The sequence below is a fragment of the Anastrepha ludens genome, chromosome 2 (genome assembly GCF_028408465.1).
Source record: "Anastrepha ludens isolate Willacy chromosome 2, idAnaLude1.1, whole genome shotgun sequence".
NCBI classification, from domain to species: domain Eukaryota; kingdom Metazoa; phylum Arthropoda; class Insecta; order Diptera; family Tephritidae; genus Anastrepha; species Anastrepha ludens.
In genome coordinates, this window is record NC_071498.1 from 132746179 (window position 1) to 132853100 (window position 106922).

Below are 106922 nucleotides of genomic sequence, written 5' to 3' on the forward strand. Positions count from 1 at the left end.
TGAAAAATTATTTCCAGCCTTCGTCAGTGCTGTTCTGCTCACTGAGAAGGACGTCGTTCTTATGGTTACACATATCAAATCGGGGTTGGAATCTTCGTATTTCATGGCACTTTTTGGTTAGCACTCCATGGTTTATGGAAACCTGTCACATTTTGTAGAATGCCTGATGTTGGCGAAATCTCGCTTTTTCAGGAATCTGAAATTATTTTCGACCATTCAGCATTATTAACTTAATTAAGAAAGTCTCACGATCGCCAATTAAATTTCAATGTTTAATTACTAGCATTAACTACTATTTTATTACCAACACTACCAACTCATAAACAATAATCAATCACAATATCTACAAGTCCCTATTGGGTACATCTGCGTCAGTCGTGCAGACCAGCCTTGGCGTACGCATCTGCAATTGTGCGCAAATCTCGCGCCAGCTTTAATTGTAAGCCATGAATTTAAAACAAGCGTCATTAAAATGTAATTAATAGTAGTTAACTCACAACCTTACACGTGCCACACGTCCACCTGCTTCATGCCGTCATTCTGATACGGCTCCACTTCACGCTCGCAGGCTGCACGAAGTCACGGGTGACTGCTGACAAGCCTGCCTTCATTGTTTGTAGTGCCGCAGGGTGGCATTGTCATTGCATAAATTCCTGCCCTTAGTTACTACGTTTGTGGTAGTGTAACTGTAATTGCAATGTTCAACTGTCGCAACAGCACTGCCGCATTTATAGCCAGGTTGGCATTTTCTTTTGCCAATTTATGCAGCTGATATGGCTTTTTTATGGTCAGTCAATATTTGCAAGGCTCAGAATGCTTTATCAAATTATATCTGACTACAAACAGCAAAGCGGTAAGTGGAAATCCTTTTTATTGTAGCTTCTTAAATGAAAAATCTGCGACATGCCAAAGTCTGATGATTCGTTAATTAAATTACTTTGTTGTCATTTATTGTTTTTTATACAAACTTTGTACACACTTCAAAGAGATAAATGAGGAATGCAAATAAGTGTGTGAACACTTTTTAATGTCAACAGACGAAAGGGCTGCTTCTTTAATGTGAGGTGTATTGTGTACGTGCAACGCACGATATGATTTACGTAGGTACCTCTCGATGTCGGCCTTCCCTACGGTGCTCAAAACACAGCAGATCAAATGAGTGCGTTGAGCAGCGCACCCAAAATACTAATAGCATTTACGATGCCAATTGGTAGTGTAGAATAAACACAATGAGGTGAACTATCGACGCCTATCTAAACCTCTGACATACTTTGGGCTCGGCACTCGGTTGCAATGCAACTCAATATCGAGCCAAAAACGGCTCTACCCACAACCACCACGATACTCCCCGAGATGCCGTCCACACGAACAGATCGGAGCGAGTTCCGGGCACTCCTCTTCACCGTGGCACCAGATTTAAGTCTCCCGGCCAGATCTCATAGCCAAGATTACTACCAGTTGAGCTTTCATACAGCTCTGGACTGCTGACTTGGACAAAAACACCTCATAGCCAAGAAAAAAAAAACATACAGCCCTATTAAAAACAACTCCATCCCACAATAATCAGCGAGTTTATCGAAGGAGCTTTGAGATTACTCAGCAATTGAGAAACATACTGCGGTTTAGGGGTAAACCCGAGCAAAACCGAACTGATGCTATTCGCTAAGATACTACATTTCGATCTCCCAATGTTAAACGGAGTTAGTCTAACGCTAACCCAACAAGCAAAATACTTACTATATGTAGGCTCCCGGCCACAGGAATATAGAGGGTAATGAGAAAGCAGACGAGCTAGGAAGAAATGGTTCGACACTAGACATAATAGAGGCGGTTGCAGTCGCCACCCCATTCAATACAATAAAAACATCCATTGCGTCACACTATTATGCTTTAGCCGAAAGATGGTGGAAGTAATTAACTACAGGCACTACATCAAGGAAAACATGGCTGTCGTACAACATTCAGAAGACGAATTACCTGTTAGGTTGCTCTCAATCAAACATCTGACGCATCACTGCAACCCTTAGAGGTCATTGGAAGGTAAGATATCATGCAGCCAGACTCAACCTTCCTTTCAGTCCCATCTGCAGAAGCTGTCAGACGGAGGGGCTGAAAGAAATTCTTTTCCGCTATTTATGTGAATGTCCATTTTTAGCCAGAACAAGACTTCGCTCATTCGGTAAACCTTTCCTACGACTAATTAATGAAATCGCAGGCAACAAAAACAACGACAACATCTAATACAACTACTAACTAATCAACTGGACGCCCAAAATATCTTCGTCGTCTATACACTTCACGCGCATACTGACCCACGATTTCGACATCCCGACGGTTGGTGACATCCCTACACCACTACAAATGTGCTATATTTGGTTTTATGCCCCATCCGAAAGCCAGAGAGTTTTTTAAGAGGAGAAATAGACGCAGTAATAGACACAGAGATTTGTCATTAAAAAAACTTCCTATTGGCCAGCATGTAAAGCTCCTCGTACTCACGTATTTCGGCCTTTCGTTTCTTCATACATCCCTTTACCTTTTTATGCTCCCGGTAGTGTGTGCGTCCCTTCTTAGGGTACGTGCATGTCAGAGATGCGATAAGCGATAAGAGCGTTGATAATAGAAGTGTGCATGACGGAGCAGCGCGCTAACTCACTCTTCGCTCGCTATCATCGATAAGAGCGTAGAAATTGTAGGTTAGTAATTTCTTCGCTATTATCGATGATGGACATAGAAGATTTTATAAGTGTAGTATTTTTAAAACCTGCAATTAGGGATCAAAAAGATCCAATTGTGGCAAGAGATATCCAAACAATTCAATACAACAAGTAAGTGCAATAATATGTTTTCATGTTTTTTATTGTAAAATTGTTGCTCAAATATCAATAATACATAGTAATTAATAATAATTCTCATATATTCGAAAAACTTTTTTGGATCCTGTCTCAGACTATTATAGAGATGGTGAAATTCTCCGAGTTCTAATCTTGCTTGGTTTATAGGATGCGCCGAAAACTGACGTTTTCCCCTTACAGTATTATGTAGATGATAATATGCAGCAGTAGGCGTCAACAACCACATATTTTCTTCCTCTGAATCACTCATTATTATAAATATTATAGCTCTTCACTTTTCAAAACTTAAATTGCAAATGCAACTAACGCTCTTATCGCAGCTCTGTTTTATACACCACACAAAACTAAAGCTCGACGCTATGCTTTTGTCGCTGCTCTTATCGACGCTCTTATCGCTTATCGCATCTCTGACATGCACGCACTCTTAGGGGCACAGCGTGACATTCCTCGTCGTACCAATATTTTTTCGTGCTCACCGAAATCCGATTTCTTTTTCAGTGGCGGTACGCAAAGAATGAAAAATGCTGTTTCACGTCTAGTGAATGTCGGTGTGTTGGACACTACTCTCTGAGAGCAGAAGTGAGAGTGTAGTGGGGAATTTTCGAGGGCGATTGCAGCTCTTCGATGTTGAACATTCTTTCATTAGATGCACATTTTTTACTGCACAGAGACGAGTGTCTTCTAGCTGCAACAATATAATGATCAGTGTCGATGTTGCAAAACTCGGAAAACACGAGAAGCGTCTCTTCCATCTATCTCAACATGATCGATCTGATTTAGCGTTTTTCGATCAGGCGACAGCCGTTTGGTGTATATTTTTATGCTTGAATCTGATGCTGCAAACTACCATGTTTCGGGTCCCGGTGAAGTTGACCAGCCTGAGTCCGTTAACGGAAGTTTCGTTGTGTAGGCTGAATTTCTCGACTGTGAGATCAACAATTTCCTCGTTGCCCACACTGGTATTGAATTCGCCAAGTACGACTTTTTTTATGTCGTGGTGGAGGCAGCGCTTATAGGAACGTTCTAGGCGGTAATAGAAGCAATCTTTTGGACGCATGGACCTGTTCTTCCGTCGCGCGTGGGCGCAAATGTGCGAGATGTTGGAAAATCTCGCTTTGATACGGATTATTGCGAGACGCTCGTCCAGCGGAGTAAACGTAAGTTCTTGGCATCGAAGTCCCTCTCCCACAACAAATCCAACACCGAATTCGCACTCCTTTACATGGCAGCTGTAATAGACGTCGCAAGGCCCTATGTTTTCCTTGCGATGCGCCGCCCATCGTATATCTTGAATGGCAGTGATGTCAGCCTTTACTCTCACGAGGACATCAACCAGCCGGGCAGAGGCACCTTCCCCATTAAGGGACCGGACATTCCAGGTGCATGGTTTAAACTCGTAGTCGTTTGCAGGGGTCGTCATCAGTATAATAAGTTCTCATCCGAGGCCTTGTACATCTTTTCATTGGGGGGGATTTCTAAGTGGCGTTTACCAAGCCCAGCGCACAACCAGATATTAGGGGCTTTTTCGCCTTCTCACATATTCAAAAGTTTCGCAGAGAGTGCTTGGACAAAGCCCGGAAATTGTGAACTGCTTGAACCGTAGGCAATAGAATCGTCCTGGCCACTTCCAAGAGAATAGTGATCAGTGAATGGCGATCCCCACTTGCATGGACTTCTACACATGTAACCTTCAGCCAACATAGTCGAGATCTATGACCACAATTGAATGAACTGCAGAGGTTGCAGCCCCGACTTACCCAGCTATACAGAGATGATATCACTAAAGTCATCATTCAAGTCAACATTCTTTCATTCGGCGAGAAGTTCAGAATTGAACTGGACGATAAGTTAAACTGTAGTAGACCTGCATTTGAAAGGAGACTCCATGAACTTACTCTGTGTGCTGATACACAGATGGCTCGAAGACCCCAGAAGGCATAGGCGCTGGAATATATGGCCCCAGAACCAAGCGTTCTGTGCTTATGGATTGTTTTCCAAGCGTCTTCCAAGCGGAAGTGTATGCCATCTGTCTATGTGTAGATATCAACTTAAACAGAAATTTTCGGAATAAGCGAATTGTCATTCTGAGCAGCAGTCAGGCGGCACTAAAGGCTCTATCATTTTGTGAGGTTTCGTACACGCTGCCTCTTGGGTGTATCCAGAAATTGCGTATCCAGGACACAGGAGTATATCTAGGAATGAAGAAATGAAGGATGCATTAGCGAGAGAGGTTGCGGCCTCGCCATTAATACGACTTCAGCCGTTCTTTGCTATGGGAAAACACACCATCAAGGAGAATGGGCTGTGCCAGATGAAATTTTCATTGGGAGGGTACAACCGAAAGAGGTTTCAAAGGCTCAAGATCCTCCCCAAGGATAAACTGAAAGTGCTCACGGGCATTCTGTCACGTATTCTGGGTAGTCGTCTGCACAGTATCGGGATATGGTTCACTGATTCTTGTCGTTTCTACGACCAATCCCAGGAGACTGCAAAGCACCTTCTCCATGTATGTAGCGCTATAGCGCGGAGAAGTTTGAGACATCTCGGTAAACAACAGCCAGAAGAAAGGCCATAAGCTCAGCCTAACCCAGCTCTATCCTGAGTTTAATATTTTTTATTTATTTTTTTTATTTTATTACTATTGCAATCTAGTTAACAAAACTAATAAGCAATTCATTTGACATATATTTAATTAAGTTAAAACATCTCAAGTAAAGACAAAATTGTATGAAAAGAGATCATGCGGTTTCGTCCTTTTTAATCTTCTCGTGAGGTCATCAGTTACAAGTAGTTTGGCTGCTTCATCATTGATGTGCTGCTGAAGTCTCTCTTTATGTTTATTTGCGATTTTTTTTATGATATGCGTAATGGTGTCTATATTAAGATCCTTATGTAGATTGCAATTACGAATGTACCACGGCACTCTAACGATGTCGCGTAATACTTTATTTTGGAATCGTTGAATGATGCTATTGTTGCTTTCACTGGTGCAGCCCCAGAGCTGTATGCCATATGACCACACTGGCTTCAATATTTGGTTGTATAAAAGTATTTTGTTATAGATAGAGAGTTTAGAATATCGGCCTAACAGCCAATACATTTTTTTGTATTTAAGAATTAACTCCTCGTGTTTTTTCTTGACGTGTGCTTTCCATCTCAGCTTAGCATCTAAGGTCATTCCTAGATATTTTGCCGTATTTGCATGCTGTATTGCCGTATTATTGATAAATATTGGTTTATAATTTATATTTTTATTAGTGAAGTCAACATGCACAGACTTGGTTTCGTTTAACTTGACACGCCATTTTTTGGTCCAATTTTAAATTGCATTTACTGATGCTTGTAACTTCTGAATTGCTTCTAAGTGTTTTTCATCAGTTGCTAATACTGCAGTATCATCGGCAAATGTTGCAGTTGTTGTATTGCTGCATGTGGGTATATCGTTAGTATACAAGAGATACAAAACTGGCCCGAGTACACTGCCTTGCGGGACACCTGCATTAATATCTTTCAGTTCTGAATAGACATCTGCTTGCTTTATTCTAAAGTATCTGCTCGTTAAGTAGGATTTTAAAATGTTTGAGTACTGGATTGGTAGAACTGCTTGAAGTTTATGGATTAGTCCCTCATGCCATACTTTATCAAAAGCTTGCGATACATCCAGGAATACCGCAGAACAGATTTGTTTTTCTTCCAGTGATTTTTCCATTACATGAGTAATGCGGTGCACTTGATCAATCGTTGAGTGCTCATTTCGAAAACCAAATTGATGGTTTGGTACAAGGAATTTTGCATCTAACAATGGTTTTAATCTTTTTAGCAAGATTTTTTCAAAAAGCTTAGATAAAATTGGTAACAACGATATTGGTCGGTATGATGTCACATCGTGTGGTGGCTTTCCTGGTTTTGGAAGCATAATAACTTCCGTTATTTTCCATTGTTGCGGTACATATTCTAAACGAAATGCAGCTTAATCAAATGTGTCAATTTGACAATAGCATTATTGGGCAATTCTTTTAATATTTTCCGTGTTATAAGGTCATAACCGGGTGCTTTTTTGCTATCTATTTTATTTTTAATAGTGTCCTTTACCTCCATAAAGGAAGTCAAGGAGATTTTATCGATTTTTTGTCGAATAGGATGAGGTATATTTTCTAACTCATCTCCTTCATTAGGATGAAAAATGTTTTGAAGATATTCGGCAAATCTCTCAGCTTTTTGTTCGTTAGATTTGGCCCAGCTGCCATCATAATTTTTTATTGGTGGGGAATAGGCCTTTTCAAGGGTTTAGTTGCCTTCCAAAGTGAATAGTCCGTACGTTTATCGCTCATTAAATTTTGTAGAGCATCTCTAATGGAGTCATTTTTAAGTTGTTTCATTTCTTCTTTTAGTTGTGTAGTGAATCTATTGAGTTTGGCTTTGTCTTGTGGTGCTCTGGTTTGTTGCCATTTTCTTCTCAATCTACGTTTATTTTTTATTAGCATTAAAATCTCACTCGGATAACTATTTCCTTTAAGTCTTCTTTTTATTTCCGGTGTGCATTACCAGGCCGCTTGTTGGGTAATTTTGATATATTTTTCGATTTCTTCGTCTAATTTCTTTCTCGATTTTATGGAAGCATTCAGATTTATATTTTCCTTGAGAATTAACTTAAAACTTTGCCAGTCGGTTTTTTGATTCACGAGTGTTGGTTTGTTTATTTTTGATATTAAGTATTCCCTTAAAGTGAATACAATTGGTAATTGATCACAGTTTAAATCAGCGCTTTCTTCTACTTGTAGATAGTTGGAAGTGATATTTTTTACCATGAAAAAGTCTATTAAGTCTGGAACTTTGTTTTGATCTGAGGGCCAGTATGTTGGACTCCCTGATGAAAAAGTTTCGCAATTATACTGGTTTATTGCACATAGTAACTCCTTTCCTTTCGTTGTTGTCAATTTGGATCCCCAATGCGTGTGCTTTGCGTTGAAGTCGCCACCTATAATAAAGCGATCACCAACATGTTTGAAGAATTCAATATAATCTTCTGTTTTAAATGTATACATTTTAATTAGTGTTGCCTGAACTTTTTCCGTTTGATATTTTGGTTCTACACTGTACTTTAACGTTTCGTTGATGATTATGGCACTACTAATATGGGAACTATGTCTGGATGAGCTACTGCGATGAGTGGACGGCAAATGACGTCGAAGTGCAAACCTCGTAGAAAATCTATCTATCTATTTATGACCGCAAATATTGACGTTCCTACTAAATACAAATTACACCTAATGTTTTGCGTCATCTGGTGGTGATATATACATTTATTGTGGGTGTGTAAATATAAATTAGAATTAACCATCACATTTGCATAGAGCCAAGTACAGAACAGTAGGTGCGCAGAAAATTCCCACACTCTTACTGGACCCACTGATATGCGTCAAGTTTGAATTAAAAGTTCTAATCGTTAAAACAACGTTTTTGTTTTTTTTGCTTAGATATAAGGGCAGATGTATGAATTTTGCTGCATAAAAAGTGGCGAAGAAAAATGTCCTGTTTGCATGCAAATTATGTGTCAAAGAAATCAAAGGAGAATGAAGGTAACGGAAACATCAGCGCAGGCGGTGGAAATCAAGACATTTGCTACTTCGTTTTTGTTGGCAACGTTTTCCTTCTTTTGTGGTGGTAAATCAATTGACTTTGGTTGGAGAAGTTTAAAAGCTGAATCATAAGCCAATACTAACTTCGTACTTTGGCCGCCACCCACACTCACACACTTTGTTGCGTTCAGCATTGATGCCAAGGTAAATATTTGCATATTTTAATTATTAACAGAACGCCAAGGAAAAAAGCAAAATATTCCGGACGTAGCTGGCATAGCTGGTGTAGCTGGCACTGCTAAATATGTACATACACACATGCTAATGCAACGCATACCACAATAATTCACACAAACAGTAAACACACACACACACACACACTTCAACTTCTAAGGTAGCTATGCAAAACGAGAGTGCTATGATTTTCAGCTGGAGACGTTACGAGGAAACCAGCGCTGCTGCAAAGTGTGTGCAACTTTCTTAAAGTTTCGGCATCGTCTCATTTCATTTCTATCTATATTACGCACACATACACTCATACACGCCAGCTGACTCTGACTCTGACGCTGACTCTTTTCAATGTCTCAATAGCTGGCACAAGGGGCACATATACCTGTGTATGTATGTGTGAGTATATATGTATGTGTACAGCTAAGGTTGCTGGCATTGATTGCATTTGTGTTCGAGTTGGCTGACTGCTTGCTTGCACATAATCGGGCGATGTCGTGGAGCAATGTCCCTTTGCCTTTCTAAGGACCTTCCATCGCTGACGTTTAACCAATTTCTTCGTAGCATTTGCTCGCACTAGCAGGATAAAGTCTGCTATTCTCCTTGCCAGTTAGTTCAGTTGTGTGTGCTTGTGTTGCTTTTATATTTAATTTTCCATCGTTTGGATATTTTTACTTTATTTATTTGAATTCCTCACATTCATGCGAGTATTAGGTGCATGCCGCATTAGAGCTATCCATTGTATGGCTTATACAACTGTAGCATCAGCTCCTTCGCTAACTTCGCTAATGCCCACGATTGTGGGGTATCTAAGTGTTTCTTTTCTTACATAAGTTTGTATAACTGTACATATGTTGCCGCCATCTGCTGCATGTTGCAGTGGTTGCTTATTATTTTATATCTCTTTAACCCCCTCACTGCCACACCTGATCTGGCGTACGTCCTTCGGATTGTCAGCTGCTAGAATGTTTGCCAAGCCACGCAGTAATACTTACGTATGTATTTATATACATTGGAAGTACTCGCCCACACATTTTCATCCGTATGTTTGCTTCAAGTCTTAAGGTCTCGCCCTTTTCTTGTCTTAAAAGTTTTAAATAAAATATGTCAGTCTAAAAGTGTAAACATAAATGTATAAAATATTAGCTTGTCTAGAAAAGTATGTAGCAAATTGTGGACACACGGCTTGAAATCCGAATAGATAGATAGATTGAGAAAGTAACTAAGTAACTGGCGGTGTCCTACAGGGCTCGGTGCTTGGCCGAACACTTTGGAGTGCTATGTATGACGGTATCCTCAAGCTTGAGCTTCCTGAAGATGCTACCCTCATTGGATACGCAGATGACATTGCGTTGGTGGTAGTGGGAAAGCATCTGGACGTGTTGCAAGCGTTTTGCAACGATGCAATTGTAAAAATTAGAAGATGGCTTAAAAATGTGAAGTTGCAGCTCAAAAAACTGAAATCGTACTACTGACAACACGACGGGTACGTGAAGAGTTAGTGATTACGGTAGCTGACCATGACATAAGGTCGCAGCCATATATCAAATATCTGGGAGTACTCATTGACTCGAAAATTACCTTTAAGCATCATTTAGAGTCAGTCAGTGAAAAGGCCGTAAGAATAAATAACGCGTTGACTAGACTAATGCGTAATATTGGTAGCCCTCGCGTAAGTATACGGAGACTCCTGTTAACAGTCACAAGCTCAGTGATTCTGTACGCAGCGCCAATCTGGGCAAACACAAAGCTATCGTACCTCTAACACATACGAGCCACATACAGACTTGGCGCCCTGCGAGTAGCCAGTGCCTATCGCACTGTCTCAGATGACGCAATCCATGTGATAACGGGAATGGTGCCTATCGACCTTCTCGCGGTTGAGATATACAGGTTACATAATACCATTGGGCAGAAACCGTCGAACGTGGCTGAAAAAGATGAAAGGCTGCGAACAATTGAAGAATGGCAGATACGATGGGAGCAATCCGAGGAAGGTAGGTGGACCTTTAAACCGATTCCAAACATTGCGAGGTGGATTGAGCAAAAACACGGAGAAATTGATTTTTGTATCACACAATTGCTGACTGGACACGGTTGCTTTAAAGCATACCTACACAGGTTCCATGTTGAGAACGACCCGTACTGCCCGCAGTGCCCCGAAGAACAAAAAACGGCGAGGCATATCTTGTTCCATTGACCGCGGTTCATTAATGAGCGAAATATGCTTGAGGGAGCGTTTGGCGAAAACATAAGTGAGACAAATCGTATCCCACATATGTGCGAAAACGAAGAAAACTGGATAATTATATGTGTAGTGGTCGCAAATATCATTAAGAACCTTTAATACGCGGATTGAGCTTTCTGAAGATGCTAGGTCCCTAGAAAGAGCTCCTTAACACAATGTACAGAACAGAATGACAATAACAGACGATTGAGTAATAATATACTCACAACGGCCTCCTGACGTACTACTTAACGGTGAAGTTCCAGAAGGACATACCGTAGGACATGAGGGGGGGTTTAGTTGGGTCAAAGTCCCACACCACGGCTTCGGCCAATGGCTTTTGATGCTTCCCCTCCTCCACAAAAAAAAAAAGATAGATTGAGCCATTCACTTCGACCTCATGGTCTTTTGTGCCCTCTACTCATCGCAGTACCTCAGTACCAAGTCCAGTGTCCATATTAAAGTTAAGATAGAGCTGGATTGGGCTGAGCACAAATGCTCTTCTTCTCGCTGCGATGGACCCGAGATGTCTCAACCTTCTCCGCGTTATACCGCCACATTCAAGGAGAAGGTGTATTGGAGTCTGCGGAGACTAGTCGCAGAAACAACAGAGTCACTGGACCATATCCCTATTCGGCGCAGATGACTGCGCAACCTGGCTATTACAGGGAATGCCCATGAGTATTCTCAGGAGGGAGGTTACGAGTTTCCTAAACCTCTTTTGATTGTACCCAAGAATCCTTATTGGATACAAGAGAGAACATTTTTGAACGCGTCATATGTGATTGCCGGCAGGAGAATTTAGAGAGCCCCAACGAGCTCTCTAGTATGCAGTTTATTTTCTGCCGAGCAAGGTCAACTGTGGATGCTATCCGAACAGTCACAAACATTGCCCGGAAAGCTATCAGCGCGGGAAGCACCTTCATGAAGTATGGCGCAGGCATCACCTAGGATGTAAAAATATGCTTTGAATGCGATAAAATATCCCAACATACCAGGGATCTTGAAACACTTCAAGAAGCCGTGCTATCTTTTGCGCTTCATCAGAAGCAATCGTATTTTACGGTTCGATACCGGGAATGGGCCAATGGAGTAAGATGTAATGGTGGGGTTCCGCAAGCATCGGTTCTGGGGCCAACACTTCAACTTCCAGTTAAGGCAGAGATCGTAGGATATGCTGATGAGATTGTGATGGTAGTTGTAGCCAAATGGCTAGATCATCTGGAGACAAAATGTAACGATGCAGTAGCGATGGCTCTGTAATGGGGGCCTTGAGCTGGTAGCTCTGAAAACGGAGGCGTTGATGGTAAGTGTGTGGAAGCCAAAAAGGTTTCTGAGGATTACGGCTGGTCGGCCCGAAATATTTTCACAGAAAGCGATTAAATATGTCGGAGCATCATCTGGCATCAGTTAATTGCGGCTGTCAATGGCGCACTTGTCAGAGTCCTGCCTAATATAGGTGGTCCACAAGGAGAAAAGAGACGACTCCTACCAATACGCAGCGTCGATATGGGCTCAGGCTAAATATAACGATATGCGTGAGGTGGTCCGTAGCCACGGACGTGCTGCATGTGCTACTAGAATGGTATCAGACGACGAAATATGCGTTGTTGCCAGAAAGATACCAGTTGACATCCACCCGATAGAGCAGACAAAGCTGCAGAAAGAACGCGTTTGATGGTCAATGGCAAAGATGGGATAAGTCAACCAAAGCCCGGTGAACATACAAATGAATACCAATTCGTGAACGGCGGCTGAGTAGGATGCATGGCGATATTGACTACTACCTATCTTTGATACTCACTGGCACGGCTACTTTTTGGAATACCTACATCGTTTCCAGCTGGCTGACAGCCTTTTTGGCCCCAATTGAGAACGCATGATACGTGGCCTTTCACAGCAAACGCTTCAGTGCAGAATGAGCACTGCTGGAGAAGGCATCCGCCGTCTCACACAATACCTCTTGTGGATATGTGCTCGTACATCCCTAAATGGGACGTCGTAAAAACGTTCGGGGATACAGTCGTAGCTAAGGATAACAGGAGTTGCATCTCCAGCAGCAACAACAACGGCAGAAGCAGTAGATTTAATTTAGCTTAGCAATTAAACGGGTGACAAGGCCAATCAGATTAGTTTTATTGAAGTTTTGTAACCACCTTTCCTAGCAGCTCGGCAGGGGAGATGAATTGTTTTAGAAAAACCGACGATAGCCACAAACGAATGAGTCAAATACTCACTACAGTATCAAAGAAAAGTCAAGACAATACTTTGAAAGTATCGGACTAGTGCACATTTTCCGATGTTTCTTTTTCACCACAACCGCTTCTGAACGCAGTGGGAGGAGTGGATACCATCGATGGTGTAAAGCCTACATAAGCCCAAAAAAGAGGAGCCTGGACGCAAGAACCTGTTGTGCCAATAGATATACGCACGGTTCTACCTCGAAGAAATGCTAACGCAGTTCCAGGATGGAAATCAGCCGAGGCCGAGGGATGTTATAATGTTATTGGGAGCAATCCCCACATGTCATTGTGTCGTGGGGCGCTCGATGGATCTTCGACCACTGTTGGTCGTCATACTATAATCCATATCCCCTACTTTCTATTTCCACTTATTTGGTTCTTTTCCTTCTGATTTATTTTTTTTTGTGGGTGAGGAGGGTTCAAAATGCGTTCGCCCATACAGCGACCGTCGTCAACTGCGTCGAATGGTGTAGTCACTAAAACAATGCCTCCTCCTCTTCTGGGGAGAATCCCTGCCGTAAACTACCTTGAATTACTTCGGGAAGGCCCAGAGCGGTGTCCATTAAATGTAGCAACACTATTCACCCATGTCTGGGTCCTCCATATTTGTAGCCCGCTTCATGCTATAGGCTTGTGTTCTAACGTCTCTGTGCCGTCATACCAGTGGTATGTGTGACATTCTCTCAGCTTCCTCTCAAATGGGCGTATGGATGTTATACGCTATCCACGTTTCTTTTGCATCTGCAGCAAAGAAGATATTGCGGTAATATTATATCGTTTTATGCCGTCGTGAGCACATAACTCAACCGTCTGTGATTTGTCGTCAGTTCGTAGACAGTCCACCTCCTATCGAGGGTTGATTTGTTTCACTTTGCGTTTTACGCTGCCGTTGCAGGTGCATAATTATCCTCTTTGCAAAACCGTTAACTGCGTTCCAACAGTCATGTGATGCACACATGTTATTGATTAAGCTGTCTGGGCTCAGCTGTTCACCCAAGACTAACTCAAGCGTTCGCCGTTCTTCGTTGAAACGATTGCAGTAGAAGAACACGTGCTCCGCGCTTTCTATTGCATTGTTGTAGCTTGTACAGAACGAAGTGTCCTCCATGTGAAAACGATGGGGGTACTCCAAGAAACGTCCGTAACCGCTCAATATTTGGGTTAAATAGTGGTCTACGTCTCCGTGCCTTCTGGTCACCCATTGGCTATTTTTGGGGATATATAGGTCCAACGGCCGCTAGTGGACGAGTTCCATCTGCTTTGCGATTTTTCTAACGAATGCAGACGTTCTGCAGCTTTCGCTTCAGTTGCCGGCTTTACTCCTTGTCTGTCATGCCCCATTTCCTGCACAAGTATCATATATCTATTGGGAGCTTTCCAGCGATGACGCAAATCGCGTCGTCTAAAAAGATCCTGTATGCGCACGCGACTCTTAGCACTCGGTGAACTTGATCTACGGGTCTAACATTCGATGGCTTAGCTCCTGCCCATATAGGAGCAGCATATAAAAGGACTGAATCCACCAACCTTGCCAGGAGGTTCCTTCTGCCGCCTTGCGGTCCGCCTATGTGTGGAAGAATTCGTTGACTGCTGCTGCTTTGGAACCCACAGTTGCTAATTGTTGCTTAAAGCAGAGCCGTACATTAATCATTACGCCTAAATACTTTATTGCCTCTTGCGACAGTATTTCCTCGCCATCTATCCGCAATTTCATTATCTCTTTTTTTCTTCACGCAGTTACGAGGACCGCTTCTGTTTTTTGTATGGCCAACTTCAGCCCTGCTGCAGAGAGCCATAGTAGGACTCTCGCTGCTGCATCATTACACTTCTCCTGCAGGTGGTCTAGCTTCTTGCCCGTGACCACGAGAGCGATTTCGTCGGCATAGCCTCCCAGAGTTGCTTTATCCGGCAATTTTAATCTGAGTACTCCGTCGGCCGCCGAATGGGTTGGTGCGTGACTACCATTCGGAATTCACAGAGAGAACGTAGGTTAGAATCTCGGTGAAACACCAAAATGAAAAAAGTTTTTTTTCTGATAGCGGTCGGCCCTCGGCAGGCAATGCCAACCCTCCGAGTGTATTGAAAAAGCTCCTCATAAAAAATATCTGCCGTTCGGAGTCGGCTAAAAACTGTAGGTCCCTCCATTTGTGGAACTACATCAAGACGCTCGCCACAAATAGGAGGTGAAGCTCGGCCAAACACCCAAATATACTCCGTTGTACGACATTCCACAGTGAGGGTCTAAAGACTGATCTCTGAGGGACGTCACCAGTGATTGTATACGTCTTTAAACCGTCATCCGTGTCATACTGCAAGATTGTATGCCTAAAGTAGCTTCGTATTATGCGTATTAGATATTCAGGGACTTGGAGATTTCTTAGAGACAACAAAATGTTTGACCACCTCGCCGAATTGAAGGCATTTTTGACGTCTAGCTGGATTATTGCACATAACTTCATGCGTTGTGTCCGCCGCTAATGGCGTCGCGCGCTATATTTGTCACCGTTCTTTATGCTACCCACCGCTTAAGCTGCAGTTACATAAACAAACCAGCAGTGGAGTGTATAAAGTTCAAAAATAAGGTTTCCATCACTCAAAATCATGGTTTTGCTTTTAGTAAGAAAGTGATTCAAAAACTAAATTGGATGATTAATTTTGTGCCACCTTGCTCTATATATAGGCGCGTACACCCTTTTTGGGTGTTTGGCCGAGCTCCTCCTCCTATTTGTGGTGTGCGTCTTGATGTTGTTCCACAAATGGAGGGACCTACAGTTTCAAGACGACTCCGAGCGGCAAATATTTTTATGAGGAGCTTTTTCATGGCAGAAATACACTTGGAGATTTGCCATTGCCTGCCAAGGGGCGACCGCTATTAGAAAACACTTTTTCATCATTTTGGTGTTTCACCGAGATTCGAACCTTGCTCTATACTACTTCTTAATCCACCCCCGTAGTTCGTTCTCCACTTACCTCATATCACCTGCTGTCCTTTAGAACCAAATATGCAGCACAATTATTTGACACAAATCGTTTGCGTTTTATTTCAATTATCGAAATGTTACAACTTCTTGCAATAAATAAATAAATAAATATTTTTTTTTGTTTTTAATAAATAAATAAATTATGGAATAAATAATCGATTGTTCGACAATAAATAAGTAAATAAATAGTGAGCAAAAAACAAATCTTTGTTCGCCTTTTGTTTTTGTTTTTGTTTTGAGTCCACTTTTAATTTCCCATCGAGTTATTTGTTATAAATATTCAGAAATATGTGGCAACGCTCGTCGCACTTTGTGGTTTCTGAAATACTTAAAGTTACTTGAAGGCGCCAAATTGGCCGTTCCGCAAATTGAATAAATAAATTAGTAGGTAGTTAAAATTATCAAAAACATTAATTTTCAACTAAATACTAAAATAAATAAATAAATTAAGTATTTCGTTGTTAAAACGAATTTTTCAAATGGCATTTGTTCTTGGGCTGATTGACTGATACATATTTGTGGACTTTTGGCACAAGAACGTGGATGGACTTGGCACTTTCTAACTATTGGGTAGCACTAAACTCGTAAGTTTCAAGGCAATTTAACTTGCAGTGGTAACTATACACAGCTGTGGATATAGTAATCCCACTAAGTTGGAAAATAAATTGAAATAATTTATAAAAAATTGTTTCTGCAAGCTCAAAATGTATGCATCTAAGCGCCAGAACTGTAAAAGTCACACAAGTTATTTGACCAAAAGTCCACAGCTATGTTCCTACTAGTCATCTCCTTCCTCGTTTTTGCTACCGAGAGCTTTATTTTGCGTTATTTTGATTCTTTTTTTTTTGATTTTTTTGTATGCAAATAAATAAGTTAATAAATACGTAAATAAATAAATATGCTTAATCGCTAACGAGTGGCATCAAATGGTTCATTGTCTTCGTTTTGTATTTTTTGTTTATCAAAATTTAATAAATAAATAGTTAAATAAATAAATAAATTATTACACTTTTATGACAACTGGTTTGTTCGCTTAAACAATCTACAATAAATAAATAAATAATTATAAAAATATTTACTTAGTTTTGTTTTTTTTTGCTGAAATGGCAAACACATTGCTTCGTTTATAAAAAACGTCATTAAATAAATAAATAAATAAATAAATAAATATTTTCTGCTTTGTCTTTGACATTTACACTTTGCAGTTTCTCTAAAGCTATAATAAATGACCCACACCAAAAACATATCCATTTACAATTCGAATTCCCTAACAGCTAATAAATTATTGTCACATCAACGTGCATATAAATATTTTTATTTTTTATAAATAAATTACCAACTCCTTATTGCTGACAGAAGCTTTGCAGAAAATCGAGATGTTCATCAAAAATTTTTTTTACATTTTAATATTCATAAAATTTGTGTATCAAAAAATTTTCAAGGCAGCATTTCTTTCTTTCTTTTGGGTTTCAATTAACTTTGAAATTGCTATATCTACTATGTTTTCTGTAAAGCGCGCACTGCCTTTTAAAGGATTACATGTAGACCCATATTGAATATTTTTTCTTTACATTTTTCGCCTCAAAACTTAAAACTAAATTCTTTTGTTCATAGAACTTAAACTGATATATCATAGATATATGGCTTTCCAGTGTTACCGCTACACATAAACAGGTGCATACATTTGTAATATGAAACAGGCATGTGTTGGTGTGAGTGCTAACGAGCATATCTTGCAATAAAACTGACTGACATATGAATTGTCATCTAATCAATAGAGCCGATGCAGTTTGGTGATATTTTAGATTACTATTTTTAGCAAATTTTTGCGAGTATTTCGGAGAATTTTATCTATATTTTTATGTACAAGTTATTTCTGATTCTTTGCCAACTTAAAAACCTCCTTAAAGTACTTATATGCACACCTACATATGCACGCATGCATGTAAAAAGGCACTGATGATTAAAATTGCATACTCAAATTCGATTGATGCAGTCATTGGTTGGATTTAGTCTTTGCAAATGTTTCTGTATGTGTTTGATTTTTATATGAATTTATTGTTGTTTCATTCAGTCAGTCGTATATATTTTCTTGTGTTGTAGCAATGCGTTTGTCTCATTATCATATCTTGCTCTGTTACACTTACACTTACTTGATAAACGGTAATTTACATGACAATAAGTACAAAAATAAAAAAACCGTTATTTCGCTTGACTCTCATCGAGCGTTCGAAAAAAGAGTATTTACTCACTGGACATTTCAGAGATTCAAGAATTACAAAAACATTACAACTCAATTGTTAGGCTCCGAGCGCAATGCTGTTGCTACTGTGTAATACAACAACAACCATAATTGATCAAGAATTATACATAGAATACAAGATTGCGCTCATCAAGGAGGCATCATTTTTGTGTGACGTTACACTGGTATAGAAATGTGAAAAAACGAAAACGAATGAGAGAAGCGCACGAAATTACAGAAACAAAAAGAAAAAAAAACAAATCGCTGTGGTGCAATTGTAGAGAATTGGTGGTCTAGCAGTATGAGATGAGCGCAACTTTTGTATTCTATACATTGTGACCATCGATTTGTATTGGCTTATGAAGTATTTGTAGGCACTTTTTTCGTTATCAATAAATAAATAATTTAATTAATAAATAAGTTAATAAATAAATAAATAATTGGGCTCTCAACTTCTGCGCATGCTCGCAATATCTCTTCATAATAAATTTGTATGTATATATATGCATATGCAATAAATAAATAAATAAATAAATAAATAGCAATAAATTATCGATTACTCAATAATGCCATTCCGGTGGCTGTCATTTCGCTCCTTTTTCATCTTTATGTGTTCGCTCTCCAAATCTGCACTTCCATTCTCCATTTCAGCTAAACAGTCATCTCTCTGCTCAACTCACTTCTAATTCACAAATATGTGCTGCGGCTCACTTACAACTGATATGGATGACAGAATTGATAGACCAGACGCTGTGAGCGCTCCGTCTTCTTCATGATACCTTTCTTATAGTATTGTCTTATCGAACGCGACAATTTATCATAATTCATAGCAGGACGATTTTTACGCCCGCCCCATAATTTCGCCACTCGTACGGAATCTTCTATTTTGAATATGCCGCGATTACGATCAATCCAACGTATGGCAGTTCCATGCAGTTGTGGTTCGGCCAAGAGTTCCTTCAGGAATTGCCACAAATGTATGTGTGAGCCACCGCTGCGGCCAGAACGCTTAGTTTCTGTTGTTTTTGCAACAGCTAAGGCGCTCGTAGTGGGCAGCATTTCTTCGTCGTCTGAAAGAGTTTAGATGAAAATTTAGCATAAAAACGAACCAAATTTAACTTTTTACTCTTACCATCGCTGTCCGGTGCATTACTGTTGAAGTGATAGCGCCACACCTCCAGTTGGGCATATAAGTCGGATCCACCCTGCGAGACAAAAACAAAAAAAGTAAAGGGTTATAAATATTTCTTAGTGCACTTTTGTATTTTTTATTTAATTTAAGAAAAGGTGTTTTAATTCCTGTTAGTCAAGCTACATAGACACATACAGCTTTGTTGACAACAACAAATACGGAATAACCTCGCCTAACGGTCATCTCTATTAGCTGGACAACTCTCTTGAGCGGACATTTTGGTCTTTACCAAATCTTGTGTTACTCTCTTTTGAGTGCACACCTCTCTTGGATGGACAAAAGCTGACTGACCAAGAGAGGTTTTACTCTATCTGAATTTTTGTAGGTATTCATACCTCAAGAATCGCAGAAAATTACTTTTGAAATATAGACAACAAAGCGTTTATTAATGATTTGCCACTAAATTTACAATAAATTGAGCAACTACTAATCTCGGGATGCAGAGAGCAGTTCTCGTAGTATTTTTATGTGTAAGTTAAAAATGTGTACAATGCTTCGATTGAAACCTTCATTGCTTATGGGTGATCGCGACGAAAAATCGAGGACTGAAATTTTAGGGTCTGCCATTGTAATGTTCGGAGTTTTAACGGAGAAAGTTCTTCCAAAGAATGGACACGAAAAAACTAGTCGATTGTATTTGCCTGTTTCTTGTGTAAAACTAACTGTAAATAAAAAATGAGCAGAAATCTTCATAGTGTTTATCGTCATTATTAATTGGGCGTATTCTCTTTTTGTAACTTCTACGTATTCCTCAAAATGTATTCGTTTAAGTGTGAGCCTACGGAGAAAATTATGCGCAAAAAGCAAGAAGATGGTAATTTATTGCACACTTCCGTAGCAAAAACTTTAAATAGTCCGAAAAGTACGGCAACGAATGTGCGAAATAAGTTCAATGAAACCTTGTCGGTTGAACAAAGGGCTGAAAGTGGAAGAAAAAAGGATTTGTGTCGCAGTCTCAAGCCAAAGGAGTGGTGTCAGTATTTCGAAAAGATCCTTGCCTTTCACTTCGAGATGCTACAAAACAGATCTACAAGTCGAAATATTCCGTTCAAGAAGTGCGCAAAAGTGTAGGTTAACGATCTATAAGAAGATTTTTGCAGCCAATTGAAATGATAAACCTAATAAGAGGGCGAAAGCACGTGCGTAAAAATAATACAGTCTAGTCATCCATAAATATGGCTGTGTGGTTATAGACAAAGCAAATCTTAAGCAGATTCAGAGCAGTGAGTTTTATGCTGCAACGAAGAGAGCTCGTGTCCCTGGTGTCTTTCAGCTAAGAATGTTGCGTAAGTGCACTAAAAAATATTTGATTTGGCAAGCCATCTGCCAGTATGGTATGAAAAGCAAAACGTTCATTACCACGGTCACTATGAATCAGGAAATTTATAAGAAGGATTGTTTATAAAAACGTTGGCTGTCATTTATAAAGGAATAAATAGCCTCGGTTCTGCTCTGATCCGATCTAGCATCGTACTAATATACGTCTTGCCATGAACTGGCATGAAAATAAAGGGGGGAAATATTGTTCGAAAGAACCACAGTCCACCAAACAGTTGACAATTCAGACCAATTGAAAAATATTTTGCGCAATTGCTAAAAGAAAATTGCTAAAACTGAGAAAAGAGATAAAAAATTAACATCATTTTCAAATGAGTTGGCGGAGAGCGGTAGAGAGCGGCAGATACCGTAACAAAAACGAATGCCCATCGCCTAATGAAAGAAGTCAAATCTAAATTGCGCCATTTCGTTTATAACAAAGAGAATTGAACTAAGTTTTTTGTTTAGGTGTCGGATACCAAGCACAGAAAAAGTGGTCCCTCTAGCTTTTTAAATTTGAACTATCGACCGCTTCTTACTCATTTCAAAAAAAAAAAAAAATGAGACCGATGATAGCGCCAGTGCTCTATGAATGTTGCGCACAGATTTATTTTGGTACAAAGTTGGAAAATAATTGGAACTTTTGAAAATTTTTGAATTTTTACTAAGCAGCCAATAAGGAGATGCGATCCTATTAGACTATTTTCTAGTGGAGTGACAGTCCTTGGCCGGATATAAATCCGGGTCGTTTCGGTAACGTAGAATCGAATGTCGTGGAAGCGCTTGCACCTCTGTCTTCACTGACGGTTCCAAGATGGAATCGGGAGTCGGAGCGTGAGTTTTCTCTAAATCAGCCCATTTGCCTATCTCCTTTAAACTGCCGAATACTGCTAGTGATTTTCAAGCAGAAGTCTTTGCGATCCTGTGTTTAGGGAACGCGGGAGTGAGAGAGATATTAACATTTTCTCCGATAGTCAAGCCGCAATTAAGGCTCTGACGACGCCATGGTGCAGAATGAAACAAGGAAGCTCATGTAAGGAGGAGATCCAATCTTTTGGGTGTACAGGTAACATTTCTCTGATCTTTCTTTCAGAACATAGGAACATAGAGGGAAATGAAATTGCTGATGAGCTTGCCAGGAAGGTGACTGAATTGACCTCAGAGACCTCCTACCCGGTCATCAGCATCGCGCTGACAGTTGTTAAAGGGGAACTGCACAAATTATTTTTGATGAAAGCGCAGAAAAGATCAGGTTTCATTTCTTTATGTGGTATTTCGAAAACTCTTTGGACTCAGAAAATCCTTTGGACTCCACGCCATTTAATTTCCGAACTCGTAACTGTGCTTACCGATCACTGGACGATCGGCAAACATGCGGAAAAGCTAGGGTTACCATTTAACCCCCATTGCAGAAGCTGTGGGGACATTTTAGAGAAGAAGACTGTTGAGCACTTTCTCTGTGAATTTCCGGGTTTGACAGCTAAACGACTAAGGTCACTGGGTGCTCCTTTCTTCGACAGCTTGGGGCAGTGCGCCAACCTAAATCCAATTAATCTCCTCCATTATATCAACACCTCTGACTGGTTGAAGATATCTGCCCGTTGCAGGTCTCACAATGGTATCAAAACGGCGCTTCAGTGCTACTTGAGGAGTGCGAAACTGGGTCGTCAACCATTTTACCAACCTACCTACCTACCATTTGGGGAACAACATAGGAGGAGGAGGACCTCGACCAAAAATCTAGAAGTTTAGGCACCAAATATTTTTTATTTTGTTCTATTTATTTATAAAGTTTGCCCTATCCACGTTTTTGCCACCTATCCAGAATCTTTGAATATTACTGAGTTTGTGCGTCTTTGTTCTTTCTTCTTTATTGATTTTTGCTACAGATCGAATAATTTTTGCTTCTCTTCAAAGTTCTGCACTTTTAAAGGCCTATCTTTTAAATATTTAGGTATTGATTTAACTGCGTAAACTGTATTATTATTAAAAATAAAATATTTTTTGCTTCATAATTTTTTTTAATTACTTTTTTTTAAATCATACTAAGAAATACCTAAGACCAATTAATTTCATTAAACTGTTAAGCTTTTTTACCTAGTCGCTTCGCTATAGCTGCTAAGTCAGTTGCTGGTTTTTGTTTTGTGTCGAAATTCGGCCTTGCCGCGTCGAAAGCCAGCCGCAGCATTCATTTACATAAATTTCATTCGAGACTTAGTCACTCATTATTTATTTGGGGCCATCATTACAGTTTCTGTTTTTGTCTTTGATTTTCTAAAAATTATGTAAGCCCAAAAAAAAAAGTGTTTTAAAAGAAATGGTGTTATTATACAATACGACCACAACTGGATTTTAATTTAAATTTGGAATGCGATTGTCCATATACGAAGATGAAATTGAAAACTAAATAATTTCTGTGGATTTTTGACAAAGCAACATGAATTTAGTTTTATTTTTGATCAATAGGTGAGTATGAAAATCTTCAAAATTGAGCATGGAGAAAAGAGACTTCGATTCGCTAAAGAACATACATATAAATTGGCCTTTGACCAAAAGGCGCAACATTTTATAGTCGGACGAGTCGAAGATCGTCTTGTATGGTGGAAAGGGATCGCGCCAATATGTAAGACGACCACCTAACACCGAATACTAGCCAAAGTATACAACAAAAACAATAAAGCCAAAAGAAGCACCATCTAGAATTATGGCCTGGGCATGCTTCTTTTGGCTAGGCGTGGAACCCATTCATTGGGTTAAGGAAATGATGACTAGCGCTTCATATGTTGATATAGTCAAAAACATCATGCTGCCATATCCCAGAGACGAAATGCCGCTTGTTTGGACGTTCCAGCAAGACAACAACCCCAAACACACGTGCAAAGTTGCTAAAAGATGGTTTGAGGAGAGTTAGATCGACGTAATGGAATGGGCGCCACAGTCACCAGACATAAGTATATACATATGTATGGAAGCTTTTGACTACCTGCTGGAGAGATGTTTCATGCTCGAACTCTGGACCAACTTAATTTCAATTTTCTTTAGAGTATAAAGGCGCGTTGTGATCTGGGCTAAAAGAAGCTGCCGACTAATCGATAAAAAATCTCTCTTGATCCAAATATTTATAATACAGCCTTGCTCGTCCTTGACGTTAATGTCGCAATAAACGATTTCAAAACGAAATTTTGTAGTTATGGCGAGTCTCTTAGGCCAGTTCATAAATTCATATTCGAAAAAATTTTAAATAAAGGCAGATTTAATAAAAGTTGCGTGGTCTTTTAAGTAGCGTCCTTGCATCTTTTTTTTCATTTTGTTTGTTTATATGAAATTTTTCTTAATTTTTTTCCACATCCACATACATTTCTGTTTCGATTTCGTTAACTTTTTTCCTTTTACCCAAATCAAAGTGCGAATTGGAATTAAAAAAAAATAAGTAACGCCATCTCTAATAATAACAACAACAACTACATAACTACAAGAAATGTAACGCAAAACACGACGCCGGCGTAGCCGTTCAGTTGAGCTGCACTGATGGAATATTTTCATTTGCAACTGACACGGTAACCAACAACAGTCTGAAACTGCAACAGCAAATGCAGACACAATAAACAATAACAATAATAACAACAACAAACCAAAAACCCAAACCAAAACCATTAGCATTGTGATATTTATAGACAAGAGTACGTCGGCTGGCCGACCAACTGCGCCGAATTGAGTGAGCGGCGGTGAGTGATGGGCAGGAGAGTAGAGGATGTAAGAGAGGCAATAAATTGGCCCAACAGCATGGATTGGCGCACAAGCAGCTAAACTTCCAAAAGACACGCAATACAATGCAGTACGGGATAGTTAAAGCAAAAACAAAAATCAAAAAACAACAACATAGTATAACTACAACAAACACATCGACAAAATCGGCTCACTTTCACCTTGCAATGTCGTTGCTGGTCGTTGGCTCAGTTACTTTATTTCCACATCGTCATGCGAGATCTTTTGTTGTTGCTGTTGTTGTTGTTACTCTTGTAGATGTTGCTAGTGTCATTCATTGCATTGTTGTTGTTACTGTTGCCATTCGACAACTAGCCATGCAGCCGTTTCTGTTGCTGCATTGAATTATTGTTGTTGATAGCTTCTCGTGTTATGCACATCGCATAAGCTTTGGTAAATTATCACAATTCGGCGCATAATAATTTTCCAGCTGGTTCGTAGCAGCAAAGCAACAAAGTAACAAAGTAACAGCAATGAACGGCCTTTGTGCTGCCAACACTTCTGGCCAAACTACCGTCCCGCGCCATAAAATGATGCCGCCATCCCCAACATTCGGGGCACGGGTAGCAGGGAGGTCCACTATAGCGGCAGCTACAATTTCACTAAACAACCTTCACACTCGCATTCTTTTTCACCTTCGTCCATGACCACGGTTACTGATTTTTTCGTTTCGCTTTTTCATCGATTACATTTCTTCTTGCCGCTCCGTGCGCGCATGCTTTCGTTTGGCTGACTGGCTTTGACGTGATCGCGGTCAATCTGTCGTTGTCTGCGGAGCTACCGTGCGATGTACTCTTCCTCTTTTCCACTGCCAAATCATTATCGTTGGGTTGTTGCTATTGTAGTTGTCGTTCTTGTTACGATTGTTTTGATTGTTGTGAGAGGTGGTTTTGGCATTTTGGTGCCTTTGCCGGTTTTGTCTGTTTGTTTCTGTTTTTGTTGCTTCTCATATTTTGTTAGCATTTTTTGCAGCAAAGTCTTTAGTTTTTTTTTATATTTAACTTTGTTGCGTATGGTTAATGACAGTGTTGCTTTGTTGTATGTAAAAAAGTTTTTAATTTATTTTAAGGCGTAATAAATTTTATTTTGATCAAATTCCAAAATACGTTTTTTTAACGATATTTGCCCAAGGAAGGGTGGGCAAAGCTGATGCCAAGACAAAGTAAGAGAACTACTCATCAGTAAAAAGAAACAAGAGCAGGGTTTTGTGCTTCTTGTAGTGGTATTTTGTTGCCAGCTCTTTAGCTTCCAGCGCCAATGCCTTTAGGCAATGGAAAATAGCGGAGCTGCCTGGTGCGATTGAGGCTCCCTATGCAGCTACCACAGTGTAGTCACACCTTAATTGCATCGTATTTGCTTCAAATAATTAAAGTCTAGAGCTCGGGTAATCCCAAAAGCGTCTCTTATTCAGCTTACTACACCAAACGCTGTTGAGTTGGTAGTACATAAAAGAGAGACTGCCTGAATTCAATAGATAGAAAAGTAAGGCGGCACACAGATTTACAGATTTGCCAAAGAATCTGGAAAATTTTCACACGACTAACTATCTTTATCTCTGTCTCTATTCTTTTCTATCTCTTTCTCTGATACTTTTCTCCTTCCCTCCTTGTCTATCTACCCACTTTCAACAGCAATGGGCTTTTTAGCCTGACCCCCATTTTATGGTCAGTTTAATCGACCCACTGAAGCGGCTAGTCGAGCTATTGTGACTAAATTTAAAACCAAATTTACATTATTGGACATCGAACCACCAACATGCTTACGTAGAGTACGAACTGAAGAAAATATCGCAGCTGCATCGGCCAGTGTTAATGATGACCATCAATTATCGCTTCGTCGCCGTTCGCAGCAATTGGGCCTCTGTTACTCAACAACGTGGAAAAATTTCCGAAAAGATTTAGGTGTGAAGCCTTTCAAAATACAGCTGGTGCAAGAATTGAAGCCGAACGACCTACCGCAACGCTGAATTTTTGGTGAATGGGCTCTTGGAAAGTTGGCCGAAGATCCACTTTTTTATCGAAAAATTGTGTTCAGCGACGAAGCTCATTTTTGGATCAATGGGTAAGTAAATAAGCAGAAATGTCGATTTTGGAGTGAAGATCAGCCGGAAGAATTGCAAGAGCTACCCATGTATCCAGAAAAGGTCACAGTTTGGTGCGGTTTATCGGCTGGAGGTATCATCGGACCGTACTTCTTCAAAGATGCTGCGAATCGTAACGTAACTGTGAATGGTGAACGCTACCGTGAAGTGATATCCAACTTTCTTTTGCCCAAAATGCAAGAGCTTGACTTGCATGACATGTGGTTTCAGCAAGACGGTGCCACATGCCACACAGCACGCGTAACAGTGGACTTGTTGAGCGGCGAGTTCGGTGAACATTTTATTTCACGTTCGGGACCTGTCAATTGGCCACCCAGATTGTGCGATATAACGCCTTTAGTTTATGTTTTGGGGGACTATGTTAAAGCTCATGTCTATTCAGACAAGCCTGCTTCAATTAACGCATTGGAAAATGACATTAAAGCATTTATAAGCGAGATACCGGCCGAAACATTGGAAAGAGTGAGAGTCCAAAACTGGACTAAGCGGATGGACCATTTGAAGCGCAGTCGCGGTCAACATTTACATGAAATAATCTTCAAACATTAAATTATATGGACTGTACTATCGATTAAAATAAAAATTGCATGCATTTTTCTGAATTTTACGTGTGTTTTTTTTGAAAAACTTTCCTAAAGCTCTTAAAAATTCACCCTTTATATAAAAGTAGGTGCACCAATATAATGACCTGAGGCTTCAGTAAAAGCTTAAAAATGTACTTCATTTGCAATCCATAGGCAAATCAATCCAATTTGACGTTAACTTAGCATTAACTTGGATTATTGCCTGAATTTAGACATAGTCCACATACAGAAGAGTAAGAGTCTAGTAATACATAGAAAGTTAGATGTTGAGAGGCTGCAATAGCTCACTGGAAACACGCTGCATCATGCCCTCATAAACAAGCAATGGGATGACATCTACCGCCTCTAGATAAGTTCTAGAATTTCATTGTGTGCGAAAAATTAGTTGGTCAACATAAAATTTCGTGAAAATGAGCTCATTTTCTCTGCGTCACGAGAAGTTCAAACCCAATAAGTCTCACAGGCCTTACCGTAAACTGGAGACAATTTTAAAATATGAAGAGAGAGGCCGAGAGCTCAGGTTGCGCAGACATTAAAGGAAACATCGCCAATAATTAATTTAAAAATGCTTATTTTTCTTAGTTTGTAGTTACCCCCAAAATGATGTTGCTAAATCTCAACAAAGCACCGTCACGATGTTATTTTTTTCTCTGGCTAACTGACGCCACTCACTCAAATCTTTCTCCACTTGCTACTGTTGCACTTATTTGTAAAACAGTCTGCGGTGCTCATTTACTTTCGTTTGCATACTCGTTTATAGAACAAACAAAACAAAAAAAAGCAACATCAACAAAAAATCACAACAAAAATTAAAAAAATGATAGCAGCGAGGAGAAGTAGTCAAATTGTTGCCGCTATTCAAGTACTTCTCCAAAGCTCATTTGACGCTTTTGGCTACTCTCTCTCTCTTTCTCACTCTCTCTCGCACGCTCTTCGTAAATCTCTGCCTAGCTAACTGCTTTGCAGTTAATATATACTTTTTCTTCTAGTTTTCCTTATTTATTTTTGATCTTCCATTTTGCCGTTCCAAAAATAAATTTAACACATATCTGTTATGTACCTCTCCTCTAGCCGGTGTCCAAGCCACTTGTGGTGCGTTAAAAGCTTACTAATGGCTAGTTTGTTGTTGGTAGCGTTTGCAGCACCTTGCCGTTTAACTCTTGCTGTTGTTGTTGTTTGTGTGGTTTAATTATGGCTTTTTGCCGCACGCGCTGCTTCTTCGTTGAGTGCGCGTGTGTGTGTGTGCTTGCGTGTATGCCGCGCGGCTCAGCGTTGTAAATGACGTCAACGGAGTTACGAAACTTGTTTCTTCAATTTTCTCGCCTCCTCTTCGCTTATATGTACATATGTGTGTATGTGCATTTGTTTTTTACCTTCAACAAATTTAGCTATACCTTTTTGTAATTGTACGCTTTTAAACTATCCATTTTTGTGCAAATTTTATTTTCGGTTTTTTGATTTTGTAACTCTTTCGTATTTACATATACGAGCTAATTTATTGGTTATTTTTTATGGTCGATTTAACAAATTTTTTTCGTTTTCTTTTCTTTAACTTTTTTCTACTGCTTAGTGCTCAAATCACTTTCAATGCACATTCATTTGTGGGTCTCTTATTGATAACCGATTTTCGTGTTTTTGTCTGCCGCCACCATTCATTATTTTCCGCTCATTTCTTACCCGCCCCTGACTTTGGTAAGCCGCCAATTAACTGTATTTTTGGGGCAAATGCATCTTAAAGCCTACAAAATTTTGTATAATGGAAAAGCTTGTTTGTATGTTGTATGATTTTAATTTGATCTACTTGGCAAACGGGGTGCTGTTGCATAATATGAATTTACCATGAATTTGTAGGTAATCATTTATAGACCCAGAAATGCTCAAAAATGTGCTTTTAAGCTCTCTTTCACACATTATAATAGGTTTCGTTTTTCTTAACTTACCTCTGGCACTCTTCGCTTGAATTCTTCCTCGCTCAGCAAAATCAGTGCTGCACCATTTTCCGGAAATTTCGTCTCCAAATCCGCGATTTCCGGTAATTTAAACTGCTCCACCGTGAAACGTAGCCAGGCGTGCACTTGAGAAACTGACCAATCGCAGGAATCTAAAAAGGAGGGAACAATTAATTTTTGCGGTTCCAAGTAAAGGATGCTAGAGAGGTTGCCTAGAGGGGTTGTAGAAATTTCAAAAGAACTTTTTCTTTAAAATACGTCGCAATATTCTGAAAATGAAATTGAAGTACTCAAAGCATTAAGGCAGAGGAAATATCATACTTTTATTTTGAATTTTGGTGAGTCTTCTCTTAGTCCGCATCGAACGCTTTGAACACACTTTTCTCGAAAGTACATTTTTTAAGTCTCACCAACTCATAACCCGAATTGTCCGATTAACTTCAAATTTATGTATAATTATATTTTTAACAATTTTCGTGGAATTTTTTTTTTTCAACTTCGAATTTTGGATTAAAATTTGTAAAATGTGAACCACACTTAAACGTCAACGACACCGTTGGACTTCTTTCTTTGGGGTTATTTGAAAGAAAAGTGTACGTCGATAAGCCAGCAACAATTTAAGAGCTAAAGGAAGAGATAATTCGGCACATTAACGGCATATAACCTCAATTATGCCTCAGCGCCATCGAAAATTTGGACCATCGGATGGAAATGTGCCGCCGAGGCCGTAATTGAGTTGTACCAGTATTATCATAATAAAGAAAAATGTCAGTAATTTCCTAAAAAAATTGTATTTTATTTAAAATCAACACCGGCCTTTGACACTTAACCACCCTTTAGTTAAGGAACTATTTTCATTTGGTGGTCTTTGGAGGTGTACGGCCGAGGCCGTGGCGGCTATTTGGCCAATATTTTGTTCTATGCGTAATTGAGCCAAGTCAATATTATCATAATAAAGAAAAATGACAATAATTTCCTAAAAAAAAAATATTTTATTCAAAATACATATCGGCCCTTAACACTTAACCACCGTAACTAAAGGACTAAAATCCTACGTCTTTTTATAGCCATTCCCATTCGTAATCGAAAAAAAAAATGTCATTCACCATTTAATTAAAGCTTGCAGGCGTAGTAGACCGCGGCTATAAAGCAAAGAGGCTTCACCGAGTAAAAACTCCGTTGGTGCCATTTTTTTCATATTAACTTAAAAAATATTAACTTTTTTTATAAATTTTGTGATCTGTGCAATAAGGGACCATATTCAGAATTATGATTTACTTGATTATTTCGCTAAAAAAGATTCTCAGAGTTTGCTAGAGTGGCTTAATTATATTAGATTTATGGGGGGTTGGGCAAGTCCAAAACTCTCTCGCTCTCTCTCCATTGTACTATATTCGGACAGATTACGGTAGATAGAACAAAGAGACAGGGTAGATATTAGATGGATGGTAAGGCCGAACAGTTTTCTTTGAGGTCACTCTTCCGCATAGTTTCTGGATTCATTGATGTACCTTAAGAGCCATATCCATACTCAGTACATCGCAACACAACAGCCTAAGTCTTATTCTAGAAAACGCCGGACAACTACAGAGAAAATGCTCTGCAGTGTCCTTATTTCCAAAACTGGTTAGGCATATTGGGTCGGCAATGATTCCCAAGGTAGTCATATGCTGACCTCAAGCGTTGTGCCCTGTAACTTCATCCACTAGTTCTCTTAGAGCCTACCACTAAGTTTCAGGAGAAAGGTCGCTAATTTCCTATTTGGTTCTTTCCCAAAGCACTTGGCTACTCTGCACGAGTCCAACTCAGATCAACGTCTTCTATGGTTAGACTCGTCAAGAAGTCGTCAATGCATAGTAAAATTGATGCAGAATTGACACTCAGCAAGAGTTCAGGGCCTAGTGGTATGCTTGCATAGCCTTCTATAGTCACTTTGTCAGCCAACTCGTTCCCTAGAATACCAACCCGTACCCTAGCCACCCAAATAAGACAAACTTTGTTGTGGTTTGTAACACTCGTCAGTTTTGCCTTACATTCACCAGCTAATTTCGAAGAGCAGTGGGAATTAGCAATGGCTTTTAGTGCAGCTTGATTGTCGCTACAAATTCCAATACTACTGCTCCGTCACTTTTTCTCAATGTGGGCTAACTACTTAGAATTATCTTCGATGAGAGAAGTTTCGGGTTAAGACGAAATTTGCATACAAAACAAATTTAAACGTATGCATCAGGTTTTGCTACTTCAGATTTTCTATAAAAGGCTAATGGTTAGTTTATAACTTCAAGGCTTTTTAGCTGAGAAGAAATACAAGTAGTAACAGCAGCGCTTTATAAAGGGCCTTTACAGTTAACAGAGTCGCTTCTAGTTGGAGCAGAAAGGCTCATAATCATAATCGATGGGAGTCTTTCCCCTCCAATTAGAAGGGATTTTCTTCGGAATACCTAACTAGACATCTAACGCCATATATAAATATATGTATGCACTCGTACAAAGTGGCGCAAAATTAATCACCCTATCGCAAGACTTGCAATTTTTGCAAATTGCGGCTCACGTCAATCATGTTTGCAGCATACAAACAGACTAGCAATGGAGAGCGAAAAGGTCTAAAAAAATGACTGTCATTCTTTTTGTTTTTTCATTTAGTAAAAAAGTTATTAAATTAGGTTAGGTTAGGTTGGTATGGTTGCCCAAGGAATGGGCACACTTGGACAAAGAAAGATTCGTGCTTTGTGATAAAAAAAAAAATTATTGTAATTAAATTAAAAAATGGATGATTAATTTTGCGCCACCTTTCATGTGCTTATCCTAAAAATGTTCTGCCTAAACTGAAAGCATTTATGGAAAACTGGAAAAGATAGCTCTTTACTGGTCAATCTTAAAGGAGCTAAATGTAATTGCCACAATCCTGGGATGCGAGTCTATGAAAACTTTATGCTCTGTGTGGGACCATAGTCCCCTTAAATGTAAATCCTCGACTTCATATGAGATTTTTACCTCATCTTCATCATTGCTCCCAAAACCAAGGACCTTAATTCCTTACTGGATTTTTATTTGGCCAAGGTCTGCTAGTGTGGCAGTTTTATCCGCGCAATAACGTCAATAAACTAACTCTGGCTAGGGTGGAATGAAATAAATTTGCTTAAAAAAAAAAACAGGTAATATTGTTGTTGATATTTCGAACTTGGTATCAATCGATCAACCCGTTATCCGTTTGCTAATTTATTCAAACTACATCCCTTACAAATGAATACTAATGCAAAGGTCTCCTATCAAAGAATAACTGCCGGTTATCGCCACTAAATAAGTACCGTTTGCTCAGCACAGTACTTACCTTGAGATATTCGCAATTTGGCACAGGTCTCCACTGCCTGACTCTTCGTATCCTCGAGAGCCATTGAGATCACTTGTTCGATATTGCCGCTAACTTCGTCCATGCTACAACCCATTGGAAAACGATTCTCTTCGAAAAACTCCCGAAGCATTTGATGATCTTGACTTTGCTGATTGTGCTTCTGCTGCTGATGTTGTTGGTGTTGCTGCTGCTGCTGTATAGGCATCGTTGTTTGTTGTTTTAACTGACACTCGGTTTTGTCCAGCAACATATTCAAGTCTATTAACGCCTCAACATCAGCATCAATGGGCTCCGACTTGATATCGGGCCACGATGAATGCGGCGATGGCGTTTCGCAATTGGACTCCGGCGGTGAGGGAGGTAGGATGTGCAACTCTTGCTTGATATTGCAGGCATCTAATAAAGGATACGGTGAAGCGGGATGCAGCGATGAACGCGATGAGCTCACTGACTCGTAGCAACTGGCAAATTGTGATAGTGGCAAACCGTATTCCGATTGAGCAGGACTCGACTGAGGTGACGGATAGATGTGCGGATATGGTGGTGGTGGTATCAGCTGATTGGGCGACTTTAGCATCGGTTGCTGTTGCGGCTCCCGCTTGATCTCCTCCGGCAGGGAGATAGAGGAGCCGAACGACCAAGCTTGTTCGATTTTAATTTCAGGTGGCGTTAAAAGTGCGCTAATCGGCACGGGTGTTGTCGGAGTGGCTGCTACGGGCGGCGATGTCGGCGTTGGTATATTGGTCGTATTGCAACCAAACTGATAGACAATGGTGGGTATATTCCCGGTTGTTGTTGGAGCGCAATCTTGAGGTAGTAGTGATAGATCAAAGTTGTTCGCGTAGGCTGCGAAAGGATCGCTGAAGGAAGATGACGTCGAAGCCGAAGACGAAGACGAAGGTGATGGCTCGAGAAATGCGTTTGCGGAAATTGCTTGTTCCACCTTGAGTGAAAGCGATAGCTGGGCAGAGGATTGCATCGGCGTTGCTGTGTTTGTAGCAGACGTCAGATGAGGTAGAGTCAAGCAATTGCTTTGAGATAACTGAAAGGAGAGGGATAGAAAAAAATAGTTGTAAATCGTTTTCAACATTTCAAGTACACATTTCATTAACCATATCTTGATGTATTTTATTTTGCAGTTTGATTTGAGTAACTTATTTCGTCTTCCACACTGCCTAATTGCGTGAGGAATTTGTTGCTTTGGCTTTTAAACTCTATTTCGACAAAGGAACCAAGTATCAACTCACATTTGTTTCACACTATTCAAAGAAAACTTCATTGAAACTTTTAAATTGTTGATATTTTTAACTTCTTTAATTTGCTTTTATCACAATCACAGCCTTGACTTCCGCGTACGTTTCCATCGAAATCAGATCAATCATAAAATCTGATCGCTGGCGGAGCGAATGCCGCTAAACACACCGCCAACAAAGCGCGTCATGCTAAAACTAGTCACTCCAGCTTCCATGACAGTGCTAAATATTTCTGCTGTGCCGCTAAAAAAGTAAAGCGATCGCTGATTTTGCCTCACCCGTTGTCTCTATTCCAATCGCAAAGTTTGCACGCTTGTCTGTATGACGCCAGCAACACAACAGTGACACCAACAGCGTCTACGGTACTTAGGGCGACTAAGAGAAAAATCCCAACTGCAATATTTGCTAAACTGTAAAAGCCCGCATTTGGCCTAGCACAAACACCCCCTTGCCAGCGAGAAAACCCTCGACAATGCACGCAAACACGACAACCCCGCCGTACACGAAGAAGGGTGCACAAAAGGGTGCAGTGTGCGGCGCTGTTGCGGCGGGAAAAGCTCAAACCCCGAGCAACAGAGACCAGCTGCTGCGATACGAGTCATGCTAGCCATTCGATCTTTGTGTCTCAATTATGGGTGTATTTTTAGAATTTCCCCGTAGTAGTGCAGTAGAAAAGTTGCAGGCTAGAAAAATTACATCTCATTTTAGAACTCGTTTTGCCGCTGAGCGCTTTTAAGCTGCCTTTCCCTGTTGGCTGCTAGTTATTCAAAACTACTTTTCGCTTCGTTCTTAAAAGACTTAATGGAAAAGTGCTCAACTTTAGCGCGGCTCAAGCTTAAGTGCAAAGCTGAGCAGAAAGCCAAAATCAAGCTGTTGTTGGTAAAATAATTTATTCTTTCTATTTTGTTTAGAATTTATAAAATAAATTATTTTATTTATATTTTTGTAGCCCATTCGCTAGGACAGAAGCGTGTCGAGCGAGCCGCACAGTGGGCAGTCGTCATATGGGAGTCAATTTTTTTACATACATTTGCATATACAAATTTGAAATTTAATACCATTGACTTTGGACAAAATCATATTACTGCAATACTCAATCAAACAGAACTTAAAATAAAATTAAACTTAAATATTCCATTAAAAACAAAAAAAATCCTCCAATTCCATTCCTCAACCTCAAAAACTTATCCTTTGCATCCTTACTTCCGCACAATAGTCAGCCCATTACTTGCATTGTGGCTGCTGAAACAAGCAAAAAAAAACACACACAATTACACATTACAACAGTGGCGCCAGCAAGAGGGAGTGGGCAGCCGCGATAATAGCGCAGACGCACCACTTTAGCGAAGTCCCCAACCATCTGTGCGATCCTTCTGGTAGAAAAATGTGACACAAAGATGGCGCTCTAAGCAGTATCAAGGCATTGTGCCTAAGCAACGAGAGAAGGTCATTCCCACTACTCAGGACAGGTAGTAGCAGGCTAATCACCTACCCTCTCAGAAATCAAAAACAGATAAACGGAACCAACGCAAGACTGAGTCTTCTCGAGGCCCTATGCTGCCGAGAGGAGTGTACAAGGAAAAAAAATCCTTTTAAAACAGCAAGCAAAACTTTATCATGCTCATTTCGGCCCTCTCTGAAAGGCCTTTGATGGGGCATAGCTATGCACATTTTAAGGACAGGAACTTTAAGACTCGTGAGAGCCACCACTAGCACATTTTTTAGTGCCTTGAATTAAACTTTCTGTTCAAAAAGTATGCGATATTTATCATGAAAGTAAATCTTGATGAAATAATTTCTCTGTTTCTGAGTTGGTTCATCTGGCACTTTGTTTAAATTTGTGTGTGTAAGACATTTTTGAATGTCTCTTCTTTTGATGCATTGTGCGAACTCATTTGTTATGTCATTTCTTGCATACGAGATTTTGGAAAATACCTCGAAATGAGTACCTCAACGATCAGTAACGATCTCCGTCTTACCGCCGTTCGACTACGAATTTGTGGCTTTTGCCTCATTATTATAAAAATCACTCAATAATAGTAGAAACAAGAGTGCGCCCATCAGTGAGAGCGTGACGCCAAATCGGTGTAGTTGCATGAGAGAGACGTGAGAATGGGAACAAGAATGTAGGTAGAAGAATAAATTACATTAACAATACAGAAATAAATTGCAAAAGTGCGACGACTCACACCCACCGATTCTACCAAATTCAATCAGAGCAAAGTAGCGGATCGAGGGGGAAATCTTCACCGAAGCTTGCACCTCTGACTTTACTGACGGTTCAAAGATGGAATCGGGAGTCGGAGAAGAGGTTTTCTCTGAATCAGCCAATTTATCTATGTCCTTTAAACTGTCGAATACTGCTAGTGTTTTCCAAGCAAAAGTCTTTGCGATCCTGCAGGCACGCAAAATGCTTAGGAAACGCGAGAGCGAGAGAGATATTAACATTTTCTCCGATAGTCCAGCCGTGATTAAGTCTCTGACGACGCCATGGTGCAGCACGAAATTAGTAAACTCCTGTGAGGAGGAGATCAAATCTCTCGGGTGTACTGGTAACATTTCTCTGATCTGGGTTCCAGGACATAGGTACATAGAGGGAAATGAAATTGCTGATGAGCTTGCCAGAAGGTAACTGAATTGGCCTCAAAGACCTCCAACCCGGTCATCAGCATGCCTCTGACAGTTGTTAAAGGAGAACTGCACAAATTATTTCTCAGGAAAGCGCACAAGAGATGGAGCTCCATTTCTTCATGTGCTATTTCGAAAACCCTTTGGCCCCAGTCCAATATACGAAGGACTCAGAAAGTTCTTTGGACTCCTCGCCATTTAATTTCCAAACTCGTAGCTGTGTTTACCGATCACTGGACGATCGGCACACATGCTGAAGAGCTAGGGTTGCCATTTAACCCCCATTGCAGAAGCTGTGGGGACGCTTCAGAGAAGGAGGCTGTTGAGCACTTTCTCTTTAAATGTTTAAATGGGTTTGGCAGCTAGACGACTAAGGTCACTAGGCGCTCCTTTCTTCGACAGTCTGGGGCAGTGCGCCAACCTAAATCCAGTCAATCTCCTCCATTATATCAACAATCAACAGCTCCGGCTGGCTATAGATATCTGCCCGTTGGAGGTCTCATAGTGGTATCAATACGACGCTTCAGTGCTACTGGAGGAGTGCCAGACCGGCTCTTCAACCATTTCACCTACCTACCTAAAGTAGCGGTACCACGACCAGTGCCCCCTCATTATTCTCTCCGTGGTGAAAGTTATCAGCTTGACTTATGTACTATATGACTCACTCTGGCTCACTTAACACATTGGTAGAGCTTTGATTCTTGTGGAAACTTGAGTGTTAACCCAGGTTTGTTTCAATTTAGTTTCAGAATCGGAGTTTTGCTTGATAAGACTACATTTCTATATAGAAATTCCTCCTTTGAAATGATCTCCGAATAAAGGCATTATTTTTATATTTTTCTGTAATGTAATGAGGTGTAATTCGATATATTTATAAAAAAGTTTTCTGTGTTTTGCAAGCTTTATTTGTTGATGTTATGTGTTGACCTCGAGAAAATTTTCGTCCAATGACTTATGATTTTGGACGTGGTTTATCGAGACCGGCGTACATTAATCATTTTACTTCGACTTTCGGCGTTTAAGTACCACACTTTGCAACTTCCACGATGTATTTTATGAAGGCTAGCCAAAAACATTTGTTGCGCTAGAAACAATCGATGCAAGTCTAGCAAATGGTCGCCTGTTTTTTTCGAAAAATCTGGTGATGCCGCAACTGTACCATCAGAGAAACTTAAACCAGCCTATTCTAAGTGGAATACAAAGAAGTTTGCTAGAAGTTCTTGGAGAATTAAGGAGAACAACCACCGCAGACCAATCATCCTTAACCAAGGCAATGCAAGTTGTCACTAATCGGCTTCCACCAGACAGTTTTTGAGCACTCAAATGATCGAATCAATGGATCATCCGCTTTATACCATCTAATGATTTCTTTTTGTTTCGGAATATCAGCAATAAAATGCGAGCTCAACATTTTTCAACAGCTGAAAAAGCTATTGAAGCCTTTAAACGGCTCGTTTTGGAGGTATTCACTTCTAAGCTCCACTTCTGAGTACCAAAAGTGCTTTTAAAATCGATACAAGCGAACAGAGAAATTTACCATCTCAAAAGAAAAATATGTTAGCCATTCCATTTTAAATATTGGACGATGGTATATAAAAGACAGGCTAATCACCTACCCTGTCAGAAAGCAAAATAGATTAACGAAACCAACGCAAGACTGAGTCTTGTCGATAAATAGTTCTACGGCAATATGACCCGCTACTGAGTGACAAAAATAATTGTCATTTTGGGTACATCCGCGAAGAGATTTCGGGTTCTATTTACAAGTATTCCACGTATTGCAACTCAACGTTTTAGAGGGCATTCCAAATCTGAGATCTGCTAATGCATTGAAAAATAATCCACTTAATGTGGTAAATCTACGTCTAGAGAGAACTGGACAATGGAGATCATCTCTTCCTTATTCACACAGCTTCTGCAGAAGTCATGTGCTTGAACGCTCACCTTCTGGGCGTGTTTACCTATTAGACAGTGGTTCCATTATAAATGGAATCAGTGTGCTAAGAGATTCTGGGTGATTCGCATTGGAAGTCGGCCACAAGGCAGGTGGTTTCATTACTTTTATCGAAGATGAGGAAGAAGATAAGATATTTGTGCATCGCAAAAACGGAGTGACATTGCGACATAAAATCTTTTAAAAGCGCGTTAGCCGTATTCCAAACAGTAATTGGATGAGTTTTACAATTTTTAAACAATATTCTTCTAGATCCAGCCAAGATAAGGCGTCCCATCGATCTTTAGACTTGCATAGGCGGCTAAAATCCATCTATGAAGTCAGAGCCATTCGGAGCAAAAGGGAAGGCAGTTAATTATGACCTATGCGTATGTCTGCGAGCAGCCATTGTTGGATTTTACCTAACCAACGGGAAGAGGATAAATGCAGCAAATTTCCTCCATAGATGCTTAGTTTCGATGCTTTTGATTGTGAGAAGCTGAGCATTGAAAAATTACATACTCTACATTTTGAGCATATTTTTTCGTTTTGGTCTAGTATAACAAAATCAGCGTGTTGGTAATTTTCTAGGAGAAGCTTCCCATCAATATCAAACTCAGGCTACCGAACCACTGCAGAGTGTTCCACGGGCAGTACGCATATACTCTGACATCTAAGCTTCAATTACAGCCTTGGGATCGATGCTGGTGCATATGAAACTAGTTGAGAAGTACCTGACTTACCTTTCGACCGCATCCAAGTATACGACCATATTTGGCTCATTTGGGTACCTGGAAAATGCTGGAAATTTCTGGGCATTTAAGATATCCAAACAGGGGATGCGTGAGGTGCTTTCACCGAGTAATTTGAGAATTGAGATTCCTTTGGAATTCTGCGATGTTCGCCTGAAAAGGTGAGATTCACGTCCCCTTAGCGTCTTCTGAGCTAACTAGTGTGAAACCTTATGAAATTCTTTTGGCTACAAGTAAATCGGAAGCGCTCAAGGGGAACTTATAAGACTAACAAAGTCGCAGTTATTGAATTTTGTCAATGTCCTTTACGGACATTGGGCGTTAGAGGTATCCATGCGGTGAGACTTGGTATTACTTTAAGTTTTTTCTACTGCGGCTATCAGTTATGCTGTTCTCACAGTGCTGAGATTTAAGCACTTCACTCCAATTTTTTACTAACCGTGCGAATTTTGCTGGTTTGGATATTAGCCACCTTTATGACCTTCATCAGTAGTGTGAAGCTGCTAACACAACCGTAAATAGGCGTTGTTTCGTCTTCTCCAAAACAATCCTAATTTTCCTGTTATTTTCCCTTTTAGCCCTGAAATAGTATCCTAAGGGCAAGTTTTTGATTTCTCGTCCAAGTGGCCCTCTCATGGGCAACCTAACCTAGCAAAACCGCATCACTACGTTGGGATTTACTTTATCCTACCAAGGGGCATAGGCCCTTTAGGTTAGATGAGGTTGTAGCGTTTGCCCACTATAGGGTACACTCGGTGTTATGGCCCCATGAGATGCCATAAATGGGAGCTGCTGCTGATCTCTCCTAAAACCAATGGATTACAAATTCTGGTACATCTCTGATTTGCGCAGTGCTGCGACCCTTCACTCGCTGCTCTTACAATTCCTTCAAAAATACCATAAGTAGCATACAAGTCTGTAAGGGTATGCCTATATCAATGTCTGTGTACGCATTAGTCAACTTGGTGCCGAGTCTCACTAGTTCAATGGCTCTACAGTTACCCTCAATGGCACAATGGCCAGGAATCCATGTGACCTTTAGGTGAAATAGCATAGCGCAGCCATCTCGTTAAGAGATGTGCGGCATTTCATGTCTACCTTCTAGGTTGTCGACTGTTTTGTGAGGGATCGCAGGAGTGAAAATGTAGGTATCATCTCGTACGGGGGTGCCTTTTATATTTCAATCCGTGATCCGTCTTTGGCTATTGGTTTTCCTAATATCTTGGAAGACAACTGGCAAACAAATGGTTGTGTACCACTCAGAATTTACTGATCTGCGTTGCTGTAGTGGTACGGTTGCGACATGTTCAGTTTTTCCGAAAAAACAGGCGACCATTTGCTTGGAAGTGCTTCGTGCGCGAACAACTTTTGTTGAATTTGGCTCATCTTGAAACACCCATACAGTCGACTGCTGTTTACGGTTACGGCTCATACGCGTAAATCCATGATTCATCACCTGTCACGATGTCATAGACGTGTTTCGAAGCCCCACGATCGTATTTTTTGAGCATTTCCTTCGACCAATCGACACGAGCCGATTGACAAATGTTTATTCAATATTGAATGTATGCTGGTCCCACTAATGCCTAAGATTGTCTCAATCTCACGATAGGTCACATGACGATCTTGCAATATCAGTTCGCGCACAGCATCAATGGTTTTCGGAACAACAACTGATTTTGGACGACCTTCACGAAATTCGTCTTGGAGTGAGCTACGACCACGATTGAATTCACCATACCATCGATAAATACTGGTCCTTGATGGAGCTTCATCGCCAAAAAATGAATTAAGTTCATCCATGCAATGTTGCTGAGTTAATCCACGTCTAAAGTTGTAAAAAATAATCGCACGAAAATGTTCACGATTTAATTCCATTTTTGGACCGAGATGAATCTTTTAAGTTACTGTAAACAACACAAATAGCGCTGGTATTTCAAAACGTTCTGAGTACGTAAAAGCCAAAAAATGTCAAATTTTGCGATACAGCTGTCAGTTGCCAGATTGCAACACCAGGGTTGCCAAATCCCGAAATATAAAAGGCACCCCTCGTAGTATCGCACCGTACTGTACCAGTGTTACTGCTTTTATTATGGCCATCAGTTCGAAAGATGTTACCATTTTTTTTAGTTCAATTTCTGCAGCTAAATTTGTCTCATTTCAGTGAAAAGTTTAGTAAAAACATTTCTCTCATTCGATTATCAGTTGCCATATAATTTTGTCACTCATTTATGCAAACTCCACCCACTGTGCGAGTGTTAGTGTAGTTGCTTTTTTTTTGCGTGCATTATTTTGCTGGCTAGCAGTTGCCAGCGGCTGATTTTTAAACTGATTTGGGGCTTTCCAACTCAAAGCCAGTTTTCGCTACTCGGCTGCCGCAGCCAAGCCAAGTCTTGCTGTTGCTGCTAAGTTCTAAGCACACACATATGTATGCATGTATGGGTTCACACATATGCATGCGCATATGTGTGTGTGTGCAATGCTGTTGGCACTGGCAATTTCATTTAAATATTGTTTGGAGCTCATATGCGCGAATTCACTTACAGATTGGATAATATGTGAGCATGTGTGCGCGTGTGTGTGTGTATGTAAATATCTAATAAAATGCAGATATAAATATGTAAATGCTAACTAGTCACGAAGTTATTACATTTTTTATTGCGCCAATAAATAAATACAAAAAACGAAAGAAAAAAAAATAAAGAGCACAAAAACACAAAATCTGGGGAATGTAGAATAACCCAAGCCCAGGGAAACGCTAACGCTGGGGCTTTACAACAACACGTCAACTGCTGGCAGCTGGCAAATGGCAATTGGACCTGGAGTATTGTTTGTTGTGGGCAGATAAGGTATGCCATGAACTGAACTTATAACAATATATTTATTTTTGTAGAAAAAAGGCAGCCAATAAGTTGTTAAACAAATAAATACAACAACAAAGCGTGAAATATAAAATTAAAAACAGAAACAAGTAACAAGAAAAACGAACAAAAGCAAAACAACACAACTATCAGAACTTGTCAATTGTGCAGGCCAATTAATTGATTTAAATTTTCTAAAAATAGCTGGCTGGCTACACGACTGTCCGGCCAAAAGGCGTTTGCATGGCGAGCCCGTCAGCCACTCAGTCCGTCTGTCAGTTGTTGAACACATTTCATACAACCAAATGAATTGTGTTTCTCGCGCGAAAATTCCAATTCGATTTATGACGTTTCCAAGCTGAATTTAAAATTTATTAGCAGCAACATTAGCAGGTGTTAAGAGAAGTAGCGAAGAAGAAGCAGAAGCACAAGTAGAAGCAGAAAGATAGAAAAACCAAAGCAACAATCGCTTTTGTGCTAAAGCTTACAATTGTTTATGCCTTATTTTCTGTGTGCAATTCACTTTTTTCCCAACCATTCGATTTACCAGAGATTTAGAATATTGCTGCGATCGTACGAATGATCAGAAAACGTGAATTGAGTTGGGTTTTCTATTTCGCATTTGCCCATGTGTAAGTGCCTCGAAGTATGTATGTATGTAGGAATAATGTGGCAAAGTAATAACAAATGCGGCATTTGTTCGAAATTGGAATAGATAAACAGGAAGTCTTATGGAATTTCCATCGTGATCTAATTTTATGCGCAAAACAGTACACCAGGACAAGGCCTCACTATCGTGGGAGCAATGCGTACTCACATACATACATACATATGCGCGTATGTGGACGGTATACAGTAGCGCAAAGAAATGTTGTATGCTGAGAAATGCTGAGTATTGCGATGCAGGCGGGTAGGCAAGTAAGAGTGAATGAAGGGTGTCTACTGTGAGAAATTAATGCCTTAAATAAATAAATACATTTTTGTATGCCCATTCCGACGATGCAGGTACCCTATTTTGGAGTTTCTGGGAAAACGGTTTGCAAGTCTTCAATAAAAATTAAAATTCCTAAAATTCAAACTGTAGGAAAAAATACACTGTGACGGCTGCATCTCGACAATTTCATGTACAGGGTTGCCAATATTCAACGGACTCATCTAGCAACTCTGTATCCTTTGACAGAGACGTCAGATCGTTTAATGACATACCGCGTTGCAAGCGTCAGTCTAAGCAGATTTTTACCATGGAAGAGTACGCGCCACGCGTGCGCTCCCAAATTGTTGAAACAACAAAAGAAGTCAATTGTGAAAACTCAACGTGCGTATAAAAAAAAGTCCGCCTTCTAAGAACACCATTAAACGTTTGTACGAAAGGTTTTCGACTGGTGATGATGCTCTTTCTAATCCAAAGAGGCCAAATCGAAACCGACCAAGGTGATCGGATGAGAATATTGCTCTTGTATGGGCCAGTGTTGAGACGTCGCAAAGGACATCCCAAAGTCGTCGTCCTCAGCAGTTAGGCATTGCTCGGAGCACTTTACAACGAATTATCCGCATTGATTTGCGTTTATTCCGGTATAAGGATCAATTGAGGCAAAAATTGTTGCCTGCAGACAATCTTCGTCGATTGGAGTGGGCCCTAAGAGTCTTCGAAATCCGTCGGGTCCGTCGGTAACCCTGTAGTAACAAAGCGCATACCTTTTGCAATTTTTTCTTGCAAAGTGATTTTTTTGTTTGCACAATTTATTGGTGCGTATTGATTGTGTTTGTTTGATTGTGTTTGATTGCATTTGTTTGTGTTTGATTGTGTTTGATTGTATTTGATTGTGTTTGATTGCATTTGTTTGTGCTTGATTGTGTTTGATTGTATTTGATTGGGTTTGATTGTATTTGATTGTGTTTGACTGCATTTGACTTAAATAAGCCTGCGACGCAAACTGTGTCATTGCAGGAAAGCCTTCTTTTGAATCTGCTGGCAGAGGAAATGAGTCGACTATACAGCACACAGGAGACTCGGCCTAGATCGGATCAGAAAGCCTCAGAACGGGCACTGACAATTAGACGATGACAGCAGCTTTGTGAGCTGTCTGAAAAGGTTCGCTGAACATACAAACTTACTTCGTGCAGCGATGAGTGGCTTACAAGAAAACACGGGGGTGCAGACTACCATCTCACCCAATTGCTGAGACACTTGGCATATTTCGTGCAGCGATGAGTGGCTTACAAGAAAATACGAGGACGTAGACTACCATGTTACCCAATTGCTGAGTAGACTTCGTTGTTTCCAAGAATTCCTGCATCCGTTTAAGCTGACATACACGCCTTTCTGTCCTGACTGCCCCAACTCGCTGGACAGTGCGGAATACGTAATTTCATACTATGACCGCGTTGAAGAAGAAAGCATCTGGCACTAGAAAGAGTTTTGGAGCATCCAATAGCCTCAAACATCTTCCCGCGAGGGATATGTGCTCAACCAGCGGAAAGTGGGAGTCAGCACGAGCTGTTGCAACAAAAATCGTAATGCGTTCCCGCCATATCGATAGGGCAGCAATCAAAAGTAGCAGCATCAGGTGCAGCATAACCATTAGCAGCAGTGCAGTGGAGGCTGAGCGAAATTGTTGGCCCAACGACAACCACCGATTTGAGGCATTCACTCGCAATGACGTATTATTTCACGTGAAGGCACAAGAAGACGAGTCTAAAGCAAGAAGCTGGTTACAAATATGGTGGACCCAGACGTGGGTGAATAGAATTTGTTCTATATATAGGTTGTCAAAAAAGCCTTGCGGTATTTCCGCAAGCTTGTCTTTGCAAGCGCGTAGTTCTAGTTGTATTCGTCGCATCGGTTCACGCTAGAGCTTTTTGGAAAGCTCTTTTCACGTGCTAACACGTGTTTGATTAATTGTTGTTTGCTTTTAGTCGTTCGTGACTAGATGGTGACTGGCGATGAAAAGTGGGTCACTTACGACAACGTGAAGCGCAAACGGTCGTGGTCGAAAAGCGGTGAAGCTGCCCAGACGGTGGCCAAGCCTGGATTGATGGCCAGGAAGGTTCTTCTGTGTGTTTGGTGGGATTGGCAGGGAATCATCCACTATGAGCTGCTTGCCTATGGCCAAACGCTCAATTCGGACCTGTACTACCAACAACTGGACCGCTTGAATGCAGCAGTCATGCTGAAGAGGCGATCTTTGATCAACAGAGGCCGAATTGTCTTCCATCAGGACAACGCCAGGCCACACACATCTTTGGTGACGCGCCAGAAGCTCCGGGAGCTCGGATGGGAGGTTCTTTTGCATCCACCGTATAGTCCAGATCTCGCACCAAGTGATTACCACCTATTTCTGTCCATGGCGAACGAGCTTGGTAGTCGGAAGTTGTCCACAAGAGAGTCCTGTGAAAATTGGCTCTCCGAGTTTTTTGACAATAGGGAAGCGAGCTTCTATAAGAGGGGCATTATGAAGTTGGCATCTCGTTGGGAACTCGTCATCGAACAAAACGGTGCATATTTGACTTAAATCGCATTATTATAACCAATTTTATGAACAATTGAAAACTCAATAAAAATACCGCAATACTTTTTTGACAACCTTATATTTGCAGTTCTAGGCCCATTCGAAGTAGTGCAGAAAGTAGTCGCAGGAATGGTTTGTTTTAGTGATCACACCCTTGAATACAGTTTACGACGGTCGCTGTAAGTGCGAAGGCATGAAGGTATTTTGTAGGGTTCATCCACCAAAAAAACAAAAAAAACAATAACATCAGCTTGCGTTAGATCCACCAGAGACTTCATATTACTTAAAAAAATTTTTCATTCAAGCCATTTGTAAACGCCTGAAAGCCTTTGGCCGAGCTGCTCCTCCTATTTGTGGCGTGCATCTTGGTGAAGTTCCACAAATGGAGGGACCTATAGATTCACGCCGACTCCGAACGGCAGATATTTTTTTATGAGTAGCTTTTTCATGGCAGAAATACACTCGAAGGTTTGCCATTGCCTGCCGAGGGGCGAGTGCAACTAGGGAAAAACTTTTTCATAATTTTGTGTTTCACCGAAATTCGAGTTTACGTTCTCTCTGAATTCCAAATGGTAGTCACGCACCAACCCATTCGGCGATGGCGGCCGCCTGAAAGCCTTGGGGTTCATAAAAAAGCAAGGATAAGCAAAGTTTCAGACTTTGTACAAAATTTGTTAGAACTCGGAAAAATTCCATCAAAATTTCCGAAAAAATGTCAAGCACGCAATTAAATTTTTGCGTAGTAAAATTGAAGTTTGATGTAGGTTCAAAATACCACTAATTTTTCAGAGTTTTTTTGGTCGCGATCTTGAGTATTTTTGCCATTTAATGCCCATTCCCATTTTTTTATGAAACAAAAAACACCCAACACCGTCAGCAGGAAAAATTGTCAAAAATCAACGCGACTTAAAACATGCACTTTATGATACCAAAATGCAATGGTCTACAAAATCGCATACCTGAAATTTATCTAAAAATTCTGTGTAAATAATAGGTCTATTTATAAGTTCGTGCGGTTTTACAACAGATGGCGTAACTTGATTATTATTCCATCGATCCACATTTCCAAACATTCATTGGAGAGCTACTGTCGTAAGGCACAAACGTCAGTATAAGTTTTTTATTTGAAGCGTAAACAACAATATTTTTACCACACTTGAAAATGTCGAATTTCGTGCCAAATAATGTGTTTTTGCGGGGAATTCTTCTTCATTATTTTAATATGAAGAAAAAAGCAGCCGAAAGTCATCGTATCTTGGTGGAAGTTTATGGTGAGCATGCTCTATCTGAGCGAACGTTCCAGAAGTGGTTTGCACGCTTTAAAAGTGGTGATTTTGGCTTGGAAGACGAAGAACGCGAGGGTGCGCCGCCAAAGTTCATGGATACCGAATTGGAGGAATTGCTCGATCAAGATCCGGCTCAAACGCAAGAAGAGGTTGCAAAAACTTTGGGAGTTGATCAATCAACCATTTCCAAACGTTTAAAAGCCATGGGAATGATCCGAAAGGTAGGCCATTGGGTGCCGTATGAATTGAAGCCAAGAGACGTTGAACGCCGTTTTATGGCATGCGAACAACTGCTTCAACGGCACAAAAGAAAGGGTTTTTTGCATCGAATTGTGACTGGCGATGAAAAGTGGGTCCATTACGACAATCCAAAACGTCGGGCAACGTATGGATACCCTGGCCATGCTTCAACATCGACGTCGGCGCAGAATATTCATGGCCTGAAGGTTATGCTGTGTATCTGGTGGGACCAGCTGGGTGTTGTGTATTATGAGCTACTGAAACCGAATGAAACGATTACGGGGGATGTCTACCGACGACAATTGATGCGTTTGAGCCGAGCACTGCGAGAAAAACGGCCGCAATACGCCGATAGACACGACAAAGTTATTTTGCAACATGACAATGCTCGGCCACATGTTGCACAAGTGGTCAAAACATACTTAGAAACGCTCAAATGGGATGTCCTACCCCACCCGCTGTATAGTCCAGACCTTGCGCCATCCGATTACTATCTCTTCCGATCGATGCAACATGGCCTGGCTGACCAGCACTTCCGTAATTACGATGAAGTCAAAAAATGGATCGATTCGTGGATTGCGGCAAAACCGACCGAATTTTTCACAAAGGGAATCCGTGAATTGTCAGAAAGATGGGAAAAAGTAGTAGTAAGCGATGGACAATATTTTGAATATTAAATTTGTAACCATTTTACGTCAATAAAGTTTGAAATTTCGAAAAAAAAACGCACGAACTTATTCATAGTCCTATTAGTTTGAAATTTTAAAGAAAATACTCCGAATTTTTACAAATTTTATAGAAAGTTCAAAACTTTGCTTGCACGAAACTACAAAATAAACAAAAGTCCAAAACTCATCAATATGTGGTGTGCACTTTCTTTTGACGCGTACAGCAAATACTTCTGCTTTCAAGCTGATAGCCTTTCTAAGTTGTTCTTACGTTCTAAGTGTATGGGCCATAGGGCGTTGCTTTAGGGGGGGAGCCTGGTTTATGAGGCATAAAAATTGCATCTCTTTGCGATTTTTTTTTTAAAGGAAAAAATTAATTTAGCACTGCGAAGTTTTTTCTATCTTTTCATGAACATTTAAAAAGTATAAAAAATTTTTGTATTGGTTAAAATAAGTTGAAAAAGATGTTTAACATAGAAATTAGTAGAGCGCTGCAGCGCTGGAGTTTCCAACTGGCGTACAAGATACAGCTCGTAATTATTATCTATATCAAACAATTCAAATGGATTTCTAATTATCATGATTTTTTATTCTAGATGAACTAAGAAAACTGAGAGAAATTCCAAAATTTCAACTTTTTGGAGGTTCTTAAAAAAAAAAAAACTGATTTTCTATACAAAAAAATTCACTTCAACTTGGCATAAAAATATTGAAAATGTTTTTTTATCTATTATGTTAGTTCAAATAGAAGATAATTTAATACTGAAGGAAACAAGCTATGATTAATTTCAAAAGGTTCATTAGTTTTTTTTTTCATTCATGTACGCCAATTCAAAGAAATCATAAAAATTAAAAGTCGAGAAAAGAAGATAAAGTTTGTACTATAGCTGTCCGGTCACAGCGTAACTACCTAACGCTCGCCTACCTTTGGCTTTGTATCTACGGAAATATTGAGAATTAGACTCTGTAACTTTGTGTGAATATTCTGAAATATATTAGGAATCGCTTAAAACGAAAAAAAAAATTGATTTTTTTGACATTATAAACCAGGCTCCCCCCTTAACAGCGCTTTGAAGCAGCAATTTTTCTCTGTAAATGTGTAGTTTATCCCCAAAACTTAATTCTGCCACTATTTTGCAACTAAAGCAGAGCCTGTAGCCTAATTACAAAGCTGGGTTGCCAGTTTATCTTCTGAGCGCGTGTCTAAAATCTCTGAAAGAATATGCAAATAAGCTAAACTTTTTTTGTAGTTAACGTTTTGGAAACTATATGAAATTATATTTTCGTTCCGAATAACCTCTTCTTTTTATTTTCTAAATAATTCCTTTGATTCGTTTTTAACGCCTCGTTTTTTACTGCTTTTGTGGTTTTTTTTTAACATATTTTGAAAGCCATTTCAAAGGCTCTACATGACCACGCCCACTTCTTGCAAGCCAATTCAATAAGCGTATAATAGTACGCCTTAAGTATAAGTTTTCAATTCACATAAAAATTCCTTTCACATTCCCCTTCACATGCGGCTCAACTCAGCGCAGCGCTAGCGCCACTATCACCGTCAGGTTCGTATCTTTAGTCTTTCGTTTGGCTCAGATATTCGTTGGATTTCAGATATTCGATTTTAATTTGAATTCCATTAGTTTCAACAGCTTTTAATGGCAATTTGCGGCTGCAGAAGCAGGTCTGACAAATAATATAATAAATGAATAGTAAAAAAAAACAGAAAAAATAAAATAATAGTAATAATAATCAGCACAGCAATGCTGGCTAATATTTGAAAAATACGAAAATGCACATTCTTAAGCGTTGCGTTGTGTTGTGGTGGTAGTAGTATTTTCTTTGTCTATTCTACTATTTTCGTTGAAGGTCTACAGCGAGTGCCGTTGGCCCCTCCACCGCATGAATCATCGTTATGCCTCTGATTGTGACTATTTCAAATGAATTATGCTGAAGGCATTGCTCAACATACGAAACAATCAAATATAACATCTAAAGCAACAACAATAACATAATTGCAATAATATTACAATGCATCGCCCAAAGCCATGACAAAGATTCGAAAAGGGGGGTGAAACGATATACAAGACAACGTAATAAAATAAAGAACAAACAGCTCACAAATGTCCAAGTAATTTATGTGCACGTCACCAGCCGCAGGAAAACACCATTTCATACTCTCCAAAGATATGTGTTGGCATTACTGATACCGCGCTGATATGTTGTAAGGCCACACAAACATACATACATACATACATATTTGCGAAGGAACGTACAGCCCTGCGTACTGAAGGGCTTTGCCTCTCGGGCGTCTATTGGCAACTCAAGCCGTCATGTGCGCTTGCGTGCTGACAGTGCCAGTCGCCATTGCCCAATCGCACGACCACTTGCTGTGCATTCGAATGCGTTCTTCTGTAAGCGAAGTGCAGCGCATTTGTTTGGCTGCACATTTTTTATACGCCTTTGTGCGTACTTCTAATTCTGAAAGCGTGCGTTTCGCTGCATTGTTAAAATATGTGCCGCCCCCTTCTCGCCCGGACGTGCTCTCGCTATCTCTCTGACATCGCGGTTATGTTATTTTTAAAGCGATCATCGAGCGATTTTGTAGTGCATTGCACTTATTTTGTATGCAAAACTTTATGCTCAATCATAAACTGACGCAAGTTAAGTACTCGTATTTAAATATTTGCCCCATCAACGCATAAAATCAGTGCTACCATTAGGAGATGGTAGTGCTGCTGTTTGTTCAAAGGCATATTTTGTGGGCTGTGACCAGTGGTGACAAATGGGAAAACAGAATTTTAGAAATATTTCAGCACTACAAGCCTCGTATAATTTGTCATGCCGCATTTTTAGTTCAATTGACATTATTGGAATTTTCATGTCGCACAGATTAATTCAAAGGATTCAGGTTCAAAGTTTTATTATAAAATACATAAAATAACTAAAGCTTCAGTACGCGTAAAATATTATTATTTGAACTCAGAAGAGTACTCATGAATATGCATTAAAACCATTTCCCTATATTTGAGGCAGCAGCATAAATATTTTTTATCCAAAACTCTATAGTCACAGCCATTAAAGTGTTTATAATGTTAGATGAATCAAACGTCTTTTCACCAAAATGCTCGAAGCGAAAATTTCATAAATATTTTTAGAAATTGTTTCATATTTTCAGGGATACACAAGTTACAAAATATACCGGACTTAAAAAGACTTCTTCTTGCAGAAAAAATTAAGCTAATAGCGAAATGGTAGTGGACTCTGAGGCCAACTTCCTTGGCCCGGAGGCCGTTCTGTCACTCCCACGGTTAGCAAAAGGGTTACTCTCTAACCCACACGCAAGCTTAGCAGGCTCACATAGGCTGCAGATGGACAAAACTGATGTCATGTCCGACCGCCTTTCGCAGATCCTGCTCCCCCTGTCACTAAGCAGAGGCGACTGTAGGCTGCTGGTTGGACTAATGACGGGCCGCTTTCAATGGGGGCGAAGCGCATGGAAAAGGTGGGCATCTCAGACTGTGCATTCTACCCGGCATGTGGAGAGGAGGATGAGACGCCGAACCACTTTCTGAGCGCCTACCCGGCCTTCGCTCGAATCAGGCTTAAGATCTTTGGCACTGATGTGTTAAGAAGCGATTACCATTGGCTCCTTGGCATCACAAGTTTTACTCAGATTTCTTCGGAGGTCGAGTAGTTTTAAAGAAAATTAAAAAGGGAACCCAAATGCGGAACAATGGACTTAGTCTTGATAGTCTGTCCCGACAAAAACAAAAAAAAAAACCAAACAAAAAAGCTAATAGCGTAGGCAGAAAAATCATCACCGAAATATTTAATATCTCTAAGTGCTAAGTTAGCATACAATTTAACTAATTTAATCTAATTTAGTAGCAGAGTACAGAAAAATCGAAAGTTTTTTATTCTTAAGATTACCTAAAATCGAGTTATGAATGCATACAAAGATTTAGAAGTAAAAGCAGTAAGAGGCTAATATTTAACATTCGCCAGATGTCCTTCCACTTTTTTATTCAATGAGCGCTGAGGCGTACAGACTCCTCAGCAGGGATGCGCGGAAGCCTGTGACTTGGTTGAATGAAACACCGCACGACAATAAATTTGTGCTCGGAATTTATGTGAATATTGCAAAAGAAAAGCTCTTTCGATGTGAATCGTATAATTTGGAGTATTTTTTTTCAAGTTCTTTTAAAGAAACGTAGGAGCCATTCAACTGCATCGTCAACACCACAAATTTGCGCTTCATAAAACATGACTGACCTTGACCACGCAACATAAATTTTTAGTTTATTTGAAATGCAGATTCGATGATTATTAATTTGTGTAAGCCCAGTTCCATCAATAGCGGTTTTAGAATCAGTAAACTTCAGATTTAAGTTTATCGTAAGAGAGTGTGTATGAAAGCAGCAGGCTCAGATATTTATATTTGTTAAAAAACTCGATATTCTCGTCGCCAACCTTCCAATTATAAGAGGAAGGAATTCTGTTACACTCTTTAAACTCCATGCATTTCGACTTGGCCAATCGATCATATCCTGCAATTCACTCGGAGGCTCGGCAAAAAGCATTACGTCGTTGGAATATATTAAAAGTTGAACACGAAGATTAGCCACTTTAACTCGCTTAAGTACAGAGAGAAAGAGAGAAGTACAGAGAGAAACAAGTTGGGCTTTGCAGACAACATCACAGCAAGGGGAAGACTTTGCTTTGCGTAAAAAGACGGGGGAAGTTTCGTCATGGAGCCAAATATGATTTGAAGTGCCTTCGTATAATAGTTATAAAATTTCCATCATATGGGTCGAGAGGCCTAGTTGCTAGTTTGCTAATTTGTAAAAAAAGCATATTTCTTGGTATCGTACCAAAGGTACATGAAAAGTTAACAAAGAAGGCAAAAGTTTTATATTTTGATTTGAAATTCAAATGCACAATTTACGACAAGTTAAAAAAGTTATCTACTGCAGCGTATCTCTTGCGAAAATCAGCCCGAAATTCCGTAATGATTTTGTTCAAATCAATCCAAACATCAATGCGTGTGAACAGATGCGCAGTGAAAATTTTATATGGAGCGTCAAGCAGAGAGAGAGAGAGAGAGAGTCATCTACAATTTTCTTTTTAAATAGACAAGCCATCATTGCCTTTCGGAATGAAACCGGAATTTTACGGATATTCAATAAGTGGCCTTATGAAAGCTGAATGAAAAAGGTTTCCATATGTGCTTTGATATAACGCATTCTTCATAGGTACCAAATAAAAACTAATGCTTAGAACTTCATCATCATCATCGTCATCAATTCTTGGAATTCCAATTTGGATCATGGGACTACAACGAATTTCTTCCGTTCTTGTCTGCCTTGCGCTAATACCTTAACTTGATGCCAGCTAAGGCGCATAGCGTAGTTTCCGAGACCAGTCGTCTACAGATGTTTGCTGGTCTTCCTCTCCTGCGATTTCTTTGGGGGTTCCAGTCAATCGCAGCTCTTGTTATGTCGCCTCTTTCGTTCCGCAGTACATGGCCGATCTAGCCCCATTTTCTGTTTTCGACTTCAAGTTGCACTGGCCTCTGCTTTGTTCAGCCTTGGAGATGGTATTTGGCCAGTATATTTTAAGAATTTTTCGTAGGTATTTATTCATGAACACTTAGAGTAAGTCCATTGTCGCGTTCCACGTTTCGCACCTACAGAGTAAAGAATACTTTATATCAGAAATAAATATTCCAAGTCGTGTGATCTACTCCTTTAAGTATTAAGGTTAGGTTAGGCTAGCCATGTTCCTTCTCTAAGACAAGACACTCCGTGGCTCTAAGGCCCATTGTAATAGCTGCATTTGATTTCCATTCCCTAACTACGTTGCTTAAACCCCGTAGATCTTATTAGGAAGGTAGCTAGTCCCTTCCCTAGATATTTGGCATGGCTGTTTTGAAGCGCAGGCGCATTCACAGAGACGGTGTTGCACCGACTCAATTACTTCTTCATCTCCACAACTCCTGCAGAAGTCATTGTGACGTACACCAATTCTATTGGATAGGGTGCCAATAGTGCAGTGATCCGTTATGACAACTGTGAGGACACTTTTAGTTGATCTGTTAATTGTAAGCAGACATTTTGCCCTTTCAAGATTCTGTCTTGGACAGCCCCTGCCGTTAGTAGTCAGACAGTAGCTTCGATTGGTTTTCGCGATTACGCAGTGTATAGTTGGTTTACAGGAATGCTTTTGTCCTCTACCACTTGCTGAAAGTCAAGCTAACAGCCTTTCCTTGCACACTTATCCATTCTTTCATTTCCCTCCACGCCAGATTAGCCAGGACCCAACAAAGTGTTGCGTTGTGTTGTTGGATAAGCGAGAGCGATTTTTTGCATTCTTTAACATTTAAGGAATAACGTTCAATACATTCCGACTGCTCCTTCTATTTTTATTCTTTGTTGATTGGGAGTCAGTGCGCTATGCGTCGGGCAGTTGCCATCACAAAGCACTTTTCGTTAGTCTTGCGATGGATGTACCTAACATTTCAGATCATTTTTTTTAAAATCATTTTCATGACAAAAATGCCACCAAAAGTTCGCCATTCACTGTTTCGTTTTGTCATTTTACGAGCAATGAATCTTCATATCTGCCACAAGCCGCTCAGAAGCCGAGTCAGTTAAGAGTGCCGCCGTTGTTAGAGCACCTGCTTACAGTTATGTAAATAGCTATGAAAATTTCTACAATACAAAGCTACCTTAGTTTATAAAATACAAATACCGAAAATAACAATAAAAATCAAAAATATGCATTACAAATAAACGCGCGAGTAAAATCTCACAAGTTTGTGATTGTATGGAGTGGCGTATGAGACAGCTTGCAAGGGGAAATTTAAAGAAAAAAAGGCCAAAATAATTTCACGCTTTAAACTGAGATAATCTATGTATATTTTGTATAATTTTCATCAAAAGTATGCCGAAGTATAATTTATTTTTAGATTTCGTGTCAACTAAAAATATTGGATTCCCTTCCGCAAAATGAGAAATGCATTTTTTGTGGGAATACCTGCAATATGAGTGCAATTGAGTTTATAAATGATTTACACAACTTATTAAGATTCATCAGTCAGTTAGTCATCAACAATCAAATGCTCATCGGCCAAGAGACAACTGCATATATGTAGCTAACTACAGTGAAACCTCCAACAAGAGCGCAGCTCCCTTAGTATAGAGCGAATGTATGGGATCTCCGTATGGTTTGTAAATGGCGTAGAGACTACGATTACTTGTGCTAACTGGTGGACCAAGGAGTTGGAAGATTGCATCTGGAAATGGATTGCAGGCAGGAGAGCAATGGCTTTGGTTGTGCGCAGGGATGATATTCAAAAATTTGCACTTGAAACAGCAATTGAATTTGATATATCCACAGAAGAATTTAAAGCATCGTCACACTGGTTGGACAACTTCTCTAAACGTTATGAACTGTCTCAGTTGAAAAATTTACAGAAGAATTTAAAGCATCGTCAGAACCGTCTCATGCCATTTAAGGAAGTTCTCCAACCAGTGTGACGATGCTTGAAATTCTTCTGTGGATATATCAAATTCAAGGAGATCAACAGCATTGTTCAAACTGGAAGACAATGTAGTTGTTAAGCGTGCACTTCCGTCTAGGCTTTTTGTTGATGGCATCGATTTTTCGAAGTACCAAGTCTCCAACATGATTGCTATGGATGAGACCGCGGTACTTCTAGGCTGAGGAGCTCAAACGACAGTTCACCACAAGGCTTCTTCATCAATTTGCGTTCCTTCTACCGGTTACGATAGTGCACATGTTAACTGTATGTTGGCGATTCGTTTAGATGGCAAGAAAGTAGAGCCACTTTTAATCTAAACTAAAGATAAAAAATACCAGATTCAACGTGTTTCAGGAATTTATGTCATTGAAAGTGAAAAAGCCTGGTACACCCAAGCAGTTATAAGAAAGTGAGTTGAGGGGTCAGAATAGAGGTTTACTAGTTTGGGATTCAGCCAGTACTCAACGCGCTAAAGACATGGACAGCTTTCTGGCTGAGAGGAAGATTGATCAAATAATGAATCCGGCAGGAACGACTGGTTACTTTCAGATACTTGATAATGCAATAAAATAGCAATTCAAGGATCACTTGCGGATGGAAATCAATGAATATATTGAAAACAGAATGGTGAGAAATCATCGAGGTAATTTTGTAAAACCCGTCATCAAGAAGTTGTGAATTGGGTAAAAAATTCATGCGACAAAATAACTGATAGTGATGCTTCCAATGCACTACGAACAGACTACTTAGACAAGAAGTATTCATTTAACCATAGCTATAACGCAAGACATGAGAGATTCGCACCAATGGAAATGGATTTGGCAGAAAATCAGAATATAATTCAGAATTTTATTTATGACGATGTTCCAGAAGAAGATGGCATGACTGTAGTTGAATAAATTTACATTTCTGTATTCTGTGTAAAATAAATGTTAAATCAAAATATATAAATAAACTTCTACTTTTGCCCTCTCCCGAAAATAAGCTCTAGCGGGTATTTTAGAACAAAAAAGAAAGTAAGGCAGTGTCGTATTTTCGGAAAAAGATAGTTAAAAGAAATCAGTTAAAAATTTTGTACAGGATTTATGGAAATTTGCATCAAAATTTAAAGTTTGTTCGGTTAGGTTAGGTTAGGTTATGGTGGTAATGGGCCTCTACGACCAACTCACATTGAACTTACAGGTCCGTTCTGATACCACTGTTCGATACGGGGACTTCATTTATTTTTGTTCGCCAGACAGTTCGATAAGAGAACTGAAAAAGTGTTTACTTAGAAAACCTGCTCTGATTTTAGCTAAAGCTGGACAATTGCAAACGAAGTGCTTAACTGTTTCTTTCTTTTCCTCACCTCTAAAAATTTTACAATATTCATGGAGGGAAACTCCTAGTCTCAGGACGTCTGCCAAATACACTATAACCGCGACCTGCGAGATATCCTCTCTTGAATGGCTAAGCAGTTCCTTCGTCTTTTTCTTGTTTATTTGCGGCCACAGAAGGTCATTGGACCTTACTTTTTCGAAAAAGAAGCTGGAGCAACAGTTAAGGTGAATGGATTGCGCTATCGAGAGATGATTAACGATTTTTTATGGCCGGATTTGGATGGTATTGATCTGAGCAACGTTTATTCTCAACAAGACGGCGCTACGTGCCACACAAGCAACGAAGACATAGAATGAATATCAAAATTACACCTCTTATGAGAAAACCCTTATAATGAATATTTAAAAAGCAGGAAAATAGTTGAGACTGGCCAAAATATTTATAATTTATATTTTTATAATAAATTGAATATACCAGAAAAAGTAATAAAAAAATATTTTATTAAAGATAAAGTGTATTTATACATTTTTCTATATAGAACTATTAGTCCGGCTATGTGAGGTTTCACTGTACATACATACATGTGCTAGCGCTATAAAAATATTTATTGCAAAAGTAGTAATGATCGAGAGCAATAATTTCCACAATGTATTTGAGAAAAAATTGGGTGCGCTCCGTTACTAATCATTGAAGCGCATTCAATATGTAAATTAGTAGTACTTTTGTAACTCATAGGGGTTTCCGATGCTATAAAACTGGAGTTTTGGAAAATTGAGTGGACTAATTTATTTAAAATTGCTAATTTATCAATAATGAAAAAAAAAATTTAACGAGCAACGTGCAGAAATCTAATGTCATAACTGTGTTTTTCCAAAAGATTTTGAAGTCGTTATCACCGCTGCAGTTGGAAAATATAAAGTGACTCACAAAATTGAACAGGTTATGCTTCGTAATGGCTTATGTTTAGGTATGCCACTCATTTCATGCCGATACATTCTGTGTTCCGTGCACAGATATTAACAAACTTGACTAAATTTTTATGATGGTAAGTGTTTGAGGTAGTGTTACTTTTTTTCGTGTGCTTGACGGAACTCGCAATTGACCAATTTTGTGATTTCCGTGCAAGGAGCGCCTAAGAAAATGTAATGAAACTATCATTTACGGTCAGGTGGCCACGAATGGACTTTGAAATTGCCTACTCATCATGTTACGCCTATTTCTGTGTTTTGAGGAAGCGAAATTATGGTAGGGATGAAGCCAAATATACATAAAGCTATTCGAATATAGGACAAAAAATTAGTAAATAAAAATTAGAATTGGCAGTGGGTCTCTAAACCAACTCGTTTAGATCGTTGTCGATCCTTTGTAATAACTCAATAGTGGTTTACCTTTTACTTCTCGTTAAGGGGTTAGGGGCAACCAGAGGCCCGAAAAAATGATGATTTTCAAAATTTTTTTTTTTTGGCTAGGCCGCTGCTTTATTTTATAAAAATAAAAACATAGCATTAAATCAAAATGTTTGTACTTGACTTAAGCCAAATTTCAAAAAAAAAAAAACAGTAATGATTGTAAAAGTTATCGCTATTTATGTAAAGCCCGTTTCTCCAGAAGTCCCTTGCGGTGATCATCACAAGTCCTTGGTGACTCATCTAAAATCAATCGGACAATCAACCGGAGAAATTAGTTTTATTAATACAGGGTTTGATATTGAAAAGCAATGAGCCTTCCCGCGCGGAGCGTCTGCCAAGCGATCAACCGAATCGGCTGGTGAGGGAAAATGATCGTTGGACCTTCCCCTTCCACTAGAAACTGGTCCCAGTTCGCTGGCAACAGCGGTGCAGTCAACATCGCTCCGCGTGTGAAAGCTGTTTTTAAAGTGTGTTAGGATTTTGCAGTGGCGAAAATGCAGCGATCGTTGGAGCAACGTTACTCGATCAAATTTTGCATAAAGCTAAACAGTTTGTACCTCCAGGAAGCACTGTAAACGCGGCATTTTACAAGGAAGTGCTCCTTCGGCTGAAAAACCGCGTCGTCTGGGTTCGGCCCGACTTCGTCAACAATTGGACCCTTCATCACGACAATGTGCCGGCGCACACCGCCTTCCTCTGCACCTCTGCATTGGCCAAGATGGGGGTTCCGGTGCTTCCCCACCCTCCCTACAGCCCAGACCTGTACCCTCCGGACTTCTTCTTGTTCCCGCGCCTGAAAAGAAAGCTGAAGGGGAGGCGTTTCGACTCCATCGACTGTGACAGCCGAATTGAACACAATTCCGCCGGATGAGTTTAAAAAATATTTCCTGCAGTGGAAGGACCGCTACAAGCGGTGTATTGACGCTAAAGGGTCCTATTTTGAAGAACATTAGTTGTATAAGCCAAAAAGTTTAATAAAACTGCTTAAAAAAATAAGGCCCATTACTTTTCAATCAAACCCTGTAGATAATCTTGTGCCTGATCGAAGCTTTTTTTCAAAGACTTCAGACTTGCGAGAAAAAACTGCCAATTAATTGTTAAAAAAAATCAAAATTTTTGAAAACCAAAAAAAAAAAAAACAATTCTTGGATTAGGCACGAGTTTTTATGTTTCTCAAAAGCAGTAAAAGTTTTATTCAAATATACCAAGCGGTTTTTAAGTTACAGTGATTACCAGTTGAAAGAACATAGTTTTGAGAAAAATGCATTTAAAGTTTTGCTATCGATTCCGCGGTACCCGAACGCCCTTTGTTAATTGTTGAATAACTCGAAAAGTATTTTTCGGATTCACTTGAAATTTCCACACAATATTTTAAAGATAGTATACTTTAAGAAAAAATCTTTTTAAAATTCTGCGCAAGCGGCGAATATCGCAGGCAATGGAACGATGAGCTGTATGAGCTTTACGACGACGTAGACATACCGCAGCCAATAAAGATCCAGCGGCTATGTTGTCTGGGTCATGTCGGCCGAATGGATACAAACGCTCCGGCTTTGAAAGTGTTCGATGCGGTTCCAGCTGGTGGTAGTAGAGGAAGAGGAAGGCCTCCCCTGCGTTGGAAAGATCAGGTGGAGAAGGACTTTGCCTTACTCGGTGTGTCCAATTGGCGCCGGTTAGCACGAGAAAGAAACGAAGAAACGGCACGCTTTGTTAAACTCGGCCAAAATCGATTAACCGGTTGTCGTGCCAATTAAGAAGAAGAAGAAGATACTTTAAGAAAATGCAAAAAAATCCAATTGTTTGAAAATTCTGACTACCTCTAACCCCTTTAACTAACTTTGTTTTAAGTGCACAAGCCTTGATCTGGCTGACACTCACATCCCTAAGGACATCAGTATCATTCAAGAACGATGAGCCCAAGAATTTAAACTTAGTGGCTTGGCACGCAGGGCAGGAAAAATATATATAAGTTGAGATTCTTTAACTTATTTTCCATAAATTTTTCGGGCATTCTAAAGAGTATGAAATTTTTGAAAAATTACGCTATGTTAGTAAATGACGCTAAATAGCTTCGCCTCGCTGCAATTTTTCTGGTATTTTCGGAACATTCTTCCGGTAGGACATGAATGTTCCTAAAGCTGAATATTGTATGTTGTTAATAAGATTAACAGTGGTGAAAAAACGATCAAAGCAAAGTGTCACGTCAGGGTTAGAAACCGTTGCTGCAAGATCATTTACAACTCGCTCGCCGAGTGTCGTTTCAAGGACAGATTCTTCTTTTCCACAATAGATACTCAGGTCATAGGTGTCTCCAGTCAAAGAATCGCAGCGAAGCCACATTTTGATGCCCCGTTTCACTGGCTTGAGTGGCATATATTGCTTGGGCAATGTACAAAGATATGCTTCTTGGAAACAATTTGCAAAAAATTTCGTAGGGGGTTGAGTGGCGCCCAATATTTACTGCAATTTTGCATTCGCGGTGGTTACTAGCCGATTTTCTTGAAACAAACGACTCATTCGGTGTTCTCCAAATAACCGTGCCTGAGGCTTCCTCACCTCGTGCAGGTTGATCGTCTTTGACACCATTCTCGTCACTCAATCCGGTCTCCTCTGAATCGCTGGAAGAATCGTCATTGCCAGTGGTTTTATCTAACTCAGGACTATAAATATCATCACTTTCGTCACTAAAATCAGTTCTTGATTCCATGGATTCATCATCATCTTCTTAAAGTAATGCACTAATTTGATCGCGATTTAATTTCGACATTTTTGCTGTCTACGAAGTTGCAAAAATAAAAAAATTAGCTGTGTGATACATTATGTACAACGTACTGCTGGGATATATATGTCCCCATATAAAGCCCTGCTGGGACACATGCATCCCAAAATTAATTTTCGCTGAATATTTTTCCCAAAACTCTTATTAAAATATATATTTGTACTTACCAGTAAAAGGGCAATATTTTTCTTTAGAAAAATTAACACTTCTTATAAAAATACATATTATTTCACCAAAATTACGCGTTAATTTGAAGCAATATTAGCGACTGCTCACAAACAACTGATCAAAACTAAACACGATTGAAACAGTGTGGAATGCGGATAACGGTAAATTTTAAGCATTGTTCGCAGCTACTGATTAGGACATTTTGGTTGAGTTTCCTATGAAAATTGCAAGTTTCAGGGTGAAGTGAAAATGCTGTGGGATATCAGTGTCCCAGCAGTAGCGAAAGGGTTAACTCATAAGGAACTCAAGTCCCCTGTTTTTGAATCATTCCCAAAGCATGCAAGCGCTTGGAAATGGATTGGCGGGTAACTCCTAATACTGAAACAAGCTCTTATTGCGTTTGACACGGATCTTCATTGAGCAATGCCTCCAGTTCAGCGTCTTCGAAGGTTTTTGGACTTCCTTCACGCGGACGGTCGTCAACATTAAAATCACCGTCTTTGAAGCGACGGAACCAATCTCGGGACGTTGTTTCACTTAAAGCAGAGTCTCCATAAACTTTTTGTAGATCGCGATGTGCTTCAACTGCCGTTTTTTTCGAATGAAAGAGGAAAATCAACACTTCCCGCAAATTACGATTATTCGGCACAAAATCACACATTTTCACAAAACCAAAAGTATCTATATGGTACCAAAACAAAATCCCTAATCTGTCGAAGCAGTTTGTTTACCATATGTCTAAGCTTGGTTTATGACGTTTAGGTTATGTTAGAATCGACTAGCACGCACTGCTGGCGGCATCTATTGACAAACAGCGGGAACTTAGTTGCGCACCTAATATATAAAAACTCTGCTGGTTCCTCTAGGAGTGACTTTGAGAGACTGAATCGAAGAACTGAAATTGGTCCAGACTCTACCGTCGTCTCACATCGTAAGTTTACATTATAAGGAAGATAAGACTTCATCGCTATTTACCTCTAATGTCTTTGAATGAAATCGTCACTCTTTTACTATATCTAAGCGTATCTTATTGCTCAGAATGACAGACGTCACGAGCCTGGCAACTACGAACTAATTTGCGTGCTTGTTTTGTGAGTCACTGTACTTAAAATTAATGAAGACGAAAATGTAGAATATTACGGATAGCAAATAATTAGCAAAAAATTTAACATTTTTAAACTAAAGAAACATTATTTAATCGCTATCCTCTTTATATTAGCGGAGACGTTGTAAAACAGATTCTGATTTGCACCAATTGGCTTTGAGCGTTGGGAAAGCTCAGTTATAGTACAGAGTCTAGCATCTTCTCTCTTTTAGTAAAAGGCACAACGTACAGCGTGCCCCTTTTGCAACAGCACACTGTCCACGGAGCATATTTTAAACGACTGCAGTCAACTAAATGTCTTTCGACTAAAATTTTTCGGAACTATTTCACCCAGCACACTTCTAACTACTATAAACCTTGAAAACATGTCTAAATTTATAAACTATCTTAAAGCTTGTAATATACTACATAAAATCTAAATAATTTTAAACTTTGTACTTAGATATTAAACATAATACATGTATATGTACATTTTACAGGATTAACAAAAACGCAATTTTAAAAGAGAGTCGAAGGCCTTGGCTCCTAGCACTCCTGTTAGTTATTAAGTATAATAATTGTATTATTGTACCTAATCATAATAAATAAATAAAATAAATTCTCTCTTTTAGACGTCCTCGCGCATGGGTAGACAAATTGAGAAGGATTGGCCAGTAGCAAAACATTAATTGGCGCTCAGCGAATTTGGCAGAACCAGCTAATGGGCTCACGTATCCGGGGCTGTATGACTGCGATTTGTTTACGACAAAACTAAGATTATTTTTTGACAAACGAAAAATGTCAACACAGTGATCGCTCATAATGCTTCGTTGCCATCTGAACAACATCTAATTGAACGAGGCTGCCAATATGTATCAAATTACCGTACAGGTTTCGCGGCGTGGCAGCCCAAGTTTACTCGCTCAATTGCGTTTTCTACCATAGCTGAACGCCAAACCTGGTAATCTATCATCCCTATTCTCTGGTGTCACATCACGAAGTACGTAAAAATATGGCATCTAGAAATAGAAAGAGTATTCCAAGTGCAGGCATCTTTTCGAATCAAATATTTTATTTTAGCACTGAAAGGCCTTGCATAGGACAAGGCACTTTTTTTTTAGCTCGACAGCTATGCTAGCAGATTAAATTGTCACATCTGAGGATTTTAAAAACTGATGGTGCTAGTTGAGAAGTTAATGTACTTGCAATTCGAAATGATAACAGAAACGATTTTTAGCTTCAGCGGAATTAAAAAAAAGTTCATGAAAAAATGGATCGACGGTAAAAGGGATACTAGGTTCAGTAATCCCGTTTTCGACCATCTCAGTGATGCCATTTGGCCGTCTGGCTGCTGCAATTTGACACCGCTAGACGCTTTGTAATATAGAATATCGAAGTTATGCGTTTGTTCTGGAAACGGTTGGCCAGATTACTAAGGCGAAGGTCGGATTACTAAGGCATCGCTTCTGCTCTTAACTCGTTCATGCAATTCGCCCATCTTGGGGTTCAGTTTTTGTGTGCGTACTGCCGCCCTGCTGGAAGAATATCTCGTTCACATTCAAACGTTTTAATTTGGATCAAAACAAGTTGATTGCCAGCGATTTGTAATCCCCGCTGTTGATGGTAATGACCTGCCCAACATCGTTTTCGGTGAAATATGGCTCAATGATGACGTCGGCGTTGTTAATAGAATAACTCACCTAAACATATTGATTTCTACTTAGTGTATGTTTATATACCTACATATAGTTGGTGCTTACACCCATTATTGCGTGTTAGGCCAAGCCCCTCCTCATTTTGATGTTTTGCACATCTTCTTATGCTGCTCCTGAGAGGCATTCGATTTTTTATGAGGGACCGAAATACGCTTGGAGTGCTGCCTCTGAAAGGCATAGGATTTTTTATGAGGGGCCGAAATACGCTTGGAGTGCTGCCTCTGAAAAGCATAGGATTTTTTATGAGGAACCTATTCACGCTTGAAGGTCTCCAATTTGAGGCTGAGGAGCCACCGCTACTAGAAAAAAACATTTTCTACCAGGGTTTCTGTCAGGTTTCAGCACTACCGAATGGTAGCCACACCAACCCATTTCATCGCAGTCAGAATTTGTATATTTATGTATAAAACAAGATTATATAAGATATAAAAAATTAGATAAGATCAAACGAAGTTCCAGTTTTGATAATTGGATACACTATTCGGATTTTACCAAACAAATTCGTTCATTATTTTCTAAAAGATATTTAAAAAAGCGCAAGTAGGCCCTAAAGCTGACTGATGGCAATTAATTTACGAACTGCTTCTTTTGGTGTTAAGGTTGCCCTTTGCTTTATTCAACTGGTTGCTGAATGAGACGTTTTTTACAGAACTGCATACCAAATAATCTATAACACTGAAGTGATTTGTGGCTCCATCCACCTTACAAAAGCCTACGAAATTCCAAAGGGAATGAAGGCCTGCGGCGTTAAGTTTCGGTTTCTCTCAATACACTCTAATATGGATTTCGGGTTTTCCAGTTATTTTTAAATCTTGGCAATCAATCAAAAGAGTAGACTGTCATATAAAAAAACTGAATTTTTGTTTATTTTTTTCACGCTTGTAGAAGCTTTATTTTCCTGCACACTGCTGTACATTCTTATGTAGCTGCCCTGTTTATGCAAAGCTCAACTACTCGCTAGCGCTTAGAACTTAAAGATTATGAAATCCAGTTTGGCAAGCCACCCACCAACAACAACAACAAGTAGCTCGCACAACAATATCAATTATAATAAAAGCAAACGCTTGCTCACGATCGAATAAATGGGTTTGTGCTCGCAGAAAAGCGATCAACGAATTTAAAATCAACACAAAATACGAGAAAATACAACAAATAAATAAATGCAAACAAATATAATAATTCTAACAAGATTTTTTTTTTAACTATAAAACACATAAAGGTTTATTCATTCATGTATGTATGTGTGTGTATGTAAGTGTATGTGTATGTATGTAAATGTGTACATGACAGGTGAGCGTGTGCGTGCGCACCGCGGCAACACTTTAACTTGTTTTTATTCTTGACTTGGTGTGATCGTCACTGATCCACATGCATACATAAATAAATGAACGATTTTTATACCCGTGCGTCTGTGCGCAAGGGTGTAATAATTTTGTTCACATAACGGTTGTATGTACAATAAAAGCATAAAGGAATCGAGATAGATATAGACACACATCAAAATGTGCAGAACAGTGAGAGGAGTGGATATAGCCGTGCTCGTTGGTACAAGCGTTCGTCCGTGCCTATGATGACTTGGCAAAAATTAATATAAATATTTTATATATAAATTCTGTCCAAAACGTACCGGGAATTGCTCAATAAAAAGCAAAATAATTCTACAATCATCTAAATTTATTTCGACGCTTTCAGAATAGGCTCCATTCGAAGCAACCTTTTAAACACTTTTGAAGAGGTCTTCTTCAGCTTCTTCAGCGAATTTTCCTTAATGGCTTCTATGGACTCAAAGCGGCATTCGCGGATTGGCAATATAAGTTTCGGGAAAAGGAAAAAGTCACAGGGGGCTAAATCCGACGAATACAGTGGTTATTCGATTATATTTGTCGAGTTTTGGTCAAAATAGTCTTCGCAATAAGAGCCTTGTGAGACGTTGCGTTATCCTGGTGCAAGATCCATGAGTTTTCTTTCCACAAATTCGGCCGTTTCCTACGCACATTCTTTCTCAAACGTCGCATAACTTCCAAATAATATTCTTTATTTACCGTAGAACCATTTGGAATGAATTCCGAGTACACAACATAATGATAATCAAAGAAAACGATTAGCATGACTTTCACTTTTGACCGACTATGACGTGGTTTGTTGGGTCTTGGCTCATGTGGATAGTGCCATTCAGCCACCTGTTGACTGGTTTGCATGTCAAACTCATACACAAACGTTTTATCACTTGTTATGATGTGCTGGATAAAAGTTGGGTCCCAATTCACTTGCTTAGTCATGTCTTCGTCCGATGAATTTTTTGAAAGAAATTCAAATCTCTTGGAACGAGTCGAGCAGCCACGCGTTTTGGCGTCTTATGCCCAATTGATGGTGTAAAATGTTGCAAATTGACTCGTGAGACACACTTAAGCCACGAGCTACCTTCCTCAAACTTAAAGGATGATTTGATGGTTTTCCAGTACCATTCCCTTGGCTTTGTCCACGTTTTCACCCGTCAAAGACGTTGATCGGCGACCAGAACGGGGCAAATCTTCACTACTTCTCGGTCCTCTGAAAAAGCCTTTAGCCGAAAGCCACTCGTAAGCCCGTGTTTTTGATAAGGCGCACTCGCCATAGGCTTTCCGCAAGATTTTCAACGATTCCGCACACCAAATCCCGTTCAAACCACAAAATTTAAGACAAATTCTTTGTTCGATATTTTCATCCATAGTGAAAATCGCAGAGCGCTCCTGCGGTTCACTGATATAATTAAATACCAAAAAAAGCTAATTGACAGATCACGGTCAAACTCTGCGACACTATAGGGGACAGTTGTATCAACATTCCAGCAAAAAAGTGCGTGTACACAAAACAGAAGTGAAACTTTCAAGGTAGACAAAGAAAGAGGGAGAGACCCGAGAGAGAATGAGAGAGAGAGAGAGAGAAAGAATATATATCTTAATAAATTCACACCATTTGCAGAGAATACAAATAGACAAAATTTACAAAAAAATGAATACTAATACACATGGTATATCAACTGCGTATATATAGCGTTTGTCGCTAACATCTATTGCCACAGTACGCACAATACGCACAATCGTATTATAACTATACGTTGCTCTCTTTCGCTCCGATGTATTAGCGTTGCGTTAGAGCCGTGCGCACATATAGCGTCTAACACTATAATGTGCATAGACAAGGCACGCGCATGCGCAATACTATCTATCCTTTTCTAACAATATGTTGCTCTCTTTCGCTCTACTATAGTAATATGGCGTTAGTGCTGTACGTTTACGCGACACTCTCTTTCTCTCTCTGTTATATTCTAACGCTTTGGATATAATGTATACGTGGTTCTCTCTTGCTCCTACAATACAAATAACTTCGTTCTAGTCTAAGCCTTAGCGTAGGAGTGGGAACAAAGACGAAGGACCGCACAAAAGCGAGACGCTATTCATAAAGTGTATCTAAGATATATTTCTCTCTCCTTTTCCTCTACGTTAAATCTTTTTTCTCTCTCGCGGAACAAAAATGCTACAAACGTTGCATGGCCTTGAACTTTTACTCTCCATTCTCGCTCGCCCATCGACGCCTAAGAAGATTCACTTCAAAAATTTAGACATATGTGTAACGCGCGCCTTTTAAATGAGTAATTTCCTTCAGAGATGAAAAGCATATCGATCCCAGCAATTGCAAAGAGTTCTGCTTAGAGCAGAGCATATAGACTGTGCTTCCGAAGCTAGTTCCTCGTCTAGTTCTGTCTTCAAAACTGAGAGTGAGCGATATATGTACGTCATACTCATCCTAGGTAAGCAGTTGCCTGCCTTAGCAAGCACATCAACTCTCTCATTTCCCCTCTATTCATTTGTGGACCCAAGGTAATTTGGCATTAAGAGCCATATAACGGGTGTTTTCAAAAAGAAAAAAAAGCGATATGTCTCTTCGCATGAATGATGAACCAAAGAGAAGGATACGACTCAGGTAAAATGTTGACAAAATGGTTGTGCCACGCCTATTTTTGAGCACTAGCTCAAATTTGGTATTAGTATTGCTCCTCATCTCAATCAGATCCGACATAAATACTCATATTATTGAGTTTGGTCAAAACCAGGCCCACTGGTTTTAGTTCAGCGCTGCAAGGACGTCCACAAAGATAGATATATTCTTCTGCTTCATTGATTATGAGGAAACTTTCGACACCATTAAACATGATAAGCTAAGATAAGACCACATGAGTAATGAAACATGCGGCAGATGGACCGCCAGGCTTTTATAATAGTCTCTGGACGGTAGCCATTGACGGTAGCTTTTATGATGCATTAGGCATTTTAAAGCTCCTCATCCGCAAACCAAAAAAAAAAAACAAAAAACATACATGATAATCTACTTCAATCAATGGGAATAGACAACTAAGAGATCCATTGCATTACAAATTTATACTGGCAACAAACTGCTTATGAAAACAACGATGATATTACTACCGAAGGAATATCTATCTCACGAGAGGTGAGACATGGATGTATACTTTGACCCGTTATTCAACATATACTCTGAAAGGAAGTTTGGACCCTTAAGGTGGCAGATATCAAGCATTTGAATTGCGGATATATCGACGAGTTCTAAAAATACGATCTGCGTATTGCGAATAATGAGGCTCTACAGAAAATGAGTTGTGATTGAGTGCTGTTAGCAACCACAAAGAGGAGGAAGACATCATACGTAGGCTATGTAACGAGAAATCCCAAATACTAAATATCCCAGGAAAAATCGGAGGAAGACGAGGTATTGATCGGCATCAATTTTCATGGCTACGTAAGATTAGAAAATAGATGGAAATAAAAAAAGTTTGATAACCTCATTGACATGGCAAGGGACAGAGTGCAGTACGCAGAAGTAGTTAAAACTTGTAAAAATGTGTTTGTGCATCATTTTTCTATTAATAAAATGCTTTTAATTTTGTTTTGTGTATAAATTACATTTAAAAATTGGTAAATATTATATCAGCGATAATATATTATATGACCTGCCATATTCGAAATCGAATTGGCAAATACAGACGAAGAAGTGCAGCTCTCTGAAGCTACAAGACCTTATTCTCATTTTCTGTTCATTTGTTTGATTACAAAAATTAACAGCCAGTCAGAATAAAATTTTATTACATTTTAGTAGAATATATAAAGTTTCATTGGCACTGAATTTAGCCTTCCCTACTTGTTTTTATCGATATTTTCTTTCGCACTATTGCCGTTACTGTTACTGGTGCTGTTGCTGTTCTTTTACATGCATAAGTTAACTTGTAGGTACAGAAAAATCGTATAACTCTAATTTTTATTACTATTAAATGTTTTGTTTTCTTTCGCTTGTTTTTTTATATTCTTTTATTATGCGCAACTGACCCAGCCCAACCCATCAGCAGCATGCCAAAGTATTGCCGACCGATTAGCAGCTATTGGCTTTTGGCGTTTAGAGAGGGTTAGCCGCTGAACAAAGAATTTGAAATTCAACCTTGAACAACAACAGAAATATTATTGCAGAAAGAACTTGCACAAATTAACAAGTTTACTTCTTGCTATTCTTGTTGTTGTTTTCCATTATTAATGATTTAAATAATGGAAATTGTAGCGTGAAATACTGTGCCGACTTGAAGCCACTGGTCTCACACTCAGTTCTTGTGCCTTTCATTTTTTATTTTGTGCGGTGAGTTAGGAGCGTTCAAAGCACTTACATTGCGAATGCCGATCGTCTCACCTGAAAGCTGTTTGAACCGCTCATGTGTGGCTAATTTGCACAATCCAGCGACAATAAGCCAGCATCCAAAGCTTTTATGGTATAATAACAGCAAAATTTGAATTGCATATTAGAAATGAAACACCTAAATATATACAAAAAAAAACTTACATCTACAGCTGCACATTTGTGCATTTATACAGGGTGTTCCAAGTACAAGTTTCTGCGGAATTAGTGATTATTTTAAACCGGTGGATATTTTCCTGATCGAAATGAACTTAAAAAATATTCGGACTCTGTGGTGCAAATCGACGCTTTTTCACCTAAAAAACCGTGCGTTTATTGGAAAGAAATGTTGGTCGAAAAGGGGCGCGCATCACGCCTGCGAAATCGGGTGTTTTTTAAGAGCTTGAGTATTTAAAATGATAATACAAAACAGAAATTAGTTAATTTTTTTTTTAATAATCTGCTATATAATTTGATGGCATATATTTTTTTAATATTATATGAAAAACAGAAAATGGTTGGAATACGTGTTTTTTTATCTATTTTTATTATAATCTGGTAGATAATTTCATGACATTAATTTTTTTTTAAATATATGAAATCCGGCATATGTTCGCCGCGGCTACGAGTTACATGGTCTATTTGAGAAGTTCAATTTTGGACTACCTTTTCCAATAAATCGGAATAATAAATCTAAATGAGGTCAATCAGCAAAAATGCGGCGCAAACGATGGTCATTTGGACAGTCGGTTCTACGTTATCGGAACGGCCCGGATTTATATACGGCTAAGGACTGTCACTTCAGCAGCATTCCTCGTATATGCATGTGGAACTTTTATGCTTCTACAACAACAACAACATGGTCATTTGGCTTCAATTCTTACACGAACTGTATTTTATAGGGATGAAAGCTACGATTCTTGTGGAAAGTTTTCCAAGTAGTCGAACGACAAAGCCTAACAAGAAATGACGACAAATGGACCCTTCGATATCTTCTTTAACACTTCGCTTTAAAAAATTCGCTTTTTTTTCAAAACAAAGTTCCACAATTTCAAAGCATTGTTTTGGCGTTAAACTGATCCATTGGGTGTTTATCCAAGTTCCTCCTACTATTTATGGCATGTGTTTTCATGTTGTTCCACAAATGGAGGGACTTACAGTTTTAATTAGACTGAGAACCGCAGATATCTTTTCTATTTGAGGAGCTTTTTCATGGCAGAAATACGCTCGGAGGTTTGTCATTGCCTGCTAAGGGGCGACCTTTTTTAGTAGTCACGCACCAACCCATTTATCTACGGCGGCCGCCTTATCAAACCTTTCTTACTTACTTACTTAGGTGGCCATAACAACCCGTTACCGAGTTACGGCCGACCTCACTAGCTCTCTCCAGGCGCCTCTGCTCCGCGCGCGCCCGCTCCAATTCTGTACACCAAGCGAGCATAAGGTTTCCTCCACCTAGTCTTTCCACCGGAGCAATGGTCTTCCTCTGCATCGGCTCCCATGTTTGCCCTCGAACACCTTCTCTGCTGGAGCTTCTTCTTCCATACGCACGACATGCCCTAGCCAACGCAGGCGTTGGATGGCGATGCGTTGAACTACGTCAATGTCGGCGGAGAGCTCATACAGCTCGTGGTTCATTCTTGAACGGTAGTCTTCGCCAACGCGCACATCACCGAAGATCTTACGAAAAACTTTTCTCTCGAACACCCCAAGAGCGGCTGCATCCCTTTGTGACACTACCCATGCCTCTGCGCCATAAAGCAACACGGGTATGATGAGCGTCTTGTAAAGTGTCAGTTTGATCAAGCGAAAGAGGGCTCGACTACTCAATTGCTTACTTATCCCATAGTTACTCCTATCAGCAAGTGATTCTCCGTTTGTTTGTTTATCAAACCTTACTGAACAGAAATGTCAATAGGGTTTGCCACTCTCAGCTGTCAAACCATAATTATAGATATCAACAGTAGCCATCTCATGCAGCTAAAAATACAATAGGTGAGATCGATAGACTTGCTAGTGGTTCATGATTATGGCTTCCTTTACGGAGCTTAGTGTGACTCTGAGTTAATTGTTAACGACTGGTCAAAGTTCAAATTTACAGTTCACTGACCAAGCTGATACAATCGCATTATTTGCTTACAAAGTCGAATAGCCTAGACAGACGGTGGCGTTAATTAGGATTAACGACTTTATTCGGAATTATGTCAACTAATGCGGATTGACAGACTTAATTCTCATGACTTAAGCGGATTAGGGTTATTTTCGATGGTAACTTTGTCGAAAAATGACAGCTAATAGATATTAAAATAAAATAAAATAAAATAAAATAAAATAAAATAATGAAACTTTTAAAGAGAAGAACAAGAAAGGCTGAGACCAATCGTTGCAGCATACAAATTATGGAGCAATATGTTGAGCCCAACAGGAATAAGTATTTTATAGCATTTTCGTTTTATTTGTAAGTTAGTTTAAAAATGCGATTAAGATTGTTTTTTAAATAAATTATTATTTTTTAGTACCAGGGCAGCTATTACTCGTATTTGCTGCCAGCGATCCACTGATAAAACTATCCAATAAAAAAATCAGCTGTTCACTAATCCGCGTAACAACCATCTGTCACACTACAATTTTAGTCAGATTTAACTGCGCCAGTAATCGCGATTAACTCCGCTGGCTGTCTAGGCTATAAGTCTAATTGGCTCAGAACTGACGGCAATAAATCGATAATGGACCTCATTAAAAATTCGATATGACATCAGTAATTTTTTTGTTTTTTTTTATGGAATACTTTGAAAGTTTGAAATTATACGAATAATCTAGAAACCATTCAATCATTAAAGTTAATTTCATCTCTACCGTTCTTGAGATGGAGCCAAGAATCTTTATTAGGTTAGGTTAGATTAGTCGAATTGCTAAGATACTCGTTGGCCCTAAGGCCCATTGTGATACTTGCAGTTGATTTCAATACCCTAACTATGTTGCTTAAACCACTTAGATCGTTTTAAGAAAGCCACTAGCCCCTCCCGTGAGACATTTAGCAAGTTTTCGAGGTCTTTAAAGAAATAATCGCCAAGATTTTTGGCACGGCTTCTTTAAGTATAGGACATACAAAGGTGTTGTGCCGTCTCAATTTCTGCTTCATCTCCACAATTCCTGCAGAAGTTATTGTGAGGTACACCCATTCAACTGGCTAGGGTGCCAATAGTACAATGACCCATTATAAGAGCTGTGCGGACGCTGGTAGTTGGTCTGTTGATTCCAAGCAAACATTTTGTCCTTTCAAATTCAGATATTCATTAAACTATTTATAAATTGAGTTACCCGGAGAATGTTTGCTCTTTCTAATAAAGCCTAATAAAGAAACTTTTGCTTGGTCCAACCTTTATTCAATAAAGTGTTCATTGAAAATCGCACGAGCCGCACACAAAAGCGATTGCAATCAGGTAGCAATTGGCCTGCAACCAGTTGGCCTTGGCTGCTGCTGTGGCGGCCTGGTGATGGCAGTGGCAGTGGCAGCGAACTGGTAGCCAACAAAGAATGCAATTATTTACAAATGCAAATAATGTATATTATTTCGCGCTCGAATTGCATTTCGTTCGGTTTGTGCCCGCAAGCGCAGCAGGCCAAAGCGTTTTATGCGCTAGCGAGCGCCTTACCTATGTACATACAAATACACTTTTTATGCGAGCGTTACTTTGGGGGCAGGTGTGCAGCTGTCCTCCCAAGCCATGCCACTATACCAGTTGACCGTCCCGTCACCAGCTCACTTATTGCCTCATTGGCATCTCATTCAAACTCTAAAAATCATATTGTAAGTTTATTCTTTAGCAGATCATTTGAATGTTTACTTTAGACACTTTATGCTCTGCTGGCATTATTGTTGCTAACTTTGTGGCACGTTTCAGTAATAATCTGAAATAATCGCATTACAAGAAACGCTGCAGGCATGCCACAGCTTATATTGCCCCTGTGGCTTAATTAATTGAAGCCGTGGACATGGTGTTGGCGCGACAAATGTACACACACACATACATACATACATACATATTATATATACAAAACACCGAACCAGTACCGCGGCGGCGTCAACGCGTGCGTGGGTTGAGCCGTCAAAAGTTAGAAAAAAATTAAAAAATTAAAAAATCATACATACATACACATACATGAATATGAAGTACTTAGAATTATGCAAACATTTTAGAATCAAACTGCTTCAGCCACTCCACTCAAAAACCAGAGTTCATGATTTTTTTCCTGCTTATTCTGGCCTAGCGCTAAATTAAGAAAAAAATAATAATAAAAATAATGAAGAAAATTTATGTATCGCGGGTAGCAACGCGCAATCGTGACGTGAAACTTGATAAAATATTAATCTCAATTAAGTGACGACCTTTTGCGATTTCGAAATCAAGACAACACAGAATATTGCATGTAAAATATGTACACAAAATTGTGTCGCACGAAGTTTGCAACAAAATGTAGCTGCGGATTGCATTATTGCTACATGCTTCATGCTGCCACTTTGCGTCTGTTCATGGACACTTTTTGACTAACTGGCATTTGCTGTCAAGACATTAAACGAAAAACAAGCGGCGCATCTTAAGTTGCAATGGAATAGAAAAATGCCAAATTATAGTAAGGTTAGGTTAGGTTAGCCTGGTTGGCAATAAAACACGCATAGACCTTTTGGTCCCTAGCGATAGCAGATGGAGACCGACCTCTATGATTACTGAAAGTAGACAGCATGTAGAATGTCAGCGCTTTTAGCGAATCTAAGTAGAGCTGGGAGACGTCCTCCAGACCCAGGGCTCCCAAGCATTTTAAATGCGTTTCTAATAATAATGCCGGACAAACGCACAGAAGGTGTTCTAAAGTTTCCTCAAAATCCTCTCTGCCTTTGTGACCAGCTACCCAATAGATATGCAGCCTACTGTTTGCGGCTAGCCTTTCTATGGCCTCCCTGCTCCGTTGAACATCTTTGGACTTAATACAATATGAGTTTATTGCTTTTATTGTTGCTTGGCTGTTCATGAATTCTTTCTAATTCTTGTGTAGGCTAGCTTCGCGACTTTCTCCACAACAAAAATTTCCGTTTGGAAAATATTGCTGTGATCTGGCAGCTTGATAGGCTGCCTTATCCCTAGTTTTGAGCGGTAAATGCCCGCTCCCACTTCATCTAAAGCTTCAGAGCTGTCTGTATCGATGTGAAAAGTGCTATGGCCAGGCTTCATGCCTTTGTGCCATCCCTCTTCTTCAATTGTGGTACGAAACCTTCTCTCCCAATTAAAGTACGGAGTCATGTAGTCTGTGCAACCTGGGCTCAACTTTCTTCTTGAGCTGTGCCCGAAGATTCTACAGGTGAATACCCCAGCAACCACTAACCTCCTCGCAGATTTCGCTGCCAGGTTTTCCGCTATAAGGTCAATAGGAGGCATGCTGAGTATCATTTCCAGCGCACCTGTTGAAGTAGTTTTCATCGCTCCTGTTATGCACAGAGCAGCGAGTCGCTGAATCCTTCCCAGTGGCATTAACTATGTCAGTTTTCTTGTCGCAGTCCACCATACTAAGGCCCCATACAGCAATATCGGTCTAACTACTGCCGTGTAGCATCAATGCATCAGAGAGAGACCCCAAGTAACGCCCAGCATTATTTTACATGCGTACAGCGCATTACTGACCTTTTTCACCCTTTCTTCAACATTGAGCTTCTATTCAAGCAAAGCAATGGCTTGGAAAGTGCTATGGGGACTCCGCTCTATCAGAAACAACAATAAAATAATGGTTTGGTGACTTCAAACGTGGTTGTAGAGACGCCGATGATACACAACGCAGTGATCGTCGATATGAGACGGTAACACCAGAAAATATAAGCAAAAAATCCCCAAAATCGTTTTGAATGATCGAAAAGTGAAGTTGCGTGAGTTAGCTGACATCGTAAAGAAAATTCAGCTGTTAAATTAGCAAACTGTTTATCGTTTATTATCGTTTTCAATAAGAAATATGCCGTCTCCTTTGTCAATATATTGTCTGACAAATCTATTATGTTAAATCTTTTCACTTGCGAGTATGTTGAAATTAAGTTTCCTGTAGATTAGGTTAACATAGGTTAGGATGGTGTTACCCTACTTAAGTGTGTATCGGAAGTCCACTTAGGCCTGGAAACCCATTGTGGAACTACTGGCGTCCGTTTTGCATGCCGGACAGCGCAGGGAAATTGCTTGAGGAACTCATACGGCGCAGACTTGCGGAGTCTGTTAAGAGTGCAGGAGGATTGTCAGCAAGGCAATACGGTTTCCGACATGGAAAATCAACTCGAACCGCATCACCGTCCTGGCTGTACGACACACCAGATGGTCAGAAAACAAAAGCGATAAAGTCTGGCGTAGCTCAGGGATCTATTCTCGGCCGCGATCTCTGGAATCTGAGCTACGATGAGATATTGAGCATAGAAATACCTGAAGATACATCTCTAGTGGGATGCGCGGACGATATAGCGGCGATCATACCAGCTCGGGACACTAACGACGCTAGAAGAAAGCTGAACAAAGTTATGATGAGCACGCAAATATGGCTTGAGGATCACGGCCTGGAACTCGCAAAATATAAAACCGCAGTCATCCTTATGGCACGAGGTCGCATGCCACTCGAGGTCAGCATGCAAATAGGCGTCACGTCCTTAGTGACCCAAAAAGTAGTAAAATACTTACGTATTCCACTTGACTCCTGGTTTACTTTCTAGGCCCAGATACGGCATGCCAAAGCAGCAAAGGTCACGGGTATGCTAAGTAGAATAATGGACAACACAGGGCAAAAGAAATCTAATTATGGCGGCTTTAAATTCAATTCTCCTGTACGGCAGTGAAGTATGGGGAACATCGCTTCTCAGAGTTGCCTCAGCCTACCGCACTGTTTCAGGTGCAGCAATTTTCGTGATCAGCGGGCAGATACACGTCGGACCCTCATGGTCCGGGAACGAATGGATGCGTGCGACTCCAAAAAGAAACACGTCATCACTAGCGTCTCATAACGGAGATGCCAAACCATGCTGCGGTGGCAAAGCCGATGGGACACACTGAACCGAGTGGTAGATGGACCGCGAAACTTATTCCATCAATTGACAAATGGTTTCAAAGGAACTTTGGAGAAGTGAACTACTTCTTAACTCAGTTCCTCTCGGTTAATGGACACTTCCGGAGATACCTCTACCGCATGGGCAAGGTAACCGATTCCAAGTGCATATACTGCGAAGCGCTAAGCGATGACGCGGAGCACACATTTTTTAGTTGTAATAACTGGAACGCGGGTGGAGAAATACATCGAGAACGTACTACGAAAAAAAATTGACCTCGACACAGAGCAGCAAAGCGAAGCCGCACAGATAGAGACACAAGTAGACGAGCCTATAGCATGAAAGTTGGCTACAACTATGGTGGACCCAGCCTTGGGTGAATAGAATTGGTCCTATATGAATGCCGTTCTGGACCCTCCCGAAGTTATATAGAAAGCAGTTCCGGGAAGGGTGTCTCCCCAGAAGGAAAGGAGGGATCGGTTTAGTGGCCAAACCACATGACGCAGTAAACGACGGTCGCTGTAAGAGCGAAAGCAAAAAAAAAATAAGAAATACCACTAGTTTTAACTGAAGTTCTCCTTCTAATTCCCAATGTGGTGAAATCACTTCGTCTCTAATATAAATGATAAAATACTGAGGATGGCTGAAGACCAACTTCCAGTTGGTTCATGAGTGCCCATAATTTCTTGTCGCTTCACGACTGGCAAAATGGGCACGAGAGTGTTAAAATTAAGAAGGAAGCTTCGTGTTTGCGAAGGCGAAGGTGAATTTCCGCAACATCTCCTGGAATGTCTTTCCTGGCCCTTGTAGCTTCGAAGCTTCAAATGATCAAGAAGTTCCGTTTCTTAAATACATTTGATATTTCAATAGTATAAGTCAAGATATTTACGGAAAATTCGCCACAATGGGAATTGAGAGGTTACGATTTTTTTTAAATGCTCTTAGCTTGGAATTTCAGTGCCACTGATCAGTGATCCTTTCTAGTGCTTTCCACAGTGTAATAATATAAAGTACGCCAACCAGCCATCAGATAAAACAATTGTTTGGTAAGAACCGCTGAGAGACCCTTTTGTTTTGGGTGTTTGGCCGAGCTCCGCCTCCTGTTTGTGGCGTGCGCCTTGGATGTTGTTCCACAAATGGAGGGACCTACAGTTTTGGGCCGACTACGAACGGCAGATATTTTTTATTAATTTATTAATTAGACATCGAAAATATTTTTATAAAATTTTAATTCTCTTATTAAAACTTTTGAATTTAATTTTAAATTATTATTTAATTATAATACATTTTTATTTATTCTTAGTAATATATGACTTTTTACAGACTACAAAAAAAAAATAAAATAAAAATAAAACTATTTCATTCAGTCACAATTTGAAAGTTTGCCTAGATGATGAGATGTTAAAAGCGAAGAAATTTGCAGTTTTATTAGTGGAACATGAAATCGCTGATCCTGCAGCGCCCACTTGCCCGGCCACTTAGGGATTCTGATAAGGCTATTAAAATTGAGTTGAAGTTCAATTTTGCACTGGACGATAAAGCAAGACGGAGCACACCTGCATTCGAAAGGAAACTATAGGATGGCATCCTGGAAATGAGTAGCTTTTCCAGCCTCTTCCAAGCGGAAGTGGATGCCATCTGTCTATGTGTAAAGATCAAATTAAATAGACACTTGCGGAATGAGCAAATTGCCATTCTGAGCGACAGTCAGACGGCACCCAATACGCTGCCACTTTTTGAGTTTAATCCCTCTTAATCTTTGAGTACATCGCGAAATGGGATTTGCTAGGAATCGCATCCGGCTCAAATGGTTCACAGGAAACAGGCGTATAACTGGGAACGAAGTAGCGAATGCTTTTTCTGGAATAACTGCGACCTCGTTATTAATGGGATCTGAGAACTTTCTTGCAATGCTACAACACACCATTAAGAAGAAAACTGAGAATATAAGAGCTAAGGCTAAGTGGCGTGAGCTGGCACAAAATCACAGAGCTACGGGGGTGGCGGTATAATCAAAGAAGGATCAGGCAACGCATAACCCCTGCTAAGGACAAATTGAGAATGCTCAAAGTGAACACACTCGGTACTACACAGGTGTCCAGCTCGGTCCACGTAGTAGAAGCTGTAGCCTTTTATTCAGCCGGTGAACTGCTTACATAAGTTGCTGTTTGGGGTGATACCTTTGGTAATAATTTAATTTGAAAATGACGCAAGGAGGGAGCAGATTTTGAAATTTATTACGAATTTAATTTTCGATTACTTCGGGACTTCAGATCGCTTTAACACACTTGAGCAAGCCCGTTCAGGTATTCAAAGTTCCTTTAAAGGAAAAAAAATCTTTATCGCTTGCCCCACACCTACTACTTCAACTCAAAGGGTAAGCACTATGTATGTATGTATGTACGTATATTGCGCCTAAACTATTCAGTGCGCGTCTCGTATTCTTCTCAAGTCAAATAATCGAGTTTATGTACTAACTTACTTCTATAGGCCTTTGAAAAAGTTTAGCTGGCTTTATCGTACAAAGAAGCTTAGTTTATAAATACCGAAATCTTTACTCTTTTTTCTAACTACAATGTTGCCACCTAAGAACAGATACGTATTTATGTCAGCGTTTTTTTCTTTCCTTTTTTCGCATACCATAACTTTTCTCCGCATTGATGGCGGTATGCACCACGTCTATATGCGTGTACGCGCGCACAAATACACACCCATTCATAATTACTGACAGTATTTATTTTATTACTTCCATAATGAGCGATTTTCACCCCATAAGACAGCCTCCCGTCGCTGTTGGCATTGCCGCCGAACCGCCACCAACAAGCCGTTGGCGTCCGACTAGTACATGGACCACATAGTTGACACCACCAGCAAACGAACAGCCGAACTTGTAGTTTCCACTAGCAGCAGCATAGAATTAGAAAAGTAAGACAAACAATACAAGAAAAAAAAAAAACGAAAAAAAAAACACAAAGTAAATAAAAACAAAAATGAAAACGATGGAGGGTACAGCACTGCAATGGCATTTAGTAGGTAGGTATGGGAGATTGGCAATCGGCGCGATCGGTGACATTGACGGCCAAGTGTCAGACCGTTTAGGCATCTGAGCGCTGCGCCACAAATCAACAGCACAATAATAGTTAGTTCCAGAAATAGCTTCAGCTGTAGCTGGCAAAGAGGGAGCGCAGTGTGGACTTTCAATCAGCAAATCATGATGATCATCAGCAAATCAATCACAAATGGCCAATTCAAGTTTTTTCGCCTTTGTACTTTGAGAAACGAGAATATCCTAAGTAGGTCTTCAAAGTGTCGTATTGGCGGTGCAAAAGTGCTGCAAAAACATGCATTATAAGATGAGGAATGTAGCCGCTTTCTGTCAGCAGCAGCAGCAGCAAGAGCTATGGCAGCAGCATGAGTAGTGCAACACCGCCACAATCGCAATAACAACAACAGCAACAGCCACATTAATGGCAGCAAAGTGAAAATGTCATTTCGCAGAATTCGCTAATTGTTAGAATCTTTCTGTTGTTGCCCGTTTACTAATTCACTCACTATTATTGTGCCTCATTGCAGTGCTCATTGTGGCCACCAAGCCAACTACATACAGATGCATTTATGTACATATGTACATAAATAATATCTGCCTACATGGCTGTTGTTGCGCTAACTGCGGCCATTGCAATGGTATTTAGTATACTGAAAGTTAACAATAATTAAAAATAGTTTTCCATCTGCCAGCCGCAGTCAAGTTATATTATTCCGGTAGCTGTTTAGTCTAAGTTGCTGCTCATAAATACACTTATATACATACATATGTCCACGCATACTTAAAAATGTGTATAAACGTGTAAAAAAGTGCTCATCTGTATGTACCTAAGTCTGTGTGCCTGTGCGACGCTTCTAAGACTGTTTGAATAACTAACTTCATAGATGTTGCATATACCAACATACATACATACACACAAAGATGTACATGTGCGTGTGTTTATATGACGTGGTTAAAAATAAATAAACTATTGCACACAATTTCTATTTTCCACCGATCGCCTTTTTTGTCATTAACAGAATTTTCGCTCTGCACTACATTCGAGCCATTCACTTACTGGCTTTTTGATTTATTTAGTCGATGTTTTCTGCGAAATGAATGCAATGAATTTTGCTTTCTAATACTCGATATTCGAACGCTCTCCCTTGTCGATCAACGCAGCATAAATTTATGTTGTAAAAAGTTTAGTCGAAAACGTCCTAGTACTGGCTAGCAGCTACTTTAGAACAAAGATGGCAAACGCATAAATATACCTGCGTGTATGAGTAGATTAGCCGCATTCGATTCGCTATCACTAACTAGTCGAACTATGCATGCAAATCCTTGGGTCATAATTTTTAGTTGATGAGCTGCTATCCAAGGATGTGTAAAATTCCTAAGGCTCTGCGTTGATGGTTGAGTGATTTGTGTGAGTTTGGTGCTGGGCTTTATGCCGATTATAGACATACACTGACAGCTTTCTGGCAGTGCAAATGCCTCTTTGGAAAAACGTTGGGTCTTTCTCCTAGCAAGGTCCCATGGATATTATAAGATCTGGCAGTGCAAAGGCGTCTTTGGAAAAACGTTGGGTCTTTCTCTTAGCAAGGTCCCATGGATATTATAAGACCTGGTAGTGCAAAGGCGTCTTTGGAAAAACGTTGGGTCTTTCTCCTAGCAAGGTCCCATGGATATTATAAGATCTATTATCGCCTATGCATCAGTGGTCTGAATGAGTAGACTCTCTCCCGCGGAAATCAAAATGACCTTATCAAGACTACAACGTAACGTGGCCATCTGTTGCACCGGAGCTTTTCCGACTACTTCAGGTCCGGCATTAGATGCTCTGGTTGGTCTACCACCACTTGATGCTTTCATCCAAGGAGAGGTTTTCGAAGGTCATCTGCAGTTTGAAACACAATGGGAACTGGTGCGGTCCCTGTGCGGCATTGGAAAACAGATAAGGAATGGGCTTCGAACCAATGATTCTCTTCTGCCCCTTGACTTCATGCCATCAAGAGTCGCACTTGAAAAGAGATAGAGTGTGGTGCTGTCAGAAATTCAATTGAGGTCAAACTCTGAAACTTAGCCCGATAAACACTGCTTTCGCATTTTCACGGATGGCTCCAGGACCGAGTACGGTTCCGGCTCTGGGGTTTACATGGAAGCCAGCGGGACGAAACTGCACTTTGCTCTTGGAATGCATGCATCTGTGTTTCAAGCGGAAGTGAACGCTGTTCAAAAAGCGATGAACTGTGGAAAACAGATGGAGAGGCAGATTTGTATGTGCCTCAGACAGCCCCCCCAACCACATCAAATGTAGTCGAGTTCTGTAAATCCGGGCTGAACTATGTCAGTAGACATAATAGGCTGATGCTTATATGGCTCCCGGGGCACGTGGGTAACGAGACCTCTGACTCCTTAGCTAAGATGACCACTTTCTTCTGCGGCCATCAAAGAAACTGTTAGCAAATGGGTTACTACAACCCACAAGCGAGCTTCGCAGGCTGATAGAGGCTGCAGATGAACTAAAATGTAGCAAATCATCCTGTCATTAAGCAGAAGGCACTGCAGACAGCTGGTTGGACTGATGACGGGCCACTTTCTATGGGGGCGAAGCACATGGAAAAGGTGGGCATCTCAGACTGTGCCCTCTGCCCAGCTTATGAAGCGGAGCATGAGACGGCGGAACACTTTCTATGCATCTGCCCAGCCTTCGCTCGAATTAGGCTTCAGGTTTTTGGCACTGATGTTCTAAGAAGCGACCACCTTGGCTCCTTGGAGCCACAAGATCTACTCAGAGTGCTTCAGAAGGTCTGGTAGATTTAAAGAAAATTAAAATAGAGTCCGAGTGCAGTTCAATGAACTTAATTGTGTCTGAGTGCAGTACTATCTAGCTGTCCGGACAGCAAAAAACAAAAAACATAATGAAGATGTAAACCAATATTTGGGTGACTAGCTGTCTTAGATCAAAATCTCACCTTTTAATGAAGATTGAAATAAATGGAAAGTAGTAATCAATAATAAATAAAGGGATAAAGAGGTTCGGTACTGAATTGGTTTGGTTTCCTCTAAAATTATGAATTACACCGAATTCAAAAAGCAAAAAAAAAAAAAAAAAAAACAACGAGCTGGTAATCTGACTATCTCATGCGCATAACAATAAAAATTTAGATTTCTGTTGTTTCCACGTACTTTCGTGTTTTAAAAGAGAACCTTTATATGTAGTAATTAAGTATATTTTAATTTTGTAAATTATTTAAAAACCATAAATTCCTACAAATTGTAATGCACTTATTATTTGTCAATATTTTATACCCAGTTGTAGGCTTTTTCAACCAAAATTTGATTAAATTTTCTAGCACTTTCTCCAGCATAACTGGCTTTATCTCATTGCTGACGGTACTAACTGAATGACAGTCTCAAATAAACTCTCGCGAAAAGTTTATACCTCCGCAAAAACACCCATTATTTGTGTATTTAATCTATGTTTGTTGCCTTACAAATGTATTTGGCAAGTACATACGTGTCAACATTTGACATCTAGACAACTGATAAGGCACAGGCAGCAGCAAGAGGTTATCAGCACTAACAAAAGATGCGTTTGTTATTCGAGCCAAATCTGCTAAAAAAATTCGAACCTATTTAATTTGAAAACTTGCTATAATTATAGCTATATTTGTTAGCTATAATGGCTAGCTCTAATTGTCAGCTATAAAATTAAACAATATTAAACAAAGTAAAATAATGAGTGCATATGCGAAATTATTTCAAGTGGCATGCATATTGAATTTTTTTCATTTCATTATTCGTTTTCAAAAAATACTAGGTTGCTCAATAAGTTTTGCGGTGCGATAAGAGAGGGCGATGCTATTGGCCTATATTTTTTTTTTTGTTATGTTGATACACTTTTCATATGAAAAAAGCAGATGAAATTTATGAACGAATGCTGAAAGTGCATAAGAACTCTTCGCCATCAATTGGTTGGTTGGTTGAGGTGCTGTCTGGCTGACAAGCCACAGACTCTATTAGCACAAAAGGTGTAAAACCGTCGTTATTTAGTCAAACCATATTTGATGTGGCTATAAATCTGCCTATGTCATCTATTTTCTTTCTTGCCATTTCTACCAAGTTGTTCATTGAGAATTTCCCCAGCATTCTCTGCCGTAGAGCACTCAGATTTGGGCAGTCATACAGATAGTGAAAGATTGTTTCCCTAGAGTCCTTTTGATTGCACCTTCTACATCTATCTACTGGCCAACCCATCTTCCTAGTGTGGTCTGTTCTTGGCTTTCGTAACAGCTCGTCAGTGCTCAATTTGTTGTATTCTGGCCACATTTCCTTCGCTATTTTGCAGGTTTCGGTGTTGGTCCATCTGTCAACAGCCTGCTTCTGGCATTGAAAAAAGATCTCCCTCTTGAAAACACTGCGGTGGCAGCCCACTTCTATCACTTCGGATATACCAGACGAAGTCCCTTGCCTTGCCAGCTCATCAGCTTTCTCATTTCTATCTATGTTCCTATGCCCAGGTACCCAGATGAGAGTGATGTCTGTCATGCGTACTAAGACATTTAATTCTTCTTTGCATTATCTGATAATTTTTGAGTTGGTTGTTGGTGATTTTATAGCTAAGATGGCTGATTGACTATCCGTAAAATAACTATCCGCGATTCCTGATTATCTTGCAAGCTTCTCTTATCCCAAGCATCTCTGCTTGAAAGATGCTATTCCAGTTCGCCAGACGAAAGGACTTTGAAGTTTCGAGGTCTTTCGAATATACACCCGCGCCGACGCCGCAATCCATCGTGGACTCATCGGTGTAAAACGCGGGGATATCTTTCTTGACTACTAAGTTTAGCTCTCATTCTTTTCGCGTAGGAAACATTACCTTGAAATCTAGTCTGAAGTCTTGGGTAGCGGTAATGTAGTCTGATGGATTGCCGTTTAGCTTCCGATTATCAAGAATAGTACTAAGACCGAATATCCTACCATTCCAACAACCACCCTCTTTAATTCTGATGGCGGTATTTGCTGCTGTTAGTCGTAGTTGCAACTATAATGGTAATAGGTTCAGTATGACACTCCGTGCCTCTGCTGGACATGATTTCATAACTCCAGTTGTTCCTGCGCAGGCTGCTCGTTGTACGCTATTAACTGTCCAACCTCGTATTGTTTGTTTAATGCACTAATGATCCGTATGTCAAAACCGAGCTTACTATTCCACCGTCATCAATTAGTACAGTAGAAAGATGGGTTGCTGAATGTAGACGTGGTTGTTCCAGCCCTAAAGACAATCCACGACAAGGCCGTTCAAAACTAGTAATAACACAAGAAATTGTAGAAAAAATACAGGAAAATGGTCGAGTGACTGAAAGAGATGTAATAGAAATCCTAGAAGAGTCATTTGGCAGTGTAAGTAATATTTTGTCTGAAGTATTGGGTTTCAGAAAGCTGTGTGTACAAGGGGTGTCGCATTCGCTAGCATGGAGCAAAAACACATTCGAATGCGACTTACTTAGCAAAATTTCGAGCGTTTTCGAAAGGATAAAGTGGAGTTTGTGCGTCGATTCATCCTTATGAATGAGACTTGGGCCAATCACCTTGATCCTAAAGCAAAGCAGATAGCAAAAGAGTGGTGTGAACCTGGTTCTTCGGCTGCGAAACGTGTTCGTGTCCAGAAATGGGAGGAAAAGTTATAAGCACCAATTTTTTGGGATGCGAAAGGAATTTTGTTTATGGATTACTTGCAAACTTGTAAAACAAAAAATTCTGAACATTATTGCAACCTTTTGGACCAGCCGAAGGAAAAAATATGTAAAAAAAGCCCCTGTTTGCAAAAGAAAAAGTATTTTTGATTAGGATAACGCATCGATTAATGCCTGAATCAAAGTTAGAATTGAGCCCAGATTTGGCTCCCAGCGACTTCCATCGGTTTCTAGACCTATAAAATTTCATGCGAGGAAAGCGTTTTTTAGCAAATGATGACGTCGTAACAGCTGTGGAAACGCGTTTTTCACCAAATGATGACGTCATAACAGCTGTGGAAGCGTATTTTGCCACCCTTCCAGATTTTCACGTCAGCGATGGAGTTCATATATTGGAATCTCGATGGCGCAAGTGCAGTGAGGTTCGGGAAGACTATTTTAAACAATAAAAAGTATTCAAAACCATAAAAATGAATTTCTCTTATCGAACCGCAAAGCAAGATTCAACTACCTAGTAACTATCAACCTGCGCTTATTCAATACTTACAACTATGTTACATATAAATGTTTTTCTTACCTTAGTTGAACTCGAATAGAACGACGACATTTTCTCGCTTTCCATATTCCGCACGCTCACTTCAAATTACTGATCGCTGTATCCTTGACGCTAATTTGGTATCAATTTCTTTGCATCTGTAGTCGCAGCAATGGCGTTTGATTATCTCTGGCCCCGGAGTGATTGACGTTACTAGCAGCCGAGTTTTGTTTCCTTTTATCTACTACTATTCCTATACTCAGCTTTGTGTTGGTGCTGCTTGAAGCGGGAGTGCGAGTGTTGTTGCGGACATTTATTCTAGGCAAAATCAAGCGATGACGGCCGACGGTTGGGAGAATAGTGAATTAGGCGATTTCAAGTGACGTTCCAAGAAAATATGTTTTTGTTTTGCTTTTTTTTTAAATGCTTACTTTGCATCTGCATTCATATGTGGGCACTTGAGCAAAACTGTGCGTGGATCTATGCGCCTTGCAATGCATTTATTGTTCTTGGAAGAGATCTGCGTATGGCAGTTTCATACATGCATACATTCATCTGTGACTAGTCGCATGCGCCGGGCGCTGGGTGAGCTGCCAGAAAACAAAAACAAAAAAAAAAAATCAGAAGGCGGCAGTGTGCGTGCGAAGTGCTACCCTGCTGCTCTCGTTTCAGAATCTTCTAATTGATAATTGATGATTTTCCTTCTATGGTAAGTAATCTTGAGCGTGTCGATTTGTGCGCCTCAGCTTCAGTTGACTGTTATCTTTGCTTACATATTTATAAAAATATTATATTATTTAAAAACATTTCGTTGTTGCTATCAAAGAAGCAAAATTTCTTACTGCTTTTTGCTTTGCTGATTTTCGTATGTTTTTTTTTTATTTTTTGTTTGTTTTTGCTTTTATTTCAATTTTATTTTAATCTTTTTCAGTTATCACTTGCGCAACTCGCTCTAGTTAATGGCATTATTGTTGGTTTTTGTATTGCTGTTGTTGTTGTTTTCGTTGGTATGGTGCTAGCTTATTTGGGCGCGCTACGACTTGCTCGCTCGTAATAATAGCACACACACACACACATGCACACGCACACTGACTCATGTAACACAGCGCCGACTGTTGAATTTCTTATATTCGCTAGTCTCTTCTTCAGTTGATTTTTTTTATTTATATTTTTTTTATAATTTTGTGTAAAATTTTTGTTGCTACTTATTTTGTTTTTGTGTTGTTGTCGAAGCTTTGTAACGTAATTACACCAGTCAATTTTGCACGCATAATTCACCGATTAATTTTTTTTTTTTTCAACACAAATTCAAGGAAATGTTTTTTTTTTGCTCGCCGCTTACTGTCCACAATTTGTAATGTAAATAAATTTTATGTTGTTTATAATTTAAAATTCCAGTTTTGCGAATAAATTTGATTTTATTTTCGTCTTCTATCTTTTGCTTGTCGTGTCTTAGCCAAATGCCGAAATATGTAAATTATTATTATTTCTTTTTTTCGTTGTTTTTTGTTTTTAACTGTACTATGTTGTATAAATATTATGATTTTTGAATGCAATTAATTTTTTGTACTCCGCTCAGTTTCGCGAAGCCCAACCGTTCGCCTTGACTTTTCGCTCAAATGTGTCCGCTGAGATTTTTAAGATCGCATGTCTTACCTCATTCCAATTGAAAGTGGAAGCTTTTATTGCCAAACTGGTTTTGTTTAAAGAGCGAGAAGTGCGTTTTGTAAATAAAGTTGGCGCTGCGCGTGCTACCAACAGTATATGCGAATGTATGTGGCTAATCAAACAAACATCCAGCAAAACAAGCAGCAAGTCGGCCAAGCAGCCCGCGGCTTCATCTGGTGGCTAGTTAGTCGTAGTTTGTAACAGCAAAGTGCGCACCCAGAGCTTTTGATCGGCATCGTTCTCCAATCACGGTTTTACTTTTACTAATAAACTTTTGATTTATGTATGTATGGGTAGCAGCAGGGTAGGGTAAGTGAGCTTGTGGTATTTCAAGCTGTGCTTAAAAAAAGTTTGACAGTCTTGCTTTATTTTCAGCTTTTACAAAGCCGCAGCAGAAAAAGAGCTTACTAAAGTGCTCGCTTATGAACAGGTGATATCTGGCCAAATAAAACTTCAGGCTTAAAGCACATTTTACACTGACAAAAAATTAAAGCCTCAAATCAGAATCACACATCCATAATTTACGCTGTACAGGGACCGTCACTCGAAGTGTAGCCAACTTCAGATCGCTCGCGCAGCTGATGCGTGGGCATGTAGGCTAAATGACAGCCCAGACTATTGTTTACTTGTGCGCGAAAGTATATTGCCGACAGTAAACGCGAAAAAAGAAAATCAGTAATGGATTTTTGGCTGGAAAATCACAACCAGCGATTGTTCGTGAGCTCTAGCACCTTAAAGTAAATAAAGTTTCTGTTTATCGCACCATTACTCGTTGCAATGATACTGGAAGCATCGCGAAACGTCATGGAGGTGGTCATCAAAAGACTGAAACTTCACGTGAAATGGTTCAAAAAGTGAAAAAGTGACTTGAGCGAAATCCCCGACGAAGTGCCAATCAAATGGGAAAGAGCTGAAAATAACTGACCGTAGTATCCGCCGCATACTGAAAAATTATCTTAAAGTCAAGCCTTACAAGATCCAAAAGGCACAAGATCTCACACCAAAGCAGCAGCAAGTCAGACTTGAGAGAGCGAAGGAGTTTCTTCGCTTGGCCGAAAGCGGTAAATTTCCGAACATAGTGTTTTCTGAGGAGAAAATTTTTCAAATTGAGGAATTCGTAAACTCCTTAAATGTTAGGGTTTATTTGACCTGGCGTTCATTAGAAAATTTCATTCATCGATTGGCCACCAGGAGGCAGCACCCGCCACAGCTAATGGTTTGGGCCGCTGTAATCACAGATGGGCGCTCTTCAATCGTTTTCATCGAGCCTGGCGTCAAGGTAAATGCGAAATATTATCGGCAAAGTATTCTGGAGGTTGCTTTGAAGCCATGGGCATACAAACATTTCGGTGGCAGACCACGGACGTTTCAACAAGACTCGTCACCGGCTCACAATGCTCGAGTAAATCAAACCAAGAATGGCTAAAAAACAACGTTCCGAACTTCATAACGTCCACACAATGGCTCTCAAATTCATTAGACGCGAATCCGATTGATTGTTCTCTTTGGGCCATTTTGGAAAGCGAGGTTTGAACTGAAAGATTCACCAGTCTCGAGGGTTTGAAGGCTGACATTGTTATTGATGTTAATGCTGGTTCCTAGATAAAGGAAGTTTGAAAACTTTGGTATAAAATTTATATATAACTTAAATTAGATTAGGCTAGATTAGTTTGAAGCGTTTGTTCACTGTGGGTCACACTCAGGCTCTTTGTGATGTCGCGTGGGAAATTTGTCCTTATCTCTTCTAAAACTAGCGTGCACTTTTCAAAAATTTCATGTCCACAGAACTAATTGTCTACCTTAAATGGTAAATTTACGTCTGGATAGAGCAAGTCAATGGCACAAAAGGTGCGGGCCCGCCTCTTTCTCTTCCTCATCTAGACAACTTCTGTACAAGTCATGTGCCTCTTCTTCATGACTGTGCATCTTCTGGGCGTGCCTGCCGATTAGGCAATGCCCCGTAAAAACTGAACTCAGCCTGCTAGTACTCTGCTTATTTCGGCCTAGCAAAAGATTCTGTGCATTCAGTATTGAGAGTCGGTCACAATTGTCGGGCGATTCTGCAGGTGGTTTCATTACGCCATCTTTCATTCGGTGCTCCTATAGTTTCCTCAAAGATAAAAAATCTTACCTGCTTGTAAGGGTATTCTCATATCGTTGCCTATGCATTCATCAGCCAGTTTAATGGTGAATCTCGCTTGTTTATAGGCTTTGCAGCTACTCTTAATGTCCTTTCGAGTGCCGAAAATCTCATGATGGAATCTTATCGGATGTTCATCCAAACCGACGCTGGCGTAAAACAGGGCTAGGGCAATGCTATGGCAACCGATTTCAATGGAACATCTCGAATACCTAGATTCTGCTGATGACATCGTTCTATTCTCTCAACGCAAATCGGATATGCAAAGCAAGTTGAATGATCTCGTAAAACGCTCTAGAGCCGCTGGACTTAAAATCAAAGCAAAGAAAACCAAACAACAATATCGGAGAGGAAAATATTGAAAATGTAAACGTTTTTCAGTACCTTGGAGGCCAATTCACTGCGGAAAGCGGATACAAAAAGGATGTATCTAAAAGATTACAAAAAGCAAGATTGCATTTGCAAATCTTCATCCGGTGTGGCAGTCCAAGCAAATGTACCCTGCACTAAAAGTACGGATTTTCAACTCGAATGTCAAATCAGTTCTGCTCTGCGACTGTGAAACATGGAGCCTGTCTGCAGATATTGCACAGAAGCTTCAAATGTTCGTGAACCGCTACTTGAGATGCATTCTACGTATCTGGTGGCCAGACAACTGAACATCTAACACCGAATTGCATCGACGATGTCATCAAAAACCAATCGCAAGTGAAATAAAAGAACGTAAATGGAGATGGCTTGGCCATACCCCACAGAAAGGTGGCATTGAAATCAGCAGACAAGCGCTGGACTGGAACCCCCAAGGACAATGCAGAAGAGGAAGACCTGGGGCTCTTGGCGACGCTGCATTGAAGAGGAATACAAAGCCGTGGACAAAACAATGACCTGGCAGCAAGTGAAATATATCAGGGAATCGCACATAATGGAAAAATTTTAATTTAGCCCTGTGCTCCGCAACGGAGACGAAGGAATGATGATGACGATGTGTATTTGAAGCTTACGTAAATTAAAATAAACCTTTTTCATTTCTAGTACTGAAAAATTTCAGCAATTCGTTATTTATTGCGCGAGTTCTAAAGCAAAATCTTCACCATGTCAAAGCAGATATTTTTCTTTATTGCATTTTATTCTCCAATTCCAATATCTTACAAGTACAGTTATTTATGGATATAAATATATTTGTTTTTATATGCTCCAACTTCATCACCGGCTGTCAAGCCGACAGCTGCAATGAGCTAGCAATCTAACGGTTAGACTTCGCTGCCACCGGGCTTAGCAATTGCAGTACAAATCCTCCCCCTCCGTCGCCCAAGAAATATTTGTAAAAGCTGTTTTCATTTTATTTCCATTTTCTATAAACTTTGTTGTACTTGTTGTTGCTATTGTTGTTGCTTATGTTATCGATATGGTTGCTTGAATAGCAAACCATGCAGTTCGCTGCACCAACTCGTCTCGCTCGGCGATTCTAATAATACTAGACGTGTCACACTCGATTTATGGAAGAATTTATTGAAGCGCATAAAAATAAGCACACAAATCACACGCACACACATAAACATACACAGCCAGAAGCAAAACTCGTACGCACATAAATAGATGACATCTTGATTCGCCCAACGTATTGCAACGGTATCACAGGCGCCATTTCATTGCATTGCATTACACGAGTAGTTGTTGCTACTGTTGTTGCTACTGCTACTCGTATATGCGTGTTTCGCTGTCATACTGATTGAATTGTTGAATGATGTTCACTTATTTATGTATGTGTAATAAAAAGCGCTGTGGCGATCCTCATTCTGCCACATCGATTCAGTGCGAGCGAACGAGTATATCCTGGGGCTGCCACTCAATTGAATGCCAACATCACGACGACTAGCGGTATGAGTGGACGTCCTCTCACATTACAATATTGGCGTTGCTGTATTGGTGTCCGCATGTTGCGTACAAGCCGCAATCAACTGCTTGCAACGACCACATCAAATTGCAAACGTCATTGTGACATTTATGTTTCATTGCGCAATGACATCGACGCAATTTTTGACAAGTCATAAAAGGGGGAAACATAACATTAGGGATGCTCTTATTGTTAAACCTCGAATATAGAGTTAAACAATTCCATATTTGCCCATATACAGCAGTGTCTATGAAAGCGAGCGTTGCTCAATACCAGCAGCGTCCTCAGAATTGGGAAGGACCTCTCCGAGCTGTTTGATACCAAACGAGGTTTTAGACAGGATGACTCGCTGTCGTGCGACTTCTTTAACCAGATATTGGAGAGCATCGTACGAGCTACAAAACTTAATCGCTCAGGCACAATATTTTATAAGAGCGTACAATTGTTGGCGTATGCCGATGATATTGAGATCATTGGCCTTAACAACCGCGCTGTTAGTTCTGCCTTCTCCAAACTGGATAAAGAGGCAAAGCGAATGGGTCTGGTGTGGAATGAGGACAAAACGAAGTACCTCCTGTCTTCAAACAAACAGTCGGCGCACTCGTGTATCGGCACCCACGTTACTGTTGACAGTTATAATTTCGAGGTTGTAAAAGCCTTCGTTTATTTAAGAACCAGCATTAACAGCGATAACAATGTCAGCCTTGAAATCCAATTAAGCATCTCTCTTGCCAACAAGTGCTACTTTGGACTAAGTAGGCAAATGAGTAGTAAAGTCCTCTCTCAACGAATAAAGCTAACACTCTACAAGGCTCTCATCATGCCCGTCCTAACATATGGCGCAGAAGCATGGACGATGACAATATCCGATGAAGCAACGCTTGGAGTGTTTGAGAGAAAGATTCTGCGTAAGATTTTTGAACCTTTGCACGTTGGCAACGGTGAATATCGCAGGCGATGGAACGATGAGCTATATGAGCTTTACGACGACATAGACATAGCGCAGCGAATAATGATTCAACGGCTTAGCTGGCTGGCTGACTGAATACAAACGCTCCGGCTCTAAAAGTATTCGATGCGGTACCAACTGGTGGTAGCAGAAGAAAAGGAAGGCCTCCGATGCGTTGGGAAGATCAGATGGAGTAGATTTTGGTGTGCTCAACAGAAGCTGGTTAGCACGAGAAAGAAACAACTGGCACGCTTTATTAAAGTCCTCCTCGCGGTTAAGCGCGTATGGTACTTATCAAGAAGAAGAAGAAGAAGTACTTATGTGGATCACTTCTGGATAATTTTATTTAATTTTTGGGCATAACCTGGACAGTAATAATTAAAGGATGGCCTGTCACAGAGATCTTACAACCATCAGCACATTTGAGGGCCTACTGTTGCCTCCAGAAAGGCTGCGGCCAAAAGGCCGACAAACTCTAGCGATTCAAATCGCGTTTTTTTCTTTTAGGTGCTACATAAACTGACTAGAGTTGTTGTTGAACGCAACATTATCGTTTTATCATCTGTAACGAGTGACATTGTGTTTGAAGTTTTTGGTCAACATGGGAAATTTCTTTCAAAATGGTATAAAATCTATTTCAATTAGAATACAAAATTTATGGGACGTCTTAAATTTACTTGCGTTTTATTTTTATTTATTCGTTTTAAAGAAATATAGTTTTCTTAGATTTATTCTTCTTTCCCTTCGTTCTTTTCCTGGGTCTATAGCCCGACCGAAAAGGGGCAAGAAGAAAATGTTTTCACTGTGTTATCTCTGAATTTGTACATAAGCTTTTACATGAAGTGCAGGCAGGTCCAGCTACGATTATTATTTTCGTTGCGCTCGGTATCGTCCTTGCATTCTTTGTACACCCATATGCGCTAAGTGCTCACCGTCTCATTGTTCTCATGAAAGCATGAAAGTCGCTCAGCTCAACAATCCACTTTTTTTGATATAGGTATGTCGCTCATGCCATTTGAGTCAGTTAATTACGAAGAGGGGCTGTTAAATGAGGGGAATGACTATACAAAACAGTTTGTTTTGAATGCTATGAAACCTACGCCGACTCCTTCAGGATTTCTTTTACTGAGAGGGTGAACTTTTTGAATGGTCAAACAACTTGTACATTTTTCTGAGAGTAAGGAGAGAATAGTCAATGGTATTTTGGCTGTTCACTGCGGATTGAAACCATATATTCAATTCTGTAGTTCGGCTTCAGGTACCCCAACATATCTGCTGTTGTGATGGCATATTTAGAATACAAAAAAAAATATATTGGTCTGGTTGGTTGAAAGAACGCACATAAATGTCATTCTTTCCAAGGCCATTGTAAATTTCGTGAGCGAACTGAGTCAAGTTCAAGTATTGTGAAGAGCAGAGAGCATAATAGAATAAGCGAAATACCTCTCCTTCATATAGGTATATTTATTTGTTTCCTTATTCACTCCGCTCGGGGGCATAGGGTCTCGACAAAACTCCTTCATCGTACTCAGTTCTGGCCTGTTATTTTTGCGCCGTCCGGCATTTGCTAGCTACGTCGCAACGTCGACCTTCTTCAAGTGTTATTTGGCCTATCGGGACCTCAGCTTACTTGCGGGTTCCAGTCCAGTGTCATTCTTGTCATGCTATCTGGTGAATTTCTAATCATGCGCCCTGTTCATATGGTGTGTTTCTCATTCGTGCATCTCCATAGCTCGTCATTGCTAATGATATTCGACAAGAATGTTGTACAGATGATGCAGAGGCAGTTGTTGACGAATTTTAATTTCACACATGAGCTGAATATTCGCAGTTAAGGGGACCTGGAGTCCTCCGAAGTCACCCATATTCTATGCATTCGCCCGAACACAGCCCTTGCTTTGTTCAGCTTGCCGTTGACATCCTGATCTTATCCACCGTCAGCTGTAATAGTGCAGCTGAGGTTGCAGAGGCTTTCGATAAATTCCATCAGTCACCCCTCAATCATTTCAGGTCTTGATTTATGGTAATTGACTCGCAAAACCTTCGTATTGGCGATGTTGACGTCCACTCCGACACTGCGTGCCAGCGTGACTAGTCTGTCCGCCTTCGCTTGCATGGTAGAGAGATTGTAAGAGACTAGGAAGATGCTATCGGCGAAGTCCAGGTCCTGAAGATGCCTGGTGAAACTCCATACGATTTCTCTTTTGTGCATGGTTAATTGGCTCATGATGTCTTCTAGGACAATGGCGAAGAGAAGGGCGACAGGGGACAACCTTGCCTTACGTCTGCCTTGGTGGTGAATGGACCAATGGTACATGAACGTTGATGGAGTTCTCTCTGCTAGTTTGGAGTTCTCATAAAGGGCTCTGACGGGGCTTATTGTCTTAGCGGGAACTGAATTCCAAACCATATTGAGTCAACGCCAGCCATATTGAGTCTCATTTGATTATGTCGAATGCCTTCTTAAAGTCAACGAACACCATATCAAGCGGAAAGCGCCTATGAACTGATTGTTCTGCTCACTCCGGTGTGGACGAAACTCAGCTTGCTCATCTCTTAAAGAGCGTTCGATACATTGGAGTCTGGTTTGTATGACCATGGCTAGAATTTAGGAGATGGTGTTGAGGAGGGTTACTCCTCGCCAGTTGGGCAGCTTCACGATGATGCCTTTTGTCCAGCTTTTCATTGTGGGGACGCCGGTGATGTGGGGATGAAGAATTCCTGCTGAAATTTGCGGGGATATTCATACAAGTATATAGCCCAGTCCTATACCAGGACGGCGAAGGGAACACTATATGTCTCCCATATTGTATCTAAAACCTCATTTGGTTTTGAACCGTGCGGAAGATCTTTCTTGAATTTGGCGAGATCATCAGTCGCTTTCAAAACTTTCACTATACACACAGAGGGATTCGTACTTTGAATCAGTAGCCGCCCTTACAAAAATAGTTGAAATTACGGCGTTACACGTTCAAGCGCACTAAACAAGTATCCGTTAGTACTTTTTGTTAGGAACAGTTATTTACCAAGTTCACTGGATAGCAAGCAATTAAAAAAAAAATATTTCTCTCAAAGGAGGACCCACCTAAAGCACCATTCAGCGTTAAATTATTGTGACGTTGTGTGTGATTGAAAAGAAAGTAGTTGCAGCAGCAGGAGTTGACGACGACAGTCGTTGATGTGATACAACATAATGCACTCGAGGGATTTCAAGTTATGCAATTTTAACACCAGCACTGCACCATTCTTCCCATATTTCTATTTCTCCTTTTTTGACATGTTATTGATGAACCACCACACAATTGCCATGCGTATCACTTACTTGATGCACCCCCCACCAAAACGTACGCTGCTTAGCAGCAGGAGCAGCACAGGCCAATACACTTCTCAAGCGTGCATTGACTTGACAGCAAAAGAACAACTCGTGCGAAAGAGGGAGAAGGGGCTGACGAACATTTCAAATGAGGTCTGAGAGCTAAAGGAATGGGTTGAAACGTTTTCTGCGTGGAATGCGCCAAATTAAAAAATTCCACCAGCATAACCGGAGGACGTGTGGGATTTCATTTTTATGAAATATTTTTATTTTATTTTTCCAAATCATTCCGATGGAATACATTTTGGGGGAACCTGGAAATGGCTTTTAATTTTCCACTTTGTGCGAAAACATGCAGCAGTCTCTTAATGCACTCAATCCCTCTTAGCTTTGTCCCTAAGTAGCATTCGCCGCAGGTATTTTAGCCCAGCATGCAGCAGCAGCAGCAGTAGCAGAATACCAACAAAGCAAGCGCTGATCACATCCAGTGAGTGGTAGGCGACGAAGCTGAGGGAGTGATAGAGTTAAGATTGGTAGAAATACAATTCTCGTTTTTAGTATTACCCCAGATTGCGATCAGGTGCTAGCAAATGAGTTGCGCCTTTGTGACGCAAAGTATATTCAGTCCAAAAAATCGCTGTCTCCAGTGGCGGGGCTGGCTGATCCAGGAACAGTGCGCGCTTGGCTCTGCAAAAATAGTAAAATATTATTTTTCCATAATAAATTTGGCCTTACAAGCAACACTGCTAGCTTCAAGGTATTACACAACCACCTGATTGCTCTTCTGTATTTGCCATTGTGTATGACTTTGAGTATTGCCTGCTGCATCTTTGCCTTGGTCAAATGCGCATCGAGTGGCACATGCACAGCATAGCCGTCGGCGGTCGCTTTTGCTACATTCACGTCATGATCGCAAAATACCGGCAGCATTACCATTGGCACCGCATGATATATAGCTTCGTACATGCTCAGCAGACCGCCGTGTGTGATGAATGCCTTCAGTCGTCGATGGCCGAGTATGTCTTGCTGCGGCAGCCAAGCACTCAGTCGCACATTCGGTGTCAGGCCAACCAATTGTGAGGCATTACCTTTCCACTTCCATAGCACATGATATTCTGACAATTCGGCAAACACACTGACCATGGTTTTGTGAAATTCGTCGGGCATTTTTGCAGTGCGCACGGATGAGCCCATAGAGTAGTAGATGACACCCGTTCGTGCTGATGACATAAAGTCTTCCAGCTCGCGTGGTAGCATGCCGGCTGGCCGGCAATGGATGCAGGCGATCTCTGCGACATGTGGATAGAATGGACGTGGATAGGTGATTGAAGCATGACCGTTTTGGAGTATAAGTGAAACGTTGCGTGCCATGGTGTAGGGATGAGGCACATGCCGTCCTAAGTGGGTCTGCAATACGGCGTGCACCTGAGACACGCAATACTGGAATTAGAAATAGAAATACAAGAATAAATTTAAATTAATCTATAAATACATTTAATTAAGAGAAGATAGTTTGGACTGCGCTCGCCGTAGCCGAATAAGTTGGTGCGTGACTACCACTCGGAATTCACAGAGAGAATGTAGGTTCGAATCGCGGTGAATTAAGGAAAACATTTTTCTAATAGCGGTCGCCCCTTGGCAGGAAATGGCAAACTTCCGAGTGTATTTCTGCTTTATAAAAATATCTGCCGTTCGGAGTCGGCTTAAAACTGTAGATCCCTACATTTGTGGAACAACATTCTCGTATAATCGCTTTTTTCAGCGCATTCATAATGGCATATTTTTTAGTCTCACCTTGCTCTCTAAAATGGACCAGATGGAATAGTCCATCGGACTTGCGTCTGGCGAATTCGAAAGCCATGGTGTGGACGAAATGAAGTGTGGAACATGATTTTTTAACCATTCTTCGTTTACACGAGCTTTATGAGACGGTGCCTGGCCGTCCTGTTGGAAGGCCTATGGTCTACGACCGAAATCTTTACGTATCCGCGGCTCTAAAGCAGCTTCTAAAACATTTTCCCGATAACAATTCGCATTCACTTTGACACCAGGCTCGATAAAAATGAACGATTGGAAAGCGTCCATCAGCGATCACTGCGGCCCAAACCATTACTGGCGATGGGAAATTGCTTCGAGTGGCCATACATAGGCTCAAATTCTCGTATGTACGTTCGGTCAAGTAAACACGATCGTTTTTTTCACAGAAAACACAATGTGAGGAAATTCGCCCCGTTCGTGCAAGCTCAACAACTCCTTTGCTCTTTCGCACCGAACTTTTTTTTTGCTGGGGAGAAAGATCGTGTGCTTTTTGGAACTTGTAAGCCTTAACCTTGAGCTCATTTTTCAGAATGCGTTGAATGCTGTCTTGCGATATTTTCAGTTCTTTGGCCACTTTTCTTCTACTTCGACGTCGATTTCGTTCAAGTTGAGCCTTCACTTTCCGAACCATTTCTGGCGTTGTTGCGTTTTTTTTTGGTCCACCTCCATAGCTTTTGCAATGCTACCAGTATCACTGTAACGTTTTATAGGGCAATACACAAACATTTTATTCACTTTGAGGTGACTGAGCTCACGAACAATGGCTGGTTGTGATTTTCCAGCCAAATATAAGCAGTCACACTATTGCGTTTGAATTCCATCACAGAAAAAAAAGTTCAACAAAACTGACACGCAAATGCTTTTGATGGTTTATAAACAATATATTGAACTGTCATTAGAACAGTTTTGACGTTGATGTCATGAGCTGTTTTACAGATACAAGCAGTGTAAAGTTGGAACACTCCATATCGTTCATCCTGTACATGAGCATTCGACTGTGAGAAAGTTCTGTTCAAAGTAGGATCCGCGTTTGCTCACCGCACTAACAACGACTAATTGCATTGAACTTCGATTTATCCCCATATCCATCCCATTCACCAGATTTGGCTCTCAGCGACTACTGGCTATTTCCAGAACGGAAAAATGCTCGCCGGTAAAAAAATTTCGCTCGAATGAAAAGGTTATCACTTAAGCTGGGACCTATTTTGAGGCAAAAGATAAGTTCTTCTACAAAAGTCGTATTGAAATGGTAGAGCGGCGCTGGAGTGATTGCGTAGAATTACATTGATGAATAAGGCTAATTTTGAACAATTTTTGCTAAGCCTAGGACTTTTTGCCCATGTGTTATGAGTATTTTCCCAGTTGACGTTTCCCTGTATTTATCGACTCGAAGTACTTCTCAATTTTAGCGTTAATTCTGTATTACTGCACAGAACAGCCTCTTACAAAGATTTCTCCGGCCAGTTTTCATTTTTTTGCAAACACATTTTCACTTTATTATGAATTCAATTTCTTAACCAAGACATATATAAACCACGACCTACCTTGTGCAAAAGCTCAGCCAATATATGCGTAACGGCATTCTGAAAACGTTGAAAGAAATCCATCGATTGTGTCAGTGCCGTAAGGACATGTGGAGTTATTGCGTACACATTCGGATTACCAGCCATGGCTAAGCTGCCTGTGTACAGACCAACTGTGTTGATGTACATAAATGGCACAGCTAGCCGATGGACCAAACCGAGCGTACACTCTGGAAATGCGCCGTCAAGAATGGCCAAATCAAATTTTTTCGACAGCAGGGTGTCGATTGTGGCGCTGTCGCTGAGCAAGCTGTTGCAGGCCTACCGAAAGAAAAAGCAGAATCAATTTTACGATAATTCATAGGCAAATATCTTCAGACTCTTAACAAAACAACTTAAGTGGCTTTGAGTTGTTGAGCCTTGAGTTCAATACATTTTGATTTAGCAGAGAAAAATTTAGTGGTCTTTATAGAGTTTTAATTTAGATGGATACTTAAGCTACGACTATGAAAAAACGGTTAACCGATTAAATATTTCGAAAAAAGCGTGCAATTTTGGGACTGCGTTAAAAAAGTGCTTAGTCGACTTAAGGTGTTTTTATCAAAAATATACAATTAATTCATAAACAAAAGTCTGTATAAGAAATACTAAATATTTGGCAGTATAATAAAGCTTAAGTATGTAAGTTGTAGTAAGTCTTTAAATTAATAATTCACGCACCTCTGCGGGATAGCGCAGCGCTCGCCATACAGGTATCGGCGATTTTCCCTCGTAACGCGCACCAACCAAATCCCAATCCATATAGTTTTGTATGTAATTAACAAATGGTCTTGGTGTAACTTCCTCGAGGCCATTGTACTGCACATCAGGTTTAAAGCCGCTTAGGAAAGTGATGTGATGACCTCTGCATGAGTGAAAACATAAAACATATTTGAATAATTTTTATTTTTGATGAATCTAAATTAGAACTGCGCACCTGTAAGTGCGTTTTTTGGCTTACCTGGATATAAGTCCATTTGCTAGTGCCATAAATGGAATCTTGTGTGACTTAGTGCCGCCCATGGTAATCATTAAAATATTCTCCGCCTGAGTGTTGGCAAGGCAAATCACCAGCGATGAGAGCAACGCTATTAAATCCATTTCCGGTATTCTGCAACGCTTTCTTCAACAACACTTGAATGCTTGCAATCAGCCTGAGGTGCAGTTATTAAATGATTTCCATATCGCCCTTCGGTTACGGAAAACGAATTGCCACACTCACATGAGCGTCCCGTACACGCAATCTATTTCAAAAATAAATCATACGCAGCGTCGCACGCAACATAATTTCTTTTTACATGCCAGGGATTTTTAATTATAAACCTTGTAACTACCATAAATAAACATAACTAAATGCCTATTTTTAGATAATTTATAACCAATTCTACTAGTTTTTGTAAAAGAACTGAGGACGAAATAAATTATTCCATAATAAGGGGGCGGAGCGTCGAACTGACATCGCCCTACGATGTTTAAATAAATATGCGCACACACATGCATACATACATAAAAAACAAGCTAACGCAAGTGCCACAAAAGTTATGTGGCTTCAAATAGTTGTTTTTAGTAAATTTGCTAAGCCATAAATATTTATGTTTGAATATTGGCTGGCAGAGATGCAACACAACATCGATTTTTTGAATTAAAAATTTTCTCCAAATTATTACAAGTTTATATGTTATTAGCCTAACACATGTGCTGAAAAGTCCCGGGTCCAACAAAGAAAACACATTTTTTCGATGCTCAAAATTAGCTTTATTCATCAACGCAATCATTCCAGCGCCGCTTTATCTTTTGCCTCAAAATAGGCCTCAGCTTCAGCGATATCCTCTTCATTTGAGCGAAATTTCTTAGCGGCGAGCATTTTTTCAGGCTTGCAAATAGCCAGCAGTCGCTAGGAGTCAAAACTGGCGAATGCGGTGTGAAAGCAGTTCGAAGTTCGATTCATGCAGTTTTGCTATACTTTTGATTGATTTGTGACACGGTGCTTTGCCTTGATGAAACAAAACAGTGAGCAAACGCGGCTCCCACTTTGAACAGAGTTTTCTCATAGTCAAGCGCTATATAAAACCAACTCTTCTTTTGATATCTTTACGATGTCAGTTAACTCACACTTTTCGATCATTCAAAACGATTTTTTAGATTTTTTTATGCTTTCTGGTGTTACCGCCTCATTTGGACGTCCACTGCGTTGTGCATCGTCGGTGTCTCTACAACCACGTTTGTAGCCAGTAAACCATTGTTTAATTGTTGTTTCTGATAAAGCGGAGTCCTTCGAGCACTTTTTAAGTCATTGCTTCGCTTGAATGGTACTTTTTCCCATCAAGAAGCAGAGCAAATTTAAAACACGAAATTCTTTTTTAGTTCATTGTTTTGAAAATAACAAAAGTAACGTCACTCTTAACACAATAACTCAAGAACTAATGAGTGGAATATCATGAAATTTTAACAGCTGTCTTTTTAAGGTTAGTACTAACTGAAAAAGTGATGAATGTAATAAAATTAGTGCCATATATGTGTAAGGCTCGGGACTTTTCAGCCCATGTGTTATGTTGGTGGGTCTTTGAGCTTGGATGTCTGTGACTCAGTCACACGAAAACAACTGACGGCACTTGCAGGCAATTTTGCATATTGATTCATGACCTGGATTAAGAAAAGGCTATTTTTTATGAGAGTTACCACCTGGTAAACGAGTTTTATATAATTTAAATAATATGTTCAACCAAATATTACAATTGAATGTGAAATGATAAAATGTTTAAAGAAGCTTAATTTCGAAAATATTTCTGAAGATGACTGCCACCTGTTTAGAAACTTAAGTCCAAGTCAAAATAATGAAATAAATGAAATATGGTAATATGGTTATCAAAGAAGAGAGGAATATATTTAGTCGTAATTCGGAATATATTCTTGAACAGGGTTGCCACCTGTTTAAAACTTATATTCAATTAATTAAATAATAAAGAAATTTCAGCTAATGGATCAAATGGAAAAATAAAATTGGAGATGGTTGGCACCTGTTTGAAAGGGTTTCTATATCAGTTTAATAAATAAGTTAACTGAAATGCTACTACAGAGGTATGAAATATCTTTATTTTCTACACATATTTTTGAATAGGGTTGGCACCCGTTTAGAATTATATTCAATAAGTTAAATAATTAAAATAATAAACAGTAACTGAAATAAATAATAATGAATAGGGTTGCCACCTGTATAAAAATTGTATTAAATAATCAAAATAATTCAGCGTGTGTGCCAACTGAAAAAATTTGCAGATGGTTGCCACCTGGTAGATAATATAGGGTGGGCCATGTAAAATTTGCTTTTTGAATCGGATATAAAAAAAAAACTAGTAAATATTTTTTTAAACTTTTTTTGAAGATTTTTGAAGATTAAACATTGTCATTTATGAATAAAAAATAATATTGTTCAAAAGACTGCCACGACTGGCTATACAATAGACCATTCGATCAACCCAATTTTTAAGCACATTTTCGATTGTTTGGGCTCCAATTTCATGAATGGCAACTTCGATTTCGTGTTTTAAAGCATCAATCGTCTCTGGATGGTTCGTATGCATCAGCATATCTTTGCACACACAAACACATACTTCCTGTCAAAATAATATATATTTTCTTCGAAAACTATTAAATACGCCCCTTGTTCGTATAAATATGTACTCGTGAGCTCATCTACTCACATAAACATACATATGCACACTTAATGATAATAAATAGAGCGCAAAGAATTGAATGGACTTGGCCAACTTTTGCCGAAGGACGTAACTTGCTGAACGTAATTGGCTAATTAACTCGCCATTTGACTTCTGCGTTTACTTTTAGAAACATCCACTTGCTTTTACAATACTACAAAATGTCAATTTTTATTATTTATATCCCCCTTTCATATGTAAATAACAAATATTATGATTGCCGAAATTAATTTCTTTGTCCATATTTTACACTCGATTAATTTGTTTCAATTATTATTTACTTAATTACGGGGCGATGTGCAAACAAGTCGAAATAATGTAAATAGCCAACCGAAGGGCTAACAACGGGCGGATAGCAAAACAAAAACACTAGCGCATACATACGTATGCAGTTTAAATATACATATATGTACATAAATACATATTCCGTAATAAAAAACATTTATAAATATAAAGTTGTCCTTTTCAATATAAATATTAATTTCTTGATTTGGCGCAGAAAAACGGCCATATAAGCTATTATTTCTGTTATTACGTCTTTGGTAACCCTCATTCAAATTTTCTGACAAATACAATATTTTCAGAACTTTTAAGCCCCCGCAAGCCCCATTGAAAGGTATTTTTGAACCTTTCTTAAAAATCAGGTAAAATTAGAGGTCAAAAGCGAAGATGGTGTGTTAAAATCTTCCACAAAAATTAGCTTTGTGAAATTCTATAACAGCACATAGACAATAATATTCTAATCACAGGCCGACTTACAACACACTTTATGTTTTATAAGATTCCTATGCTTAGAGAAGTGCTGGACTAACTAGAACGAGGTGTCAAATTATTCATCCAATTTTGTTTTTGAATAACTTTTTTTGCTAAATAAAAAACAAAATGATTTTGAGTGATGGAAATCTTTATTTTGCTCATTACGCCTATTCTTTTTGCCCATTGACTGTTTGTATATTGCAGTTCACAAGCTTCAAATACAGGGTACGAAGTGTACTTGAAGTGTAACTTTTATAAATGAAACACGTGGATCTATTTCCAACGAATAACTCAAATTTTATTTCCAGATTTGACAAGTACATCAATGGTTGCAAGATTTGATAAATACATTTGTACAAGTATATCCTAGAATTTACATTTTGGTATACATTTTCAACACCCCCACTATATCGAAATTCCAAACAATACAAATACTGTTAAACAAAAAAAAAATACCAGTCTAACGGTTAGACGCGATAGAAGTGAAACCTTTCGTAAAACAAACTGAGAGAGAATGAGACGAAAGCAGCATTAGCAGCGGGATAATTATAGGTTCATTATAATATCGCTATAAAGTTCATATTTTTTTTCTCTTAATTTTATTATTATTCATCCTCAATGTTTTCAATTTCAACAAATGATACGAGTGGCTTATGATAGCTAAAATATGATACAAATGCTTTGGTTTCGATGTTGTCAACATATCTTTGAAATACCGCGTCAATAGTTGTTTTTGATCGTGTTGTCGATTCAGTGCGATTGTTACACATTTTTATATTGAATGTTGTATTGAGAAAGTCAATTAAAGGAACCGCTGTGTCCAATGCAAAATTTACGTTAAAATCGCCACTTAAAATCATTGGAACTTTATCGTAATCTTTTCTAAGTATCCGCGATACTTCTGGGGTATACTTTATTAAGTTTTCGTGAATGAATTCCGTGATGCTATTTATTGATTGATTCGGTGAAATATAAATTGCCACAATTAAAACTGTTTTTCCATTGCTCAATCTGGTTTCGCATGCACATATTTCTCCCACTTTAGAGAGCTGAACAGACAGTGATTCTATTTGCTGTGCATTCAGATCTATCTGTGGAGTTACAATACGAGCACCGTCATTTTGATTGTGGTATATTGCAATACCGCCTGCAATTGCGGTAAATACTTAAAAATGAAAATATTTAAAAATGAAAATATTTACGAATATAAAAATACGGACGCAATACAGCACACGCGGTTGCTATTATGAGCGTCGTAACGCGTATATTACACAGACGTACTAACATACACACAAACATTCGTAGGACGCTTGGTCTAAGCAAGTATTAGGTAGTGTAGTATAGGTATACATAATGCCTTCTCTCTCACCGCGGCTCCGTAATACGCAGGCGCGCACACATACGTACTAGCATACATACAAACATACATACGTATGACGCTTGAACTAAACACCAAAGCAAGTGATAGGCAGTACTAAAATACTCACTATACCAGCGTGGTTCCGCAGTACGCAGCCACACACATATACGTATATCAACATATAACGCTTCGTAGCCAAGAGTGGGGAGGCTACGAAGCACCGCACAAAGAGGAGACGGAGAATAGGGAACGCTGTATAACTGTGTTCTATCTCATTCTCTCGCAGGCTATATACTATAAGATCTTTATGTATGTCTCTTTTTAGTGTCGCTTTTTCGTTTCATCGAGTCTCAAATCACTCCCAACGATTCTAAAGAAATTTTCACTTCAAAAATTAATATTGAGATGCAATACCAAGAATTTGCCTTTTTCTAATAGTGTTTTATTTCTGACAATCCTTTAGTTAATAAGTCTGCAGGCATGTTAGCAGTTGGCAAATATTTAATTTCAACTAGACCGCTATTGATTACATCTCAGATAAAATTATACCTTACATCAATATGTTTTGATCGTTTATGAGATTGGTGGTTATTTGCCAGGTTTAATGCACTTTGGCTGTCATTATACAATATTATCTTGTTGAAACAACCTGTTAATTCATATTCTAAATTTCTTAAATAAATGGCCTCTCGACAAGCCTCTGACAGAGCTTCACAGCTACTGAGAGCAACAATCCTTTGCTTTTCGCTCACCCAAGAGATGGCAGATCCAGATTTAGTAAAACAGATGCCAGTATAAGAACGTCTATCAATGCTATCACTAGCCCAGTCTGCATCTGCATACCCCTTTAGTTCTGTTCTCTCTTTAGAGTATCTTAAACCATAATGCTTTGTTTTTAACAAATATTTTAAAATTCTCTTATCATAATTCCAGTGAACATGTGAATAACAATTATTAAATTGACTGAGGTAACTGACTGAATAGGCAATGTTTGGTCGTGCCAAAACAGCCAGGTACATCAAACTACCTATAAGTTTTTGATATGGACAATGATCTTCACAAATATCAGATTTCTCAATATTTAATTTAGTCTCTATCGGAGTACTAACTGCACTACATTCAGACATGTTAAACTTTTTAATCAATTGCTCAATATATTGCTCCTGATCCACTGTAATTATTGTACATTTGCATGTTTATCAATATTAATCCTCATGCCTAAATATTGCTTTACCTGACCTAAATTTTTAATCTTAAATTTTTGTTCCAAGGCTTCAATTAAAATATCAGTTTCTGACTTATCATTTGAAAATATTATGAAATCATCAACATCATCGTGAGATGATAACGAACTTTTTATGGCCCGAATTGGAAGATATGGATGTGGACGATATGTGGTTTCAACAGGGCGGTGCCACTTGTCACACAGCCAACGACACAATGGCTCTTTTGCGCGAAAAATTTGATGTCCGAATAATCCCACATCGCGGCGATGTCAATTGGCCGCCAAGATCATGTTATTTGACAGCGTTGGTCTTCTTTCATTGGGGTTATTTGAAGGAATAGGTGTACGTCGATAAGCCAGCAACAATTCAAGAGGAAAAAGATGAGAAAATTCGGCACATTAACGGCATAGAACCTCAATTATGCCTCAGCGTCATCAAAAATTTGTACCATCGGATGGAGGTGTGCCGCCGAGGCCGCGACTGTTATTTGGCCGATATTTGTTCTATACGTAATTGAAGTATACCAGTATTATCATAACAAATAAAAACGATAATAATTTTCTTAAAAGATTGTATTTTATTCAAAATCAACACCAGCCCGTAAAACTTAACCACCCTTTATGTGAAAAATGACACCATAAAGGGTGACAAATTTAGAAGTATCGGACTTAAAAATGAAATAAAAGTACGAAAATTCAAATAATCTCTAATCTCTAA

General features: G+C 39.7%; 2 protein-coding genes across 4 annotated transcripts; both read right to left on the minus strand.

The window, feature by feature from the left end:
• Positions 1–16145: 16145 nt before the first annotated feature.
• LOC128855366 (DNA-binding protein D-ETS-4) lies at positions 16146–87443 on the minus strand. 3 transcript variants are annotated; one of them, XM_054090219.1, is made up of 5 exons: positions 85849–87443; positions 32595–33657; positions 29255–29415; positions 19488–19560; positions 16146–19425 (listed from the first exon to the last, which is right to left on the minus strand). In XM_054090219.1, exons 1-5 carry the CDS (start codon positions 85891–85893, stop codon positions 19067–19069), a joined length of 1701 nt encoding a protein of 566 aa, XP_053946194.1. In that variant the 5' UTR covers positions 85894–87443; the 3' UTR covers positions 16146–19066. The 3 variants fall into 3 exon arrangements, with proteins under 3 accessions (XP_053946194.1, XP_053946196.1, XP_053946195.1); XM_054090221.1 differs by lacking the exon at positions 85849–87443 and adding an exon at positions 33863–34176; XM_054090220.1 differs by lacking the exon at positions 85849–87443 and adding an exon at positions 33728–33829.
• An 8701-nt stretch (positions 87444–96144) lies between these two features.
• Positions 96145–100251, minus strand: LOC128854968 (UDP-glucuronosyltransferase 2A1-like). Its single transcript, XM_054089501.1, has 6 exons — positions 100112–100251; positions 99832–100015; positions 99133–99432; positions 96543–97210; positions 96335–96457; positions 96145–96277 (listed from the first exon to the last, which is right to left on the minus strand). The coding sequence occupies exons 1-6, from the start codon at positions 100249–100251 to the stop codon at positions 96145–96147; spliced, it is 1548 nt and encodes a 515-aa protein (XP_053945476.1).
• Positions 100252–106922: the final 6671 nt, after the last annotated feature.

Coding starts and splice junctions, on each gene's coding strand:
- LOC128855366 (XM_054090219.1), bottom strand. CDS start 85,893: ATGGAAAGCGAGAAAATGTCGTCGTTCTATTCGAGTTCAACTAAG. Junction 29,416..32,594: donor CAAATTGCGAATATCTCAAG/GTAAGTACTGTG, acceptor CCTCCTTTTTAG/ATTCCTGCGATTGGTCAGTT. Junction 19,561..29,254: donor TCAAGCGAAGAGTGCCAGAG/GTAAGTTAAGAA, acceptor TTTGTCTCGCAG/GGTGGATCCGACTTATATGC.
- LOC128854968 (XM_054089501.1), bottom strand. CDS start 100,251: ATGGATTTAATAGCGTTGCTCTCATCGCTGGTGATTTGCCTTGCCAAC. Junction 99,433..99,831: donor CGCTGCGCTATCCCGCAGAG/GTGCGTGAATTA, acceptor TTCTTTCGGTAG/GCCTGCAACAGCTTGCTCAG. Junction 96,458..96,542: donor AAATACAGAAGAGCAATCAG/GTGGTTGTGTAA, acceptor CTATTTTTGCAG/AGCCAAGCGCGCACTGTTCC.